This window comes from Eutrigla gurnardus, assembly GCF_963514095.1.
Source record: "Eutrigla gurnardus genome assembly, chromosome: 22".
NCBI lineage: Eukaryota > Metazoa > Chordata > Actinopteri > Perciformes > Triglidae > Eutrigla > Eutrigla gurnardus.
Genome location: NC_139933.1, coordinates 11194389 through 11302603, shown reverse-complemented (window position 1 = coordinate 11302603; position 108215 = coordinate 11194389). Strand labels below are relative to the sequence as shown.

The following is a 108215-nucleotide window of genomic DNA, read 5'->3' as shown; positions in this document are numbered from 1 at the left end:
AAGAGGAGGAACGGCAACTGAGGCAAAAACAGATGACATTCACTGGGAAAACTATCAGCTTTTAAAGCCTTGGGGGGTGAAATGTGAGCTCAACGTTCACGCCAGATAAGCTTAATCTTCGTCCGCTCCAGTGACCTCTGCACGTTAAACAACAAGTGCGATGCGTTTTTTGGAGAACTGACATTTGAACAGCGAGTGTCCCTGACGCAGGGTGGTGTTATTAATGCCGGGGCCTGGGTGTAGCCTGCCGCCGCCGCACAAATATGCAATAACAAAGCCAGTGGCCTCATGCCTGGACCGCTATCAGGTCGGCCCCTGTCACAGCATTGTCTCACACATGAGGACCCAAGAGCATCGGTTACTGCAACACCATCTGCGCTGTGTGGCGCACAAACGATCACTTGGCAAAGTCAAAAACTACTGATTTATTTACGACAGGTTATGCACATTAATAAGAGTAAACAGCCCCCACGAATAACGTTATTTTTTGTGTGTGCCAAAGATAGTCAATTCTTGAAGGAGTCTTACTCAAGTGTTCCCTGAAAGCCTGGTGAACTTTTTTTTTTTTCTTCTTCTTCTTCACATATTTACTTTTTCCCCCTCTGCAGCCTGGAACTTTTTTATGTGTGCTACATGGTGCGAACTGCCTTTCCCACAAGAACTAACGTCAAACAGACGCTAACCAACATCCCAGTAAATAGTTCACATCATCCAAACAGAGGAAAGGGGTTTCATTGGCTCAATTAGGTAAGAAGCATGTTGTTAAACAGATGTTTTTGTACTCTACTGTCACGGCTAACCTTTAGGAAAGCGCTCTGAGAAGACCTGGAGCAGCACAGCCCACTAAGGACACCCATATGAGCTGACTTTCCACTGCAGTGATTTCATCAGTAATGAGGCACTATAAGCTGCAGATGTTGTGTCAAACTCTCAAATGGGAACCATGGCAACGGGATGAACACACAGAGGACCTTGCCCAAGGTGATCCAAACAGTGTTGTATGAGCTGACTGCGTGCCAAACTAGCTGACGTCTCTCAGGCATTGTTAATACTATAGCCTAACCAAGGAAGTTACACAACTCTGGCCGTTGTACTTTATATATTAGAAACATATTTAGTTTTACACATGCAGTCTATAAAGCATGGCTTCTTTTAATTTTTAACTGTAAGCCTGACCGATTCTATGGGATTTCCAAAAAACCAGCAGGACGTCACAATTCAAAGAAACCTCAGTAAGATCAACCGCTGTACTACTGCAGTTCAAAGTCTTTCAATACATCAAAAAAAGAAGGAAAAAAAACGAAAAAATGGGCCCAGTTTGTTAAAAAGAGAGGATGTTTCGTGTGGCCAGAACAGCAAGGACAAGAAAACAGTGCAGAGCAGCTCAACATGTAAGAATATCACTGTGCGCACAAACATCTGTGTTTATTAACTACAACACAAAACTCAGTCAAATGTGTCACTATCTGTTTGGTCACCAAAATGGCAATGATGCAGCAAAACAAGTCTTTCCAAAGAGAGATTTAAAACGGGGGAGAAGCATCACATCCAATTTCCCCCAAAATGTCAGCCTCTTTGAATAAATGTTCAGTTCCTCTGTCTCTTCTCTATTCGTTTCTCTCCTTTGGTTCAGTTTACTATTCTCTCTTTTCCCCTCCTCTGCCTTTCTGTGAATTAGGTGATGTAGATGCGGTGGAAGTCGTTGGCTCCGAAGGCACAGTTGCACTTGGGGCACTTCCTCTGCCGGGTGTCGTAACGCATCTTCAGGCATTCGTAGCAGAACACGTGGAAACACTTGGTGAGCACCGTCTCCTTGTCTCGTGTGTTGCAGCAGGGGCAGCGCAGCTTGGCCTGGAGACAGATAAACACATTGTACATGGGCCAAACACTCTCTCGCCAACACTGTTATGACCGCTATTGCTGTGCATTTCCAGGTTACGCAGCTAGTAAGCTTTTTGATATTTCCAGATCATAATATTCCTGCGGTCTGAGCTCAACTTTCTTGCCCATAGCCACACATGGAATGCAGCCAATCCAGCAAATTACATAGGTGTAGTAATTTGCATTAGAGCACATTACTTTCACGAGAATGTTAGATTTTTTGTCAACAGCCGACCACATACTGTGCCAGAAAGCTGTTGGGTGTTTTTATAACTCCCTCGCCACTAACGGAGGTTAATTAAAGCCATACATTTCTCTGCATTAAAAACTCCCGCTTGCTTACCTTGTACTGGTTGATCTCCTCCTGCAGGATCTCATCGGCGTCAGAGTACACCTCCACCTTCTTCTGTTTCTCCAGCTTACGTCTCAGCCTCGACAGGTCCTCCTAGACGGCGACGGGAGAGGGCACGTTTAACACACTCCTGTCTTCTGAGGGGATCTTCCAATAACGACTTCAGCAGTCATTTGTCAGAAAAGAGTCTGGAGCGATATCCCCAGCGCTGACAACACGACATACCTGTGCTCGTTTCAGGTTGCTGCTCTCCCTCTCCCGGGCGGTGCGGTTCTCAGCCACAGAGACCTGGATCTCCTTAAGCTTGGCCTGCGTGTGCTCCAGCTGCACCTTCAGGTCCTCTGCCAGCTGGGCAGCCTCCACCGCCTACAGGAAGAAATGGGACCGGACACACTTAATAAAATAAAAAAATAAAAACCTAATGAAATTCCTCAACTGTAATGTGGTGGTAGTACAATAAGCTACAACAATAAAACTCATTCTAAGTCAATTCCTCGAGGTTAACTTCGGATTCAGTCATACACCAAATTAAAGAGCACGGTTGGTTTTGCATGCAGTTTGACCCCATTTACTGCGGAGTGCGTATATTTTCCAGCTCTGGCAACCATTTCCAGCAACACATCTCAAGTTTCTAGACCCTCTTCGTGGCTTCCATGCAACCACTTGTTTCAGTTGAAGTAAACAGTGAGAATTTATGCACACAAGATGACCTCATTAACGGTGCCCCGGTGAACAATTGCGGTCTTGACAGGTACTTGGGCAATGTTAGCAGTTACTAGACAGGTGGCTGTAATTGGCTAACAACGTAGCTCGTTAATGCAATGTTTGGAGAACTCCACAAATCTTGGGTGTCGGAGCTTTTCCCAAGCACACAAATGCACCAGGATGATAATGATGATGTGTACAATTTTGGCAGATGCTCTTATCCAGAGCCTCTAATGGTGCAGTATTAATACTCAGGAGATCTGGCAGCAATGAAATCATCTGGTGATTAGGAAACCTTAAATGGCTGACAATCTGATTGATGGCATCGGTCTTCTCACCTTCCTCTTATTGAGTTCTAGTGCTTGTGTCCGAACAGACAGCTCCTTTTCCAGAGCAGCAAGTGTGCTCTGGAGGACGCCCTCTTTTTCCTCCAGCTTTTGCACCACCAACAGCTGGGCGTCCACCTGTGGAGCGACAGTGACGGTGAATATTTCGGCGCCTCGACACAAAGCCACGAAGGCTGCGCTTTAGGGTGAAGAAGTTCCACACGTCACCTGCGTTTTGAATGTGAGGACTTGGTCGGCCAACTCCTCCTTCTCCTCTTTCAGCAGCTTGTAGATCTGGTTCGATTTGATCCGCTCGCTCATCAGCTTGAAGTTTGCGTCGTCCTTCTCGCGCAACTGCTGCAACAAGCGACTGTTCTGCTCCTGCATGTCTTCGAAGGCCTGGCCTGTAACATCCATCTCACTCAGCAGGGCTTCCTCCTCCTCAAGAGACAGAGGGGTCAGGGATCAAAAACAATGACGAGACAGTGACGGACAGTGTCTGTGGACACCAGAGCCTCGGTGGGGCCTTTTTATTTAACACATTGTATTATTGTGCTATTATTTTACTATGTACTACTTTTATTTTGAATAAAAAGCAGCTCATCAGCCCAAATCTATAGTACAGTCCTATCTCTTTGGTAGATTTTGGTCAAAAGAAGCACAGAAGTTGTTATATTTGAGGGTGCTACGACATTTTAATTACATTTATTTGACATTCTGGCTTTATAACATTCTATTGGGACTTTTTATGACAGACTATACTATGTAGGGATGCTACTATGAAGTTTTTCTGTCAGACCAAGTTTGTCTTTAAAATCTTTAAATGTCAAATATCATAGTATAGTAAGTTTAAATGTCTTTAAACAAAAATACTTTCCACATAAAAGGATGTTCATTAGAAAGACGCAATAAAAATATTTATTTCTCAACAAAATGAGATTCCGGTATAACTGCCATTTTAAGAATTTTAATTATTTTGGCCAAGATAATGGCACCATGGGTAGCCGCAGCATGGAGGTCCACGGTCGGCTTGCAATTTTTAGGGATAGTTTTGGTGTCTGGTCTATTGTTTCTGCATGCCACGAGAGGATTTGTCAAGAAAACACACTGATAATGTACTATAAACAATATAATTGATATATTATATACGATTTAAATGAACACATTGTGATAAATTATAATATATATGCATCCCACGCTTTTGAGTTCCCTGCCCACTCTCCCTGCTGTTCGCATGAAGTTTCAATTCTCCCAGTTCTCCTCCTCAGGCTCAAATATCAAAATCCATCCACTGTATTTATTAGAAATAGCCTGGTTTCACTGCTGTTTGTAATTGTGGCTTTGAAACTATGCACTTATTCTACATATTTCTCAGTTGTGTATAAACAGAGAGAAAGCCAGACAAGCAGACACTTCAACTGAAAGCATTAAAATCGGTCAAAATTCATATCGTCAGTTAACGGTTAATTATAAACATGATTTTGAAAAGACATTTTTATGACTTTATGACATTTTAAGGTGTACTATTTTTATGGCAAACTACATTATCACTGTTGTATGGCATCTGTAATGCATACTACTAAATGGCATGACTTTTTATGACATTTTTATAAAAATACCTAACTGGCAGGTTAATTACATTACACATTCATTGGCCTATATTTGACTATGCATCTCAAGGTGCAAACAATAAATTCTGTGCTGCAAAATCTTACTTTGCTGCATTTGCTTCATTTTTGCTTCACACTGCCCACTCACAAGCCAACCGGGCCCCATAAAGCAAAAGTCATGAGCTCACAAATAGCTTGTTTATTGGATAGTTTTGGCAAACTGTCAACCTGCAAAGTTAAATCCTGGCAGCCAGAAACTGAAGCAAACAAATTAAACACATCTGAGTCCAAACTTATGTAGCTGCTGTTCTTTAAACCAGATAAGAGGGCGAAATGTAAGAGCCGAATACATCATTATTAGTCCAGACTGTGTTTTGCCTTCTGTTCATTATGTTCTGCTCGACCTCCCAAGCATGAGGAGTTTCAGAACTCAACATCTGTCTCCTTTGTGCCGATAAAATGTCACAGAACAACAACTCACTCTTTTACACTTTGGTGTAATTTCCTGTATTTGGTTTAATTACAGTCTGCTTAAGAATAAATGAGACCTGCATTTTTAAGGTGGTCTTAGTGCAGATGTTCTTTGTGCCAGAGTTTTCTGAAGCCAAACCGAAGATGTACATCCTCAGGGCTCCTTTGGTTAAAATAATATAATTCCTAATAAGTGATACGCATCGAGACTGGAAGATCTTAACTCATTTAGCACCAAGGTCAACATTTGAATGAAAATGTTTGCGACAGTATTACATTATCTAATGTGGGTGTATCCCCTGTCTATGCAACTCAAGTTTTAGAATTACAATGACATAACTTTACCAGCATTTGACCCGAGTCCGTTAATGTGGTCTTACACTCTGCTTTCTATATCCCTTAGTTTTCTGACTCACTAATGACATTTCATGAGAGCATCTCAGCTTTACAAGGTTAGTGAGCTTGGATCAGATCAGTGTTTTGCATTTATATTTTTTTTCTAAAAATGAGACCCAAGATCCCCTTTCTCCTCTATTGTAGCAGCTTCAGACAGCAGTGTACATTCACTTGCGCCAGATTTAACTGATACGAAATAACAAAAACAATAGAGCTTTTAAAAAAGAAAAACAAATGTTGCCATGCTTTCAGATTTGGAGTGACAAGAGATTTGTATGTATGTATATATAGATAATTAATATTTCAGACAGAATAAAATAAAAAAAATATATTGAAAACAAATGGAACCAGCTGATCAGATTAAATTCTAGGCCACAGTGTGAACTTTCAATTCCTCTTTTATTGTCTAAGTTTAGGAGAACCTGTTTTCACAGGCAAATGTGATACTCATTGCACTACTTGCATGCATTACACAGTTGGCATGTTTATATTCCTACCTGGTGTTGCCCCGAGGGTTTAAATCAACGTTCCATGACTGATGATTCATGCTCGTCTGAAATTCTTAATACGTTTAAAAAGTGGAAGATGAACTTTATCTTCATTTGCTGCTATGACCAACTGTAAAAAGTGGAGCATATGTGTATCAACCGCATTTAAAGCCTCTGGGTAAAAACTGACGTGAAATTTTTTTTTTTATGGTTACACAATGCTGGAAAATAAAGACCATCATGGAGAGGCTACCGAGTCGTTCCTTCTGTCAGGGCTTGACAGTAAGCTTTTGTTTCACTTGCCGGATAACCAAATCCAAATGTAGACCTATCAATAAATAAATAAATTTACCAGCTCTCCTCTTGCCTTTTTAAAAAAAAAAATGTTTTATAAATATCGGCCCCATATAACGATCACATTTATTTTTCTGCACGAAGCATTCCATTTGCATGAACATAGTTACTCGCCTCAGGTCAGCGTAATGTTGAGCCCCGACTGTTACAGTATAAGTGAGCTAGCTAAACGGAAGCACATAAAAATGGCACGCACGCCTCCTGCCTGAGTCGCTGCTCCACTCACTCACATCTGTGGGAAGAAAACACACATACCTGCTTCGTTGCAGCAAGTTTCTTTTGCAGATGCTCAATGGTATCTTCTGCCACCCGAATCTTCCTTAGGGCATCTTCATCGGCTAGCTTCTTGCTTTCCTTCCTCTCCCTCTCCTCCAGCTCTCGCACTCGCATCCTCAACTCATCCACCTGGGCAGTTTGAGATAAGGGTTATGAGATGCAAAAAGGAAATGTGCAAAAGACAAAGACACCAAAGAACAAACCTCCGCTTTAGACTTGCGTTCAGCTGCCATGAGCTGCACTTTGTCTCTCTGCTCCTTTGGAGCCGACTTGTACATGTCTAGCAAGAGCTTCATCTCTTTCTGGGACTCCTGGGCTTTCCTGATGGGAGATCAAAATCCTATCAGTGCCGTTATTTGAGCGGTTCTTACAAGCATACGTTTGCTTAAATAGACATTGTTGCTGCGTAAGAGCAAACAATAAATAGTGGACTAGAAGCGGGATGTACTTGAGTTCTACTCTGAGCATCTTCAGCGTGTCCGAGTCCTTCCTCTTCAGCTCGTCACTGCGCTGCCTCTCTCTCTCGCGCTCCCGTTCTCTCTCTCGCTCAGCCTCCCTCTCCCGCTCTCTGTCCCGGGCCCGCTGTCTCTCCAGTTCCTTCCTCCTCTCCTCCTCCTCCTCCTGGTCCTCATCCTCCTCTTTCTTCACATCGATGCTGTCATTCGTCGTCTCCTCTAGAATCAGGACCCCCGTGTCGCCACTTTGACAACGCAACTGTTGACAAAGCAAAAATAACTTTTAAGAATGACTATATTTACCTGATAAATAAAGCGACATTGGTGAGAGGAAATTAATTGCTCCTAATGTGTCAGTTTTGCTTCGAAAACCCCCAAAATTGGCCATGAATAACGTAATCTACCTTATTGATCTCCATCTGCGTTTCCCGCAACTTCCTCTTATAGCGCTGCACGTCACCTTTCAACTGCAGGTTGTGGTTCTGAAGGCTGCTGATTAAATGTCTCATCTCTCTGTTGATTGGTCCTGAGAGAGCAGAAACAACGGAGCACTGTCAACGTTTGGTTTTTGAGTCATTCAACACTATCTGGCGCTGTAAATGATGAGCTCAACTGCATGGTGCACAGGATTTACGGTCATATTATGACACAAATGCATTGCTTCCAGCATCATCTTCACATGATCATAATCACCAGTTTACATAATCCGTCTCTCAAAAAAGATATATATTTTCACATACAGTATATACAAATGATTTCCCTTCCCTCCTCAAAGACTTGTTGACAGATGGAAGAGTGTGTTTCAAAAGGTACCTGCTTGCTCGTTGGCTGCCAGGTTCTGCTCAAACTCAATGCGCAGCATCTCATACTCTTTGCGCACCTGGGCCAAGGTATCCTCCAGCTGGATGACCTCAGTCCGCAACTTCTTCTGGAGGGACAGCTCGTCACTCTGAACAGTTGAAAACAGTAATACATGTTGACTGTTGCCGAGCCGAAATAACACACACATCCAGGTGTAAGTCGGGGCAGGACAAAACAGTTAAAACAAACGGTTGGAATGGCAACACTGGGCTACAGCCAAGAGGGAGTGAAGAAAATATTTTACATTTTCTCTGATAAAAAACGCATATTTTCCTGTAGAGACAACTGAAACGTACCTCCATGTGCTCAATCTGTCTGAGATGGGCGTTCTTGGCAGTGAGTAAGAGGGCCCGTGCCTCATCCAGCTGGGTTTTCACCCCAAGCGACTCATTGTACAGCAGCGAGAATTGGGACTGCAGACATTTGTACTCTAGAGTCTCCTTTACAACATCTTCTGGAATATTCCGCAAGTCCATCTGAAAAATCAGGAGATGACAATGAAGGGTGAGCGTTGGAACTCTGTAAGAACACTAAAATTGCCAAAATATATAACTTCAGCCACAATAATCCATCCATCCATCCATCCATTGTCTACCGCTTATCCTGTATTCAGGGTCGCGGGGGGGCTGGAGCCGATCCCAGCTGTAGCCACAATAATATGAAATGTATTCTTGACGAACAGGTGTAGGATATCCAATGTTTCTAAGTGAACAACCAGATATTTTATCTTTACCTTGAGCTTTTCGCTCTCCCTCACAGCCTCCTGGAGCTCCACCTGCAGTTTCTCCAACTCTGCCATGCGGCTATTAGCCAACTCTTGGTTGTGCTCCAACTCTGCATTGAGACTCTCAAACTAAAACACAGACAAAATGTTATCGATGGGAGAAATCTGCATACCAGGAAATACACATAGATGAATGAATGAATGCAAAAGGGCCACTTCCTTTCTCTCACCTTCTGAATGTTTAGTGTAATCTGCCCTCCAGGAAGTCCCCCTGAGCTGCCGGTGCTGCTGTATCCAGACTTGAGCTGCAGACACACATCATATAATATTATCACATGCTTATTTTTCTATAGAGAAACTCAACCCCCATACAACTTGTTGTTGGACTGCCCTCTACTGGTTTAAACTCGGCTATTGCAATTAAATTATTTGCTTTTGGCTGATCTGCAAAATCTGATTGCAATAGCCATTTCCCTGCATAGTGTGGAGACAGGAGCATTAGTTAAGAGTAGCCATAACACTTTCAATTGAATCTTCACTAAGGCCCTCGGCTACTCCGTCAAGCTGTCAGAGGTACCCAGGAGCCCACACTGTCATTTACTGCACTCCCTGGAGATTTCAAACAGGTTAAATAATAGGAACAGAAGCTAAAGCCTATAGATGACAGGACAAATGGTATCTATTAGATCAACTGGTGATCTAGACAGAAGACAATGAAATTAGGCGTTCCTGCAACGCCAGGTAGGTCTTTATTCACAGTTACAATCAATAAAATGTAAATAGCATATGCTAATCACTAGCATTAATGCTAACCGCCAGCATACACAAATCCCTGCATGTAAAATAAAAATCTGAAATGTATATATTGTAGAGTTAACATCACTGAATAATTATGCCTCATGGACAGATAAAAAGCACATATAAGAGACAAGTTGCACACAGAGAATTTCATAAAAACGCACCTGCTCCATGGCTTCTGCCAGATGTTTGTTGAGCTTTTGTTCCCTGTTGCGGAGTTTCTCAATGTCCCACTGCAGGTCCTCCACTGTCGTCTCCATCTCAGACACTTTGGTCTCGGAGCTGGTCACCTTGTCCACTAACTCATTATACTGCAATAGAGGCAAAGATGTGAAAAGAGCTGTGTCAGTGCACCATATTCACAATATACTCATTCACATACTCCAACTATTTCTGACACACAAGCATAAAAATTCAGCACATATGTCGGCACACACTAATAGGGCCAAGAACATCGTACCTCCATGGACATCTTGTGGTGTCGGCCCTGCAGCAGAGTGGCCAGGTCTCGCAGCCGACTGTTCTCATCCAGCAGAGTGTGGTTCATGTTGATTATGTCAGACTGGCTATCATCGTCACATGCTGCCAATGAAGATCAAGATAGTTATGTCAACTTGGAGTGGAGTTAAGTGGCAAAACAACTCAACTACTTGATAAAAAGTACTAGATTGTGTCATAATTCCACAGTTACCTGCAGCCTGGACTTGCTTGCACATGTTGTCGATGCGACTGTGAAGCCGGTCAAAGACACAGACCAAGCATGCAATCGCTTCCTTGCTGAACTGCATGCGGTCTTGGAGATGCAGGGTGAGCTCCTCCTCGCTGCTGTGCTCTAATGTGACCAGGAAACCCTTGGCATTGTCACTTAGGGGAGCAGGAGGTGGCGATGCATCTGAACATAGTAAGAGGTGGTTATGTACAAGGTTTGTTAAAAGCAGCAGATGATCAAATGATCAAAGCATTAAACTTCATCCTTCATTATCACAACAGATGTTGTCACTGAGTAAATACACGTCAAATCTCTTTCCATCTAATTGTGCACTCCAACTGTGTGATAGAATTATCAATTTGACTGATATTGAAACCTAATGTGGAGTCATACCCATGCAAACACATTAATCTGGATTATATTTATATAAAATAAGGTCATATAACATAATACATGGTAAGAGTATAGCAGTACATAAATACAATCAGTGATTGAGACTTCCCAGCAATCGGCTTGATCAAGAAAAACCCTGCTTACCAGTTGTTGAGTCCTGTGGCGGCTCTGTGGGTACCAACAAGTCTTCTGACCCAGTAGGAGGAGGAGGCTGCTTGTGCTCTTCCTGACGCTCTTCCTGATGCTCCTCCTGCTGGTCTGCCGGCTCCCCCTCATTCTGGCCCTCTGGGAGTGGAGGTGGAGGCACAGCAGAATTTGGTGAGGCCAGACTGACACAATCTTCCTCCATTGGTATGGGTTCAGGGAGAGGGGGCGCAGGTGGGGCAGGGGTAGATGTCACCGGAGCATCGGGCTCAATGCGTTTGCGTAGAACGTGCACATTTTCATCCAACTGCAAATAAGAAATGCAAGGATTCAGAAAGCATTGCCATGGATGTATTTTCTGTACAACACAAATCAGATGTGCTATTCCCAAAAAAAAAAAAGGTTTGATAGTGATTATTATCGTGGTGATTCCAGGCTGAGCATAGTGCAAAACTCTACTAATTGGCTACATTAACATGCACACAAAAAATAAAATACATATAACAATAAATGGTTGTTACGGCCTAGGAGCCGTCAGTGTTTGTTGTGTATATCTGTTAGTTTTGTCCTATACTTCTGTGTACTGCAGGTGCTACCCTCCCCCCGCTGGAGCAGGTGATTGAGCATGTCTGTCTCCAGTTGCAAATCACCGGCATGGAGTATATAATTTGGGGCCAGAGTTGCAGCTGCAATTGTGTCATCCAGCAGCGTCCCCGCTGTGTGTTTTGCAGTGATAATGAGAGCTGTGCTTTGTTTGGTAACTGTACGCAGAATTGTTTAGTTGGTTGTTGAATAAACACCAGAAATGGTTAATTGCACTTGAGACCATTGCCATGAGTACTTCCAGCTTGAGTGGGTTTTATTTGTATTTCCAACGTGTTACTCCCCACAACCCCTAGTCGCCTCTGGGACGTAACAATGGTGAAGAAAACATTGCATTTGTTGTTGAACACCAAGTGGCTTTGACAGAATGAGACCCTCCTATTTATTTGTTTTTTTTTAATTTTCAGGTCAAAATGTATCATTAGCTTAGAAAAGGTGTAAATGTAAAAAGGTACCTGCGACCAGTAGCGGTTAACAATAAGAAGTGTGGTGTCATCAGTGGCTTGTCTCTTCTCCAGCTTTTCAATTTTCTCTCGAAGCTCATCCTCCATCGTCTGTCTCTGTTCCAAGCGCTCACATAGCTTCTTATTCTTGAACTGGAGGACCTTCATGTCCATTTCCTCCTGTACAAAAACACCAAAGCAAGCAATGTCTGAGACCCTGTTGTTTGTCAAAAACAAAACTTGACATGCCCTACAATGTATAAGTCATCCTGGTGGTAGTAGTAGTAAATCCACTAGAAATGGTGACTTGTGAGAGTAAACACCAAATGACTGACCGTAGAGGAAACTCCAGCGATGCGTATGGGCTCAATGAGAGTGGTGGTGGTCTTCTCCTCTTTTTTGCTTTTCTTCTCGGGTGGGCCAGGGGGACTGTCCCCCCCTGAGGGACGTTTTCCTCCCCCAGCACTTGACATATTTCCTTCCCCTGCAAGAAACCAAACATGACATGACATTTGTTTAATTGGCACAGCTTTAATAAGCTTTCTCACTTGGTTTCTATCATTAGAATAGTCCTGCAAACGGAGAACTCATTCAGATGATGACAGCTAGCAAATACATTAGCCTTGCATTACAAGCACAGGGCCAACGACTCTAACCGTCTCCGATAATGATCTTCTGAGGGTGAGAATGTGTGTTGCTGAACGCTTATGTCGGCTGTTATTGTATACGTCGCTGCATGTAAAGCTACCGAGTAATTTTCATTTGGCATTTCTTCTCAGATTTACGAACACTAGCAAGCTTGCTAATGCTAACTATGCTAACGTTAATTCTTCGAGACCTAGTTTGCTAAACGGCGCTCTTTGTCCAGCGGATTTAATGACCTGTGGGTCGCAATTTTTCATTCACAGACAACCACTACACTAGTACGGTACTCCGTAACGAATCTCTAAATACAAAGAAATGTACAAACACATTTTTGGACAAATATTAACACTACAAACCTTCACAAGGAGCGATTGAAAATGTTGCTCAGTGCATACACGGAAGCTACGGGAAATGACGACAATGTACTTCCGCAGAGTATCAAAATTTAATTTAAAAATAAATTATACAAAATAATAAACACCAGGTCATCTACATTGGGACATCTTACTTCTTGAATTCGTTTGTAATGAACCCTAAACATTATTAAATCATTGTAAGACATTAAACAGTGGAACCTATGACTGCAACCTTCATGCTGGCCTCACGGGGGCAGTACTGTCTCATTGTGTTCTAATAGGCTACGAGCTGTTGCGAGGAATGCGAGTGGAATGTAAACAGTGCTCGGGTGCTAGGCTAGCTAACGGCTGTTAACATTATCGGTAGCTAGGTTTGATACTGAATCGCACACAGTTATGGCTCCGCGATAGATTCCCCTAGCTGCGGCGGTACTTAAATATCGACCCCTTGTTCACCGTCTCCCGCTCCCTCTTGATTGCGTACATGGTGAGTAGCTTCCTGCACGGTCAGTGACCCCGCCGCTGCTGCAGCAAGGCCGAATCAGACACAGCTAGCTAACTGTCGTAAAGCTACATTTCTAAATAACAGTAGATAGGAGAGAGGTGTGTATGTAGCAAGCAAATCCCTAGAGCACCCGGCTAACTAGAATTAAACTAAAGCGAAACAAAACACTTCCTTGAGTTAGCTCAGTAGTTCCTGTTATTAGACAGACCATGCAGCACTGTTCTTAAAAAGTGAGACATATAGCTAACATATTATTGTTATTATAGATTAATGTGCTTTCATCATGACCAAAGACATCGTTGTTGGAGATGAATTACCAGACTGGGTGGGGGCGAAGGAGTTCTACCAGAAGTATGACCCCAAAGAGGTGATTGGCAGGTGAGTCCAGCAAAAAATAACCTGAACTGTGGTCTCAGTTGTCTGTTGGGATGATTAGAAGAAAACGTGCCGTGTTCTGTATGGATGGCGTCTCAGGGGTGTGAGCAGTGTGGTGCGGAGGTGTGTGCGCAGACACGGGGGTCAGGAGTTGGCAGTGAAGATTATCGAGATCACTGCGGAGAAGATGACAGTTCAGCAGCTGGAGGAGGTGAAAACCTCCACGCTGAAGGAGATCCAAGTCCTCAACATGGTGAAGGGACACTCCTCAATCAGTACGTTGAAATTCTGCTCTTTTGAAGTCTGTTCTTGGAGGCTAAGGTGTTGAAACCTTTTTTGTTAATGTTTTGTTGATTTTTTCCACCCTTTTAGTCACTCTCATTGATTCCTACGAGTCCACAACCTTCATATTTTTGGTGTTTGACCTGTGAGTATACAACAAATTGCTCAAATGCAATTGTCTTTGTAATTCCTCCCCACATATGTGGATGAAGAATCGTGATTTTTCATTTGCAGCATGAGGCGTGGAGAGCTGTTTGACTACCTCACAGAAAAAGTTACTTTGAGTGAGAAGGAAACCAGGTGAGTTCCAGCAGCTGAACATTTTCCAACTTTGACAAAAAATGAGCACAAACCCATTTAAAGAATGATGTAAAATCGAAGCATTTTGTAAAAACCCGTTGCTCTACAGGAGTATGATGCGAGCTTTGCTGGAGGCTGTGCAGTACCTCCACTCCTTCAACATCGTCCACCGGGACTTAAAGCCTGAAAACGTTCTCCTGGATGATCAGGGACACATCAAACTCTCCGACTTTGGTTTCTCAGTGCAGCTAGAACCTGGAGGGAAGCTTAGAGGTACTGTAGTTTAAAATGAAACAGATGCCATGTTAATGATCTGGTTAGATATGTAAACACGTTGTACAGACAGAGGTTAGAATGATCTGTTTTGCATTTAATTTAAATAGAGCTTTGTGGGACGCCTGGATATTTAGCCCCTGAAATACTGAAATGTTCCATGGATGAAATGCACACAGGCTACGGCCGAGAGGTCGATCTGTAAGTCTCTTCATTTGTCACTAACATTCACTGAAGTAGCATCTTAGCGTCATTGTCCTGAATTTTATTTCTAATTTGTGCTTACCTGTTTTGATAATTGTGTTGGACAGCTGGGCGTGTGGCGTGATCCTTTTCACCTTACTGGCCGGCTCACCGCCTTTCTGGCATCGCAAGCAGATGCTGATGCTGAGGATGATCATGGAGGGGCGCTATCAGTTCAGCTCACCAGAGTGGGACGACCGGTCCGACACTGTGAAAGATCTGGTAAGCTGATATTCCTTGACTATTCTCCTTTAGTTTCTCTTAGCTTAAGTTAAACCATTAAATATGTATTTGTTGTTTTGTGTGTTAGTCCGCAACATTCACAACATTAATCCTGATTTTTTAACTCATTTTTGCTTGCGCTGCTCAGATATCCAGACTGCTGGTAGTGGACCCAGCTGTCCGTCTCACCGCTGAGCAAGCTCTAGCACATCCTTTCTTCAGACTGTACCAGAAGGAGGATGTGCGCCTCTTCAGTCCCAGGAAGACATTCAGGGTTAGTTACAGTGTTGACTTGGCTTTTTTTTGTTGCCGATTTAAAATGCTACGCCTCAAAGCAAATATCATCACCTTCTTCCCCCCTCAGGTGTTGATAGTCAGCGTGCTGGCCTGCATCAGGATGTACAGCCGTTACCGCCGGGCTCGGCCGCTGACCCGGGAAGTGCTGGCCCGGGATCCTTACTCCCTCCGCGGTGTCCGCAAACTCATTGACGGCTGCGCCTTCCGCATCTACGGCCACTGGGTGAAGAAAGGGGAGCAGCAGAACCGAGCCGCCCTCTTTCAGAACACAGCCAAGATCATGCTGCTGGACCTGGAGGACTTTGAAACATAGGTCAACCTCATTCCCCCACCGCAGTGGTTTTTTTTTTATTTAAACATTTACATGTGCTGTCGGTGTTTGCCGTGTCAAATGCTGTGTTCAATTTTGAGATGAGGAATTCAGGGACGACGTTTGCCTTATTAACGCATGCTGGGCTTCTGCAAGTCAAAAGATAAGCATGCACGTTTTATCTTATCTGCCCTTTTCATCCAACTTTGCGGCTGTTTGTAACTCTTCTCATCATGTTTTTTTAGTGTCACATTGCAGGAGAGGACACATTGCACAATCGTTTGATATAACACATCGCATATAGGTATGTTTACGTGCATTAAGGATTTTTCTCGCTGATACTCGTTAGAACTAAAGGGTTGTGATGTCGTGTGGCTGAAGCAAACATTGAAGCACTGTGATTAATTATTTAAAAGATAATTCTACGCACATAATGGAACAAGGTGTTACACATCAGTGGCAGAAGACGTGTGAAACATTCCGAGCACAGAGTGTTTGTGAGTTACCTGTAACTGTCATGCATGCAGGCATTCCTCAGACAGAAACGCACTTAAGCTAACTGTGAAAAACTAGTTGTGACTGTATTTCCTATTAAAGCTAACCAACACCATTCCTAACTCGTCCTTCAGTTTAATAAGCACTTTTCCTGAAAGTGCCTCCATGAGAATGTGCAGTAATTGTACAAATGCAGATATGATGTACTGTATATGAAGAAACAAGGTTTTATTGACAATAAAATGTTGTCAAGCTTGAATTGTCGTTATTGAAAATCAACGCAGCTCGGCCGTTATTTCTGGGCCTTGTGGTTTGGCTTTAGAGTCACTTTAGTGCTGTTGTGCTGCTCCGCAACGTCTTTCATTCGCTGATCTAGTCGTCCAGACACGAGCTTCATCTGCTCCCTGACCTCCTTCTCGATCAACGCCTTCAGTTCTGATGTGGAACCTGAACGTAAGGAAGTAAAGCAGTTAGAATACAAAGTTTGGGCAGCATTTTGAGTTTTAAAAAGTGATTTTTGCACAGTTTTCTGATTTTGTGATCTACCAAGCAGTGCTCCCCCCGGCTCTTTAATGGATGCTTCCTGTGTTCGAGGAGAGCTGTCTGTCTTTGGTGCTGCTCGTGTTTCTTCTTCCATCACTTTTTCACCATCTGATGCAAGAAAAGTACTTAAATGTATGAATAAGTCTGGTCCACGGTGCTGCAAACTATTAACAACGTTCTGTTCTCAATGTAACGCAGCTTCAAACTCAACTTTTCTGCTATTAAAAAGTGCTGTTACCCCGTAAGTATTACCTGAAGCAGAAGAATCCTCCACGGTAGTTTCATCCTGGTCTGGGATCCCAGAGTAAGTCACAGACAAATCAAGTTTTACCTGTGGGAAAAAAACAGATTTATACACTGGACTAAATTCAAAGTGTATTAAAAATGAATGTTGCTTGAAACAATTTGTGCAGAAAAGCTCATTTCCTGATTCTTACCTGTGGGGTGAAGATATATTTGTAGAGTTTGTAGTGTCTCATGTAGCTGTTATGGATGTAGTTTAAGATACAGTTCACCTCTGCAGAGGTGAAGATGTTGATGCTGAAGGGGGGTCTCTGTAGTGGGCAAACAGAGAGAAGCATCAAGATGAAACATTGGATTTGTGGCTTTTATGATAATACTCTGAGTTTGCTGTGAATTGTTTTACAGACCCGGACTGAGTGACAGAGAAGTAGCTCCTTGCAGTATTTGAAACACTGTTCTATGTTGTTGAGTGAAGTTTCTGTAAGAAAAGCATGTCAAACACATCTTAAGTAACATTTAAAATGAATTGGTGCTTTGACTTCATCGCCCAGCTGCACCGCAGTGACATTATAGGACTTTTCTTGCCTGTGTTCGCGTCGTGGATGGATTTGATGATGGACAAGAAAGCCGAAGTTTGCTCGTTTGTGAAGTTGCACTCTCTGCAAAAGAGCACAGCGTGGACGTACAGCTCCAGGAGAACTCCTCTTTTTGGTTCAGGGATGTCGACTCTGAAGACACTGCATAAAGCGCTGTCACAGAAGAGAAAATCACATGTCAGTGCTGTGTGTGTCATTGTGTTTAAATAGATGGGTTCCTGCTCATAAACGGGCATAACCTCTCCAGATCAGGAATGCAGTGCATCTTCCCGATCTCCTCCATGTCATGGTAGCTCACATCTGTCCTAAAAACACACAGGACATGGATTCTGGGTTAGACATTATATTCAGTCACATGGAGTAACCAATCATCAAGTTGAACATAATCCAGATGAAGGCACAGAACTCACCATAGCATCACTTTAGCTTTCAGGGCCTGTGGTACCTACACAACAAAACGATGCATTACAATATCACAATAGTGATATAATAATAATAATACTGCAAGCTATAAGATGATTCCTTATATGTTAGTCATATGATTAAAAACAGGTAGCTCACTCATATAAGTAAACGTGTAATAAACACCTACCTGTATTATCATATTCATTTTTAAAATGTATATAGCGGAATTTAGAAATTGAGCAAACTGTAGAAGATGACAGCTGAAAAACTGCAATTGTTTTGTCAAAAAAAGAACACTGGCTATACAAAAAAAATATCCTAGATTAAAAAAGATGAAATATATCAAGCTATTGTTTGGGTTTAGTTTTTGTTTACTATGAAAAAGTATTAAGCGAAAGTTTACGCGACAAAACAGGCTTCAACGAAGCAAACCCATTTCCTGTTTGAGTACCTCGCTGTATCTTAGCAACACTGTCACACTTTCTTCTTTTTCCGGTTTAGCGCGTCGTAGCGAACCATGGCAAAATAGTGTAACTAGAGATAATATTATTATTACATATACATAAACATTACAATGACCAAACCATTACTATTCTGCAACGATATTATTATTATTATTATTATTATTATTATTATTATTATTATATTATTAATGTTAATATTGTGAACATTCATATAGTTCATTATTATAATAATGATAATAATTATTATTATTACAATAGAGAAATAGAAAGAGACCGGGATATCACAGCTCTCCGTCGCTGCATGGCAGCCGTATCCATGGCAACGAGATAAACCTGACCGGGTGTTACGGTAACACTCGATGTCTGTTTAAGTTGATGCTTTCTGGGACGTTTTCGGTGATTTCGGCCCTCTGGCTGACTTGTAATGTTACAGAGGCGCGTCTGGATGAGACTCGGCAGCTTCGGGGTATTTTATGGAGGCTGCCGCTTCCGTGTTTGACTCTCCACGCTCGGGTAAGTGATGCGTACAGCTGACAGGAGCAGGTCATCACCTTCCTGTTTCTCCAGTCATTCCTACTGTTACGTTAGGCCTTCCACCGTCTCCATAAAGAAGCCACGAAAAGCTTTCCCCCCGGGGCTTCCTGTCTATACCGAGCGAGCTGTGCTGTGCAGTTTAAGAACATTATCCCCTTTTAATCCACTTTGCCTTCTGCTACATGCAGGTGGACAGACCGTCAGATGGAGCAGGGTGCCGCAATCAAACGCGCGCGTCCATATTTAATTGCTCTTTTATTTTGGAAACCGAACCATTACTTACCCTGAACTTTGATGCTTTTGCTTCTTTTAAAGTGGTGTATCCTTAATTAGGACATCTACTGATTGTAATTAGCAGTGAGTCTTTTACAGAGAAATGGAGGACACCGATATACGACAGCAGAAGCTGGACAACCAGGTAAAGAAACGAGGATTTGTGTAAATATTTGATGTCATTTAAGGCACGGAAATAGCCCTTATGATGTGTTTTGGTTTATTCTAATCTGGTACAAATACCATATGTACTTTACAAAGAGATAGGCCAAGGTTACTTTAAAGTTGACAGTAGATTTTTAGCTATGTTACTAGGACAGGCAAAGACTGGAGCTTATTCATTAGTAAGGCTAATTTGCGGACAAGTGGTTAAAGCTGAGAGAGCTTTGCAAAAAAAGGAAAAGAAAAATCTTTTCAGGAGTCTCTGGCTGTGTCAGAGCCACCTGCTGTATGTGAGCTACTGGCTTATATCCAGTAGAGTACTACTAAAATACATCAGTGGTAGAAGTACTACTAATAGTAGTTGTAGAATCCTTCTAAAACAATAGTAAACAGTAACAAGGAAGCATGGGACTAGACTCAGTAGTTCATCATCTTTCGTGGACATGAGTCACAATGGATTATCTAGAATTCAATTAAATACTACAATCAATTAATTATCTGAAATATCACAGATAATGTACAAAAAAAAATGTGATTCCTTACTTGAATAATTGAATACAAGTCTGACCGAAGAACATGCTCAAGGTTGTCAATGTACAACATGTGGCTATTACAACAAAATGCAGTTGCAGTCCTTTTATGCCACGCAAGAAAAACAAGAAAACAAATTCACCCAGTCCTTGAGTGCTCTAGTGCTGTGCATTTGTTTGTCAAATTTGCATCAGGAAACTATAATATGTCCAGCATCTCGACATTGGAAATCAACATCAAGGAATCATTACACCCATAGTGTTTAGTTGCTGTCATGTGCGTTAAAAAAGCAGTACAAAACATTATGAAATGCACTTCGTACATTCATGCACAGCTTCCTGACCAACAATACGTAGCCTACTGTGAACAAGCAGAGTTAAGATGTTCTGAAAGTGAAAACATATTGAAATTGAATATATAAAGGCTCATCTCTGTAGTTGTATCCCCACGTATGAACTTTAAGACTTTAAATTCTAAACCCAACACTGAATTCTCCTGTAGCGAACCCTTTTGATGAAAAAGCAGCAAAAAAAGAGGACCGATTCTCAAATGGTGGTAGTCAACCGGGATGCTCGCCAAAAGAGCCGAAAGAACAAGGCCGGCCGCTCTGATGAAACACCTCTGTTGATCAACCAATCGCTCAGCAGCACTTCCCTGAGTGGTGAGTATCAGACTCATTTATCATTATATCATTATACGTAGCAAATAAAATCAAATTCCAATGTGGTGCAATTATATTTAGCCTATTAAGTGATATTAAATACAGGTTTGTTTGTTTTTCCTGGAGATCAAGTCGAACACGCCCATGATAACCCGCTGGATGAGATCACATTAGGTGAATGCGACGTGACAGCGAGCACAACGTTTGATGAGACGCCTTCGGAGAATCCTGTAACACCCAAGAAAAGGGAGATCGACAAAAAGCCCGATGCAAAGTGGGAGGTGGAGAACGACGCTCAGCCGGAGGGGAAAAAGACAAAGAAGAAAGAAGTGAAAAAGGCCAAACGTAAGAATACCCAAAGCAGAATGTTTTATTCTCATGGGACCTACAAAGCTATTCACACGTTGGGCCCTTGGTGGACTCTGTGTTCTGTGCTGAGAATAAATGATTCATCGGCAACTCGTTGCTTTTGCTTTCCATCAGAGGTGGAGCAGGACGACGCAAAGGAGAAAGAGAAGGAGAAGAAAACGAGGAAGAAAGACAAAGTGAAAGAAGCTGAAGACCTGCAGAAGACAAACAAGACAACCAAGCAAGAGAGGAAAAGTAACTTCAACGTTATCATTAAGTCGCTCACAGTGTTGAATGTTAAGCTTTGTTTGGCATCATGAATACTTAACTCATGCATTTAAGTGTCTCCTCTTTTGCAGAGAAGCACTTGCAGGAAGTTTCATCCCCGGAGATTAGACCCCCTTCGACCCAGGGGACCGAGTCCGAGACAGAGGTGGCGAGTCCAAAGAAGAGTAATAACCACGATGAAAGTGACGATGAAGAGGGGTCCCAGGTCCCTCAATCGCCGAAGAAGAATAAAAAACTCGACACATGTGAGCGATACTCTGGCCCCTGTGCATTTTATGATCAATAATACCGCACGGCTGTTGAAAACCATACATTTGTGCGTCGTCTCCGCAGCCAGATGCCAAATAAGTGACGAGAGCAAAGATGAGGAAGTGCAGGAAAAGGGGAAAAAGGAAAAGAAGACAAAGAAAGCGGAGAAAACCACGCAGAGTCTCGCTTCCCTGAACTCCAACTACAGGGAGAGTTCATCTTCAGGCAGTGAATCGAATGAAAGGGTGAGACGCTAAAAGTCAATGAGGCAAGTATGCACCCTATTTTGACCAGAATGGAAGTGGAAAAAACGACTCGTAAAATAATTTCCTTCACATTTCAGTCAACTTCTCCAATGTCGTTAGAGGATCTTGAGAAGTTTGCTTCGCGTCCAGCCCCCAGAGACGTGACGATCCAGTGTCGGGTCACCAGGGACCGGAGAGGCATGGAGAAGGGCATCTACCCGACGTACTACCTCCACATGGAGAAGGAGGACGGCAAGAGGGTTGGCAATTCTGCACAATGTCAACCCGATCCTTGTGCACATTGATTTCTTTTTACTTCTAATACCCCCTTGAGCTGTCATATTTCTATTAAAACGTGTTTTTCACTGTTCCGTCACCAGGTGTTTCTAATGGCGGGCAGAAAAAGGAAGAAGTGCAAAACATCCAACTATCTCATCTCCACCGACGCGACCAATCTGTCCAGAGATACAAACTGCTACATAGGAAAACTACGGTACAGCTTCATCTGATTTACTACTTTACGTGAATTCGCTGATATCTTGGGATCATGAAACCTTTTCCCTTAAAATAATATGTAAGAATCCACTGTTATCCTACTAAACAGCCTGTTCTCAAATATGCTTGAAGTACTTCAGCCATCATTAATATTATTATCACCTGTGATTTTCCTGCTATGACGTGTCATCATATCTGACACGGGGAAAAAAAGGTTTCTTGGGGTTTCTATTTTGATTGCATCCTGAGTGTAAATTGGACTATTTTCCAGTTTTAGATCATTTTGTTAATCAAGTTGATTGAGTCTGTTTCAGATCAGGCATCTGATCAGACTAACGTGTTTCAGATCCAACGTTCTGGGTACGAAGTTCACGGTCTACGACGGAGGTGAAAACCCAGAGAAAAAGCCCTTCATCAAAGAGTGCGAGTCACTGAGGCAAGAGCTGGCAGCAATTTGTTACGTGAGTCCAAACTTCACTCTGTATCCTTTAACATCCCAATAGACCGAGCATATTAATAGATAAAAACCAGTAACCGGATTTGCTATCATGTTCCAGGAGACAAACGTGCTGGGATTTAAGGGCCCTCGGAAAATGACGGTGATCATCCCCGGGATGTTGGAGAACGATGAGAGAGTGTCTATTCGTCCAAGCAATGTATGTTAAAATACAAAAGTATCCTTTTACAACCCCGTGATGATTAAAGTGTTAAATATCTAAAATATCTTTTTAAAAATAGGACCTTGAGACTCTACTGGTCCGCCATGCAAACAGCAACACAGACAAGCTGGTCACGCTGGTGAACAAATCCCCGAGCTGGAACGAGCAGACTCAGTCCTACGTGCTCAACTTCCACGGCCGTGTCACCCAGGCCTCCGTCAAGAACTTCCAGATCATCCACCCTGACAACGGTGAGACGGGAATATTCTATCATCAGCCACAAGGAAAATGGCTGTTTTGTCTTTATTCCTAACTTTGCTGTCATCTGCCCCCCCCCCTCCCTTCCTTTCTAGAGGATTACATCGTGATGCAGTTTGGCCGTGTAGCGGAGGACGTCTTCTCCATGGATTATAGTTTTCCCATGTGTGCCCTGCAAGCCTTTGCCATCACCCTGTCGTCCTTTGATGGCAAACTGGCTTGTGAGTGACCCATGCTGATCTAGATCCAAATCTACAGTCAAAACTATACCCATAATTTTGCACAGGGTCATTTTTTTAATCATTTGTATCCTGTGCAGTATGTAAAAAAAAACATACCAGAGTCTCAGACTTCAGAGGGGACTTGTTTTATAGGTCCAATATTACTTTATAGCTGGTTTTATATTGAAGTGGAATAAGTTGATGAAGTCAACTTAACAGTCTTTCTTTTTTATATTTGCCAGATAGCAATTAACATATTGGGGACAACTGTGTAAATACTTACAGGGAACTATTAAATGATAATAATACAAAGCATGTCTATGAATTTCTTTTTTTATAAGTGTCTACTGGATGAATTTTTATATTGTGATGAGTCGATTTGTGAACAGCTTTCTACAGCAATCTCCCCCCCTCAGATCTTCATCAGTCAGATTGCATGTTATTTAAAGAAAAAAGATACATGTATGACTATTTGCCATCATATTTAGATTCTTTATCATAAAAAAGAAAACATTCTTATCAAAGTACTGCAAAAATGAAAAAAAAAAAGCCTCATATTGAACGTGCCGGAACTGCAACAAGTTGCAGATAGAGCTGACCGTATCAGGGTTTCTTGCACAAGACTTTGAACTTATTTGTATCTCACGAGAGCTTCATCGCTGATCTCAAGCACGTATTAAAGACAAGGTCACACTGCCTCACATGACGGGGACAGAGAGTCATTTAGGTTTCAACAAAATAAAAATAGGCCTTCTTCTTTACGCTCTGTGGTGAAGTCATCGGATGTTTGCAGATATTTTGGGCAGCAAAACACCAAAACAAACTGAAACGGTCTGTGTGGTAAAGCCACTATTGTTTCCTCTTGAGGTGCTCTCTGAAACAAAAAGCATTGCATTCTTCACTTTTAACCTTTGCTAAAAGTGAGACAAGTGATGAAGCTGAGACGTTGGCACTAAATGCCCCCTCGGGCCACAAATGGACAGACATGCATTTACATAAATCACGTTTTTTCCTAATCTAACTGAAAAGCTGGAACGACCGTGCAGACAAAGTGTACAACCTAACACAGAGAGACACAGTCGAGTACGAGTGTAACTCATGAATCTAAATAAAAATTGTGAACCTCAGAGGAAGACACCGTCAGCTCCTATCTTTTATAGAATGACCACAAAACAAGATGAGCAGATCTCCTCTCGCTGCTCTACACATTATGCAACACTCTTGTACGTTGCACAAGAATTTATATTCCAAATTCAGTTACTTGACAGAGAGAATCACCCAATATGTGTTTGTCCTCCGTATTTACATTTAAAAGTCATCCCTAAAGTATACGAAGAGACCCTTGGCCTGTATCAGTTTAAATGCGTAATGACTAAAGACAGCCTCACTTTGAGTCACTCTGGTTTGTTATCTAGTGTGTTAAATGCATGGTTTGCCAGTTCACTGCAGAAATGGTGCCACATTGATAATTTTACATGGACGTGGGTATATTTAATGCTACCGAATTAAGCCAATTTTAAATGTGCGTGCCTTCCAGAATGCAATGTATAGCAGCTATTTGTAGATGCTCTTTCTACTTTCTGCAAGAGAGATCATTAATATTATGTGATTAAGTTGAGTTTCACCATTGCATGTGTGTTTGTGGAGTCTTATCAGCTCATCACAGGGCTGGTAAGAGGTGAATGTGTACCAGCTTTGTGTCTATTCAGCAGGTTAGCACAAGTCTCAAGGAGGCTGAAAGAACAAAGGCAGTGAAACATCCACACTACAGACTACAGAATTTTGTATTTCAATTGGTTTTCAAGGGAATTAAAACAGGTCTAATGATTTTTTTAATGAAAAAATCTACTATGCTTAAACCAAATCTCACAAAAAGCACAGAATTCAGGGCACAGTGTGGTCGATTATGGGTTTGTGGTATGAGGCTCAACATTGTGTTTGGTTAAACCGTAGGCTTACCCTGTCACACATTTTCATTTTATACCTGCTGTCTTAAAAAAGCACATCCTGTCCCACCAGAGAAATACGAGTGATGGCTATCAGCGTGAGCAGACTCACTAATGCCTCCCTCTCTCAGCCTTCGTCAAGCACTGGTTTTTACAAGAAGCTTCAGGGCAGCATGACTTAATCCAGACCTCTCAGGGCCACGGTGATGTCCGGACCGTCTGCTGTGATGGATTATCATCCTCCGCCAAGGCTGAAGCTGCTAAACGCGTTTCTGCTGGTATCTATCATCATCTGTCTGCAAGGAATTCCTTCCAAAGGTTGTGCCACTGACTGTTTTTTTTTTTTATGTGATAGAAAATCATGATAATCTGATTGCTTGGAACATACGTTCATTTGCATATTGTTTTGGAGAAAAGCCAAATGAGTAATGTTACAATGTAAATGTAAGATGTTAAACTTTCCAGTCATCCTTGTGGTCAATTTGACCCCATTCAATTTGGTTAACATTTCTTTTTTTCATTGATTTTTCTGAATTGAATGGGGGCAAATAGGTAAACATAAAATGAATATGATGATATGTTTGCATTGTCCTGGACACACTTTGGACACATTTACAAAAAAAATGGTTAACTTCCAAAAATGGAAAGTTATTATGGTCCATCTCCCCACTTTAACGACCGACTAGACTTAGTGCTGCTCATGTTAGAGAGTTTTTCGTGATTTGCCATTTTTCGATCATACTGTATGTATTCTGGATGTATAAAGGTGAGGGGGAAGATACGTTTTATTTAATGGGTTATTTAGGTTGTCAACAAAGAAACATGAAGTACCTGAAGCATTAATGAGGTCAAATTGACCCCAAGGATAACAGGAGGGTTAAACAATGAAATATAATACAACATAGACACTAAAAGTCTAAATAAATGTCTCAAACGCGTTTAACTGACTGTGATGGGGACCTCTGTGATGTTCTGTAACTTTAACATCATTGGGAAAGTCTGCTAAGCTTCCTTATTATAAAGGGAAAAGACTACTGTCATGTTTTATTGTTGCAATGTTAGGTTTTCTCATTTTTTAAAACCGATTAAAGGATAAGTTCACATTTTTCAACATATTGGTAAAGCCTGTCTATGTGTTTAGGTGTGGACCACGACCTTCGCTGTGTAACCGATTACCTGTACGCCGTCGACTGCTCCCTGAACGTCGCACCGGCAGGAAACCGCTCAGACAGCAACACTTCCTACTGGCTCACCTTCCTAGAAACAGAAGAAGAGTGAGACTTTTTTTTAAACTGGCACATGTTATTAACGCATTACCTTCACTGTGATGACATCCTGTTATGTTTTGTGTAGATACACGTTTGTGTGTGCGCTGACCAACACCAACGGGGAAGACTTCTGCTCCGCTAACAAATCCGATCCAATACCTGGAGTCGCTTATTATTATGAGACGTTCACGGACACGGATAGGTTCGAAATCTCGCTTTGTCACAACCTAGACAACGGGTCTGAGGTCTGCAAGCAGCTGGATGAGGAGTATGCACCTGTGGAAAACAGTAAGGAACACACCGGTCTGTTCTCATAACCGGACACGCAAAACACACAGACGTGTTCCCGTTTAAAAGCCTTTTTCTCCGTGTTTGTCTTGAACGTGTCTCCTCAGTTAAACCAAACGCGCCGTGCTGCCTCACAGTCGCTCACAACGCAAGTGAGCATCACTTCACCTGGACCAGTACCTATGAGGAGTTTGATCCGTTCACCGGCCTGGTTGAGAGCCTCACGTTTCAGCTGCGTTTCTACAAGAAAGAAGACAAACACAATGTGAGATTCAACGACGGGGTTAACGTTTCCTTTTGAGACCCCCCTACAAAAAAAGGGACTCAATATTAGGTGATAAATAGATTGTACTTAAAGGGTTAACATTCTATAAATTAATGAATGTTGCATAGTTATAGTCAGGACTGAAGTTGGTTAAAAGATTTAGCAAAAAAAAGTGAAAAATATAAATATATAAGGATTTTATGGTAATATTTCATGTGGACACTTTTTTTTAACCTATGAGGGTCTTTGTGTAACATTTTTTTTTCATCCATCAAAAACCATGTTGGTGCTAATCATCCCAGACTGTCAAAATCAATCATTTTCTTTTGCCCATAGCATTATATTTTAATTTGTTTTCATGATTATGAGTGGTATAATCACAAAAACTGGCATTTAAAGGGTTAACATTCTATAAATTAATTGTTTTTTGGTAGTTACAATCAGGACTGAAGTCGGTTAAAAGTTTTAGAAAAAAAGGATTTATGGTAATATTTCATGTGGACACTTTTGTCCACTTTTTTGAGGAGGGTGCAAGGGTTAAATAGCATGGAAAAAACATATTAAATCAACTTTTTTACAGTGTGGAATGCCTAGGCACCTGTTCCAGCCTGCACCATGGTGGAACAACTGACTTTCTAAGTCTTTCTAACATGATTAAATAACACATCTATTATCTTTTGTATTAACCGATTTGTTTTTTTTGGGCACAAATGGGCCCCATACAGGAGATTTCCCTGTTCTACAAAGTTTCATTACATGCTACCCTGTTTATTCATTTCAGGTGTCATCACATGCTATTAACACCAACCGTATGAAATATTCTGTGGATGATCAGAATTTCGTGCCAGACACCGAGTATGCGGCCAGAGTACGGACCAGCCCTGATCAGACTTTTTACAAAGGACAGTGGAGTGAATGGTCTTCTGAGGCTCACTGGACGACGGAGTCAGCTGTGAATGAGAAAGGTGAGTTTCTTCCAGATAGGCAGCTTATCTAAATCTAAAGTTGACTTGTTGAGAAAGCAGCTACTGTAAATTAACCTGTAAAATCACCTTTGTATTGAGTCTCACATTGTTGCGGTTTTAATGTTTTTAGACCCCACATCAAACAAATTGCTTTTTGGACTCTTATTTCTGATGCTGCCAGTCATCTTTTTTTTCTGCTACACTTCATTTAAAAAGTAAGGATCTCTCGAGCTTTTAACTCCTTAGCAAATGCCACTACCTGCAACCAACACACACAACAGATTGTTCTTTGTTCCTCACACTTACAGGTGGAGGCAGAGCGCCTTCATCCCAACTCCAGCACCTTATTTTGACAACCTATACAGTGACTGTCAGGGAGATTTCAAGGTAAGTTTAGCAAAATTTGTCAAGGTAAATGACAAATATCTCACAAGAATGTCCCTAAATATGGCTGCGATTACAGAGCTGGGTGGTTACGCATGAAAACATGGCAGACATGCTGAAGGCAGAGGAAACGCTCCACATCGACATGCTTACCAAGTGTGCAGTCGTTGAGGAGGAAGTGTGTAAGCCCCAGTTTCACCACCTGTTCATAGATGGCAGCGGATACAGCAATATTACCGAAACGTCTCCCCTGGGCTTCCCGTACGCAGTGAGCACCATGGCTCCACGGTCGTCTCCAGAGAGCTCACTCCAGTGCCTCACCCTCGCCTCCGAGACGGGGAGCCCTGATGAAGGAGACTCGGGGTGTTGGCTGGAGAGGGACCCCCCCTGGTACTGTAATGAATACTGCACCCTGAGCGCTTTCCAGCAAAGTCGTCCAGTCAGCGCAGAGGATCATGGGAGCACATCAACAAAATCCTACTCAACAGGGGAGTGACTGGACAGTAGATTAGTTGTGTGCACTCGTAAAATGTTTCCACAGCTTTGTGCAGAATGTAGATAAACATTAGCACAACCCTTTGCTTGCAGAGTAAATTGTGTAAAGGAACTGCAAAAAAAATTGTCACATTTATTTAAAAAAAAATCAGTTTTTGATGACCGAATGACAATTTTGCTTCCTCCCTGAAACTTTAGAGGTTGTGTTAAAGTTGCTGTATAGCTTATTCATTTAATAAAGAAAATGCTTACGTTTTGTAGAAAGTTTTATTTATGCCAACACATACATGAACAAAGCACCATATAACTTTAAAGTCTGATACAGAAGTAAGCCTACCTGCCTCAGTCATCATGGCCATTTTTATTTATTTCATAGCAAACACTCTGAATAACAAAAAGACAGCCAAGGCAGCAGATTCTATCATATATTACAGCATGCTGAATAGAAAACCTGGGAAAGAGAATTAGACAGAGCCATCTAGAGACACTAGTGAGATACAACAGTATAAAAGTGCCATTCATTATACAGCAGTTGAAATACTGACAATGAAATAAGCCAATTTTACATTAAATTTATGGAAAATAAAGGGGGAACATAAAGGAATAGACCCTGTGAAAGAGCAATATAAAACAAAAAGACATTTTCTTCCTTGAACATTGATGACAGTCAGCTTGTATGGGGTTTGATGAAACTGGTACCGAGCTGTGTCCCTTGCACCACAAGACAATTAATGTTTAAAAAGAAATGACCAGGGTGCTGAAGCACCCATCCCCTCCCAGCATTATGCGCCAACTGGCAATTAAGAACGAAAAATGATAGGTCGGATGGCACAGAATGTGTGGAGTTTAAATAGAAGTCTTTAAGCAAGTCCTGATGTGAGAGGAGCACATTCATTGAGAGACTGAGCGGGGAGGTGATTCTTGTTAAACCCATTCCTTCTGCCACAGCGGAGCAAGTCTTCGCCCTTACGAGGGGGAGAATTTTTTGGCTTGTGCTCGAACTCTTTTTTCATATTCTACTCTGTTTTGGCTGGAAAGGGGTTAAAAAAAAATATCGGTTATCATGGTGCTCGGATCACTTACCCAAAATCAGAAATAAGATGCATTTCCAAAGCAATAAAACCCAGATTTTGAATAATAGGACAACAGGAGTTATGCAGATCCCAGATCTCCTTTCTTTCAGATTTGTCAGGTTGTAAAGCTGGACACTCATGTGTCCACTGGAAGATCATCTTAATCTTGTACATGCAAGTTATTATGTGCACAAGTTAAAAACAATATATTCAGGATTCAGCTGTTGCATAGGTATTTTTGATGTGAAGCACTCAAAAAAAGCAATCAACCACAGTGTTGATAAAGTTTGAATTAAAATAACCTGTGAAACATTTTGTATTTATTCAGGAAAACGCATCCAGACCATGAGTATGTGCGTACGCATATTAAAAAAAATAATATAGGAATAATTGGTTTTATAGATACGGCGATGGCACAGCAAAAAAAGTCACACCCACAAAGCCTGGTTAATGAGACAGGCTCCATGTTTAAAGATGGGTTGCGTGGGGTGTAGATATCGCCGCAGACCCCTTGCATTGAGGACAGTTGGTCCCGGTTGACAATCATACAGGGAGACCCGACCAGACCAAAGCAAGCATTAAAGAGGTACAGTGTGTAGGATCTCATGGCATCTAGCAGTGAAGTTCCACATTGCAACCACTTGCCCCGCTGTGAGGTTGCTAGTAGTCACTGACTGCTTTCTGGTCCGCGTCTCCAACATGTTGGAGATGGCTCCATCTCAGTGTGGCTGTGCCTGCCACCGTGGACTACTACTGTTAATGCTTCTACTTCTGTTAATATTACTACCAATACCAAATGCAGATGAAACGCAAGAGCCTGCTCGAGATTTCTGCCTAAAAGTCTGTTAATGCAGTTTTTTCTCACCACTGTCACGCTGCAACGCTTGCTCTGGGAGATGTTTGGACTTTGACATTGTATTGACTCTGAAAATCTCGAGTGTTCTAGTTCTTCTCGATGTGTAAAGTGTCCTGAGATAACTTTAGTTGTGATATGACACTATAAATAAAATTGAATTTGAACCAACTGAACACTGCTTTGCTCACCCCTCCCTTTCAAAGCATGTCAGAGAACTACAGTGGCCTTCAGGTAACATAAAAATGCAAAATCCCTCAAGTTACTGTAGAAACATGGCAGACGACCTGGAACAGGTCCCTTTTGTAGCAATGATTGGCTCATTTTAATAAGTCTTGTTTCAGGTAATTATACGCTCCGGAAAACATATTTCTGACTATTAAATTCCATTTCTGCCAACTGATCCTGCAGAAATCCTTCATACTGGACCCTGGTCTGCAACCATGTGAAGTAAGGTCTTGGTGAGAAGGGCTGTAAAGCTCACGGTCAGAACCACGAGCCAAGTTCCTCTCGGGCCTTTTGAAGATGACTTATAGCCGATGGCAGCCATAGAGTGTATATAAGAAGTAGATGTAGTCATCGTGACATCACCCATTGATTTGTGGACGATGGCATTTTAGCCGTCACCGTCTTGGATTTTTGAACGACCATATTAGAACTGTGGAGAAGTGACGGACGAATCGGACTCTTTTTGTTTTTTGCAACCAGAAGCGTCACCCCCTGATGGCCAGCAGAGAGAATGCAACTTTAAGTCAGTTCCGCATGGGTTTCACTTTTCAGAACCAGAGATTGCTGCCTGGTCACAGCGTACATTGAGGAAATGTGCCGAACAAGGGCACCATCTGACCCGCCAAACTGAATCCCCCAGGCAGACTATCAACTTTAACAGATGTTGTGGCTTTGGCATGTTATGACAGCCAAGACGCTCTTTGGTAGTGGAGAGCGCATTAACCAGTGATGAGTGTCACGGGTGTGAACCGATACAGGCTGTGGGAGAGAGCGGCTCCCAACAGCACAACTTCTGCTTCAAGGTAGTGTTGCTTTTGGTACAGAAAGTTGACCAAGTTTTTTTTGGAGGGAGAGATGACAATACTAGGGTGTTTAAATGAATCCACCATTTCTATTGTAGTACATTGACTGCAAAAAATACCAGAGGAAAATTCCTTGTGTGTTTCCACATATTTGTCCATTATAGCAGATTCTGATCCCTTTCAATGTATTACAAGCCAACTCATCCGGTATATAAGGGATCAATCATTTTTAGACATGCATGTTGATAGGCACATTACAATATACATATAGTTTTTCCACATTTCAGTGTCCCTGTTGAAATGATGAAATCCAATGTCACTCACCAGTAGATTGTGTAAGCCTCTGCTTGGGCTGGATCCTGGATATTTGGTTCATTTAGGAGTTCCTGGATACCTAATAAGATCTGTGGAATAAATTTACCAATGCAACAAAATTATATATCTATTAAAACAAAAACAAACAAAAAATCTTATTTGCCTTTCTTATAAGACTGCTTATAATTGTTGGTTTCTAATATTCTCAACCAGTTGAACATTTTTATTCAAGTTTTGTAAAAGGCCCATAACGTTAACGAGGTATGCTGGTCAATCCAAACCTGCTTTATTGTGATGGCTGGTCTCCAGTCCTTGTCCTCCTCTAGAATAGATAGGCATACTGTGCCTGATGGATACACATTTGGGTGAAAGAGTGGAGGCTCAAATTTACCTGAAACACAAGAAAACGTTAAGTGCACTTATGTTTCAGATCTATTACAAATGTCAGACGAGATGAACAAATTCCACAAATGTCACTAGGATTTTTCAGTGTACACTGACTGACCTGCTCCGCTCAGGACAGGTGCTTCTGTTGCCTTACACAAGCAATGCCCTAAAGTTAATTTAATACAACACCACCCCTGTTGCTGGATATTAGAAACATTGTACATCACAGTGCCTGGATGTGCATGGCGCAGAGTGGTAATGTAATGATTTGGTTCACACAGTAGACCAGTATTGTACTTATTGTGCAACGTGTTAAGGTTTTCAACAGTTCAACACGTTTAGAACCATACCACAACACTGTGCAATTCTGTAAAATAAACAGTAAAAGGGTGTATATGTGGAAGCCCCCACCAGTTAACTTATATATATATTAACAACAATTAATGGATACAATCACCATAATATTGCTATTGAATCAGCTTCAACAGCATTTGCTGAATTTAGAATTAACACAAATGGAAGTGTGGGAAAACGTTTGTTTACAACTGCTGAGAACCAGATCAGAACCTAGGTTTCAAGCAAGGTTTCAAGCATTTTGAGAAACATGAATTACTAAACTAACTACAGAGTTACATTTAGATTACTATTGTAACCCTTTAGCAGAATCTGGTAATGTAAGCCCTGTAAGCTGTAAACGATGCTCTTCTTGGTCGGGATAATATGGAGGCCTATTGCCCCTCTGGTGATAGGCTTGGAGGCATGGAAATAAAATGAATAAGAACGGACATTCCAGTTCACATCAACGTACCATTGTGACCGCTGTAGCAGGTTAACTTCTGTATTAACTAAATTAATTAACAAAAAGACACTTCAGTGAGTCTGAGGGCTTTGCAGTAATAACTAAAAGGAGCAGTGGTGTAGTAAAGTTATGAGGTGAAATTGTTATAACTTAATGCTTCATCCACACACTCAAATTGATATTTCCAGATGAGCGAGAACTTTGTTTGGCTTATTTTCTGTAACTACTGTAGCATTAAAGAATGGTGGCATTAACCAACTAGCTAGCTCACTTACTAGCGGAGAGCTGGCTAGTTGGGAGATTCCCTCATGCTTTAATGTTACAGTCTTTACAGAAATTAGCTGAACAGCGGGCTGGTGGCCTGCAGCAGCGATGGGTCCGATGGTCCTGTAGGACAAGGACAAGCCTCCTAGTCAACTAACCAGCCATCCCTCTCCCTGGAGCTGCGTCTGCTGTCCCTGTGAGCTGTGACAACACATCACGGCCCTGCTGACGAGTTGTCAGCATAACAACCAAGAATCGCCATTTTCTTTTATACTCCTCAAACGACCTCAGAAAACAGATCAATATCACTTTGATTCCATTTCTATGGTTGGAAGACTCCAGACATCATTGAGGACATTTCAAAATATTTCAAATTACATTTCCATTAACTTATTGTGATTATGAGTTTCAATCAAATAAGCCAGGCACTCCTACCTGTGTCAGGATAAAGCCTGGAAATAGAAAATATCCTCGAAGGAAGACGAGTAGTGTAGTGTGGATCTGGCTTTCCATCCTAGATGAAGCTTTTCTTTTTGCTATTCAGTCCATCTACTGACTGCATAATGCATGCTTCTACAAACATCTGCTACAGCATAATAACTGTGTGTGTGTGTGGAAATTACAATAACGATTATGTTTATGCTAAGCACAGGTCAGACACATTAACTCACATTTTGGAGGTGAAGAAGGATAGTCATCCTTGAACAACATGCGCAGCTTGAACAAGCCTCCCTCCCACGGAGTCTGAGGAGACAAAACCATTCGATTTATATTCAAGTTCCAACAAAAATTACTATTAAACCCTTATTATTGCTAGTCACATCACTGTTCATGTTGTTACTAAGAATTAGTAACCTTTCACAACTCTTTTGGTCACAAAAAGTTAGGATGAAGACTCCTGTTGGTATTCGCTACTTATACCTGCACTGTAGTGCTGCAGGAATTAATCCTACAACCAGGAAATGTAAGAGGACATATTTGCACTTTGGTGGGTTTTTGGTGACATTCCTGAAATAATGATCGAGATTTTTAACATTTTTTTTAAAAAGATATAATTCTGAAGCTTTTATATGCCTTAAAAAAGGCAGTTGTTAACAAGTGGCTTAATTAGACCTCAAAACATAATCATCCCGAACTTCTTTCAAGTCCCTTAGGTGAAGTAGCATCTGCAGCACTCACAACACAGGACAAGGTGTATACATAGAACAGTATTTTGGTTACTTTTGGAATACTCTAGTTACCACATTTGGGTTTCTCATGAACAGAATACGGCTTAGTCAAGTTTCTGAAATCAGGAAATGGTGTTTTCGGGCTAAAACAGAAAAACGTACTCATGTCCATGCAAACACCACAATTGAATTGCAAAGCTCAACGTGTTTCTCATCTAGCAGTGGTCGCCATGTAAAGAAAATATGTACTGTATGCAAACACACTATGAAATGCATTACCCCTTTCTTGCCAGGAATAGCACATTCCCAATTCATGAGATTCATGGTTCCATCTGGATTTTTTGTTGGTACAGCAACAAATCCCTGAAAAATTTAACAGAAGAGTGCAAACAGTTAAGACATCAGTGTTTACCTGAGGACTTTCACTCAAATATAATGCCAGCCCAAACAGACCCTGAAGCCTGAACAGGTGCCTCTCATACGACAAAACTTACAAAAGGATGGTCCTTCCGCCATGCCTTGCGCTCCTGGGCAAGCCGGCTCAATGCAATGCCTGACATGATTCGTGGACTCCTGCGATGAAAAGAGAATGTCAAGTCAATTATGTGAAACCGTACCTAACCAGGTCTGACCTGACAGCGGGGATTTCACGATTCCAAGACTTTATGGAGGTCATTACCTTAAAAGCTCGTTATACATGCATTGCTTTTAAGAGCAGACACGATTTAGCCATTAATCACATATAAAAGCATAAAACCAAGGAGGATGTAAGGATTCGGTGCATTTCTCTGCCTTATGGCAGCGTAAATGAACCATCCCTTGCCATCAGTGGCAGGTAAGCGCCTTAAAGTGATCTAAAGTAGTAATAATATTGGTATTTAGTATTAGAAACCAAAAATGTACATTATCCATGCATTGAGCTCCAATGAGAAATAAAAAAAAAAGTATAGATACCAGGACTTCTTACTCACACTTTCGTGCAATTAATCAGCGCATCATCTATAATGTATAATTTAAATCAGCTAGATTCAACCCGTCTATGGTGGATCGTGAATGACTGGATGCATGTCCTTACTTTTAATAACTCGTCTTTTAACATATCGTGAGGTGTATGCCGCGTTGTTGCCAATCCGCTTCCAATTAAGGAGCTCTTATTAACACCTTCCATTGGAGAGACTTATGATCTCTATAGCAACAGCAACAAAACGGCACCAGCAATAACTACAAACTGCCAACGCTGCAGTTCCCAACTTTACAACAGTGGAGATGTAGTCTAGATAATGGCAAACTATAGACGTTTTCATCTTCAATTTGATACTAACTGGGTTTTAAAGTGTCGTTTAAACTGACATGTCTGCTACGCCAAGGTGGCTAGCCAAGTTAGCCGGTGGTGATAACCTTACATGTCTACAAAAAAAACCCGATTATTCTACTCTTTCGCTTGCGGCTGGTGTTCAACTTAAAGCTTTCAGGAAAATAAAATATGAACGTTTGCTTTCTTTCGTGTTAGTTGAGCTTTATTTTAAACTTGCTGTCAACGCGAATGTCAACAAGCTGACCATAAAGCTATTTGATTAGCAAGCTAGCCGGTTAGCTCGAGGAGCTAACTCATGTGCGCCAGAATCATGCTATATCCCAACAGGCGCTGGTGCTGTTAGCGTCTTGACGCGGCCTGATGCAGCACAAAAATGTGCAATTGCACTTGATTCGAAAACAATTTTGGATGACAGAAAAGTGATGATTGACTTTCTTCCAACGTTTAATAATGTCTAATCTGGAATAGCGATCAGTGATGTGAACCATACCATAGAAATAAACCATATCATAATCCATTAAAGAATAGGGACAAAGAACGCCAGAGCTAAAAGGCGCACATTTGTGCATTACAAAACTAGCGAAAATGGCGCAAACTGAAGCGGGTAAAATTTCATAATACACGACTAAATTAACGTGTTGTTTAATCAAGACGTGCTCCTACCTTTCAGTATGGCTGCACTGGCTCTGGTAATAAGGCGAAATGAATTAATCGTGCTCAAATCCCGTTAAACCTTGTAAAGTTTCCCTCCTGAAAAACCAACCGACTCAAGAGAGAGACAGAAACAGCGAAGCGAAATAGTCATCCGTCGTTTACTTCCGTCTTTGCTTAAATACTCCTAGGTAGATCAGGCTACGCGTTAATCTTTTAACGGATTGTGTTTTTATAATATGCCTTTGGACTGCTAATGATTTAGCCGTACGATTGTAATCAGGCTATTTAATTGCTAAAATTGGTTTCATTCGCGCTGCATTTCCTCTGCTAGCAGCACACAGTGCACATTTTGAGTTGTTTATATGACCGTCTTTGCTTTGCGGCTGTTGCTCACCGCTCATGCGCTGTGCCGCTGTCTAACATTACCTCTCCCCAGAAACAAGCTCAGGTCTCACTATGAAAATACCCGAGAGACGTATTATATGTAATTTGCCATATCTACCTGCTGTCATCTGTTCATTTAGCTTCATGAAATACATTTTATACATCACGAATGCACAGGCGCGAAATGTACCATTCCTGCAAACACAGGCGGATTTCCATCTTCTCTTGTATAACATCTTTGCCCAGACTAAACACCTAATGCCCGAAGCGACTCCCGTTTGACAAACCCTATAGCATATCGTGTGCAATCCCATAGTTTAGATTAACTTGACGGAGATTTTTGGTTTTGATAAACGTTCTTAAAAACACTGTTTTATGTTCCCGTGTAAAAAGAAAAAAAAACGAATAAAACAATATTCTGTATAATACACAGGCACGTTTCCAGGCAACTAAAGCCATGGCTTCTTGTTTTGAGGAACTGACAAAAGAGGTCGCTATTTATCAAAGAAACAGGATGTGTTGTCCTACCTATCTTTTGCTAGAATATCCTCATGGAAGGTGTATTGTATATCTCTGGGATGATTACTAATACAATTATTACTAATAAAACGAGAAAAAAACAACCGATATGTGCAGTAGTGTGTATAAAACCTGAGAAATATTATCGCCATTTACACTGGCGTGAGCCATAGGGTAAATGCATCTGGAAAAAAAAAATACACACGTATAAATGACAACATTTTTATTGGGTTTACCTTATGCAAGACCATACAGATATATCCCCTTAACCTCATACTTATTTTGCACATGTTTAACATTGCATAAGTTCATATAGAATAGTGATCTATGTAGTGATATGAGAACATTATTCATTGATGTAATTGCTAGATTGAGGAAAAATGACATTCATTCCCCTTGATTACAAGTGTGATGCTCTTCAATCATGCATTACTGTGGTCTGTGGCTTGTGACTTGAATGCAAAACAAACTGGGCACTTATAAGTATTAGGCTACAGATATGATAAGTTTGTCCATCACATGAAATGATTATCGATGACCTGACGACCTGTCCGTGAAGGGCATTAAAAGGTAGCTGCTAACGTGGGGGGTTAAACACCTCAGACCAGGTTATCAAATAAACTTACAACTGAACCAAGCAAACCAAACACAAAAACACTTTAAATCTCATTGCAAGTAAAGTCTCAAATCCCCCAAATAACCCTTTTCTCTGACCCAACGCAGGTCATTTTCATCCTATTAGAAGTTAACATCTCTGCCATAGATAGGGCGGAAAGCAAGATTGTCTGCAACGCTCAAGCACAAGCTGTCAGAAGTGGATGGAGTGTCTCATCGGTCAGCACGTCTGTGTGAAGATCAGTTCATGTGGAGTGGGGGGGGGGGTGCTAGTTGCCATCGGTGCAGTCACACAAGTCAGACGAGTGTTAACGCATGTGAGGGAGTGCAAGACAGTACATAATTGGAAGGCTTCAGAATACTATAGCAAATGTAAACATAGCCTAGCTCTGGCAGGTAATCCAGTCTACTTTGATTGAACCTCTTTGCAGGTGTCAAATTTTTTTTCACGTTAAAAAGCCCTTGTGTGTGTGTGTGTATATACGTGTATATCAAAAAACATGCATCCATACTCGTTTCCCCGACAATATAAAAATTGTTTTAGTCAAGTGTATACGTATACATGTGAGTAAATGGAGGTTTGTGTGTCGTTAACAAGTCTATATGTACAAAGTGTGCCAGCATTAAGAAAAGTTTACTCATCCCTGACACTAACATCAATGTGTACATTACACATAAGACATTGGATTTTGGTCATTGGGGGGGGAAGGCAACACTAAATTATTATTTGTGAATGAAATATCCAACCTATCAAAACCACACATTAAACCTGAAAACAACTTTCTATTTAAAAAAAAAAAAAGTGTTCTAAAATGCAGTATTTACATTAACATTACAGGCTTGTCAGCAATGTGCACAGTGATGTTTTCCACTGTAGTGCTTGTAATGCTGTGTACGAAATCTACACAATTCAAAATGCTTAGAAGAATCTATCACAATGCAGGAAAAATACATTTGTTTTTAAATGTAACAGTCAACTTCATAGACAGCCACGTATAGCTTTGTTATTGGTTATCAAAACATGTTCCAGGCATGTTCTCAGTGAAAGACACCGTGTTCAGCATCAGCTGTTTCAATCTAAACTCCGAAATCTCTAGTCCTGTACAAACGATGCAAAACAGAAGTTAAGATTTTCTCTTTTTCGTTTTTAAAGATCCAGTATAAACAACTTCCGTTCCAAGTTGTGTTTTCTATACAGTGTACAAAACGTGCAGTTTAAGAGTTAAATATTAATATTGAATTTGGATTATTTACATCAAAACAAAATCCTCTGGATATGAACAGAAAGTCCTTCACCACTGCCTTCAAGCAGTTCCAGTCCCCAAAACCTCCCACACCGCAAATACTTCCCCTCAAAAAAAAAAAAACTTAATCAAACAAGATGTTCCCTCAAACATACACAATTAACTAGTTAAGGAAAACGCATAAATCAGTGGGATATTTACTTTTTTTTTTTTTTAAAGACGCCATTGTCTGAAGGATGTTTGCCCCGACATGAAACGGGACACTGATGTTTAAAAAAAAATATCACTGCAAAATAGAATTCACGTTAAACACCTTTGACTATTTTGGCAGTTAACTTTAGACTTATGAACATGAGGAGCAAAGAAAAATTCCGGCAGATTAAACTTCATATAAATTTGCAATTTACAACATTTAGAGAGCAGTATTACCTCTTTACTACTGAAAGTCCACTTTTGCAGGAGGAGCAGAAATCTTACTCTGAAACAACATTTTGAATGAACATGTGTGGTTAAATGCTTATCCACTACCTAAGTTATATCCTTATAAATACAGCTAAGTGGCCTTCCTGAAAACATCATTATTTAATCCCACGGCACACGCTGGCCATCTGTGGGCAATGGAGTTACTAAGGTTGCAAGGTAAGAGTACATGGCGCCACAAGCAGTTGCACTAGCAACAAATCTAATTTTCAAGCAATAAAGTACAAGAAACAACTTGGATCGCAAAATTTGGCAGATATTCTGCTTCATCTCTCAAGTTATTTTATTTAGTCTATGCGAAAATGGGACTTTAATTTGTTTATTTCAGGTCACTTTCTTATCATCAATAAAAGATCTGCAAGTGATAAATTACCTAATGCCCCTTTACCTACAGTATCAAATCACTTTTTTTGGCAGTGAATGTGTCAATTGATTTTCAAGTCGAAGAAAAATGTCAAATGCGTCAGAAAACATTTGCGTTGTATAGCTGGGATCCTCATGATCACAAATCTCAGTGTAACTGTTTGAAATTGTTGGGAAAACATTTGATCCATGTGTTTTTGGGGTGAATTTGACATTTAATAGCTTAACTCTTTAATGTGTGCAAAGAAGTAAAACGCACAATTCCCTTCTTAATATTTCAAAACAATGATTTTGAGTTGTGATACTTTGTATTAATAAAGACCATAATGATTGATCCCTTACCAGACCCTTGAGTTGGAGGATATAAGTATTAACTCAATAGATGACCCTGAGTGAATCATTGGCCTTTTATGATAATGATGGCCATATTTTATAGCATAAAACATTTGTAGATTGAAATTCCTTACTCTAAATTAGAAAAAAAAACACACTTGCTAATAAAAAAAAAAAAAAAGGTCCAGTTAAAATGTACAGGCACAAATCGTCAGTAAACAGACATATATACACATCAAGAAATAAAAATTTAAATTGAGGGAAAATAACAAAATAAATGCACACCCCTCCTTTAAATCTCCATTGTGCCAAACGTTCTTCCACAAAGATGATATGTTAGCATCATAACACCCGGAGCTCATAATACGGAGTCCTCTTCACATCCGGGAACCCCTTTCCTGAAGGATCTGCAGAGACCAACAAAAAAAGGTGATAGAATCAACAAAACAAAATAGCAAATGGTCAGAAAGTCATTTAGTAACTGACTCTGTAAAGTCCCCTGTAGTTTAGTATTCAATGTCACTTTAGAAGGGTCTGTCTTAAATTTCTGCCATAGTGCATTCTCTTCCCAGCCAGGAGCACTCGTACATTTACTCTAGACTCTAGGTTGAAGCAAACATACGGAATAGGGTGCAAAGCATTGTGCTAAAAACTATGCAGTACTTGGTTCTAAAGCCAATTATGCTTTCTTGGTTCTGGAAAGACTGAAACTAAGCACAGCACCACAAATTATTCTGAACTAGAGAAGAGATGAAAGGCAAAACAGACCACATGAAGAAGGAAATGGCAGCAGAACTGAAATGTAACATTATTTAGTTTCTTTCTTTTTTTACCCTTTAATTCAGGTTTCAAAATGATTAATTATAGCAGTATGTCAATTTTAAGAGGAAAGTTTTATTTAATTAAACCAATTTTTTTCCCTTCACACTTCTGCTGCACCCATTTTCCCTTTTGGGGCTTTGCCGCAATCATCCATACTGATATCATTTCAGGAGTCTAACAATCGCAGGTACATTCTTTATGTAAATAAAGTGAGATTCGAGTTTACCAGTATACCGGTAGATGTCATGTCATGAGATTCTCACATTTACTGCAGAAACAATACATTTAATTGTCCTCTCAGTGATTCTTTGTACTGAAAAGCTAAACGAAAATGATGGATCACAATTCAGATCTCACATAGAAAGATAATAAGCAATAACTACTCATTGTCAATCAACATAAAGCATGCATTGCTTCACTACACAGCATTACAACTGCTATGTTTGATAATGAAATGGACTAAAGGGAGTGCAGTTACCCTCCCTTCCTTTTAAAATGGCATTGAATGAGGGACAATGAGTCGTACTGCAGCAGCAGGTGATTCAGCAGGCCCTCCATTAAACAAGGCTGTGAGCATTACAATAATTACAAGAGTTTTATTTACACTACTGAAACAAGTGAGAGGTTCACCCACAAAGAAGTGTTCTAGTCTCAGCAGGAACCAAAGCTGATTTTCAACCCGGATTTAGTCTCTTTGCTCGGGTTCTATATATATTATCTGATCAAAATGTCTTTGACATGTAAAGACAGCTTTCAGTAGTGTAAACTTCGTCAAGGAGGCATGGGGGAAGGGAGATGGGGACAAACTAGGGAGGCGTGATGGAGGGACAGCGAGCAGTTGAGAGCTCACCGGTGACTCATAAATGCTCAACCCTAATCAGAGTCATTCATTTCATAATCCGTCTCTTCGTCGTCACTCTGAGCAACATGCAGCATGCAGACAGCACAGAAGACAAGAAAGGCACGTCGTAAAATAATGGAAATGAATGGAGGTGTGTAATATTGAAAAGGAGAATGGGGAGAAAAAGAAAACTAATGGTTTGAGGGGAGGGGAATAACATGAATGGCATTTAGCAACAACAACAACAACAACAAAAATAATAAGTTTTAAAAGTGCAAAAATGAAAACCAGGCCAAAAGCACCTAACACACTCAATTCACTTTCCACAACTGATTGAAAATAGTGCCATTTATTACAAATGAATAACTCATGCTTGCTACAAAAAAGGAGAGACAATTTTAGATTTTAAGACATTGCACAGAACATAATGAAATTATTCATACTCGAGGAACCAGTTTGGATTTGGTTAGAGGTGCACAGCAAAGAACGGTGAGAACGGTCATTCTCATCTTTCCGATTTTTAGCCAGCCACATTTAGACACGTGTGCTGCCGCCGCATCATAGTTCTACATCGACACACAGACATTAATGTCACACTTTCTCAAACACACACACACACACACACACACACACACACACACCAACAAACAGAGTAATATGTATGGAAGTTCTTGGAAGCTTGGAATTTGTCACAACTGGCCAAAATAAACCATGGGGGAACAACTCGTCTGCTGACAGCACAGCTAACGTTAACGCGTGTTGCATTGACATGCATTATGATGTGTTCAGGCTCTACTCAGTTAAACAAAGTATTCAGCTAAGTTTAATTGTAACGCTAGATTTTTACCCCCCTCAATAAAAATCAAATCTTTTATTTCCCCAATTGATTCTGAGGGTTGTTTTTTTAAATTATTTTATTTTATTTTTTACACAAATGACCACTATAAATGACAATAACAATGTAAAAGGACAACATTTTTATTTTTGATGTTTACACTCACTAGGTAAAAAAAATTTGAGACCGTTCTAGGACGGTGTTGAAAAAAACTTCCATCTGGAGCCTTGCTGTCAATTGCAGTTTATAGAAAGAGAAATCAGAATTTGCATCTCCAGATAATGGTGACCCTATAAACCATCACAGCCTCAGTCGTCTCTCTGTGTCGTCCCGTTCACACCTGAAAGGATGCTGATTGGCCCGTGCACTGGCTCGCCAGACACAAAATCATTACTTGAAGCCTGACTAGATGGATTTCCGTGTGATACATGATCCCACGCTTGATCTTGTGACATCACAAGACTCCAATTGCAGTGCTAGGTGAAAATCTAAACATGACATGGGTCTAAACACTCAGTTGGTTCTGTTAGACACCTTTGAGTCGTCTCGTCCTCAGCATATAAATGAAACTGGTTCATGCCTGAATCTAAACAGGAGAGCATTGTTCAGTTATGAAAAAGCCAGACGTATAAATTAACGCAAAGCAAACATTCATTTTTTATCTTTTTCTCTGATCACTTGTAGTTTCACGGGCAGGCTGTTTTTTTAAACAGAGGGATTGAACATTCACAATGTTCTCCTTCATAGTGCTTTCTCATCAATAAACGAGAGGTGCTTTACGGTCCCTGGTGGCATGCTCATAAATGCGATGCATTTAAAACGTCCAGCACAGGCCATCATTCACAGATGTTTGCTGTGGACGGATTTTCAACTGGCCTCTCCAAATGCTCAAACACTTACCTTAGCCTTCTCACTGGGCTCACTGTTTGTCCCGTATGATTGATTGTGCAGCTCCTTGGAGACCACGCACAGGAACTCCGCCTGGTCTTCGTTTCCGTAGTTGTAAGAGGAGCCTATGCTGACCAGCTAGAGAGACACGAGAGCAGAGCACAGGAAGAATTAGCCTTAGACTGATGAAGTAGGGGCAAACACTATGGAACTCATGAGTTTGTTTGTTTTCATTAGACACACCAAACATATTATGGGATAAAGTGGGGATAACACATAAAGCTCCCTAAGATTTAAACCCAGAATGTCATAGTAACACATACACTTACACATACACGGTAAATGTAAGATCAAAGTTAGAGGCTCCAAACAGATTTCACAACTTTAAGGGTATATAAAAATGAGTGCGTTCTAGGTCATAACATTTATAAAATGCAATGCCAACCGTGTTTTCAGGATCTGCAGAAATTCCAGCATTGATATACAAAATAAGATATTTCATAAAGATCAAAGGGCAAACCAAAAACTACATAGAAATAAAAGAATGTGTGGTCCACAAACATAAATTAATGACAATAAAATAAATAGCACAAAGAACATGGGAGGCTAACATGCTGGTTGAACAAAATGGTGGGGGAACACTGGATTTGACTTGATCGGGCCAGGCTTGTTTAAAATTAAATAGTTTGAAACAAATTGAGGCAATCAATTGTTAAAACTACAGTATCTCCTACAAAAAATAAAAGAGCAAACAAAGAAACTAAGGCTTACTGAATCTCGCGTCATTAATAAGAACATTAAACTTTTGATAATTCCCCTCAAATGTATTAAAACTAATGTTACAAGCCTGTTTTGAAGATGTAAAGTACAGATATTTGTTTTAAAATGTAGGGAGTAAAAGTAAAAAGAAATACTCAAATAAAGTGCATAACCTGAAAATTCTACTCAAGTACACTAACAAAGTATTTGTACTTCATTGCGTCCCACCACTGGTATTAGTACTACCATGAAAGGGACAGGGGCGGGATCTTCTAGAGTGCTTCATATTGATTAAGATAAATCCAGCTATCCGATAATGTGAGATGTGTTCTATAATCTGTTTTTATTACTTGTACTCTACATTTTATTTTGGGCGGCTGCTGTTCAGGAGATCGAGCGGATCATCGGTTTGATCCCCAGCTCTTGTGTCCTTGAGCAAGATACTGAAGCCCAAATTCGTCTTGAAGGCTTTGGAGTTCTGGTGTGTGAATGAGCATTTAGATCCTGATAGACAAGTTGACAGCTTGCATTGCAGCCTCTGCCATTTGTATCTGAATATGAATAGTTTGTATAAAAAGGGTGAATTCTGACATTTAGTGTGTGCGCTTTAAGTGTTCAGAAGACGAGAAAGGCACTATATAAAAGTCAATTTTCCATTTAATTCAGTCTTGCCAACTCTTTAGCTGCATGGCTTACCATTTTACCACAATAATTAAGAGGAAAAATGAGTGAAGAACACAAATTCAACCAAATTATATAATCAGAAGCTACCAGCTTTTTCCTTTGAGCACTGAATGGGTCTGTCAGGAAAACACATGATGATGTATTTAGATACAATAAGCTGCTTGCTAATTTCTAATTTTCCTGTTTTAAGTCATGTCAGTTTGAATAAAAAGACACAAAAGGATAAAAGAGGATAATTAAAAGGGAAGACATTGGTAAGGTTTTTGTAAACAACCCTCATACACACCTTGAAAAACAGAGCTGTTCCTGAATAACTGCTTTTACTGCTGAATGTTAAGTGTGTGTGTACCCTGCAGGCTACATGTATACTGTCTGTACCCAGGTGTGCTTGTTCAGACATGCATCGGCTCATTAGCCACTACTGCTGGAGACTTGTTGTTGTTAAGCAATCTCTCGCACAATAGGCATCAACGCAGCAAAAAATACAAATAGTCTCAACTGGCCACTACGGATTCCCCTTTTCATGCTGCTAAAGACCCAACAAGCAGCAAGACTTTCTTGGTGAAATATACCCCAACAAACTGTCTATATTAATGGAATATTAAAGCAGCGTTAGGTCATTAAAGATCATCTCCCCAAAAGACTCTCATTGGATGACGACTGAGCGAGCTTTAGGCCAAATGTGCGGTGTTGTCATAACAATATTAGCCAGCAGCTCCGGCTGAACACAAACTCATGTTAACTTGGATTATTCTCTCTTAATGTTTGAATCCATTTCAGATAGCAAGGAAGATTACCTTACGGCAAGCTAAAACAACAAACCCCCTTTAAACAACCAGCACTATATTACAGCAAAGCCCACAGCCAAGTGGCTGTATCAAGAACAGAGGAAGCTGTTGACGGGCGTAAAAACTGTGACTGCAGTATTAACACAAAAAAAAATCCATAATAAAACAAAATCAGACAAGAAAAAAAAAAAAAAGGTGTCATGTTCTCCTAGCCTCACTGGTGAGCAAGCAGTACAATTTAACACTTAAAAGAATCAACTAAATAGAATGACCAGAAGCTATGTGTCTACTAGGGACAAACGATGGCCAACGGGGGGTGTGGACAACATGGGGACCATGCAGTGACCGGCCCGTGGACAGAAAGTTGTTAGACACACCTCTCCGCTGTTGTTGGGCAAAGCAGACTCCACTCCCTTCACCTCCCTTGACACAATCAGCAGAAACTCTGACTGGTGGGCCCGCCCGTAACTTATACTGACAAGCTGCAACAACCAATCAGAGCACAGACGGGATGCCCGGATCATGTATGCGGACAATGAGAAAGATGCGATTTGCTGTTTGGCTTTTGAGCCAGTTCCAATATTCAGGATTGGACTGTGTGGGTCAATGTGAGGTGGGGTGGGTGAAGCACATGAAAGAAGGACTGCTGCTGTGACCCTGCAGGAAGTGGTTTACCTGCTCAAACTTCCAGCCGTCAGACATGGTAGACACCATCTGTGTCAGCTCCTCCTCCTGGCACTGCAGCACCCGGTACACATGCTTCACTGGAACCTGATTGGAGGACGAACACATTAGCAAATGGGATGGAAAGGGAGAAATACCAACACCAAAAAAAGGAATGGGACTGGACTGTCATATTCATTGAGAACTCCATTTAAATAGAACTTCATGTACCTGTGATGTTTTACAGTCGCGTTCCCTGATCTTGTCCTTGATGAGCTTTATTAATGATGTGATGTTGTAGAATTCGGCTTCTTCTAGCACACCTAAAACCGGGGAAAAGAAACAAGCTTTTATGCAGACATATCCTGCCAACATTAAATAGGGTATCTACATTAGAGCTTTGCAGAGATGCAGTATAACATGTGAGACCAATCAAATTCTTTGTATTACATTTGGATTCTGGAAAAAAAAAACCAAAAAAAAACAAGTAGGCATCCGTCTTCATTTCTTTGCAAAATACAAATAAAATAAATTAACTTAAATATTGAAAACAAATATTTCAGAAGTTTATTGTGCATTTATTTGTTGTGTGTGTTTATTCAAAGAAAACATTTCTCAAAGTTCATTCCATATGACACAGAGACATTACCTTCCTCTGCCAAGTCCCTGTTGAGCACCAGTTTGCCATGCCTCAAGTAGTTAAGCACTGGCCCAAAGTATGTGGGGTCTCGGTCTATGAGATAGGCACCAGTTTCATCCTGAAAAGCAAAAAAGAAAGATGAGCATAATATAATAACGCTACATTTATTGTCTGAGCTTTTGATTTGAAGAAACAGATAAATATTAAGGAATCGTTTCTGGTCAAACCTACATTTAAGAGAAACACTGATAGCAATTTAAATTCTAAGCACCTAGTACAGGGATTGTAGTGTAACCAGAGATTAACGTGATTTCAAATGCTCTCATCTGAACACTGCATTAACCAACATGTCAAAAAGAGACTAGGAGCAGGCATACATATCTTAATCGAAACATAATCTGTTGAGGGGGAAAAAAACATTTTGCATCAGTGAATAAAACTCGAGGGATGAGAATTATGAGGTCAACTCCGATGCTGATAATCTCCACGGGGGTTGCGAGGACATGGGCACGCAGAGACACACACATACAACAGCTTTGGGATATCACTTCACTATCCCCACAGGCCTCGGATTTGATCTCAATTTCTTCACAACCGCTGGGTATTCCCCTATTTCTGTAAGTACTGCGATTAGAGCGTCCTTGTCTCATGGGGGAAGAGGAGGTTAAAACAATTAGAGCAGAACATAAAAAGATTTGGAACGGCAAGCTGAATCCACCATGGGGACCAGGAGAACGCACCTTGGCTTACAACTGACAATTAGCCTAGTCTACTCCGGTCTGCTACATAGTTGGTCTCGCACATAACACGAGTCTGTTTGAACAGCTGTCTAACTGCAGCAGCCAGCACCAGTTCAATACTAAAAGTGCTTTAATATGATGCGACGTTAGTGAGTCAAACAAGACACGCATGACATTTCGTAAACCACTCAGCGCTGAACACAGGCCGTAAGCAAATTCTGTTGCAATATTCAAAGGCTGTAGGATGTTTGACTTCACATCATCAAGTAATGTGGCTTAAGGAACAATCTTAGCAAATTAGCAGCTTTGATGGTCAGTGCAATATTGTCACTGCAGGCTATGACCAAATTCAAACAACCATGTCTACGATGAAGAACTTGAGCATAGTTACTTCATCTTCACGAGCCCAGAGATGGATTTAACTCGAAACCCATTAATCTTTCCAATAATGAGAAAATGTCCCAGTGCATTCTCTTTTATAATGAATCTGAAACCTCCTGGCTGGCTGACCTCCTTTCTAACTGCAAAATGATCCCACTGGAGTCTAATGAAGCTCTATCCTGGTCTTTTTGCCCTGTTTCAGTTCCTTACATTTCAATCGTCACTTAGGTTTAAACATAAGCATAGGTAGGCCCTTCATAGCCATAACAGATGGGACCAAATCTGCATAGCTCACCACATTCATGCCACACTGTACTGGTATATTTTAGTATAGGTTCAGTTTCTACTCTTGGCCTCTAGGAACGGTTTTCTTTTTAATTCCTATAGAAATCCATCAGTAGACATGGTGTTTCGTTCGGAATAAAATATAGCTTGCTTTGCCAGCATCAAAGCACCATTATTCTTAATTCTACATGAATCAGATCCATAAACCTTTTTCACAGAGGAATTTGAACTCATCATAGGAGGGAAAGCAGAGTCGAAATTTAAGACATTATCAATGGCTCCATTCCAAAAATTTCAGAAATTACAGCTTATACCCATGTTTGACAAGTCAAAATGTCCATTTTGACAAAAGGTCTATTCAACTTAAGGATTCACTTCTAATAGTCCCTTAGTCATGTTTACTTCCACTGCAAAGTCTATGTGAATGGACAGTTTGGGAAACCACTGCTATAACAATATGTTGTTGAGGCCCAGGCAGAAAATATCCCCATGTACTTGAGAAAAGTAAATCCTTAATAAAATAATCCAGTTTTTAATTAAAATATGCTTGAAACAAAACATTTGGCTTATACAAATTGTATAACTTCAATTTAGGGAGTGTGCCAAATAGTCCAATGGTTATCTACCCAATAACAAACGACAACAGGTTATTTCGTTTTTTTTTTGTGGAGGTTTTCCTTGTCTGGAGCTATTAAAGTTGAGCTGAATTCCATGTAGCTGCTTTAGTATCAGGGTTCATGATATACATGTACATTGCTGTCAATGTTGTTAGCAACACCTGCACTCATCCTACTATGACGAGTTAAAATGTCTGCTGTGAAAAAGGCTGATTGCACTGCACAAATAAACTAGAATACACTGCCTCCAAACACTCCCACTGATCAAACACTCAGAGATACCACATGTGTACTCTACACTTCTGTAAACCTTCTGCTTCCTGGCCGGTCACCAAGCCTGCTGCTAGTTGTCTGGATGCACGTTCATCTATGGGGGACTCGAGGTGATAGTGACCCAGTTCGGCGAAAGATGATTATGGGGGCTCTGATATGGGGGGCCCATGAACACAAAAGGGGCAGTGTGTTTAATTAAACAAAAAGGCTGTGTCTCCGGGGGCCCAGGCTGGGGAGCATCGGGCAACAAACAGACAGACGGAGGACAGTGAGGGAATAGGAGGAGTGCTGTTGACGGGCAGGGAAAAAGAAGGAATTTGGACGAGAGCTCTTGAATTAAAAAAGTTCACGATCTCTGCAGAATATTATCATGATGATGAACAAGAGGGATCATCATCTGTGAACATTAAGGTTTGATTAAAAGCAACAACAAACTAGCTTGAAAGACTAACTTTATTGATATCTTATGATATCTTAATTAAATAAAATTGCTTGACCTATGGACAAGGCTGACCGCTTAAACAAAACACACCTGATGATATCAACAAAACACACTGACGAGTGTCAACACGGCTTAAAATCACCAAAAATATTGAAAGTGTAAACCCTTTCGTAGATACAACAACAAAGGCCAAGTAAAAAGCAGGACTACCCATGAATGGATTCCAACCTTAGCTTAAGGTAAACAATGGTAATTAGTGGGTTGGTCTCTACAGCAAAGGGAAGTGTAGAATTAACCTTATCAGTCTTCTTCTACACACAATACATATCCTCACACAGGAAATACCACGGCGACCCACCCTTCGAGCATGTGATGTCCAAAAAAACTTTCTGCAGACACTGAACACTCAAAGTCAACCCTGAATTCCGCAAAATGTACAAGTCACTGCATGTTTGCTTCGGAGTACAACAATGGTGGTACACCAAAACTTTGCATGGAAGCATTCAGTAATTCAAGCCAGACTGGTGTGGGTTTATTCATTGCTAAATTTGATATAGACTAGACTTTCAAATAATACACCAGATGATGGTTGCCAGTAATTATAAAGGCAAAAATAGCAACAGCGGGTGAAGTCATTTCAATTTGCGCAGACCAATACTTAAGATGAATGAAAGCATTATCGAACGCTGCTCAGCCTTCACTGCAGTCGAGCTGGAATACAAGCCCACTGCAGAAACGGTGCTTAAAGATGTTGCAGTAGCTCTTCTGAGTCACATGACTGTAGCTACTTAGCCAAGAGGAAGTCTGATCCATGTAGAGTAGGAGCCAGGAGTCCCCCTGGAGTACAAGCAGTAATGGCATAGTCAAATAGGCGGCATTCATCTTTTAAATAATACACGCATCACGTCAGGGCTATATTATTCGAAACTACCTCATATTTTGAGATATTTAACACTGTGCATTTGAATTAAGAGTTGAACTTTTCATGTAAGGGACTTCTCACCTTTCTACCACATGCGAAGCAAGTCAACGCCATGAGTGCTTTTCGCAGAACTATTTATGACTGAGCATCGCTGCAGGCAGTCAATGAAAGTCCCCTTTTAAAAGTCCCCTAAAAGCTTTGCTGTCATGATGAGAGAGAGTTAAGTAGCTCCACGGCTAAGCTGGCAAGCCAGAAAAGAAGAAGAAGAAAAAAAGAAATCATTGTAACCTGGAGCTTTCTCCTGGCAGAATGAGAAATGTGTAGTGGAATAGAAGAAGAGGCTGGGAGAGAAATGATTGGTCTCGCTGATGACTGACTTTGGGATGATTACATTTTAATTTACTGCAACACATGGGTATGATCAATGGTAGGCAACTGGCTTTTGTGAATATGTTGCTTTAGAGGAATAAAGCAGATAGGATCAACCTTGACTCACACCTGATATGCCAATAGTACTCTGTATACTGTCCTGTTAAGCACTTACTGCAAGAAGACAGAGCAGGAGACTAAGATATCATTGTTAAATATTTACATTGCCTCCCACGGTGTGCTGAGGCATGACGTACAAGCTGAATACGGCATTAAATGCGGCCACATTTCTCTCACACGCGCCGCAGAGAGAACTTCTTCGGGCAGCAAATGGATATAAATATGAAAAGAATAAGATGTTGAAGGAACAAGAATCCTTTGTGATGGGGTGCTTGAAAAATTGATGCAGCTCTCAAAGCTAGAAAGCTTGCTCTCTACTTGAGTGGTCCTGAGTCGAGTCGTTTGAGAGTAGGAGTCTGCCAAAAGGGATGGATGCCGTCTCCGATGTCAGCTCATTGACTGGACAATGACCATTTTCAGTGCAATGCCTGCTTATGATCTTGCAGCATCAAATAGTCACATTAGTCTAACAAACCTAGTTTTAGCCCTCTAAAACAATGGCAATGATTGCATGTCAATTCTAGAGTAAAACAATTTAAAAAGAATACTTATAAATAAAAGACTATCTGCCGTTATGGTTGTGCACATGACAGCACTTCCTCCACTTTCTCCCTGATCTACCCCAATGTGCAAAACAAGCTCCAGTCAACAACATGAATAATGCAGTTCTCCTCAAGAGTCCTGCTGAAGCACGTCAGCCTGCGTGACTGAGAACTGAACCACTCATTTCCTTGGCTGGGAAACACAATACTGCATTCGCACAAAAAACGTTTTTTCTACCCCCACTGATCGGTTACTATGCTGGGCTTCTTGTACGAAGTTGTGAAGGAAAAAACGGCTCAGTTTCAGATCAAATTAAATCATGTCAACATAAATGAAAGTGAAATAATAGCTAATAATAATCTGCTCTTTACTGGATGCTATCTTAAATGAGACTGCTCGCAAGAGAGAGGTATAGTAATGGCTTAAGAGTCTGATACACACTTAAGACAAGGGATTTAGATGGACTGATCCTTGCTCATGGGAGGATAAACTGACAAAAAAGCAAGCTGATTATTTAGAGATTAAGATATTCGCATGAAAAAATGAGATGAGCCACGGTTGCAGATTAGTATAAAAGGAGGGCAGGGGTGAAGATTAAAATGTTAAAGTAGATGAAAACAATGAATAATAGGGCAGTACAATAAAGGATGAAAACAGGACACATTATACTATGTGTACATGCATTGTGTCTGCCGGGGGCCTTAAAGCACGCACACACGCACTCCGCTGTTAAAACTGGCAGATGGACAAACAGAGAAGCCTGCTTCTGGAGAATTGAGGCCATTCAGGCAGATGAGTGACTTCATCCCGAGCTCTCGGTTGTCAGCAGCACCTCACCCCACTTGGCAATGACTTATGTGCTCATTAGGGGAGCCTCACCACCAGCACAGAGGCTGAGTACAGTAGAACAAACGGAGCCAAGTAGCAAGACTAACCTCAAGAGAGTAAGGGGGGAAAAACACAAGTTGATCAAGCAATAAAGTCTTCTATGTGTAATGTTACATCATTTGGCAAGTTATTTATAGCATTAACAGTAGACATCACAATTACTGGATGGCCTACAAAGGAGTCTTCTTGTCTGTTCCACCTCATCCATTTTATAAATTGTACATAGTCATCCACATAATAGAGTTTCAGTAGTTCTTGCCAATAATAAAAGGAGCATGTGGTTGCTGTCACTATTTCACACACAGCACACCTCGATGAGCAAGGCAATGGCCTCAGATCTCAGCAGGGGAAAGTTTCTAACTAACAGCCAACGTACTGAGGCGACTTGATGTTTTTGACTGGAAAAGCTGGCAAAGTCGGTTCAAACCATGCGCTATAGTTTTCAAGCAAACGCTTTAAACAACACATGTACGTATCCACAAGAACTAGCAACTTGTGTAGTTAGCGACACCTAACGAGTCACACACACACACACACACACACACAAGCTAGCAGCAAGATGGTATGTCATGTGGTGACTGTCGGAATCTAGCTAGCTTAGCGCGTTAGTGCTAGCTAGCCACAAAAAAAATCGAGTTAGCACAAAGTGTGATTAAATACTGATTTCACAAAGCTGGGATGGTATTAGCACAGCTGTTATGCACGGTCATTTGACACCCTGATTGTACAACAATGTAGTAAGCTGATATAAACCAATTTAGTGTGGGGCGAAATTGAGTTAACGTTAACCAATTGCGCTCCCTAACTACAGCGCTAACTAGCTTAGCATTTACCTTGTCGGAGTCGAGTTCGGGGTCAGCTTGGCTCAGTCGGTACAGAAACGACTTGGGATCTCGACACAGCGTCTGTCTCGTTGTTAAAAAATACGTCCCCCCGACGTTCAGTCGAATCCATTTCGATGCCCCGGCACTGGCCGAAGTGTTTCTTTCCGCCAGAGAATGGGCTAAACATCTCCGGTGGACGGAGCTGCTTGCCTCGGTGCTGTTCTCTGCCATCCCTCTCTCCTCGTCTCCTCCGCCCTCGCCTCGGCTGTGTGCGCGGCGGACAGGAAATAACTAAGCTGCAGCCGCTAACTTAGAGTCGACGACTCATGCAAAGCAGGGCTGCCAGCGCCTCGGCCACTCCTACCAACTCACTCCACCAGCACTTTATTATCCCAGAGAAAAGAGGTCCTCCCCAGCTGGATCCTCTGACGCTTCAATATGGAGCAACGATCTCTGGATACCGACAACCTGGAAATGTCACAGCGTTTGAAAATGTGATTACTCGCGTGGTTATTTCGTGTTTCGGGTTGTCTCACGCGATAATGGCTCCAAAGTGTGTATTAAAGTAATTTTCACGAAAAAAAAAAAACACTTATAATGGGCCGGTACTTTATTTACATGCTGCAAAATGTGAGATGCCATTGCCACTGAATGCTACTTCTTTCACTGCGTCATGGCTGTGGTTGTTAACAGACGACAGGACACATGGCTTTATTTGTATGCCTAAATCCCTACATGCTTTAATTACTGGACTACCAAGCATTAAGTGGAAAATTCATCATTCAACATCTACTGACCTAGCGCACAAATAATCAGAGAGAGAATGAACAGATTCATTAAATTATCAGAATATGATTAAATCACTGAGCAAATAGAAAATGTATGATATAGTAAGAAAAAAGCTGTAAAATATTATAGTTTACAATAATTATTCACATTCAAAGGCTTTACATCTCAATACATACACAACATGGCCCCTGAACATGACTTCAATCCAAATATGATTCATATATTAGAATTTAAATAACACAGAATGAACTAGAGGCTAAACAATAGCCATCAAATAACCTTATACAAGAATAAAAATACAAAAACTGTATCCTAATATCATTGCATTACTTGCTTCAGATTTTAATAATACATCTGTACATCACAGTTCTAGTCAGTTACAAGCCAGGTATTCCATACACAATGTAACCGACTGCCATCGACTTGATTCAAACAATTTTTCTAACTAGAAGAAAACACTTCTCTAGTGCTTCCTCAACTTTATAGACAGATACAGCAATTTCATCGGTTATTTGGATCAGATAGATATCTTTTAACTGACATCCAACCACATCGAGCCCCGGGCCCCTGGGCCAGAGGGTCCTATTCACCTATACTCCAGTCACACACTGCACACACAGACTCAGCTGAAGGAAGAGGACCTTTGGAAAGGACCTTAAGGTAATATGTCAAAAATTAAAAGCATTATGATAATACATATTGCTAAAACAAGAGCACAAGTTAAATCAGTCGCTTTAATTTCTATTGGGCCAAACATCAGAATGAAAACAAGAAAAGACGGGCCAATGAGCCCGATGAGGCAGTTCTGCCATCGTGTCCAGGGACAACAGCTTTACTGTGATTGCTTCAGAGAATGATAGTATGTGTATGTATCACTGTTGATGAAGGTTTTCTGTTCAGCATGGGGCAGTCAGCACATAAGATTTAGTTTTCAATAGGACGTGAAGATGAGCCGACTATCCCACCAAAAAAGAAGTTGAAGAAATCACACCACAAAGAAATAGCCAGTGAATGGTACAGAACAGCCAAATCATCCAATAATATTCGCTATGGTTGCCAATGCAGTCAAAAATACCCACCTTTAAACTTGAATAAACTATATCTCCAGTGCCCTGGGAGAGAGAAGCGGACAAGGCTGAGCTACAAAACTGGCCATGCAGGAAAGATAAGCAAGTTATGATTAGGAAGTACAAGCTAGTGGCATGTTTACCCGCCCCCTGTTAGCAATACTTCCTCAGTAACGGCTATGGAAGGCTCACACTTATACAGACACTGATTCAGACCCATGTCTCACTGCAGACCAGCACACTGCTTTGTTACATCAAGACCTTCATTGGACTGCAATAAGCAAGTACCAAGAGACTAGAAAACAACTCAAATACCATCGGAACATTTGGGCTCTGACAAAAATATATATAGGATTTGAGTTTGGTAAACATGTGAGACTGAATCAGCTTATAGTATGTTACAACTATGGAGTATATGCTCTAGAAGTGGGGCCTGACTACAGCTTGCACATACGATGTAGGATTAGGATATGGTTTAATTAAGATATCAGGAGAGGCTCTGGTTCACAAAAGCTAGATTTTGTGTTATGGTATCATTGAAGCAGGAAACCAGTCCTTGCATTTGAGATAGTCCTAACGGTACCCAAGCTTATGTTTCTCTACAGGACAAGCTTGCCCTTCTCTTCCCCCCCTGCAGAATGTACAAAAAGCAGATGTGCATGGTGGCAGTCTTATCATCCATACATGGAAAAAATGCAATAGAAGCCTCACAGAGAGCACAAAGAACAAGCAAAGCAACCCTGAATCCAAAGTTGTATTTTTCCCATGGTTCTACTCAGGAAAACAAACAAGGTCTAGATGCCAGCGTCTCTAAGTTTGTTTACATTGCGGTGATGAAGGGCACTAAAGAGGGTGTTACTCTGCTCAGTGATTGGCCTCAGAGCTAAAGAAAAGTGACCACAGGAGGAACTGTGCTCCTATAGGCCGGGGTTTTGGTGCCTTTGATAGATCTTTCTCCACACTTCCTGGATCTTCTTACACCATCTGTCAGCATTTCCGCTGGGGTCCATCAAATAGTATGTTCGGTTAGGCTGCAAACATGACAGAAGATTAAAACAAAAAATATTATTAAAGAAGAAAGCCACACATAAGGAGAAATTATAAACAGTGGGTAAGTTTCAGCATGCTACTGAAGGTAAATATACTGGACAGACATGATAAATAAACAGTCATTTACCGTATGAACAAAGAAGGTTTTGAAATTCTTGGCCTCAGGGCGTAGCTCCAAGGACCAAGGAATCTCCCCTTTAAGGACCTTGTTTACAGGATCCACATAGTACAGGTGTGGTCCTTCAGTGAGAAGCAGCTGTCTCCGTCTTGCAAACAGACCCTGCAATGGAATTCCACACGTCTCTAGACATTAGTTCACCAACAGAGGGGGCTATGAGACTTTCCTCTGAAAAGCAGGGAAATCCCCTTTACTTTCTATATACTAGCAGAGGGAGCAATACCATGGGAGATGACTTCATTTATGCTGAGCTAAACATGTTCAAGTTTTACTACAAAAAAAACAGACAACTACAGTATAGCCTCAATGGCAAAAGACTCTTCGCTTATAAGAAGATTTAACTTAAAAAGGGGTTTAAAATTCTAAATATATCGTTTTAAATATACAACACAAATACAACGGCAATTACATGGCCTAGAATTCACACACCTTTCGTTTATCCACTGGGCCCATCTTCAGGATCAGGTTATTCTCCACAAACTGGTGCCTGAGTAAATAAGCAACAACAGATTATTGACACCCAGTCTGTTCCACAAAAACATACATTTTTCTTCAACAAATGAACATTCAAATCCAATTTCCCCCCCACATTTCTAGGACATGAGCAAGAAGTCAATCAAACGGTGAATAGAATTGAAATAAAACAATGAACGGCACTTTAATACAAAGATTAGCAGGTTGACATGGTTTAAACTTTAATGAGGGTTTTACCAGGGGTTTCCAGTGGTCTGTTTATCCAGCAATAGCTGCTTCTCTTCTTCAGTGAACTGCAAGTCCAGCTCAAAAGAGTTATTGTCCAGGTCATGGATGTACTGCTCAATATTGCTGCTGGATCTCTGCGGGGGCGTGGATTCATGTGGCGACAGGGAGTGTGATGAGCTGGACTGGGCCACTTGCATGTTGCTGAACTGGCTCAAGAGGTCATCGTACTGTGATCAGAAATCAGACAGTTGAGAAAAGGTATAGTGAGGTTTGGCTGAAGATTTGTGGTTTGTTCAGGGTTTGGGGGAATCAAATTTTCAATAAGGCATAACTATGTTTTCCTATAAACAGTGGAAAAAAAAGAAGGAGGGACATGGACCATAACAAGTTATCTTACGTTTCCATAGCAGTCCTCGTCATCCTCAGACATGGCTGGTAGGTAGGGGGTGAGCTTGGGGGGTGTCTGTAGGTGCAGATCACTCCAGGAGATAGTGTCAAAGAAGGGGTGCTGCCTCAAAGGGTCGTACCCTCCCATCTCTTCACACCCAATCCGCTTGGAAGGGTCCAGTGACTGAGGGAAAACAGAAATGGGTAAGACAAGCGTTTCCATTCACTAGCACTGCCCTGAAAATAACCAAATGAATAAATGCCCATACAGATATCGGCAACATTAAATTGCATCGATATGAAAAATGGTTCTCGATGACCTACCAAAAGCTGTTTGACGAGATCCTTGGCTTTGGGGAAGAATTTCTCTGGGAATTCATACTCCAGCTTTATTATCTTCTGGAATATTAGGTACTCATTTCTACAATTAATGAAACACAAGTGGAAAACAAGAAAAAAGAAACAAATGTTGTTCGGTTGAGTAATATGACTTGGGTATGGTTGCACTTAAAATAACATTGAACAGTAAACTTGATTGGTAAAAATAGCAATACTCCACGTCATCATTGAAGCAGGAATTAACGCCAATTAACTTAGTTGTGACAACAGCAGCTATTTTTAATTTTAGTTCTAGTTCATGTGTCAACTGCACTTTTTAGTTTTTAAATCATATTTAGTCACCTTCACCTCTTTTTTGTTTCGTCAAGTTTTAGTCAACTACAGGTCTGAGCATTTGAGTCTTATTTTAGTCTCATCTTAGTCTTTTTTGTTTAGTCTTGACATAGTGATGGCTATGAAGGACCAATAAACCTAGCTGAAACATCAGTGTTTTTTTAATTCCCACAAGAGTCATCATATCATATAAAGCCTCTTTAAATTCCTTCCTAGACACAGAGAAACCCAGATGAGCAAGCTCACAGGTTCACGCTAGGTTTACTATACTTTTAGCTCAAGTTAAAAGGGCCGATTTGCCACATGTTGCCAGTTCAGCTAGTGTTAACTTGTCAGCGCGAGTTAGGTAACATTAATGCTAGCTATGTTAACGTGAGCCACTCAATTAATCACTCGTTTTCATCTCTTTCCCCAGATAGGATCCTTCACAACAATTTAAGCGTAGCCCCCCGAGCCCGTCGCCCTGCAATTGTACCATTAAAAACTCCTGTCGTGTCCACAGCTACTGTCTACCACCAAACCAAAACAACATCTAATGTTGCAGGTGCTTGAGCCAAGGAACAGGAAATGGAAATGCTACAACCATAATAAATTAAATGATTCTAAAAGTTATAATTATTTTGTCTCATCTAGTTTTAGTCAATGAAAATGAAGAGAGATTTTGGCTCAGTTTCTATTTTGTAAAATACATTTTGTCTCATCTTTTTAAGTCAACAACATTGCATGTATTATTTAGTCACGTTAGTATCACATCATCTCCATTATGGTCACGTCTCGTCAGGGAAAAAAGCTTCGTGGATGGCCATATTTAGTCACAATTTTCGTTGACGAAATTAACACTAGTACTCACCCAGCTCTGAAAGGTGGTAAACCAGCCACCAACTGATAGATAATACATCCCAAGGCCCAGAGGTCAGAGCTAAAAAAGGAAAAAGGTAGGGGAATAGTTAAAAAATATTTGATGCCACCATTATCTGAGAAACATGAAAACTGAACGATGACGTGCATGTGTATCAGTTGCATGTGTATCAGTTGCTCAATGACCAAACCTCCTACCTCTTGCATGCAGATTTCTCTGTTAGCAGCTCTGGAGACACATACTGTGCTGTTCCAACAAAGGAGTTTGCTCTCGCTGCCAAATGATACAGATAAGTCATGAAAAAAAAAGAAAATACAAATAACTTCATACTGCTCACACAAAGTAAAATCTAGAATTCATGTAACTGTAATTGTTATACTTTGTTTTAGTAAAATCAATATTGCAGTTATACCTTGTTTACTGTCTGATGATAACTGTTTTGCAGTCCCAAAATCTGTTATCTGGATGTGCATCTCTTCACTCAGAAGAATATTCTCTGGTTTCAGATCTCTGAAATTAAACAACCCAAATGTAAGGATTTGAAAATGATATAACGATAAAAGCAAAAAGGATTAGAAGGATAGAAAGTCTTACCTGTGTATTATCCCCTTATTGTGTAAGTATTCTAGAGCACAAACTATTTCAGCCGAGTAGAATCTAGTACAGGTCTCATCGAAAGAACCAATTTTGCGAATGTATTTCAGGAGCTCTCCATTTTTCGCATAGCTGAGACCAAAATCTAAGAAAAGCTGGTTAAGGAAAACTGATTACTCGAAAAGAAATAGTTTTTTGACACAAAGACAATAAAAACAACAAGTAAGTTGACAAATACAACATGCCTTGACAAACTTACAAAAAGGATACACAACTTCTCATCATCTTGAAATGTGAAGTAGAGCTTGACGAAGAATGGGTGGTCTAGATAGGACATCAAATCCCTTTCTCTTTTTACGTACTGGGTTTTGTTCTCCTTCATAATATGGCGCTTCTCTAAAATCTTAACTGGAGGAGAGAAAAGAACATTTCAGGTTATAATTGTAAAACTAAAGCTAAACGTTTTCATCTTGATGATAAGTGTCATTGACGTCATTCTCCAAATGCTTGTGCATTATTACTTACTTGCATATTCTTTCCCTGTTAACTGCTCTCTTGCCAGGACAACCTTACAATATGAGAAGAGACAAAAAAACGTGACATGGCATGTTAGTATTTGTTGTCACAGAAAATCTTGCTACTCTTAGGGCCTGTTTTATCAATGCCCCTCACATGAACTGATGATCCAAGTACATTAATCAAAAGACATTTAGCATTAAACCCAGGTATATTTTAAAAGCTAAGTGGAATGCAAGTTACATACCGTTGAGAAGGAGCCCTCTCCCAGTATTTTGCCAAATTTGAAGTCCTCTGGCTTCTTCTTACGAGGCTGAGGGGCCTGGACTGCCGGCTGTGTACGGAGGTCTGAGCCCTGGCTGCTGGCAGACGCTCCTACAGCACGGGCCTCTGAGGCTGAGCCCTCCATGCTGGGACAGTGGCTACTGCTTTCGCCTGGGATAGCAAGTGGCGAGCAGGAGTCAGGGTGGTTTCTTACCATTGATGGATGCGAGCAGGAACAGATGACAACGCTGGGCTGAATGGGCACAACATCATACTGAAACAGGAGAGGGTACATTGAAAATATATCAGTCAGCAGGGTGATGCAGTTGTAATTTCGAGAATAAAAAAACAACATGTCAACACGTTTATATAAATACACACCTACACAACTGTTTATAGCAAGCATATGAGCTGGGAATAAAATATTACAATGTAATCATAAAAACAACAGTGAGAACTGCCTCAAGTATAAAGTTGCAGAATAATATCTGTGTATGAAAAAGGGTATTCCATAGCCGATACTGAATATGTACTGCTGGTAAACATGCCATGAGATGGGGCTTAGAGAACCTTCATCATATAGAGAAGATACACTTTCCAAGGTTGCCAACTTAATGTATTACACCTAATGCTTTTGGTAGGATATCTTATATATACAATTTCAAGTGAGACCACTTGAGGAGCAAAGTCTAAGAATTGATAAGGACATGCAAAGACTATTGGAGAAGCCGCTTTTGAGCCTGGTGGTCCCACCCTCCAGTGTTGGTTGTAAAAACTATGTCAAAGTTACTGCTTTCATGTGACAGCTGTACTTACAACCACAACTGCTCCGAACACATCTAATTTGTATGCGCATGATAAAACTGCCATGGCAGCTAACAAACAAACTGACGAAAAAGAAATAACACCAAACGAGTGTTCAGGACTCAAAGATAACATACAGCGACAGGTTGCGCTTGCCAACAAACTGTTTGGTGCTTGTACCAATGTCGGTCGTCTCTAACTTACTGAGAAACTGCAACCACGAATGCTGATGGTGTTGTTCAACTTACAACACTGTTAACGTTAGTTAGCTAGTTCAGTTGGCCTAGCTTCTTCTCATTCAAAACCAAGGTGTGGCCATTTAGCTGGCTTATCCGGACTTGACTATATGGTTGCCAACTAACGTTAGTCGTATAACTATCTACCGACCTACTGCCATTGGTCAACCATGTAATGGTGGCTAGAAAAGTGTTAGCTAACGTTAACCCAACCCTGAATACTAGGGTAACAACAGGCCTGTGCGAACTTTCTTTGCTAACTAACGCCTGCTAGCAAGCTAATGTTAGCTCCTGCTGCCTTGTCAAATAATGCCGGCCATCACTGACAGCGAGTTATAAACTTAACGCTAACAGCCAGTCAATTCGCTAACGCTAGCCAGTCAGGTAACACAAGTTGCATCAAAACCTCATACCGTTCCCACATGATGTTTCTTGGCCATGCTCACAGTTGATGTGCCGACATTAATATCGACATTTGAAAGTTGATGGGTTGACAATCGAACTACAAAGCGTTAGCATTAAAAAGCTGTCTTCTAACCAAAGGTGGAACGCAATGATGCTAACGTTAGCTTGTTAGCAAGCAGGAGCATCGTTCGAAAGCGCGAACATGTTTAGCTAACGTCAGCCAACAGACAACGCTACTCACCAAGGGGGAATGGTCGTACATCCTACAAAACTAATAGAAAGCATTAGTAAATGTTAAACCAACGCCGAATAATTCAAATGACCTTTAATTTTGAACCAAACGAGGTGTTAGACAACCCCGATTAACGCAGCAAACAGTATGTGTTGTGTTAGCCAACATTAGTGAGCTAACGTTGCTAGCGAATCGTAGCGTTAAACGATCTTTTGCGGCTAGCACCGCTCTTCAAATGAAGGCCCGACGTAACTATTTGTTGTCAAACAGCCGCCACATTGCACATTTCGAGCACCGGCTTCGAACTGTTATTCGTGTTGGAGTCGCAACACTTACCAGCTGACTTGTAGCTCTTGCCATGAGAGTTTTCCACGGGTATTTATTTGGAATAAAATAATTAGAGAAGCTCCAGTAATGGCTGCCTCTGCGCCTTCATTTTCGAGCTGTGACGTCGTTCCACAACAATGTTACCGCAGGACAGCAGAGGAGAGTCCCGCTGTGTCCGCCCCCCTCGCCACATTTACAACCTATTGAACTTCATTTTACTGATAGGGATCGAGTCAGACGGCAGCAGTTGTTTGTATTCAAATACCGCAGTTAACGTGCCCTACAAACCTTCTTTGCGCCGGTCAGTTTTAGATTGACTAATTACGCATCGTAGTTACAGATATTTTACACCATTTTAACTCCACAGGCTGCTTCAACTTTTGTGACGGAGCCCACAAGTCTTTGCCTTTTCATCAAACCAAGCATATCCAACATAAACTGTGACCTCTAGGTATTCCAATAATCACCTTAATGTTGTAAATATTCGTTTATTTAGTCTTTGAGTTTGCATGAAGACAATCGTACACTTTATTTACAATGTTTCTCTCTTTTCTTGCTTGTACAAAAGTGGACAGCCCAAAATAGCTTTCAGGTGATGTATGAGTCATGGGTGTTGAAAAGGTTTTGCCAGTCCTTTTAATAAAAAATAATATCCACAGTTGAAACATGCTTTATTGCTGTGACTTAGATTCAGTCTCTTGCTCTTCATGATGATGAGACTCATTGTTGCTTTCCGTTTGTTCATCATCATCATCTGCTTCGTCTTCGTCATCCTCTGAGGTGTCCAGATCCTCACTAGAGTCATCATCTTCAGGTTCACTAAACACATAAATGACAATTTTAATAACTTGGTACCCACGCCTATGGAAAAACAATTATTTTTTCAAGAATATTTGGTATTTTCCAAGCAACATTAGCTTATTAGCATTTGGATTTTAGCTAATTTTAGGTCACATTCAAGTTGTACAACGTGACAAACTACTGGGAGGAAAAAAAATGCTGATTCTGAAAAAAAAGACCAACTGTCAATGGCAAAACGACTGAATCAGTACTGTTGATTCATTTATCATCATATGCATCACTACAGGGTTTGCAAATAAGCAGTGTGTCTGAGGGACTACCTCGCTCTGATTGAGGTTATACATTTAATGCCCTCATGAGAAATATTAAATGCTTACCACAGAGGTCTGTTGAGATTCCTGCATTCGACTCCTGAGTTAACATCAAATGGATCTGTGAACAAGATAGATGATTAGCTTCCATTGATTTAATAGAATTTTTAGAATTAATAGAATATTTAATTTAATTTAATAGAATATTATATAAAAACAAAAATGACCAAAATAAGGACAGATGGTGGATTTCAACCCAAATGAACCCCAACCATCTCTGTTCCACAATTTATTACTTTCTCCCATTTAGCATTTTTACCAAATTCTTCCTCCTCTGGTTTAGACGTGAGATAATCCTTTTCTGTGGAGAGCAGCTCTTCCTCTGATTGGCAAGCAGCATAACGGTCCAGCAGAACTTTATTGAGATCCAGGAACACTGGCCCCCACTTGAATTTATTCAACAACATCATTGCAAGTTCTTCAAAACCTGCAAATCAGACAAAGTATGTTAGAGCTTCTCCTCGATAACTTGTAACAGGATATAAAAAGCAGTCTGGGAGACAATACAATACATAAATGCTTAATAACTAAACAAAGGCTTTACCAACAATGCAGAATGTGGCAGCAAACGCCTCAACGCAGGATAACTTGCAAGGCTTGCCGTAGTTGACAGGGTTTGCAGCTACGAGGTATGGCAGCAGCCTGGGATGAGTTCCGACCATCTTATTAAAGGGAGTCTCCTCCAGTTTAGCCCAGGAACAGTCGATCACTGCTAAACCATTTTGAGCCACAATCTCTCTGTGTATAAAAGACCCATACAAAAAAAGATTGTTTGTTAAAATCACATGTAATAGTAAACAATTCACATTTTGTGCCTACAGATTTAAACATGCTGAAATAAGCTTGGTGTCTTTGTTTCATTTTAATGATTATTTGGCGGTGCTGATGAAAATGCACACCTGTCTGCTGGGGTCACATACTTTGTGCCCATCGGACTCAGTATGAGACCATGAAATCTCTGATTGAGGCGCAGGTTGCGTACAAAGCCCTTGCGTACCAACTTCCTGCCAGTGCAACGCTTGGGATCACAGTGTCCCAACTCCCACATGGCAAGGGGACAAGGCATCTTCACCTGAGAGGCCTCTGCTCCCTCTTCTAGGTGAAAAGTTGCTGAAAAACAAAGCAACAGAGGGCAAAGTGTGAGCACTCTTACTCAACTACAAGGTAGTTACACTCTCAGGGTTTGTAATTGTTTTGCACCTCCTCCTCAATTACAATGATGCACAGCAATATAATTGCTACATGGCACATTTACAAAGAACATGAACAGCTAACCTTGTTTCAATCATTAAATTAGAACCGTAAGAAGAATGCATCAAGGATTTATACCCCCCCTATAAAATACATAAATGTCATGTAAATCCTATACTTCTACTTTAGATACTTGGGTACATTTGTCCTTCCTATACTATTTAACTTAGATTTTTATACATGATAACAATTGTACTTAACTTTTCGTCTTGCAGCCTACAAAACATAAGGCAAGCACTAACAGTTTGAACATAATATTGGATTGTAAATAATGTTAAGTCAGTTCATTACCTTCAAAAGCAGTGTGCATTTCTTCTGTAAAGGCCTCCAAGGATTTCCCCTTCATTTTATGCCTTTTTTCTTTCCCAGTGTTGTCTGAACGAGAAAACTTGCCCTGTTTCTTTTTCCCCATGTTGCAGCCAGTTGACTATCTAGCGTCTGCTTAACGTTGCGTGCCTTACTCTGACATTAGCTAGCTAGCTAGCTATCCACACTGACGCCAATTTGTCTAATATATCTCGCAAAAAGCAAAAGTTTCGTACTTAATATACGCGTACACAATTCACAACTTCAAATAATTGTCACGATACGACTGGCATTATCTTTAAACCATGTAAACAGTTTGGTTTGTGCTCGTGGAGTGCACGTCGTAGCCCTATGAGTAAACAGCGCATGCGCACGTCTTATTTTGGTCACGTGTCCTGTCATCTGACTAAGCTGCGCCGAAACAGGAAATGTAGCTGGAAAACAACCCAGTAGCACATTTTAGTCAGAGCCGTATAATATAACACTTAAAACCAGCCATGCGTCGTTTGTGTAACGGCATAGATAATGTGTTAAGGCTGTGGATCGTCTGTCTGTCTCTCTTCAGTAAGTGCTTGTCAGTGTATTTTGTAATATGTCAGTAATACAGAACCATATGGCACATTATATTGTGGTGGTGTGTGTGTTAATTGATTTGAATTGTTGTTGACGTTGGGGTTTTTTTACACAGAGAATCATGGACTCGCCGGTAAAATGAAGATCGTCGAGGAACCAAACACATTTGGGTACATGAAGTAAAAGATCTGTCACAGCGTGTCCCTTTTGACATCAGCCCCTCCCTGACTGATTCTCTCTGTTTAGGTTGAACAATCCTTTTCTGGCTCAGGGAAGCAGACTTCAACCTAGAGTGACCCCATCTCCAGTGTCTGGTAAATGGTTTGACATCATTTCATTTTGTATTTAATTCAGAGTTGTAAATGAAATGAGTTAACCTGTAGATATCGACAGAGTAATCAGTATGTTTCAGTGGATCCATTCAATCACTGAATTACCATATTGGTGTCTTCCTCAAGGCCCTGCACATTTTCATCGGCTTGCTGGAAAGTGCTTCAGTCTCACAGAGTCAACGCAAGTATTTACCGCCACATACCAAGCTCACACCGATTGTTTTATACATGCACGTTACATTGACATATCTGGAAAAACATATTATTTTGCAGGTATAAATATGAATTCTGTCCATTTCACAACATCACCCAACACGAGCAGTCATTCAGATGGAATGCCTACAGTGGGTTACTGGGGTAAGATGTAGTTCCCTTACCTTAACGCGACCTACAGTCACTTTTGTTGCAACTATTAATATGTGAATGATTAGCAAGAAGCTGTGGGTTTGTTGTAAGAGCAGCAGCCTTTTGTGTGTTCCTAACAGGATCTGGCAGGAGTGGGAAATGGCAAACAACACATTCACGGGCATGTGGATGAGGGACGGGGATGCTTGTGGAACTAAAAATAGGGAAACAAAGGTTAGTGGGGTTTGAAATATTTAAACTCTTTCTGGTAATCAGTTAAATAAATCAGTTAATATTTACCTACAAGTCTAGACCCATCATTTAATTTGGCACAAAAAAAACAGTCACCCCAGAGTCATAGAAGTCAGACAACCCTTCAAAATATCGACTCAAAGTCATTGTCAGTTAAATCAACAACATGAACACTAGAAAGTTGCATCGATTTGTCCTGTAAGCGGCTTCTCTTCATGTTTCTGTAGGTGATTTTTGTCTGCAGTGCAAGCAGCAAGCTCTCTCAAGTCTCAGAGCCGAGTACTTGTGTTTACTCGCTTACCTTCGAGACCCCACTTGTTTGCCATCCACACTCGCTTTTAGGTAAGACAGAAGCACCATCTTACAGCACAAATCAGTGGGGTGAGCCAGTGTGAACGGGGATTTCTTATCATTTGTATGCTCTTTTCAAGTGTACCCAACATTGAGTGAGATGCTTCAAAGGGAATGGGATGAAGCGGAGCAGGCTCGCTATGAAGGTCTTATTACTGAGCAGGTAAAGGCAAGCTGATGAAATGTGAAGCCGTACTTAGAGTTCACTTAGACACAGACATTTAATCCTTTGTGCCGTTTGCATTGAAAATGATGCAGTCATGTATATTTTAAAGCTCAGGTTTTATGGTTTACCATTTTTATTCCAGTTTTTGTAATGTGTCTAATAGCTTTGCCACACACAATGTATGTTTGCTGCAGGGATATAACAATCTTTTGAGGGATATTTTTGAGGACGCTGGACTCCTGAAGAGCCAAAAAGTGAAGATAAAGTTGCCAGAAGTTGCAACTGATACAGGAACACACAGCTCTTTACAGAAATGTACAGAGGTATGAACATTTATGTACTCTTACAAATATTAGCTTAAAACAATGTATAATAGGAAAATACTTCTTAAAATGTGTGACAGAAACTTTATATTCTCATAATATATTTTCTTAAAGGATTCCCAGAAACAGAGGGAAGAGATTGAGAGACTGCGCTCTCTTCTCACGCAACACAATATTCCCTTTGATTCAAAGAAAAGTAAGTGAACTAGACTGTCTTCCCTCCTTTAAGTTCATTATAATGTGTAATAACATCCTTTTTATGCAATATCATTGCTAATTTGCAGGTGAATCAAAAGAAACAGTTGGTGCAACAGTTAATGATGAACGCCTACGGGGAGACAACGGCCTTATCGACCCGCATTCAAAAGCACCTGAAAGATTTTGAAGATTTTCTTGAGCAACTTGAGCGACAGACAATCATTGAACAATATCGCTGTCCCTGAAGACGGCAATAAAGGATGAGTTACACAAGTGACCAAGAGAAACTCCTGGATTACAAACTTGTTGGACTTTTTTTTCCATTAGTCTTGTTAATTAATCAAATTCTTATAAAAAAAAAAACTTGTGACGGTGGAAATATTTTATGTATTCACGTCTCAACATTCTTGTCTTCAGCTGGTTTACACACTTCGAGGGGAAATCGAGTCCCTAAACCGTTACAGGTGAAGATTTGTTCTCTGTACTGTAATGTTTTTGGTTGGTCCACTGAATAACATTTTTGTTTTTGCCAAGTAGCCGACTATATCAGATTATGTGTAAATGCGTGTCAGACCAAAAGGCAAAAGTGATGTAAAAATGCGACAGATAGGCTTATGATGTTATAAATGTATGTCTTGATACAGTGTGAAGAATTTGTTTAAAATGATTTTAAGGAATATTAAGTGTTTTGTATTTTTATAAATCCAGGAAATTATGTCACCAGCCTTCACTTGCATATTGAGACTCAGTTTCTTTCATGGAACGTACCTTTGTAGGACAGGAGGCTTAGATTCTCCTTGATCCTGCAGCCATAACTGGCAGCTGCTTCTATACCCACTCTATCTGTTTTGGGCATAGACAAGATGTAAAGTATGGGCCCACTGAAGCATGGCTTTAAGAATACTATGTAAATGTTCCAGTGAGATTATAACCACAGCCACACGTGACAACATTTTTGTTATAAAATTAACTAGATAAGCAAAACACGCATGTGTGGACCACGAACTGCTGTGCTGAAAGGACGAGGTGAACCAAAACAGTTCATCCAGTTTATACCCGGAGCAGATGAAGTTATTCTCATCAGTGACTGCACAGATTATGGGCTTTGACACGCACAAACACGTCTCGACTACAAACATTCCTGAGATCTTTTACTCCCAACGGTCTCTCGGCTTTCTGTTGCATCTTTGGAGGATTTGCATCTCTCCTCATCCGTCCATAATGGTGAAACAGGACTTATTTACAGTTGGAAAATGTAGCTACTGTGTATTAAAAACAAAAAACTTGTAGTAAAATGTCATAAAAATTATTTGGGCCAGTGATTACTACCAGTCAGCAATTCACACCAGAAATGAAGAATAAGAAAAAGTAACCTAGAAATATTGAATTTTTTTGAAAAAGTGACCAATACTGGTCATTTAATCAAAAGGCACCCTTTCCGTAAAGGACGACTCCAAAAACAAACTACATATAAAACAAAATGTTATAATCCTAGCTTGGGGAGAAGTGTGAACATTCAGTCCACTGATCAACAAACGTGTTTCAGTCTTTTTTCTTGTGGGCTTCATGTCTTTGTTTGACGGTGGTGGGTTCAGGAGAGCAGCTGGATCACTTCTCTGGCTCTGTGCGCCCTCTGCTGGACATCTTTGTCCTCTGGTGCTTGTCCGGACTCCTCAACCAGGACTAAGGCCTTCTTCACTGTTGTGTCTTTGGCTACTCCTTGAAGCCCCTCCATGTACTGCAGCAGCACGGAGAACTTCTCATCTGGAATCTGAGAGAGAAAGGATTTTATATGAACATGTTGGAATTCTGTTGTTGTATGAGTATTAGTATACTTTACATATACTTTATACATAAATTAAAAAGTAGTTATTTGTAATAAATATATAGTATATTGTACTTCTAAACAATTAGATATTAAAGAGTGGCTGAAACAAAAAAAAAAACATTGCAAGGTCAAAACCTCCCTCCACTCTGATCGATTCGTTTTTTTAATCATTATTCTTAATCATGATCTGTAAAATTGAGTTTCACCATCAAGAATCGCACAAAAGCACCACTTTATATATTGTGTTTCCGCATATATGTCCTATGGTTACTTGAAATGCCCCATCATCATGATCATCCTCATCACCACCACCACCACCACCACCGCCACCACACTGGCTCAGTTTACCTGTTGAGAGTCAAACATGTGCTGCAGCAACCACGTCTGCCTGGTCTTCTGGAACTTCCACTCCGTGCGGTTTTCAGCCCAGCTGCACCGACAAGAAATACAACAAAGTGTTGATTTATGACCAATGTACTGAAATGAAGGGAGTAGAATCTGTGGAATTTCCCTTTATGAGTGTCATGAATGATTCAATTAATTCACCACACTCAAACAACACCTCTCTGACACTTAAGTAACCGACATAACCAAAGTCGTTTGTGTTTTCAGGGCTGTACGGAACCATATTGCATTATTCAGGTGTTCCTGATTGCATGGTTTTTTCCTGTGTAATGTTACAAAAGAAATGAGTCAGAGTAAGTGCAACAGTTTGAAAAAACTATTTGTGAACCATCCTTTGGTCTTCTGGATCCCCATCATGGCTGAAATAGCAGAAAAGTAAATGGTAATATTTGTATATGTGCATTGCTTTAAGCCATCTGACTCCTTTCTTCCTGGATAAGTGGATACAGTGGGTTGCTTTTGAACGTATGGCATCTTGTGTAAGTGCTGATGTAAGCAGGAGGCTCACATAAGGATAATGAAGTGTGGCTCTTACCAGGTAAGGTAACTTAAGGCCAGTTGGGGTGCAATGGGTCCGGGTGCTTCGGTTTTCTTCAAGGTCTCTCCCTCAGCTTTGAGCCTCTTCTTCTCTTCCTTTTTCAGCATCTTCTTCATCTTCCTCTCCAAGACTCGCGTCTCCTCGGGGCTCAAGTCCTCCTCTCCCTCCAGATCTGAAATCTGTAACGCCAAAGCAAAACAAAGGCTCATGGGAGTTATCTACATTAACTGACCTTCCCTTGTTGACCCTTATCATTTTCTGCATTCAAGTAAAACCACCATGCATAAAACCACACCTTGTGATGGACTAATAAGAAATTTGCTAGAACAATAATGCCACTTTTGTGCATTTAACAGCAATTTCCTGTCAGTTTTCATTATTTTACACTTTTCTGGGTCAGTACTGACATAATGCCAGATGCCTCAAACACCTTCACTGTAATTTCTACAGCAAAATGAATGTGAATGTGCAGCACTAAGACATGTGAAAGCTGTAGCACTTTGTGAGTTTGAATCACTTCCTATTGTGCTAGAGCTGAGAGGGCAGAGTTTCCTGTATCTGCAGGTTAGCGTCACATGTATACCATGTTAAGTTTACTGCGGTTCCCAACATCCGTTCAAGCGTCGCATTTGAAGCAGTGGCTCTTATCCGCCGCACACGCTTGCACGGTTTAAAAATAAACAACTGTTAGGTGAGTTTTTTGCCTGATCACACAGAGGAGACAAACAAAGTGTAAGAAATTAAGTATCTAGATCCATAATTTGTCTGCAGACTAATTTATGCTTGGCAAAAAAACGTATTTAAGGTTACTCAAAGAGAAATTAAAAGAAAAACTTAAAGCCATTTCACTTCGGTAGCCAGTAACCACAGCACATGTTAAAGACTGCTTATAACTCTCAGGGGAAGTTAAACAAGGGATGCAGTATGCCTTGATTTAACAGACCTACCAGACCAGTGATGAAGGGGAAAAAAAAGAAAAAAAAGGAGGGAGGGAGGAAAAAAGTTTTTGATCACATGGCCAGGAAGTCATTCTGAAACTATGCTGGTGGAGTATTGCCCACAGAAATATAAAAACTCCTTCACAGTGAGCGGCCGCGTCCATGCAACGGGCATCGGTTTCAGAGATTTGAGTCAAATCGGCAGCGTCTGGCTGGTGGATACAAAACAGAAGAGGAGCGGGTGACGAAAGTGAAAATGGTAAGTGGAAACATGTGTTTTCCCTGAGCAGGCAGTTCGTCAAAGGGGAGCGGACAAAGACTGGCCATCGGGGACGTATGGCCGTAGAAAGAAAACATTTCTACTAAATCCAGTCAGCACTTTAGAGAACTATAATAATGACTTCCAGTTAAGTTTCATTTAGTAAGAAGGAAATGCAATATATGTTGTAAGAGTATGTTCCTGTGGAAACCCCATTTAATGATTCAAAGGTTGAGTAAACCGTTTCAAAATGTATATTGACATTGACAAATATATATATTTTTTTTCTTTTTGAAAAGCACAAATATGGTTCTCTTAAAGCATTCCTACTTGTGCCTGTGATAAAAGTGCAGCTGACTTACAGACACCAGGAGATACTTTTACCAAAAGTATCTGAACTTTGCTGATAGTTCTCTAAATTTCTGGTCATCCCCTGATGGGAGGAAGTGCTTGACAAACAGTGGACGGGGATGCTGAACAGGACAGTATGTCATCAGTCTGTTTTCTTTTTTCATTTCCAGTCTAATCAAAGCGTGGACTTGATCCCCACTGAGAGGAGCACCACCCCTCCATTTTCCAACAGTTCCACCATCATGGACACCTTCACTTCAGCAGCCTGGGAGTTGGACAAAATTGAGGCCAATGACATAACATCCAGGGCAAACTACGTCTACAGTTTCTTGGCGGGGCTGGGCTTCGTCGCGGGCTGCTTCCTGCTCTACAGCTTCATCCAGACCTACAGATTACAACGGCGGCTGGCGTGGCTCGACTGCCTGCTCTGGGCCTTCTGTGGCCTCCAGCTGCTGCTTCTTCTGCTCTCTCTCCACGCCGTGGCCTACAGGCCGCGTTACCTGACTACCACAGGTCTGGGCTGCGCTGCTCTCTCCTTCACCATCAACACAGCCTCTCTGTGCAGCCTGTTGGTCTTAGTGCTCATGGCTTACGTCCTAACCCTGGATCCGCCATCCCACGCCCTGCTGAGGAAGCCCTGGGTCTGTGCAGTTCTGGTCATCATAACTTCTATCCTAATCTCTCTACTGCTGGCTGGGATCCGCGGACCCAGAAAAGGCCTGGAGGAAGAACGCGAGTGTCATATGGATCCGGTCCATGCTGGCGTGTCGTACGCGGCTGCTAGATTGTTCCTGGCCTTTTTGATTCCCTACATCCTCCAAGTGGGACTTCTGATAGGTGGCTGCGTTCGGCAGTGGAAATCTAAAGGGCGTTTCCTCTCTGGTTCCGAGGAGGGTCCGGTGTTCCTGGCGGTCACAGTGGTCGTGTTTTCCTGCCAGCTCTTCTACAGCGTTGCGCTGGTGAGAGGAGCACAACAGGAGGAGCAGCTGAGCTACAGGGAACAAGCCTTTCTGAGCGTGGCCGAGTTTGTATTGTTCTCAGGGAGCAGTGCCAGCCTCCTGCTGGTGCTGCTCGTGCACAGGCCGTGTCGAGAGAGTCTCCACGGGGCGTTTAGGCAGCTGAGGGACTGCTGTCGAAGCCCAGGACGCACGCAGCCCAACAGAAACATCATAGCCCCCCACATCGAGATCACAGACACGCTGCAGGATATAGAGTCCTAGAGCATTACATCCCCTCTCATACATGAGAGCAGGACTCGCAATAAAGACTTCTGATGTATTAGACGTATTCTTAATCTAACTTTTAAAATGCCTTCAGTGTTTTTTTCTCTCTTAAGTGACCATTTTAATGTTTTTACAAGCATGTATTCTCCTTTTTAGTGTCTTCAGATACTGAAAAAAAAAAAAAAATGTTTTGCTATACATTTCAGTATTATGTACTGTCCTTATAGTCACTGTTTGAACAATTTTATATACTTGCTGTAAATCAACTAAATAGTACCATTAAAAAGGGACTTACTGCTGGTACTATGTGCAATTTATATCTCATGAACCAGTTCTTAGACACACCTCTTTTCTTGGAAAACAGACTCCGTTTGCATAAACACCATTTGCACAAAAGCCCATTTAGAAAAAAAAAAATGCCTGGAAAAACCTCTGCAAATCCCAGAATGACACATAGGAAAAATTAAGTATTGGAAAGTAAATGTCAGTCTGAAGATCACGCCAACAGTGTCAATAGTCTTGGTGTAATTAGTTCAAACACTGTATAAAAGAACTAAAACAAGGCAAGTGAAGAAGTTGACGGGCACCGTTTCACAGCTGACCTGCATTGATCACAGCTTTGGTGCCAACACAGAGTGGTTCAATTCCAGGGACCAGTAGGAAAATTAATTCATGCGCACGATTGCATAAGATGTTGGCGACACATATAATTGCTGACTGGATCCACACTGTGTAAAATCTCAGAAGCAACACTTCAAGTCAAAATCCTATTAAATGCTTTTCCTACAGACAGGAAACGTCACAAAAACAGTTTCAAACAAGTGCCTGTACATACATTTATAAAAAAAAAGAGCAAATGCTGCAGAATAACTTTTTGTGTTTTTGAGAGTTTGAAGACAACAAACCAATTGAGGTGACAACATCCCTCTCCTTTATCTTGTTTTGTGTAAATATACTGGTAGTCTGTCTTTGCTAAAATTGCAGACTCCCATATTTATATATTTTAACATTCTACATCATCTGCATCACAGCCACATTCACACTTCACCGCCAGTGTTGACAACTTGGCTTCGTGTCCCAACGTAAGATCATTATTTATACCATGAAATAAGTCCATATAGATACACAGGGGGATATTAGCGGTTATTACTTATTTTAACGCTACACTGAAGTGAAAATATGACGAAAATCATCGTTTCCGTGTTTGGCTGAAAATATACAAATGTCGGAGATGGAGTGTGAGTGTGTGTGTGTTTGTGTGTGCGTGTTTTCCTGTAAGTGGTGGGTGGCACCACAACACTCTGGATTTAACGTGAAACCTGCTTTCAAAGTCACCACCATAAGGTCAGGGAGGATTGGACAGACCGCAGTGGAGTGCAAGAAAACTCTGGTAGGTTTCTATATGAATCGCAAAAGAAATTGTGTCAATTATGTTATTAGATCAATTTATAGCTTATATTGTCTTATATTATTCAATTTAAAAATCACTATATCTGTTAATTGTGCCATTAATTTGACTAGCTGTTGTTCTGCAGCCACTAGAGCACAACCATAAAGGGTGTTTTAGAGCATTTCATGTATGCATTATTTAATTAACCATAGAGACAATACAAGGGAAGAAACAGAGACACAGGACCCACATGCAACTGCAGCTTATGTTTGCCATCTTACAACGCTAGACTACCGAGCCACTGCAGTTTTGCATTAAAAAAAAGGATGCATTTTCTCTTCTGCATTCTCTTAATCTTCACTCTGAAATAAACTGCAACACTTTTTCAAGAGAAACAGCTTCAGCCGAATAATAAGACAATGATCAACTACATAGTTTTGTCATAAATCTTGAATAATGATCTTGAATGGCATGGCTTACGACATTGTAAGGGCATATAAACACTCATATATAAACAATATTCCTTCTTACCACATTGCTCAAAATGCTTTCATATTTGATCATGAACTAATATACAGTATATTCAGTGCTGTTTAATTTGCCATCGTTCATGGATTATGTACACGGTGCTTCCTGTAAGTTCACACTTGAGAAGCTGAAAACATATTTGACTTACTACACTTCTCCTCTCTGCCTAGAACAAAGAGTGGGCATCACTACACAGCAGAAAAGCCAATGATGCAGACAGAGGAAACGGATGGCACCACGGTATCCACTGAGGCTAAACCCTCGGAAAAGGGCGACTGCTAACGCCAGATTACACAGGAGTGTACTATGGACACAACCATGTGTGTGGACTACGGCGTCCTCGCGGTTCAGATAAACGACACAAAGGCGGTCGTCGCCGACTTTCTGCATGCCGATTCAGAGAGTCGTCAGCTTTATATCATCAGCCTCTTCTTCTCCAGCCTCTACATTATAGTCCTGTTCCCTGTTGGCTTCATCGGCAACATCCTCATCTTAGTGGTCAACTTGTACCACAGTGGGCGCCTGACTGCCCCAGACCTCTACTTCGTGAACCTGGCTGTGGCCGACCTTGCCCTGGTGGCGGACTCTCTGATCGAGGTGTTCAACCTGAAGCAGGGTTACTACGACAGGCCCGGCCTCTGCACCTTCATGAACCTTTTCCAGCAGGTCAACATGTACAGCAGCGTCTTCTTCTTAACCTGGATGAGCTTCGATCGGTTCGTCGCTCTGACCGGCTTCATGGGCCGCAGCATGCCGCGCGCGCGACTCAGCTGCTGCCTCATCTGGGTGTCCTCATCTTTGCTCACCGTGCTCCCTTTTGCTATAGCTCAAAAGCAGCACACGGGAGAACTCCTTTTCTGCTTCGCTAACGTGACGCAGATTCAGTGGCTGGAGGTGACGCTCGGCTTCTTGCTGCCTTTCTGCGTCTTGGGTCTGTGCTACTGGAGAATAGCACGGGTGCTCCTGCGGAGCCACGTGGGACGAGGTGGCCGACAGCAGAGGCCTCGAAGGCAGAAGGCTCTGCGGATGATTTCGGCAGCCGTGTTAGTCTTCTTCCTCTGCTGGCTCCCAGAGAATGTGTTTATAAGTGTTCACCTCCTAAGAGGTGACACAGACAGCGGCACACTGTGGCAGGACTACCCCCTGACAGGTCATGCTGTCAGGTTGGCGGCCTTTTCCAACAGCTGCCTGAACCCGCTCATCTACAGCTTCCTTGGGGAGAGCTTTCGGGAAAAACTGAGGAGTAGATGGTGCAAGCTACACAGGAAAGCCTCAGGAAAGTCTATGTATGGAGCGGCTGTAAGCACCTGCGGGCGGCCATGCTAAATGCTACAGAGCAAGTCCACCCAGTCCACACATTTAAGCTCTAACATTCGTCCACAAACTATTCCGCTCCCTCAAGATTATACATAAAATCATGTCTGTGCCATGCGGGTAAAGGCATCATGAATGGACAACGTGAAAGCAAGGACTCCGGCTCTGTGACTTAAGGTTTATGCATAACATGTATTGGGAATTTTGACATTGTTTAGACAGGGTCGTTGACTTTGATTTTCAGCTTTTAAAATCATTTCTGATGCCACCTGAAATCTAGCTGTCAAATCATTTTTACCACATTAATTAATTTGTAATAAAAACTCAACTGTAAGAATACAGTGTAAACTGGGCTCCAAAACCTTTTAGCTGGTCTAAATTGTGTTTTTCCAGCACCCAACCCCTTGTTTTGCAGAAGGTCAGCAGTCAGATTTCACCTGAATACTAACAGAAAAGGAGGAAACAGCTAACAGTCTTACCTCTGTTTGCTTTGTCTTCTGTTTTTTCTTTTGTTTTTTCTTATCTGTTGTGATTTCCACTTGAGGAATCTCTACCGGAGCCTCCTGGATTAAAAAAAAAGCATTACATATTTGTTTAAAGCCATTTCAGTTTGTATCATCCAAAACAGGAACATGTACTAGGGATCTGTGCTGCTCACCTCTACGTCCACCTTCTTCCTTTTCTTTTTTGCTTTAGTCTCCATAATTTCTTCCGCAGCAACAATGGCATCTGAACTCAATTTCTTCTTTTTACCCAGAGTTTTGTCTTTGGCCATGATAAAATTGACTCCTACAAAACAAAAACAGGAGCATGTTACTAAACAACAGAGGTAGACATACATACTGTACGTAGTATTAAAAGGGCAGACAATAAGCCATGGAGACAGAGATGGGGGGGAGACGGGTTTTGCATACTTCATGACACCAACACGGATAAGTAGAAGAACATTTTGACCTAAATTTTGAGCTAAAACTAGTATGCAGTAATATGTATCCTCAAACCATGTTTTTCGCAGCTAAAACAAAACAATAGCTTCTACAAAAATGCTATAACCAAACATCTCTTGTATCACGTTGTTTTTATATACAAGTATACTTACTTTAACTGCGAACGAAATAAGAAGAAATGTGGAAGGCGCAGATCGAGCATGGGAACTCAACCAGGAAGTGATGTTACCACGGGGAATTGTGATTGGACAGATATCGCTCTTTGCTTTGTGATTGGTCGACGGGTGCGACTGCTTCAAAGACCCTCGAAGACGAACCTACCGAAACCCCCCATATTGTCAATTCATGAAATTCGATCGACTCAAATGATTACACTGTGTTCGAAATGCCATAGTAACGTTCACATACAATAGTATGTGTGGCGGTTTCTCATACGGGCAGTGTGGGCAGCGGCCCAGGGCGGCATTCGTGGAGGGGCGGCATGAGCGCCCGCACAAAAAATGGTGCGTCTGCTGATGCTGAGAGAGACTGGTTCACAGCCGCGGAAGCGCCGCGAGTAGGCGCGGCCGCCCCGCGCCGTGAAGCGATCGTTTCGGCGTCTGCTCTATTTTTTGTGCGTGTCGCGAGCGTTCGTGTCACTTCTGGCAGGAAATCACACAAAGAAACACGAGACAATCCGGTCAATTTTCAAAATTAAAGCACTTTCAAAATAAAATACCGCAATTGACAAGTGCTATATTTGTGTATCTAAACTCGCACTGGGAAACAGGAAGAGAAAATACATTGAATAAATGTGAAGAGTAGATTTATTATAGAACAAATATGTGTATTTCAACTGTCTACTACCATACACACTCTGTCTGTCTGTCTGTCTGTCTGTGTGTGTGTGTGTGTGTGTGTGTGTGTGTGTGTGTGTGTGTGTGTGTGTGTCTCTCTCTCTCTCTCTCTCTCTCTCTCTCTCTCTCTCTCTCTCTCTCTCTCTCTCTCTCTCTGAACGGATAAATAGAAGAAGTGTACAAACTTTTTGGTTACAGAAACATGGCATATTTATTTTATGAGGTTATGATAAAAAAAATAGCTCTGAATGAACAACAGATGAGCAGAAGCGCTTGTTGACCGCCGCAGAGAAATAATCATGTTAATCATGTTCCTGCAACACAGGGATCTGGACATTTGGAGTAGACACTGCAGCTACGAGCCTCTGAGGATGTCCCAGGACTGCTGGAGACTCTGAGGATGTCCCGGGACTGCTGGAGTGGTTCGGCTTCGTCGCTGTCATCCCCATCACCACCGTGGAACTATGGACGTGGAACCCATCTGTTCTGTTAGTAAGCAGTGGACGAGGTTCTCCGTGGAATGCCTTGAAAGACAGACATCCTTCCTTAAATCCCCTTCCCGAAGTAGAGGCCCATCAGGAGGATTGACCTGCAGTACGTCCCTCTGGCACCAACCTGTAAAAGAAAACATCACATATTACATTTATTCTGAATGCTTTCCTATTCATTTGTTGATAAACTACTTATTTCTTCTATCATACATGTGCTGAAGGGTCTGCAATTTGGGTGGGATTCCATAAAAGAGGGCATGTTTTCATATGTGGAAGTTCGTTTATTATAATTTCCCATACTTCATTGTCTGCCTGTAATGTTGTTTGTATAAATAAGTTCTAGTTTGTTTCGCGGAGGGTTTGAGGTTTTTTTTTTTTATTGTGTTTACGTACAATGTCATGTGACTGTTAAGTGTATGAATATCAGAACGCGCGCGGTGAGTTAGACAGTTGTTTTTGAGCATGTTCGTGCAGTGGAGGAATTAAGCTGTTACGAAGACAGATCGAGTGTAGCTTAAGTGGTAGAAGTTGTAGAAGGTGTACCTCCACCTTGGCAAACGACGTAGAAGTGTCGTTACCGAAGAAGAGCGAACACGCGTCGAGAGGCGATCGCGTGTTCTCAGCCCGGCTGCCTGCGGAGGAAGAGCGAACACGCGTCGAGAGGTGATCGCGTGTTCTCAGCCCGGCTGCCTGCGGAGATACCCCGAGCGAGGTAGCGTTTAAGCTAGCTCACCCACGGAACCAGAGAGGACACTCATCGCCATACGCAGTGTGTCGCAGTCTGCAGGGGTAGACTGTGCATCCGTTGGACTGGGCAGCGTCTTCCCGATTCCACCGGCACCGCAGCAGTCAGCCACTCTCTACAGCGGAGCACCTCACCGTCTGTCAACAACAAGGTTTTCTCTGCCTCTCCAGTAACCGCGGCAACGTTGGCCAGAACATTTTTGTATTAGAATAATAATTCGGGCGCCCAACTAAATTTAGATTTGATAGGATTTAATTAGGACTCATAATTTTTAAAGTGATAAGTATTTGAAGAACATTAACCCTTTTTTCTCCCCAAGTGCAATAAATTGTGATTAAGTGTTGATTTGGTTTCCCCTCACTCTCTTTATACAAACAGTTGAATTAAGTTTATTTGGTTTGAGTAATTTTGGTACATTTATGAAGTAGTTAAAGCATCCGCCAACCCCCCTAAGGTGAAACTCTCATACAGTCCTTTAAGCTCCAGCACAATTTTGGTCCTTGGAGCCGGATTTGAACCAGACTAGGATGTCTAGAGAGAGCGAAGGGTCTCCAGTAAAAGGTCTTATCTCCCCTGTTGAAGTGAAGTCACGTGGTGTTAGAGAGCGCAGAAGGCCCTCTAGACTAGAGGACTATGTCATGAGCACACCAGACCAAGAGACAGACAGTATTCCTAGTCCAGAGAGCAATCAGCGTGTGCTAAACACACCGGCTGACCAGACAGTAGTGGACTTACGTTCTACACTGACAGTAGACACACCCCAGCCAGTAGAGGGTGTTACAGCCACACCGCAGGAAGATATGACTTCTAATGCAGACTTACCTGACACTTCCCAGCTGCTTGAAGTGGATGAGAGACAAATGGTGGCAGGCCAGACTAGTAAACCCAGACTCACTCCTACTAATCCCCTGCCACTGAATGCTGCCAACCAAGGTGAGTCTAGGAAAGAAGAAAGGGAGGAGAGTGACTCAGAAGAAACCGATTCAGAGTCCAGCCAAGAGATCTCTCCCCCAGACTGTGTGAAGCCACACAATGGGGAAGATTTCAATCACTTCCGACCAGGCGAGTTCTTCCTAGACACCCACAGAAATGGTAGGCCCCCCAGCAGAGTGTCTTGCTCATCCCGACGCAGCCGTGGCAGCCACCACTCAAGCAGGTCAAGCATTCGAAGTACAGGCTCTGAAATCATTGTCCAACTCCTGCAACAACAACGCGAGGACGCGCTCGCAAGAGAGGAGCGGTTCCGCCAAGATGCGCTCGACAGAGAAAGGAGAGCCGCTGAAGCATTGGAGAGGGAGCGTGATCGAGCGGCAGCCCAAGCCTTGGAGAACACACGGCTTGCAGCCGCACAACTGCAATTTGTCTCTGCCTCCAGGCCAACATCAAGAGCATCCACGAGGGATAACTCACCCACGCGCTGCCAGCCTAGAAGAGAGGAGCAGCCGGCGAGGGCTCCCAGACCCCCAAGGGGGGACCAAGCCGATTCTGAAGACCTGGAAGGGCGACTGGCTCGCCTACAAGAAGAGTGTCAGACATCAAACCACGGTGCCACCCCCTCCTCAAAACCAGCGGCTCCTCACTACACCTCTGGCCGGCTCCAGCCCACAGCGGCCCCCAGTTACGACCCACTCCCACAACGCCCTCCAGGGAGCGCCATCCCATTCTTTAAAGATGACTCCAGGAGCCAGTATCACGACATGAGGATGTGCCTGGAGTTCCTCTTGGGTGGCGCCAACCACAGCGAGCAACCGAAGTTCCTTGAGCTGTCCATGCACTGTAAGTTACCAGCAGCAAAGCTCATATGCACTGCCAATGCATACTCCCCCACCCCCTACACTTCATCCATCCAGGCTCTTGACGAGCGTTGGGGACGCCCGTGGGACCACATATTGGATGAGCTCCATGAGCTGGGAGAAATGGCAGACATAAGGGACGACCAGGCTCTGGACGCGTACTCCCTGAAGATACAGGCTCTGGTGAGCATGCTGAAGTTTCAGGGAGCCGCCGGTCACAGAGAGCTATATGCAGGCTCCAACGTAGAACGCTTCATCAGGAACATTCCAAGGGAGAGGGAAGAAAGGTTCCGGCGGGAACATGAGCGTCTCTACCCCAACCAGCCACTGTCTAGCCTGGTGGAGTTCTCTGAGTTCCTGAAGTCAGAGATGAGGCATATCCGCCTCCCCAAGCAAGACGAAGCGAGGCGCTGTGGACGAGACAAGTCTGACCGAACCTCGAGCAGCAAGGGACGGTCCACACGGGCACTGACGACCATCCCTGAAACCCCAGCAAGGGAGCAACGAGAGATCCCGAAAGGTAACCGGGGCGCCCTCTCAACGAAAGGAGAGAAGAGACCTCCACCCCCGTGCCAGTGCTGTACTCAGACCCACTGGCTAGACCACTGTCCCGTATTCAAAGAGAAGACTACGGAGGAGAAGAAACAGTGGATACTAGACAATAAACGGTGCTGGAGATGCGCCCGTGAGCACCTAGCGAAGGACTGCACACTGAAGGGACCCTGCAGACAGACTGGATGCGGGAAGACCCACCTTACGGCCCTTCACGACCTCAACACCAGGGAATACAAAGCTAAACCTGATGTTGTGGAAGCCCAAGGTGAGCCACCAGAAGGGATCCGCACCTACTACGTGGGCCCTGTGAGGGGTAGCAATCCCCGCGTGCTGTTGAAAATGGTGCCAGTGGTACTGCGGCACCGCAAAAGGACTCTGGAGACCTACGCGGTTATCGACGATGGCTCAGAGCGCACGCTCCATAGGCTGCCATAGCGCTAGGACTCAGGGGTCAAGCAGAGAAGATGGATCTCCTCACCATCCAACCAGGGCGCACGACCATCAGTGGAGAGAGTGTGGCCCTTACCATCACACCGGCCGGACGGCCAAAGGAAGCCTACAAAGTGAGCCACGTGTTTACAGCCACTGAGTTGTGCTTCTCCAGGTACGGCTACCCCATGGAGTTCCTGATGAAGAGGTACCCTCATCTCTGCAACCTGGGGATCGACACTGCAAAGGAGGTGAAGCCAACCCTCCTGCTCGGCTCTGATAACGTGCATCTTACTCTACCCAAGCACATCATTCAGGGTCCACCCGGATGTCCTGTCGCACTGCAGACCCCGTTGGGCTGGACCCTCCAGGCTCTGAGAAATGGGAACACCCGTCAGACCCACTGCCTCCACATAGGAGCCGGACATGAAGACGGGGCACTGCTGGAGAACGTCCAGAAATTATGGCAGATGGACGTCACTCCATACAAGAACGAGAAGATGCACACTCGCTCCAAGGAAGACAAGAGTGCTATGGATCTTCTCCAAGCGAAGACCAAGCGTGTCTGCGTGCGCGGTGTCCTTAGATACGCCACACCGCTCTTGAGAAGAGAGCCCATGCCGATCTTCAAGGTTCCTCTGGGCGTAGTGATGCCGTGCCTGCTTAGCACAGAAAGAAGACTCAGCAAAGACCCCGAGACAGCTACCGCCTATGCTGAGGAGATGCACAAACTCATTGAGTCGGGACTGGTCAGGAAGCTGGAGCCTGCGGAGGCGGAAAGGAGTGCTGAGTCGTGGTACCTTCCCCACCACAACGTCAAGCACAATGGAAAGAATAGGATGGTTTTTAATTGCAGCTTCCAAGTGCGCCAGCAAAACCTGAACCTCCACCTCCTGCCCGGCCGTACTCTGACCCCTCCTCTCCTCGGTGTCATGGTGCACTTCCGAAGGCAGTGGTGATATAAAGCGCATGTTTCATCAGGTCTGTCTGCTCGACGAAGACAAACCACTCATGAGGTTCCTGTGGAGAACAAACCCGGACGACTCAGAACTGTCCATCTATCAATGGGAGGTGCTGCCCTTCGGGAAGACTTGCAGCCCATGTTGCGCTACCTATGCCCTGCAGCATCACGTCGACGGCGGCACCGCCCCCCCAGGAGTCTCCGATGTTGTCCACCACAGCTTCAATGTGGACAACTGCCTCCACAGCGTGGAGACTGCAGAAGAGGCACGCAAGCTGGTGCATGATTTGCGCACCTTCCTGGCCACCGCTGGCTTTGATGTCCGCCAGTGGGCCAGTAATGACCCTGAGGTCATCCAGGACCTCCCAGAGGAAGCGAAGTCTGACAGTAGCAAGACCTGGGTCTTCCAGTCCAGTGACAACGCCCAGGAGATGACGCTGGGTCTCCTCTGGTGCTTCAGATCCGACACCCTGTGCTACCGGCACAAGAAGATCGAGCCTCGTCACTACATCACCATGAGATCGATCTACAGTACACTGGCGAGTCAATATGACCCGTTGGGTCACATCAACCCCTACACGACCCGCGCCAAGGTTCTGGTCAGAGAGCTTTGGACAGAGAAGAAGGGATGGGATGACCCTCTGCCTGAGTTGCTCGGGGCGAAGTGGAAGGAATGGGAGGAAGAGCTTCCCACCCTTTCAACAGATCGAGTTCCCCAGGAGCTACTTTCCCCCGAGTGTGAGTCTGACCAGCAGCAAGATCTCCCTTCACGTGTTCTGTGACCGCGGAAGAACCCGATGGTACAGTTCACGTCTCCTTCATCCTCGGGCGCTCAAGCGCCCAAAAGGCAGCAATCGGTCCCCAGACTGGAGCTCTGTGCTGCTCTAAGTGGAGCCCAGATGCGGAAGATGCTAAAGGAGGAGCTCCACCTGCCACTGTACGAGGTTTGGATGTGGTCTGACTCCACAACCGTCATCCAGTGGATCCAGTCGACCTCGTGTAAATATAAAGTCTTTGTGGGGACTCGGGTGACGGAGATCCAAGAGCTTGTGGGAACCAGCTGCTGGCGATACGTAGCAACCGATGTCAACCCGGCAGACGTGATCACCAGAGGTGCGACCCTCAAGCAATTGGCCCATCCCAACCTCTACCACGAGGACCCGATTTCCACCGTGAGCCAGAAACAGAGTGGCCTCCTCCCCCGAACCTGGATACTGCAGAGGTGGAGGCGGAACTAAAGAAGTCCATCTTCTGCGGACTCACAGGACTCCAAGACCTCCAGACAGACGATCCAAAGGTTGAAGACTGCCAGACCCTAGAGGAGCTCCAAGAACGGACCTTCCGCCATAGGAACCCCGACCTGTGAGACGCGACCCCCCTTAGCGCGGACAACTATGCCACCGCTGAGATCATGTTGCTGCAGAGGGTGCAGCGGGAGGTTTTCTCAGTAGAGATGGCATGTCTCAAACGGAAGGTAGAGCTACCACGAGACAGCAAGCTGAGGCTACTGGCCCCCGAGCTAGACGAAGGGCATCCTACGTGTCGGAGGCCGCCTGCGACGGGCTCAGGGCCTCACAGAGGACAGCAAACACCCCATCCTACTCCCCTCGAAGCATTCAGTGACCAACCTGGTGATCCGCCACTATGACACCAAGCTATATCACCCTGGAGCGGAGCGGCTCTTTGCTGAGCTTAGGAGGAGGTTTTGGATTCTTCGCGGACGGGAGGCTGTACGATGATACCAATGGTCATGTACAGTCTGCCAGAAGCTAAGAGCTCAGCCCATCATGCCACGAATGGCTGACCTTCCACCCTGCCGCCTCCGCCTCCAAGAAGTGCCCTTCTACAACACGGGCATGGACTGCTTCGGGCCATTCCCTGTCAGGGCAGAAGTTGGGAGAGGAACTGCAAAAGGATGGGGAATCATCTTCAAATGCCTCACCACGAGAGCCGTCCATCTTGAGGTGCTGGCCGAAATGACAGTAGACAGCTTCCTCCAGTCATTTCGTCGATTCACTGGAAGGAGAGGGCGACCCCACACCCTCTGGTCTAATCACGGGACAAATTTCCGTGGAGGAGAAGCTGAGCTCATCAAGAGCTACAACCAAATGAGTGAGGAGTTGAAGAAAGAGCTGGCCAGTCAACAGGTCACTTTCTCCTACAACCCTCCAAATGCACCCCACTTCGGTGGGGCCTGGGAGAGAGAAGTTAGGTCCGTGAAGTCTGCCCTCCGCGCTGCACTCGGAGCTCAGGTCCCTAAAGGCGGGTCCACACCGGACCGACTGCCCGACTCGCGTTGGTAAATGAAGCCTGGCTACTTAATATGGCCGACTCGAACAACGACATGGGCGGTTCACACCTACGGAACTACAGCCGACGCCATACGTTCCGCGCTTGCGCGAGATGTAAAACAACAGGCGGCGCTAATCTGTATTGTGGGCCAAAAAACACGAAAACCGGAAGTAGGCGGTCCCTACCCTATAACGGAAGTAGGCGGTCCCTACCCTATAACGCCAAACAGCCTTCTGATGGGGAGGCGAGACGCGGCCCTCCCCCTTGCGGTCTATGCCTCCACCGAGATCATTGGCAGGAGACAATGGAGGTATAGTCAGGCCTTAGCCGACCAATTTTGGAAGAGGTTCACCACCGAGTACCTCCCATCACTGCAAGGCCGCCGCAAGTGGCTCACGGAAAGAGGCAACCTGGAACCGGGAACCCCAGTCATGATTGTGGATCAGGCACTCCCCCGAGCTCGCTGGCTCATTGGACGGGTGGAGAACGTAGTGAAAGGGGATGACGGAAGAGTTCGCTCAGCGGTGGTGGACACTGGAGGAAGAACTTACCACAGACCAGTGGCACGACTGATCCAGCTACCCCAGTACTCTGACTCTGACCCACCTGACTAGACTGACTGACCACTAGACTGCAGACCTTCATGTAGTAGTTACTGATTAGCGCCGCAAATCAGGGGGCGGCTGTGCTGAAGGGTCTGCAATTTGGGTGGGATTCCATAAAAGAGGGCATGTTTTTCATATGTGGAAGTTTGTTTATTATAATTTCCCATACTTCATTGTCTGCCTGTAATGTTGTTTGTATAAATAAGTTCTAGTTTGTTTCGCGGAGGGTTTGAGGTTGTTTTTTTTATTGTGTTTACGTACAATGTCATGTGACTGTTAAGTGTATGAATATCAGAACGCGCGCGGTGAGTTAGACAGTTGTTTTTGAGCATGTTCGTGCAGTGGAGGAATTAAGCTGTTACGAAGACAGATCGAGTGTAGCTTAAGTGGTAGAAGTTGTTGTAAGTACCTCCACCTTGGCAAACGACGTAGAAGTGTCGTTACCGAAGAAGAGCGAACACGCGTCGAGAGGCGATCGCGTGTTCTCAGCCCGGCTGCCTGCGGAGGAAGAGCGAACACGCGTCGAGAGGCGATCTGGGCAGCGTCTTCCCGATTCCACCGGCACCGCAGCAGTCAGCCACTCTCTACAGCCGAGCACCTCACCGTCTGTCAACAACAAGGTGCACTCGCTCTCTCTCCAGGCGGACGAACAGTTTTCTCCGCCTCTCCAGTAACCGCGGCAACGTTGGCCAGAACATTTTTGTATTAGAATAATAATTCGGGCGCCCAACTAAATTTAGATTTGATAGGATTTAATTAGGACTCATCATTTTTAAAGTGATAAGTATTTGAAGAACAATAACCCTTTTTTCTCCCCAAGTGCAATAAATTGTGATTAAGTGTTGATTTGGTTTCCCCTCGCTCTCTTTATACAAACAGTTGAATTAAGTTTATTTAGTTTGAGTAATTTTGGTACATTTATGAAGTAGTTAAAGCATCCGCCAACCCCCCTAAGGTGAAACTCTCATACAGTCCTTTAAGCTCCAGCACAATACACGTATTGCAACCTGTATATATAACTTGGATTATTTGTCTAATAAATTATTCACTAATATCCCACTTGCTTCTACTTGTTTATTTTTATCACACCAAACTCTTACATGGTATTATTAAAACAACTTATATTAGCCTACAACATGTAGCCTACATTTGTTTATGCATGCATATGCACATCTATTGATAATCAAATAATAAAGGAACGTATTTAAACCAGATAAGTCATATTACTTACTTCAGAGGGACATCCAAATTCCATGTGCATGTCAATAATGTAGCTCCTCCGACGGGCAGATTGCCTGCGTCGTCTCCGCGGTGAAGGTGCTGGTGTTCCGTGGTCAGAGGTATAATACGATCTATGAACGATTCATGATCGATAAAAGCTGCTTAATAGTCGCGATCGATGGCGAATGAAAGCAGCTACTCAGGTAAGAGGAAGAAAGAGGGAAAGCGTGGGAGCGCGCATATAAGAAACTGTAGAAAACATTTGACAGTTTAAATTTGACTTAAAAAATATTTAGAAATATTTAATTAACTGTAATAATAATCATGCTTTATATTTTGATAAGTAATTTCCATTAAACGGGAGCTAGAACCGCTAACCTAATCGATTCGGTTACGTGAGAGAATGATGAGGACGAGATGTCAATAAAGTTAAAAAATAAAAAAAATGTAGTATGAGATGTTAAACACCGGTGGTTATCTGTATTATCGCGTTTAACACACTAAATAATAAGTGATTGTTTCTTCTACTGGCTCATTCAACACAGTGTTTTTCAGCCCTAATAAACGAAAGTGTCCCAACAATTTAGTTTCCCAAACTTCATATTTTGCCTCGTCGCCGTCGAATACCAGTCGATGTAGCCTGCTGCTACTTGCCCTTCGTTGCTCTGCCATGCTAGCTTGCCCCTCTCCTCAGGTTAGCAGCCTTCCTCAGCACGCGATCCGTTGCAACTTTCTTGGCTTTCGTCGACTATCTTCTCCTCCAAACGTCTCCTGGGCCCATAACCTGTTGAGTTTTATCAGCAGAGTGGTGCTGCTGACGATGCGTAGGAAGGAGGCTGACGACTTCTCTCATTATAGAACATTTATTTCAGAACGATGAAATGTGGCCATCTGCCGGTTGGGTTGAGCGCGGACCGACTGGAATATGAAAAACGTCCCGCATAAAAATGTCCATGTACGGGAAGTCCATTAGGTCACAATACAATACATGAACATTCATTACATTAATTATTGTGTGTGCTCTTGCGCCCTCTTGTGTCTCTAAGAGTAAACAATATTTACAGTCATGTAACCTGAGAACATAAAAATAGGCTTACATTTTAACAGTTTCTTTTAAAAGAAACACTGCATTATTTAAACATAGAGTAGAATTTAATGTAGAGTAAATGGTAACAAAAGCGCTTTTATAGCGCTTTCATCTCCCGGGCGCTTTCCGACGGCGGCGTCAACCACGTCGGAAGACAGCCAGCTCGTCGGGAGCAATTAGGGTAAGGTGTCTTGCTCAGGGACACGAGGACGCAGCTAGAAGGATAGGAATCGAACCGGTAATCCTCTGGATACCAGTCCAACGCGCTACCTCCTGAGCCACACCCCCCCAACAGTAGATATGAAATTCGATTGAACCAGATGAGTACAAACAGAGGCTGTGTTCGAAATGCCATACTGACGTCCTACTCGTTCTAAATCGTGACGTAAATTTGAGTACGTAGTGCGTCCCCACTACAGACTTTACATTTTCTCCTCATGCCAGCAGCATGTTCTTACACGAGTCTTTGATGCTGAGTCCCGTATGATTCTCAAGCAAAGCACGGAATAAAATTGGGGTTCAAAATGAATTCTTGACGTCGGTCAAATCAGTTGGGAAAAAAAATGTCAACCTTAACCCTGTGAGACCCATTGTGGCGTATACGCTACAAATGATCACGTTGTCTTTAGAGCGTCGTAACTCCGTAATGGTTTGCGCTAGAAACATGCGGTTTATTTCCTCTTAAACTGGAGAAACGGGGCTAAACAACGGTACCCTGTATGTCCATGTTTATTTATTTCTGTATTTCTGTGTCCATATGTTAATTAGGTAGGAGGTCCTAACCTCAGTCAACAGCATGATTGGCCAAATCGGAGGGCCAGACAAAAGCAAATGATTCCCGATCCCAAGCCTTGCTCCCTGTAACTTTGCAAACCAGCTCCAGTAAGCGTAATGGCTCAAAAAACGCAACAAAAAAAGTAGAAGTTAATATGATAGTTAAATATAGTAAGGCAGAGGTTAAAAGCATAATCAAATTAGAAATGAAGAAGAAGTGACAGGAGTGTTGGAACAAGGAAAACAAAGGTAGAATGTACTACAGTATCCAAAGGGAAGTAGGAAAGATGAGAGAAAATTGTCGAAATAAAAAAGAAGAAGATATAATATCAAGAATGAGATTTGGGCACACTGGACTTAATAATACAATGAAATTAATAGGGAAACATGAAACTGGCTTGTGTGAACACTGTAATCATACAGAAACTATTGAACATGTAATTATAGATTGTCCTAAGTACCAGTATCAAAGAAGGTTTCTAAAAGACAGACTGAGTAGGGAGCAAATTAAATTTAGTATTAAAGAGGTGTTACGACTGAACTCAGGGCATGTAGGATATAAAGCTATATTTAAGTATTTAGAAAAGACAGGACTCATTAAAAGAATATAAGTATTAAGGTATTATTAGTATGGTATATGTTTGATAACATAGTTAGTTAGGATTTTTATTTATTTTATTTTTTATTTTTTTTATTATTATTATTATTTTTTTTTGTATTTGGTTTGATTTATTTGTTTTTAAATATATTCTCATGGAATAGTTGTTTGGTTTTTTTTTTTTTTTTTTTTTTTGGTTTTCTCATCCAACGATAATCGTCCAAAACCATTCTGATCCACACTCCAGTTCAGAAGGTGGCGGAAATGCACAAAAAGTTGTTTGCCAACCGCCATTAAAAAAGAAGAAGAAGAAGAAGAAGAAGCGTAATGGCCTCGACCGGGAGGCCACTGGCAGACCTGCTGCGGGATGTGGCTGACCAGCTTGAAAACTGTGAGTTTCTTCTGTTTAGGCCTGTAACAGGTATAGCTAGAAACGGCAGTTGTTGAGCTTAATAATAATTGAAATTGGCACCCATATGATTTTCACTGCTTTGTTATTTTCTGTACAGCACCGAGGACCGCTAATGCGCCAAGTTCACCACCTCCGCCGTCACACAGCATGACACCCAGACACCCAGTGGACGGTAGGTTTCTACAGGGAACAGTTTTTGATTCTAAATCCCATCTGTGGACAAAACTACGATCGCCAGTGATGAGTGATTTATTCAGTGGCGCTGTGCATTAGCTTTAACAGATCACATTTCTATAGGGTGCGATGCTAACATTAGCCAACATATTTCCCCTGCAATCTCTAGCCGAGGTTTCAAGACTGTTTGGGCCATACGCGGGAGGGACAAGGACAGTAAGACGGCGACCCGTTGCTGGGCCCGCCCAACTTTATTCCACGTGCGGAAATGTGGGATTTCCGCACGTACTTTTATTCCACTATACAGATCATACATGCACTGGCAAACACAGGCCGAGGATCCTACACCACCACATCACAAATTAAGTAAAATAAAAAGTGGTCTTCGCTCCGCTGGCGGCATCTTTACGCATGGAGGAGCGGAAGTACAGTTTGAGTACAGTTGAGTTTGAATGGAATTGATTAATTATTTTCAGCACGCAACTGGAAAATCTTTAAGTCTTACCATGGATCTTCGAGACAGTGCAGCGGACAGGGAAAGGGCACTCCTTTCTTTTTATAAGATGGCTAATGTTGAGTGGGCTTGCCCCTTGACATGCACCCTAAAGGGTAAATTGCTTACACATACAAAACTAAAGGTAAAAAATATATATATTTTTCCAATTTTCATTTAACTGACGACTGTACCGTGTGTTTTGCTTTTTCAGGAGATCCAGCAATTGGTGATGGTGTGACTCGCCATTTCTTTGCAACCATCATGTCAAAAGTTCAGTATGGTTTTGAGATCAATTTTGGTAAGTAAATATTCACTTTGGTGTTTGGTTGGTACACGTTCCAGACTGAAAACAGATCTGTCTTCCCAGATCTTTACGCTTACCCAGAGAATACTACACTTATTCCTAAATGTGAATGTAGCTGCTGTGAACCTTTAGGTTTCTACAGGATCAACCAGAATATTCAGTGGCTGATTGATATTTCCATTACTAATGCTATATGACAGGTAAATATCTATGTCCTTTTTTTTTTTTTTTAAGATTTTTTTGCAGGCATAGACACCTTTATTTTTGACAGTCAATAGATTGGAAATGGGAGAGAGAGGGGGTGCGACATGCAGCAATGGTCCTCCAGACGAGATTCGAACCGGGGTCCGCTGCTTATGTGGCATGCGCTCTAACCACTCGACTACCTGCGCATCCAAATATCTATGTCCTTTACATTACTATCTATATGCTTTGACTTTTCTCTTGTTTATTCAAGTGCCAGGGGAAACTCTTCTTTTTTAGGGAGAAGAAGATCATCGGATTCCCTCCACTTCCCTTATCCTTTTGGAGAGTGACTTCTTTGTTGTTGCTGGTCGAATGATCGGTCATTCATTTCTACATGATGGGCCATGCCTTGGTGGACTGAGCCCAGCTATCCTGCATGTGCTCTTTGGTGGATCCCCAGAAGAAGCCACAATCGATATTAAGGACTGTGCTGACCTTGATATCCGTGAGACAATCAAGTTGGTACGATCCATTTTTTTTCAAGTATGATTTTATTGATACAAATTGGGGCTAGGACGATAAAAAGAATATCTGATGTCAGGGAAAAAATAAATATATTTTTATAAGCAATTCATTCAATTTAAATACTGGTAATTCAACTTGATCAACTTTATAGATACCTCCACAATCACATCATGTAGTTACAATTTGCACCAGCAGGGAGTACTGAAGGAGTTGAAGGAATCTCTTTAACCCTCCTGTTATCCTCAAATATACTAACATCCTTTATCCTTGGGGTCAATTTGACCCCAGCAATTTAAACCTCTAGAAAATGATTGTAATTACAATTATATCCCAGTTTTATGTGTCAGGTACTTTATGTCTCTTTGTTGACTACCTAAATACCTGTAGATAAAACATAACACCCTACACCCATGTCATGTAAAATGTGTTTTTTTGAGCAAACATTGTTTTACGGTTACTGACTACTAACATGCTGCTCACAAGCTAAATGAAAATAATTTGGCATGTGGTTTGAGACCATAGACTGTATCTAAAGATGGACGACGCGGCTCTCTCCCACTTTCTCCCACTGTACAAAAGTGAAGCCAAAATATTCCAGATATGAGCGCCGCCATCTTGTAATTTTGGAGCCAGAGTCTGTGCAGTAATGACTCAATCACAGCTGTCAATCATGACATTTCAGTCTGTTTTTATAGCATAAAATAAGTAATAAAAAACAAACTTATCAGAAAAATGAACACTTGAACAAACATCAGTGTGATAAAAAATACCTAAAAATGACAGAAACCATCTTTGGGAAACATTTTTTTGACATGTACTTTGATTTTTTAGTTTGGTCCATGTCCCATCTGCTAACATGGAGGGGGTGGGGCTTATGACCTATACTGCAGCCAGCCACTACGGAGCGATCCAAATGTTTACAGTCTTTTACAGTCTATGCAGCAACCCCTTGTTTCAGACCAGTGGGTGGTGTCAACTGCATGATTGCTAATTATCAATAAGTTGTCCTATCCCTGTTTGTTGTATCATATATGAATACTTATGCAAGTAATGAGGTCAAGACTTTGAATTAAAATGAATTCTAATTGTCATTATTAGCTTGAGGGTACAGCAGAAGAAAAGTCCATCATCAATGAGTTGGCACTGTCCTGGGATTTGCCTCTGGTCACATCTGAGAACAGGAGATGGCTGCTTGACAAACTGCTCTTCCATGCTGTGAGTATTCTGTACTAAATAGCTCATATAATCAGACTGACTAATCAGAGTACAAGTTTTGATGTAGAATTACATTTGGACTTCTGCTTGGCTTTTCTATTTTGATGCAAATATTTTGCAGGTACTTGGAAGAACCTCCAGACAAGTCAAACAGTTACGAAGGGGTTTAAAAGAGACACTGATCTGGCCTTTGCTAACTGAGAGGAAAGACACAATTCCCCTTCTCTTTCCAAGAGCATCTGATTTACCAAGGGTAAGTAACTAAGTGCTGCTAAGTAAAAAACACTCCTCCTAACTCATAAGAATTACCTTCCCAGAAATGACGTTTATTTTCTACCCTCTGGCAGCAATTTGTTTCAGTTTATTACAACAAACATTAACCTGGAGAGATGGAAACCTTTTGCAAATAACCAGTCAGCATTTGATCACTTTTTCTTCTTTTTTAAAATTAATCCTATATTATATCACTGCATGAGTGAGTAGCTACTGCAAAAACATGGTTGTCCTTAAGTCCTTGCAAGTTGATTTTCAAATGAAATGAACTGATACTAATTGCTGCCTTAAACGAAGGAAACCAATCAAAAAACTGATGGATGATTTAGAAAATGCTCAACAGGACTGGGAAGTACTCAGTTTGCCATTTGCCATAACTTTAACACTTGCAAAACCTCCAGTATGGTTCTTAAAACTGACAACCATGCCCTGACCAAATTACAATTTGGATTATTAGAATTGACAATTTCTCATATTTTCTGTTCTGTGGTTTATTGAGCTTTATATTCTCTGGGCTGTTGGGAAAAACAAGTGTTAACTGATTTGAAAAAAATGATCTGTCAGATGGTCTTGGAAAAGATAAAGTGGCCAACACAGGATGAGGATGAAGACAGTGATGTCTCTTTGGAGGATACATGTAGGATCACAGGATTCTTTTTTCAACTTCATTTATGATTGATAATACAAAATCATTTCAGGCAATAAAATAAATGTTGACTTTCTTCTCTATTGCGGCAGCGTCTCCAAGCATCCTTGGGAAACTCCTGCAGTTCTGGATAGGGTGGAATGTGCTGCCCAGACACTTGGATGTTAACGTGGTGGAGAGCAACTTCCCCAGTTCTTCCACCTGCTTAAACTTCCAGGACATTACAAAGAGTCCTCTAACTTTGAAAGAGACATTCTTGCTGCTATTTGTAGCACTGACACTGGGTTTGGACTGGTCTAAGGACACATCAATATATCACTGTACACCTTAGTGTACATTTGTTGTCCAGCAACAAAATTTGGATTGCAGCATAAAAGCATTTGAAAGAGTGATATCAACTAGGGCCTAGTTCTGCCAGTGTGTGTAACACTGGTGCATTAAAAAGGTCTGCATGCTTGTGATGTGGTGAAGCATATTTGTTATTTGCTTCATGTCTATACCATTGTCTTTTAGGTTTAATCTCACTGTTCACAATTGTATTAAAGCTCAGGAGACTGTTACAGAGACAAAGTGAGTTGTTGCTGTTCTTTATTTGTGGTTTTGTTCTGAAACAGGATGCATGTTGCAGTTTCTCGAGCCTTCTGATTCAGAGACTTAAGTCTCCAATCACATGTGAAATTAATACTTCAAAACAAGTTATCTTGATAACTACAGGACAGTTTATCATACAAGGCTCTGTTACATAACCATAATGGTTTTCAATGTTTAAACTTAATGGTTCACAAAAAGTTCATTAATAGTAATAGACATAAATTGCTTATTGCAAAAAGTTTGTTTGCAGTCATATTGTACAATGCAGCAAGTTTTAGGACATCTGGTATAAAATAAAAATGCTGTCATTACCATTCTTTTTAAATCATTTTAGACACTTGAAACAAAGATATCAGAACTGCTAAACCATAATACCGCCTTCTTTATCAGAACTTGAGCAATAAGGATTTACTGGAGCATTTCTGATAATAAGCTCACACTTTGTACATAGACATCTAACACATTGGACAGAGGGCAATCAGGGTCTGGTAGACTTCCAACTTCCTGGTCAGTCAGTGAGCGCTGCAGCTGAACTTCAGGGACCACAACACCAGGCTGATGGTGACCACACGGTCCGGTCCAGTCAACTCCAAACTCCGTGTCAACCTGCAATTGCAAGAGCTGAGGTTAAACGGTAGGATAAAGGGTCAATCCAAATCAAAGTCTTAAAGATTTTTATGGTCAATATGTCTACAGAACTGTAAGCCATATTAATTCATTTTACAGAACCTAGTTTGAAATATCACTTGTTTATCATCTGGGATTCTGTATCTATGCCCCAAAAACAGCTATGGCATTGGAAAGAGCTTGACTACAATTTCCAAGAGCCAATACATTAATTTTGAGAGCTAAGATGTATCATTTTCTCTCTAAATCGCTGCTCCTTGTTTGACCACAACATTGTAGCAATACCTTATTGTGTTGAAAGTGACAATGATAGGCAGTATAAATCCATCACATTTAGTTCCTGAACAACAGGCCACTATTAGTTACATTTTGCTACTGATACATGCACTTTATAATGGACATAAAGTAGAGATAATGTTGACAATATCCCATGTAGGAAATTAAAAGTTAAAGTAAAACAGAATTACTGAATAAATCCAAACCTGTATGGGGCCCTGCTGCGCCTCATGCTCATGGCGAGTCCACAGTTGCAGCGGTGACTGGTTGCCCTCAGTGCGTAGTCTGTGGCAGTTCCAGCCACGCTGGAAAAACTGAAGGTGCTTCTGTATGTGGGGCACAAAGCACCAGTGCAGAGCATAGAGATGCATTTCATTGTCAGGATTGAGAAGGCCTTCTCTCTCAAGGTTGGTAAAGATGGTGTAGAAGAGATCAAGAACACTGGTAGGTTAATTAAAATTGTAGATGAGCTTTTGTAACTGCTCTGGATATACACTAAACTGGGTAGTAAGTATCTTACAGTAGTAAAATCTACAATAAAGTGGATGCTTGAGATGGTTAATGTTTTTTCGATACCTTATCAGTTTGTGATTTCCATCGATGTGCCATAAACTGTTCGGTGCTCTAAACTGTTCGGTGCTCTAACAGAGTACGCCTTCCTACGGGTTCAGCTGAAGGGTGCGCATCAAAACTCCACCAGGATCCACTCGCCGCATGGATTCCTGGACACGCTGTCCTATAATAGGCAAAAAAATTCACAGATACGGTGTACAGAAAAAAAGTAAAGCATTCCCCAATCTGGCAGTGAATTCACAAATCCAGATAAAATCCAGACTAGCACTAAATAAAGCAGCTTCCTCACATTGTGAGTAAATCGGTAAGTAGGCCAAATCCCAACATAAAATAACCCCTGAACAAATGAATGGGTAATGAATACAATTCTTTACTTTGTATGCGTAAAACAAACCTCATTCCTGTTTAGTCTAAACTCAGCTGCTGTGTCCTGTAGAAGTTTATACATTTTATTTATAATTTAAGTTAAAATCTTTCGTATTGTATGAGTTTATATATGCAACACTATCATGTGTCAAACTAATGCAATTGTGCTGAAATGTCACATCTGACTCGGACTCTTTTTACTCCAGAAATAGGGTTACAGATCATCTGACAAACTGAAGATGTTAATTAATGGCACCCATGTACAGTATCAACAAATGCAGCAGCACAAATCCACTACCTGTAAGGAGTACATATGATAAACTAAGTGTAGCGACTTGGCACAACACTTGTCATGATAGGAACCACAGAGCGTGTGCAGGATAAACAATTAATAATACAGGCCAAACCAATGTTGGCTCCTACACTGAGTTTGTCAGTAATATAAGCATGTTAGTCACCAGTCCATCTGTCGTTGAAAACCAAAGCATATAGGCCTATATAATCAAGTATTGTTAGACCTATTCCCAGTGCATATTAATGTAAGTTAATATCAGTAACGTTAGTTAATTTTTAGTTAACTTAAACTCAGTGCAAAACTCAAAGCAGTGCAAGGAGACATATTATTGTATAAATGTTCTATGATATCATGAACAATTTATACTAAAAGCTTGGACTCAAATGTGCACCTAACGTTAGACTATATAAGATAAACAGTATATTTCCCAGTGGTATTTGGAGATAAGGTGAGCAACGTTACCATCAATAAACACTAGCTAGTTAAATATCTCTGTGAATTTGCACACATATATTGCCACCTTTAAAAGACGAGACACGGGAACCCAGACAAACAGACAATGTAGCGTTAGGAGTAAAAATGACCCTATTCCGTACTGTGCCATCCTCCGACGAATTGTTCTCTCGCACACTCCGAACACCTGTGCTATTTCCCCAGCAGTGTGCCCCCGCAGTAGGTGTGCTTCGATTAAAGTGGGGGGTATATTGTACGACGGACGTCCAAGGGTCCCTTCTTCTGACACAGGGTGTAAAGTTGGCGGGCGACTTCTTCAAGACCGTCTAACACTGCTAGCTCCATTTCCACATCCATATCGGCGATGAGCTGAGCCAAGTCATCCATCAATCTATCCAGACGAAACTGAACATATTCGTTGGTTGCATGGTTCTCTAAATCGTTCGCTAATGATCGTAATTCATTCGCAATCGCTCGTACAAATAATGCCATTACTAAACCAGAGCTACATAAATAACAAATGTCAACAACTGCAGCTAACGGTTAGCTGAGCGGGCGGGCTAGCAGCCAGCAACATTCCTGTACAGGAATCAGCGCCGCTAGTAAGGCAGAAGTAGTAGGCCCGAATCGAGCAAGCTCCTGTAACCAATCATGCTGTTGACTGAGGTTAGGACCTCCTACGTCATTAACATATGGACACAGAAATACAGAAATAAATAAATGTAGCTGAACAGAAATGTAGAAATAAATATAAAGCATTTATTTATTTATTCTGTTATTCATTCTTTTATTTATTTATACATTTATTTATGCATTTATTTATTTATTTATTTATTCATTTCAGCATTTATTTATTTATTCCTGTATTTATTTATACATTTATTTATTCATTTATGCATTTATTTATTTATTCCTGTATTTATTTATACATTTATTTATTCATTTATTTATTCCTGTATTTATTTATACATTTATTTATTCATTCATTTATTTATTTATTTATTTATACTTAAGTCATGTTTAGTCCTCCATAGGCACCAACCTGTAACAGAAAACATCACATATTACATTTATTCTGAATGCTTTCCTATTCATTTGTTGATAAACTACTTATTTCTTCTTATCATACACGTATTGCAACCTGTATATATAACTTGGATTATTTGTCTAATAAATTATTCACTAATATCCCACTTGCTTCTACTTGTTTATTTTTATCACACCTCTTACATGGTATTATTAAAACCACTTATATTAGCCTACATGTAGCCTACATTTGTTTATGCATGCATATGCACATCTATTGATAATCAAATAATAAAGGAACGTATTTAAACCAGATAAGTCATAGTACTTACTTCAGAGGGAAATCCAAATTCCATGTGCATGTGAATAATGTAGCTCCTCCGACGGGCCGATTGCCTACGTCGTCTCCGTGGTGAAGGTGCTGGTGTTCCGTGGTCAGAGGTATAATACGATCTATGAACGATTAATGATCGATAAAAGCTGCTTAATAGTCGCGATCGATGGCGAATGAAAGCAGCTACTCAGGTAAGAGGAAGAAAGAGGGAAAGCGTGGGAGCGCGCATATATAAGAAACTGTAGAAAACATTTGACAGTTTAAATTTGACTTAAAAAACATTTAGAAATATTTAATTAACTGTAATAATAATCATGCTTAATATTTTGATAAGTAATTTCCATTAAACGGGAGCTAGAACCGCTAACGTAATCGATTAGGTTACATGAGAGAATGATGAGGACGAGATGTCAATAAAGTTAAAAATTTAACACATTTAACACACTAAATAATAAGTGATTGTTTCTTTTAAAAGAAACACTGCATTATTTAAACATAGAGTAGAATTTAATGTAGAGTAAATGGTAACAAAAGCGCTTTTATAGCGCTTTCATCTCTCGGGCGCTTTCCGACGGCGGAGTCAACCACGTCGGAAGACAGCCAGCTCGTCGGGAGCAATTAGGGTAAGGTGTCTTGCTCAAGGACACGAGGACGTAGCTAGGAAGATAGGGATCGAACCGGTAATCCTCTGGATACCAGTCCAACGCGCTACCTCCTGAGCCACACCCTCCCAACAGTAGATATGAAATTCGATCGAACCAGATGAGTACAAACAGAGGCTGTGTTCGAAATGCCATACTGACGTCCTACTCGTTCTAAATCGTGACGTAAATTTGAGTACGTAGTGCGTCCCCACTACAGACTTTACATTTTCTCCTCATGCCAGCAGCATGTTCTTACACGAGTCTTTGATGCTGAGTCCCGTATGATTCTCAAGCAAAGCACGGAATAAAATTGGGGTTCAAAATGAATTCTTGACGTCGGTAAAATCAGTTGGGGAAAAAAATGTCAACCTTAACCCTGTGAGACCCATTGTGGCGTATACGCTACAAATGATCACGTTGTCTTTAGAGCGTCATAACTCCGTAATGGTTTGCGCTAGAAACATGCGGTTTATTTCCTCTTAAACTAGAGAAACGGGGCTAAACAACGGTACCCTGTATGTCCGTGTTTATTTATTTCTGTATTTCTGTGTCCATATGTTAATTAGGTAGGAGGTCCTAACCTCAGTCAACAGCATGATTGGCCAAATCGGAGGGCCAGACAAAAGCAAATGATTCCCGATCCCAAGCCTTGCTCCCTGTAACTTTGCAAACCAGCTCCAGTAAGCGTAATGGCCTCGACCGGGAGGCCACTGGCAGACCTGCTGCGGGATGTGGCTGACCAGCTTGAAAACTGTGAGTTTCTTCTGTTTAGGCCTGTAACAGGTATAGCTAGAAACGGCAGTTGTTGAGCTTAATAATAATTGAAATTGGCACCCATATGATTTTCACTGCTTTGTTATTTTCTGTACAGCACCGAGGACCGCTAATGCGCCAAGTTCACCACCTCCGCCGTCACACAGCATGACACCCAGACACCCAGTGGACGGTAGGTTTCTACAGGGAACAGTTTTTGATTCTAAATCCCATCTGTGGACAAAACTACGATCGCCAGTGATGAGTGATTTATTCAGTGGCGCTGTGCATTAGCTTTAACAGATCACATTTCTATAGGGTGCGATGCTAACATTAGCCAACATATTTCCCCTGCAATCTCTAGCCGAGGTTTCAAGACTGTTTGGGCCATACGCGGGAGGGACAAGGACAGTAAGACGGCGACCCGTTGCTGGGCCCGCCCAACTTTATTCCACGTGCGGAAATGTGGGATTTCCGCACGTACTTTTATTCCACTATACAGATCATACATGCACTGGCAAACACAGGCCGAGGATCCTACACCACCACATCACAAATTAAGTCAAATAAAAAGTGGTCTTCGCTCCGCTGGCGGCATCTTTACGCATGGAGGAGCGGAAGTACAGTTTGAGTACAGTTGAGTTTGAATGGAATTGATTAATTATTTTCAGCACGCAACTGGAAAATCTTTAAGTCTTACCATGGATCTTCGAGACAGTGCAGCGGACAGGGAAAGGGCACTCCTTTCTTTTTATAAGATGGCTAATGTTGAGTGGGCTTGCCCCTTGACATGCACCCTAAAGGGTAAATTGCTTACACATACAAAACTAAAGGTAAAAAATATATATATTTTTCCAATTTTCATTTAACTGACGACTGTACCGTGTGTTTTGCTTTTTCAGGAGATCCAGCAATTGGTGATGGTGTGACTCGCCATTTCTTTGCAACCATCATGTCAAAAGTTCAGTATGGTTTTGAGATCAATTTTGGTAAGTAAATATTCACTTTGGTGTTTGGTTGGTACACGTTCCAGACTGAAAACAGATCTGTCTTCCCAGATCTTTACGCTTACCCAGAGAATACTAAACTTATATCTAAATGTGAATGTAGCTGCTGTGAACCTTTAGGTTTCTACAGGATCAACCAGAATATTCAGTGGCTGATTGATATTTCCATTACTAATGCTATATGACAGGTAAATATCTATGTCCTTTTTTTTTTTTTTAAGATTTTTTTTCAGGCATAGACACCTTTATTTTTGACAGTGGATAGATTGGAAATGGGAGAGAAAGGGGGTGCGACATGCAGCAATGGTCCTCCAGACGAGATTCGAACCGGGGTCCGCTGCTTATGTGGCATGCGCGCTAACCACTCGACTACTTGCGCATCCAAATATCTATGTCCTTTACATTACTATCTATATGCTTTGACTTTTCTCTTGTTTATTCAAGTGCCAGGGGGAACTCTTCTTTTTTAGGGAGAAGAAGATCATCGGATTCCCTCCACTTCCCTTATCCTTTTGGAGAGTGACTTCTTTGTTGTTGCTGGTCGAATGATCGGTCATTCATTTCTACATGATGGGCCATGCCTTGGTGGACTGAGCCCAGCTATCCTGCATGTGCTCTTTGGTGGATCCCCAGAAGAAGCCACAATCGATATTAAGGACTGTGCTGACCTTGATATCCGTGAGACAATCAAGTTGGTACGATCCATTTTTTTCAAGTATGATTTTATTGATACAAATTGGGGCTAGGACGATAAAAAGAATATCTGATGTCAGGGAAAAAATAAAAATATTTTTATAAGCAATTCATTCAATTTAAATACTGGTAATTCAACTTGATCAACTTTATAGATACCTCCACAATCACATCATGTAGTTACAATTTGCACCAGCAGGGAGTACTGAAGGAGTTGAAGGAATCTCTTTAACCCTCCTGTTATCCTCAAATATACTAACATCCTTTATCCTTGGGGTCAATTTGACCCCAGCAATTTAAACCTCTAGAAAATTATTGTAATTACAATTATAACCCAGTTTTATGTGTCAGGTACTTTATGTCTCTTTGCAGTTACTGATTACTAACATGCTGCTCACAAGCTAAATGAAAATAATTTGGCATGTGGTTTGAGACCATAGACTGTATCTAAAGATGGACGACGCGGCTCTCTCCCACTTTCTCCCACTGTACAAAAGTGAAGCCAAAATATTCCAGATATGAGCGCCGCCATCTTGTAATTTTGGAGCCAGAGTCTGTGCAGTAATGACTCAATCACAGCTGTCAATCATGACATTTCAGTCTGTTTTTATAGCATAAAATAAGTAATAAAAAACAAACTTATCAGAAAAATGAACACTTGAACAAACATCAGTGTGATAAAAAATACCTAAAAATGACAGAAACCATCTTTGGGAAATTTGATTTTTTAGTTTGGTCCATGTCCCATCTGCTAACATGGAGGGGGTGGGGCTTATGACCTATACTGCAGCCAGCCACTACGGAGCGATCCAAATGTTTACAGTCTTTTACAGTCTATGCAGCAACCCCTTGTTTCAGACCAGTGGGTGGTGTCAACTGCATGATTGCTAATTGTCAATAAGTTGTCCTATCCCTGTTTGTTGTATCATATATGAATACTTATGCAAGTAATGAGGTCAAGACTTTGAATTAAAATGAATTCTAATTGTCATTATTAGCTTGAGGGTACAGCAGAAGAAAAGTCCATCATCAATGAGTTGGCACTGTCCTGGGATTTGCCTCTGGTCACATCTGAGAACAGGAGATGGCTGCTTGACAAACTGCTCTTCCATGCTGTGAGTATTCTGTACTAAATAGCTCATATAATCAGACTGACTAATCAGAGTACAAGTTTTGATGTAGAATTACATTTGGACTTTTTCTGAGATACACAGATGGATGTTGATGAGGTTATTAATACTAATAGGGCTATCTGTAGAAGATTTGTACTTCTGCTTGGCTTTTCTACTTTGATGCAAATATTTTGCAGGTACTTGGAAGAACCTCCAGACAAGTCAAACAGTTACGAAGGGGTTTAAAAGAGACACTGATCTGGCCTTTGCTAACTGAGAGGAAAGACACAATTCCCCTTCTCTTTCCAAGAGCATCTGATTTACAGTGCACACCAAGGGTAAGTAACTAAGTGCTGCTAAGTAAAAAACACTCCTCCTAACTCATAAGAATTACCTTCCCAGAAATGACGTTTATTTTCTACCCTCTGGCAGCAATTTGTTTCAGTTTATTACAACAAACATTAACCTGGAGAGATGGAAACCTTTTGCAAATAACCAGTCAGCATTTGATCACTTTTTCTTCTTTTTTTAAAATTAATCCTATATTATATCACTGCATGAGTGAGTAGCTACTGCAAAAACATGGTTGTCCTCAAGTCCTTGCAAGTTGATTTTCAAATGAAATGAACTGATACTAATTGCTGCCTTAAACGAAGGAAACCAATCAAAAAACTGATGGATGATTTAGAAAATGCTCAACAGGACTGGGAAGTACTCAGTTTGCCATTTGCCATAACTTTAACACTTGCAAAACCTCCAGTATGGTTCTTAAAACTGACAACCATGCCCTGACCAAATTACAATTTGGATTATTAGAATTGACAATTTCTCATATTTTCTGTTCTGTGGTTTATTGAGCTTTATATTCTCTGGGCTGTTGGGAAAAACAAGTGTTAACTGATTTGAAAAAAATGATCTGTCAGATGGTCTTGGAAAAGATAAAGTGGCCAACACAGGATGAGGATGAAGACAGTGATGTCTCTTTGGAGGATACATGTAGGATCACAGGATTCTTTCGCACATTTATTGAGAACGGTAAATATGTACTTTTAACAGTTCCTCAGGTTATTTAACTGAAAGTCTGTATTTGGTGCAAATAAATGAATGTTGGTCAAAAACACAAGGCTTTGCTTCCTCTACTTTTTTATTACCTGTGGATTATCAGATACATGAATAACCCAAAGCACAAATTAAGTAAAATTACGTTCTTTTTTCAACTTCATTTATGATTGATGATACAAAATCATTTCAGGCAATAAAATAAATGTTGACTTTCTTCTCTATTGCGGCAGCGTCTCCAAGCATCCTTGGGAAACTCCTGCAGTTCTGGATAGGGTGGAATGTGCTGCCCAGACACTTGGATGTTAACGTGGTGGAGAGCAACTTCCCCAGTTCTTCCACCTGCTTAAACTTCCAGGACATTACAAAGAGTCCTCTAACTTTGAAAGAGACATTCTTGCTGCTATTTGTAGCACTGACACTGGGTTTGGACTGGTCTAAGGACACATCAATATATCATTGTACACCTTAGTGTACATTTGTTGTCCAGCAACAAAATTTGGATTGCAGCATAAAAGCATTTGAAAGAGTGATATCAACTAGGGCCTAGTTCTGCCAGTGTGTGTAACACTGGTGCATTAAAAAGGTCTGCATGCTTGTGATGTGGTGAAGCATATTTGTTATTTGCTTCATGTCTATACCATTGTCTTTTAGGTTTAATCTCACTGTTCACAATTGTATTAAAGCTCAGGAGACTGTTACAGAGACAAAGTGAGTTGTTGCTGTTCTTTATTTGTGGTTTTGTTCTGAAACAGGATGCATGTTGCAGTTTCTCGAGCCTTCTGATTCAGAGACTTAAGTCTCCAATCACATGTGAAATGAATACTTCAAAACGAGTTATCTCGATAACTACAGGACAGTTTATCATACAAGGCTCTGTTACATAACCATAATGGTTTTCAATGTTTAAACTTAATGGTTCACAAAAAGTTCATTAATAGTAATAGACATAAATTGCTTATTGCAAAAAGTTTGTTTGCAGTCATATTGTACAATGCAGCAAGTTTTATGACATCTGGTATAAAATAAAAATGCTGTCATTACCATTCTTTTTAAATCATTTTAGACACTTGAAACAAAGATATCAGAACTGCTAAACCATAATACCGACTTCTTTATCAGAACTTGAGCAATAAGGATTTACTGGAGCATTTCTGATAATAAGCTCACACTTTGTACATAGACATCTAACACATTGGACAGAGGGCAATCAGGGTCTGGTAGACTTCCAACTTCCTGGTCAGTCAGTGAGCGCTGCAGCTGAACTTCAGGGACCACAACACCAGGCTGATGGTGACCACACGGTCCGGTCCAGTCAACTCCAAACTCCGTGTCAACCTGCAATTGCAAGAGCTGAGGTTAAACGGTAGGATAAAGGGTCGATCAAAATCAAAGTCTTAAAGATTTTTATGGTAAATATGTCTACAGAACTGTAAGCCATATTAATTCATTTTACAGAAGCTAGTTTGAAATATCACTTGTTTATCATCTGGGATTCTGTATCTATGCCCCAAAAACAGCTATGGCATTGGAAAGAGCTTGACTACAATTTCCAAGAGCCAATACATTAATTTTGAGAGCTAAGATGTATAATTTTCTCTCTAAATCACTGCTCCTTGTTTGACCACAACATTGTAGCAATACCTTATTGTGTTGAAAGTGACAATGCTAGGCAGTATAAATCCATCACATTTAGTTCCTGAACAACAGGCTACTATAGTTACATTTTGCTACTGATACATGCATTTTATAATGGACATAAAGTAGAGATAATGTTGACAATATCCCATGTAGGAAATTAAAAGTTAAAGCAAAACAGAATCACTGAATAAATCCAAACCTGTATGGGGCCCTGCTGCGCCTCATGCTCATGGCGAGTCCACAGTTGCAGCGGTGACTGGTTGCCCTCAGTGCGTAGTCTGTGGCAGTTCCAGCCACGCTGGAAAAACTGAAGGTGCTTCTGTATGTGGGGCACAAAGCACCAGTGCAGAGCATAGAGATGCATTTCATTGTCAGGATTGAGAAGGCCTTCTCTCTCAAGGTTGGTAAAGATGGTGTAGAAGAGATCAAGAACTCCCACATAAACGTCTCTCCAGAGCCTTTCGATTCTGATGGGTATAAAGGAAAAACTATTTATTCTACCTACAATGAACAAAAACACAACTTACAGGGAAAATACCTTTACCTAATACTTTTACCTACTGTTGGTGTATGACAACACTCCCATCAATAGGTGCGTTTCCATCAGCTGTTTAGATGCGCATCTAGATGTATCGCATCGGAAAATGATGATGGAAACGCCGTGATTCGCATTAAAATCCCCTGATTCGCACAAAATGAAATACGCTCGCTATGGCCGGGTTTTGGTTGATTCGAATGGGATGGAAACAGCTGTATGCGAATCAAGTGTGACACTTGAGCGAGTGTAATTAATGACTGAAGTCCTCTCTCCGTTGTAAAACATCAAAACACCACATCAAAACACCGGCAGGAAGACGACGGCATGTTTACAGGCTGGTTGCCATGCCAACCCGCGGAAAATCTCGCGTGACTTAGAAAACTTGCGCGAATTTGTAGTTTTCACCAAAGTCCGTTCTTTTGATGGAAACACACATGATTCGAATTTCTTTTAATGCGCATTTCCCAGTAATTCGAATCACTTTGGATGGAAACATGGCTAATGATAAGCACAGTAAATTAGAACTGAATTAAATACGTAAGTAATAAGTGATGTATTCAGTATTCACTCTAAATAACAGTTAATGACAAAGTTTAATTTTAATTCTCTTAAAGGATAAGTTGATTTTTTCAAGTTTGTCTTCAAACAATGCTCACATGCCCACATGTATGATGAAAGAGTTTTTTGTTGCTGTAGTTGTTCCTCTGTCCATCTATACTGGCTGTGGAAAATCTAATGCTAACCATTCTATTGTAAGTGATGGCTGGCCTTGTTCTGTGACTGCTGAAGCCTCATATATGCTTCAGAATGAAGTTCAGCTGAACTACAGAATGAGGACTAGATTTGTCATCACTTACATTGGAATCACACTAGAATAGTAATGTTCTCCTGGTCAGTATAGATTACAGAGAGACAATTAGAGAACAACTCTTGATATTTACACTAACGTTAATGTTGAAAAGCTCATAATCTGCTGCCACAAAAGCTTGATTGTATTAAGATAGACTTGAAGAGACAGCTTAAGTCAGTTTATATTGCCATCTTTTACAAAGTGTTATTTTGATAAATGTTGAATGGAAGATTATGTTACCTTTGGTTATGGACACTCCTGCCAGCAATGTGTGAATTCCTGTTCAGTCCTCTATTAGCCACCATGTAGCGTGCAACATCAACATTTTCCCCGCCTTTATCTGACCTCACACGTGATGGCACACCATAGACATCGACAGCTTCAAGAAAGCTTTTTAGGACTGTTGCTGCACGATTGTTGGTGGCGGCACTCAAGTATACAATCAAACGACTAAAGCCGTCAATACCACCATGCACAACAATACGCC

At 41.7% G+C, this 108215-nt stretch overlaps 13 protein-coding genes, 1 long non-coding RNA gene and 1 pseudogene across 21 annotated transcripts; 8 read left to right on the top strand and 7 right to left on the bottom strand.

Annotated features, from left to right (window-relative positions):
* Nucleotides 1-1392: 1392 nt before the first annotated feature.
* rnf40 (ring finger protein 40) lies at nucleotides 1393-13051 on the bottom strand. Of its 2 annotated transcripts, none has more exons than XM_084040052.1 (20): nucleotides 12991-13051; nucleotides 12325-12473; nucleotides 12002-12169; nucleotides 10944-11250; nucleotides 10389-10589; nucleotides 10158-10279; nucleotides 9862-10008; nucleotides 9130-9204; nucleotides 8909-9028; nucleotides 8472-8651; nucleotides 8128-8263; nucleotides 7719-7840; nucleotides 7308-7573; nucleotides 7063-7180; nucleotides 6839-6988; nucleotides 3493-3705; nucleotides 3277-3402; nucleotides 2459-2599; nucleotides 2225-2326; nucleotides 1393-1851 (listed from the first exon to the last, which is right to left on the bottom strand). In XM_084040052.1, the coding sequence occupies exons 2-20, from the start codon at nucleotides 12460-12462 to the stop codon at nucleotides 1675-1677; spliced, it is 3009 nt and encodes a 1002-aa protein (XP_083896178.1). In that variant the 5' UTR covers nucleotides 12463-12473; nucleotides 12991-13051; the 3' UTR covers nucleotides 1393-1674. The 2 variants fall into 2 exon arrangements, with proteins under 2 accessions (XP_083896178.1, XP_083896179.1); XM_084040053.1 differs by having other exon boundaries at nucleotides 3493-3702.
* A 225-nt stretch (nucleotides 13052-13276) lies between these two features.
* phkg2 (phosphorylase kinase, gamma 2 (testis)) lies at nucleotides 13277-16546 on the top strand. The gene is made up of 10 exons (XM_084040071.1): nucleotides 13277-13477; nucleotides 13762-13873; nucleotides 13970-14145; nucleotides 14243-14297; nucleotides 14387-14452; nucleotides 14562-14725; nucleotides 14836-14926; nucleotides 15037-15190; nucleotides 15339-15464; nucleotides 15555-16546. The coding sequence occupies exons 2-10, from the start codon at nucleotides 13779-13781 to the stop codon at nucleotides 15798-15800; spliced, it is 1173 nt and encodes a 390-aa protein (XP_083896197.1). The 5' UTR covers nucleotides 13277-13477; nucleotides 13762-13778; the 3' UTR covers nucleotides 15801-16546.
* On the bottom strand, nucleotides 16545-26671 carry cfap119 (cilia and flagella associated protein 119). Of its 2 annotated transcripts, none has more exons than XM_084040092.1 (9): nucleotides 26590-26671; nucleotides 18085-18119; nucleotides 17914-17979; nucleotides 17664-17827; nucleotides 17486-17556; nucleotides 17273-17389; nucleotides 17088-17166; nucleotides 16839-16943; nucleotides 16545-16739 (listed from the first exon to the last, which is right to left on the bottom strand). In XM_084040092.1, the coding sequence occupies exons 2-9, from the start codon at nucleotides 18090-18092 to the stop codon at nucleotides 16585-16587; spliced, it is 765 nt and encodes a 254-aa protein (XP_083896218.1). In that variant the 5' UTR covers nucleotides 18093-18119; nucleotides 26590-26671; the 3' UTR covers nucleotides 16545-16584. The 2 variants fall into 2 exon arrangements, with proteins under 2 accessions (XP_083896218.1, XP_083896217.1); XM_084040091.1 differs by lacking the exon at nucleotides 26590-26671 and adding an exon at nucleotides 18267-18521.
* LOC311032956 (uncharacterized protein) lies at nucleotides 19016-23751 on the top strand. The gene is made up of 12 exons (XM_084040068.1): nucleotides 19016-19495; nucleotides 20545-20704; nucleotides 20831-21049; nucleotides 21188-21307; nucleotides 21412-21585; nucleotides 21674-21834; nucleotides 21933-22094; nucleotides 22215-22327; nucleotides 22676-22790; nucleotides 22887-22985; nucleotides 23068-23239; nucleotides 23342-23751. The coding sequence occupies exons 1-12, from the start codon at nucleotides 19454-19456 to the stop codon at nucleotides 23473-23475; spliced, it is 1671 nt and encodes a 556-aa protein (XP_083896194.1). The 5' UTR covers nucleotides 19016-19453; the 3' UTR covers nucleotides 23476-23751.
* LOC311032957 (interleukin-21 receptor) lies at nucleotides 25517-29313 on the top strand. The gene is made up of 8 exons (XM_084040069.1): nucleotides 25517-25731; nucleotides 26555-26687; nucleotides 26767-26969; nucleotides 27077-27234; nucleotides 28016-28199; nucleotides 28330-28414; nucleotides 28508-28586; nucleotides 28663-29313. Exons 1-8 carry the CDS (start codon nucleotides 25620-25622, stop codon nucleotides 29077-29079), a joined length of 1371 nt encoding a protein of 456 aa, XP_083896195.1. The 5' UTR covers nucleotides 25517-25619; the 3' UTR covers nucleotides 29080-29313.
* An 18-nt stretch (nucleotides 29314-29331) lies between these two features.
* ube2ib (ubiquitin-conjugating enzyme E2Ib) lies at nucleotides 29332-37140 on the bottom strand. The gene is made up of 7 exons (XM_084040099.1): nucleotides 36948-37140; nucleotides 35464-35542; nucleotides 35249-35332; nucleotides 34472-34544; nucleotides 32632-32741; nucleotides 32360-32439; nucleotides 29332-30108 (listed from the first exon to the last, which is right to left on the bottom strand). Exons 2-7 carry the CDS (start codon nucleotides 35527-35529, stop codon nucleotides 30045-30047), a joined length of 477 nt encoding a protein of 158 aa, XP_083896225.1. The 5' UTR covers nucleotides 35530-35542; nucleotides 36948-37140; the 3' UTR covers nucleotides 29332-30044.
* A 2269-nt stretch (nucleotides 37141-39409) lies between these two features.
* kctd5b (potassium channel tetramerization domain containing 5b) lies at nucleotides 39410-54570 on the bottom strand. 2 transcript variants are annotated; one of them, XM_084040094.1, is made up of 7 exons: nucleotides 54210-54570; nucleotides 47806-47914; nucleotides 47388-47479; nucleotides 47169-47264; nucleotides 46871-46975; nucleotides 44275-44400; nucleotides 39410-41283 (listed from the first exon to the last, which is right to left on the bottom strand). In XM_084040094.1, the coding sequence occupies exons 1-7, from the start codon at nucleotides 54429-54431 to the stop codon at nucleotides 41254-41256; spliced, it is 780 nt and encodes a 259-aa protein (XP_083896220.1). In that variant the 5' UTR covers nucleotides 54432-54570; the 3' UTR covers nucleotides 39410-41253. The 2 variants fall into 2 exon arrangements, with proteins under 2 accessions (XP_083896220.1, XP_083896221.1); XM_084040095.1 differs by lacking the exon at nucleotides 46871-46975 and having other exon boundaries at nucleotides 54210-54565.
* Nucleotides 54571-54910: 340 nt separating this feature from the next.
* On the bottom strand, nucleotides 54911-63450 carry pdpk1b (3-phosphoinositide dependent protein kinase 1b). The gene is made up of 14 exons (XM_084040067.1): nucleotides 63292-63450; nucleotides 61262-61552; nucleotides 61024-61066; nucleotides 60769-60906; nucleotides 60499-60643; nucleotides 60317-60414; nucleotides 60102-60177; nucleotides 59896-59964; nucleotides 58698-58794; nucleotides 58384-58557; nucleotides 57996-58213; nucleotides 57714-57771; nucleotides 57234-57386; nucleotides 54911-57087 (listed from the first exon to the last, which is right to left on the bottom strand). The coding sequence occupies exons 1-14, from the start codon at nucleotides 63313-63315 to the stop codon at nucleotides 56974-56976; spliced, it is 1698 nt and encodes a 565-aa protein (XP_083896193.1). The 5' UTR covers nucleotides 63316-63450; the 3' UTR covers nucleotides 54911-56973.
* A 320-nt stretch (nucleotides 63451-63770) lies between these two features.
* tsr3 (TSR3 ribosome maturation factor) lies at nucleotides 63771-66375 on the bottom strand. The gene is made up of 6 exons (XM_084040088.1): nucleotides 65997-66375; nucleotides 65354-65564; nucleotides 64999-65192; nucleotides 64714-64881; nucleotides 64461-64515; nucleotides 63771-64101 (listed from the first exon to the last, which is right to left on the bottom strand). The coding sequence occupies exons 1-6, from the start codon at nucleotides 66115-66117 to the stop codon at nucleotides 63954-63956; spliced, it is 897 nt and encodes a 298-aa protein (XP_083896214.1). The 5' UTR covers nucleotides 66118-66375; the 3' UTR covers nucleotides 63771-63953.
* A 56-nt stretch (nucleotides 66376-66431) lies between these two features.
* gnptg (N-acetylglucosamine-1-phosphate transferase subunit gamma) lies at nucleotides 66432-68776 on the top strand. Its single transcript, XM_084040086.1, has 11 exons — nucleotides 66432-66575; nucleotides 66700-66754; nucleotides 66831-66898; nucleotides 67043-67097; nucleotides 67190-67273; nucleotides 67402-67495; nucleotides 67741-67855; nucleotides 67945-68027; nucleotides 68225-68353; nucleotides 68468-68549; nucleotides 68638-68776. The coding sequence occupies exons 1-11, from the start codon at nucleotides 66509-66511 to the stop codon at nucleotides 68736-68738; spliced, it is 933 nt and encodes a 310-aa protein (XP_083896212.1). The 5' UTR covers nucleotides 66432-66508; the 3' UTR covers nucleotides 68739-68776.
* A 104-nt stretch (nucleotides 68777-68880) lies between these two features.
* On the bottom strand, nucleotides 68881-78579 carry chlsn (cholesin). The gene is made up of 6 exons (XM_084040097.1): nucleotides 78425-78579; nucleotides 77984-78114; nucleotides 77805-77888; nucleotides 71320-71501; nucleotides 70728-70809; nucleotides 68881-70322 (listed from the first exon to the last, which is right to left on the bottom strand). Exons 2-6 carry the CDS (start codon nucleotides 78098-78100, stop codon nucleotides 70143-70145), a joined length of 645 nt encoding a protein of 214 aa, XP_083896223.1. The 5' UTR covers nucleotides 78101-78114; nucleotides 78425-78579; the 3' UTR covers nucleotides 68881-70142.
* Nucleotides 72052-74298, top strand: LOC311032965 (uncharacterized protein). Its single transcript, XM_084040084.1, has 2 exons — nucleotides 72052-72519; nucleotides 73041-74298. Exons 1-2 carry the CDS (start codon nucleotides 72517-72519, stop codon nucleotides 74088-74090), a joined length of 1053 nt encoding a protein of 350 aa, XP_083896210.1. The 5' UTR covers nucleotides 72052-72516; the 3' UTR covers nucleotides 74091-74298.
* Nucleotides 75336-77679, top strand: LOC311032966 (G-protein coupled estrogen receptor 1 pseudogene; annotated as a pseudogene). The gene is made up of 2 exons (XR_014599390.1): nucleotides 75336-75483; nucleotides 76182-77679. The product of XR_014599390.1 is annotated as a G-protein coupled estrogen receptor 1 pseudogene (transcript).
* Nucleotides 78580-91723: 13144 nt separating the features above from the next.
* LOC311032986 lies at nucleotides 91724-94217 on the top strand. Of its 2 annotated transcripts, XR_014599232.1 has the most exons (5): nucleotides 91724-91854; nucleotides 91953-92039; nucleotides 92529-92753; nucleotides 93855-93971; nucleotides 94093-94217. It is a non-coding gene; the product is annotated as an uncharacterized lncRNA (long non-coding RNA). The 2 variants fall into 2 exon arrangements; XR_014599233.1 differs by having other exon boundaries at nucleotides 91724-92039.
* Nucleotides 94218-101501: 7284 nt separating this feature from the next.
* LOC311032971 (uncharacterized protein) lies at nucleotides 101502-105455 on the top strand. 3 transcript variants are annotated; one of them, XM_084040090.1, is made up of 7 exons: nucleotides 101502-101632; nucleotides 101731-101817; nucleotides 102306-102530; nucleotides 103527-103643; nucleotides 103838-103978; nucleotides 104564-104675; nucleotides 104933-105455. In XM_084040090.1, the coding sequence occupies exons 2-7, from the start codon at nucleotides 101797-101799 to the stop codon at nucleotides 105169-105171; spliced, it is 855 nt and encodes a 284-aa protein (XP_083896216.1). In that variant the 5' UTR covers nucleotides 101502-101632; nucleotides 101731-101796; the 3' UTR covers nucleotides 105172-105455. The 3 variants fall into 3 exon arrangements, 2 of the variants coding, with proteins under 2 accessions (XP_083896216.1, XP_083896215.1); XR_014599231.1 differs by lacking the exon at nucleotides 102306-102530; XM_084040089.1 differs by having other exon boundaries at nucleotides 101502-101817.
* Nucleotides 105456-108215: the final 2760 nt, after the last annotated feature.

What these genes read in the sequence shown, in the direction of transcription:
- rnf40 (XM_084040052.1), bottom strand. Translation starts at nt 12,462, where the DNA reads ATGTCAAGTGCTGGGGGAGGAAAACGTCCCTCAGGGGGGGACAGTCCC. An exon ending in GCCACAGGACTCAACAACTG is followed by an intron (nt 10,590 to 10,943) that starts GTAAGCAGGGTT and finishes TACTATGTTCAG; the next exon opens with ATGCATCGCCACCTCCTGCT. An exon ending in TTACACTAAACATTCAGAAG is followed by an intron (nt 9,029 to 9,129) that starts GTGAGAGAAAGG and finishes TCTGTGTTTTAG; the next exon opens with TTTGAGAGTCTCAATGCAGA.
- phkg2 (XM_084040071.1), top strand. Translation starts at nt 13,779, where the DNA reads ATGACCAAAGACATCGTTGTTGGAGATGAATTACCAGACTGGGTGGGG. An exon ending in ACCTGGAGGGAAGCTTAGAG is followed by an intron (nt 14,726 to 14,835) that starts GTACTGTAGTTT and finishes TAATTTAAATAG; the next exon opens with AGCTTTGTGGGACGCCTGGA. An exon ending in TACGGCCGAGAGGTCGATCT is followed by an intron (nt 14,927 to 15,036) that starts GTAAGTCTCTTC and finishes TGTGTTGGACAG; the next exon opens with CTGGGCGTGTGGCGTGATCC.
- cfap119 (XM_084040091.1), bottom strand. An exon ending in TTCTCTGTCACTCAGTCCGG is followed by an intron (nt 17,390 to 17,485) that starts GTCTGTAAAACA and finishes TGCCCACTACAG; the next exon opens with AGACCCCCCTTCAGCATCAA. An exon ending in GCCGGGGGGAGCACTGCTTG is followed by an intron (nt 16,740 to 16,838) that starts GTAGATCACAAA and finishes CCTTACGTTCAG; the next exon opens with GTTCCACATCAGAACTGAAG.
- LOC311032956 (XM_084040068.1), top strand. Translation starts at nt 19,454, where the DNA reads ATGGAGGACACCGATATACGACAGCAGAAGCTGGACAACCAG. An exon ending in GCAGTGAATCGAATGAAAGG is followed by an intron (nt 21,835 to 21,932) that starts GTGAGACGCTAA and finishes TTCACATTTCAG; the next exon opens with TCAACTTCTCCAATGTCGTT. An exon ending in AGAAGGAGGACGGCAAGAGG is followed by an intron (nt 22,095 to 22,214) that starts GTTGGCAATTCT and finishes TTCCGTCACCAG; the next exon opens with GTGTTTCTAATGGCGGGCAG.
- LOC311032957 (XM_084040069.1), top strand. Translation starts at nt 25,620, where the DNA reads ATGTCCGGACCGTCTGCTGTGATGGATTATCATCCTCCGCCAAGGCTG. An exon ending in GCAAGGAATTCCTTCCAAAG is followed by an intron (nt 25,732 to 26,554) that starts GTTGTGCCACTG and finishes CTATGTGTTTAG; the next exon opens with GTGTGGACCACGACCTTCGC. An exon ending in AGAAAGAAGACAAACACAAT is followed by an intron (nt 27,235 to 28,015) that starts GTGAGATTCAAC and finishes TATTCATTTCAG; the next exon opens with GTGTCATCACATGCTATTAA.
- ube2ib (XM_084040099.1), bottom strand. Translation starts at nt 35,529, where the DNA reads ATGTCAGGCATTGCATTGAGCCGGCTTGCCCAGGAGCGCAAGGCATGG. An exon ending in CTATTCCTGGCAAGAAAGGG is followed by an intron (nt 34,545 to 35,248) that starts GTAATGCATTTC and finishes TTGTCTCCTCAG; the next exon opens with ACTCCGTGGGAGGGAGGCTT. An exon ending in TCCTTCTTCACCTCCAAAAT is followed by an intron (nt 32,742 to 34,471) that starts GTGAGTTAATGT and finishes CTTGTGTTTCAG; the next exon opens with GTAAATTTGAGCCTCCACTC.
- kctd5b (XM_084040094.1), bottom strand. Translation starts at nt 54,431, where the DNA reads ATGGCAGAGAACAGCACCGAGGCAAGCAGCTCCGTCCACCGGAGATGT. An exon ending in CAGGGACTTGGCAGAGGAAG is followed by an intron (nt 47,480 to 47,805) that starts GTAATGTCTCTG and finishes CCCCGGTTTTAG; the next exon opens with GTGTGCTAGAAGAAGCCGAA. An exon ending in AGCCCAGTGAGAAGGCTAAG is followed by an intron (nt 41,284 to 44,274) that starts GTAAGTGTTTGA and finishes TGGTCTCTGCAG; the next exon opens with ATCCTTCAGGAAAGGGGTTC.
- pdpk1b (XM_084040067.1), bottom strand. Translation starts at nt 63,315, where the DNA reads ATGGCAAGAGCTACAAGTCAGCTG. An exon ending in ACGAGGACTGCTATGGAAAC is followed by an intron (nt 58,214 to 58,383) that starts GTAAGATAACTT and finishes TTCTGATCACAG; the next exon opens with TACGATGACCTCTTGAGCCA. An exon ending in AAACCTTCTTTGTTCATACG is followed by an intron (nt 57,088 to 57,233) that starts GTAAATGACTGT and finishes TCATGTTTGCAG; the next exon opens with CCTAACCGAACATACTATTT.
- tsr3 (XM_084040088.1), bottom strand. Translation starts at nt 66,117, where the DNA reads ATGGGGAAAAAGAAACAGGGCAAGTTTTCTCGTTCAGACAACACTGGG. An exon ending in TATGTGACCCCAGCAGACAG is followed by an intron (nt 65,193 to 65,353) that starts GTGTGCATTTTC and finishes TTTTATACACAG; the next exon opens with AGAGATTGTGGCTCAAAATG. An exon ending in ACCAGAGGAGGAAGAATTTG is followed by an intron (nt 64,516 to 64,713) that starts GTAAAAATGCTA and finishes TCTTGTTCACAG; the next exon opens with ATCCATTTGATGTTAACTCA.
- gnptg (XM_084040086.1), top strand. Translation starts at nt 66,509, where the DNA reads ATGCGTCGTTTGTGTAACGGCATAGATAATGTGTTAAGGCTGTGGATC. An exon ending in GACCCCATCTCCAGTGTCTG is followed by an intron (nt 66,899 to 67,042) that starts GTAAATGGTTTG and finishes GTCTTCCTCAAG; the next exon opens with GCCCTGCACATTTTCATCGG. An exon ending in TCCCTTTGATTCAAAGAAAA is followed by an intron (nt 68,550 to 68,637) that starts GTAAGTGAACTA and finishes GCTAATTTGCAG; the next exon opens with GTGAATCAAAAGAAACAGTT.
- chlsn (XM_084040097.1), bottom strand. Translation starts at nt 78,100, where the DNA reads ATGGCCAAAGACAAAACTCTGGGTAAAAAGAAGAAATTGAGTTCAGAT. An exon ending in AGAAGACAAAGCAAACAGAG is followed by an intron (nt 71,502 to 77,804) that starts GTAAGACTGTTA and finishes TTGGCGTTACAG; the next exon opens with ATTTCAGATCTGGAGGGAGA. An exon ending in ACATGTTTGACTCTCAACAG is followed by an intron (nt 70,323 to 70,727) that starts GTAAACTGAGCC and finishes TTTCTCTCTCAG; the next exon opens with ATTCCAGATGAGAAGTTCTC.
- LOC311032971 (XM_084040090.1), top strand. Translation starts at nt 101,797, where the DNA reads ATGGTTTTGAGATCAATTTTG. An exon ending in ACAAACTGCTCTTCCATGCT is followed by an intron (nt 103,644 to 103,837) that starts GTGAGTATTCTG and finishes AATATTTTGCAG; the next exon opens with GTACTTGGAAGAACCTCCAG. An exon ending in ATTTACAGTGCACACCAAGG is followed by an intron (nt 103,979 to 104,563) that starts GTAAGTAACTAA and finishes ATGATCTGTCAG; the next exon opens with ATGGTCTTGGAAAAGATAAA.